This window comes from Corapipo altera, unplaced genomic scaffold (assembly GCF_003945725.1).
Source record: "Corapipo altera isolate COAL_440 unplaced genomic scaffold, ASM394572v1 24, whole genome shotgun sequence".
Lineage (NCBI taxonomy): Eukaryota > Metazoa > Chordata > Aves > Passeriformes > Pipridae > Corapipo > Corapipo altera.
Window position 1 is genome coordinate 8,786,460 of NW_020884903.1, and position 144,179 is coordinate 8,930,638.

General features: G+C 36.1%; 1 protein-coding gene and 2 long non-coding RNA genes across 5 annotated transcripts; 1 reads left to right on the forward strand and 2 right to left on the reverse strand.

The window, feature by feature from the left end:
* Positions 1-35,947: 35,947 nt before the first annotated feature.
* NETO1 (neuropilin and tolloid like 1) lies at positions 35,948-101,319 on the reverse strand. Of its 2 annotated transcripts, XM_027650995.1 has the most exons (11): positions 100,247-101,308; positions 96,760-96,813; positions 95,067-95,204; positions 86,487-86,735; positions 64,998-65,039; positions 64,757-64,884; positions 53,020-53,248; positions 41,774-41,887; positions 38,926-39,484; positions 37,712-37,786; positions 35,948-36,473 (listed from the first exon to the last, which is right to left on the reverse strand). In XM_027650995.1, exons 1-10 carry the CDS (start codon positions 100,272-100,274, stop codon positions 37,726-37,728), a joined length of 1,602 nt encoding a protein of 533 aa, XP_027506796.1. In that variant the 5' UTR covers positions 100,275-101,308; the 3' UTR covers positions 35,948-36,473; positions 37,712-37,725. The 2 variants fall into 2 exon arrangements, with proteins under 2 accessions (XP_027506796.1, XP_027506797.1); XM_027650996.1 differs by lacking the exons at positions 35,948-36,473; positions 37,712-37,786; positions 38,926-39,484; positions 41,774-41,887; positions 53,020-53,248 and having other exon boundaries at positions 64,768-64,915; positions 100,247-101,319.
* LOC113950778 lies at positions 59,434-65,589 on the forward strand. Of its 2 annotated transcripts, none has more exons than XR_003528876.1 (5): positions 59,434-59,544; positions 60,328-60,506; positions 62,035-62,101; positions 62,454-62,504; positions 65,478-65,589. It is a non-coding gene; the product is annotated as an uncharacterized LOC113950778 (long non-coding RNA). The 2 variants fall into 2 exon arrangements; XR_003528877.1 differs by having other exon boundaries at positions 62,454-62,500.
* A 5,946-nt stretch (positions 101,320-107,265) lies between the features above and the next one.
* Positions 107,266-112,749, reverse strand: LOC113950757. The gene is made up of 3 exons (XR_003528868.1): positions 112,538-112,749; positions 109,181-109,265; positions 107,266-108,882 (listed from the first exon to the last, which is right to left on the reverse strand). It is a non-coding gene; the product is annotated as an uncharacterized LOC113950757 (long non-coding RNA).
* Between the last annotated feature and the right edge of the window lie 31,430 nt (positions 112,750-144,179).

The window sequence follows — 144,179 nt, forward strand, 5'->3', positions numbered from 1 at the left end:
TAATTTACTAAAGGCTAATACTTTCCCCCATCCTCCAAAAGTGTTAATTATATGATAAAGACCAAAGAGAAAGCTAGAACATCTGCTATAAGTGGGGACTTACCATCATAGTTACAGATTGTCAAATGGAAAGAAATTCAGGAACAGTTATTTACTCAGGAACATCTTTCTCTATCCTTTTTACTTCTTTTTCCCCCAAAAGTTAAGTTTTTTCCCCACAATGAAAAAATAACAGAGTGCAAAACCAAGAAAACAAAACTCACCCAGAAGCTAAAACTATATTACCCATTAATTTAATTCAAACTTCAAAATCTTGTAGCCTACAATAAAGTGATACAGTTTAAACAAAATTAGATTGGTGTCTAAACACTGAATCATTTATGAGCACATTACATAAATATATTTACATTTTGTGCTACATTTTTTGCATTTGGCCTAAAATGCATCTCTGGAGTTTGACACTTTAAATTATCCTTTCTTGAAATTAAGGCCTTTGGATAATTACTTTTATATAAACCAAAAATTAACTCTGCAACCTTTCTAACTAATTTCTAGATATAATTTTTTTTATGGTTTTATTTTATTGCTGTACTTTGAAATAAATGGTAAAAAAATAGTAAAAAAAATATTTAATCTTTCTATCAATTTTTTTTCTTAATGCAGACTTCTGATTAAGTATTTTAAGACAGATTTAATACTGTAAATTTAAATAAATATTTTTTTATTTAGAGTTACCTAAATACATGGAGAGGAATATTGACAAAATAGGGTAGTAGCTATCCACTTGTCACTTGCTCCTGAGCTCATACAGCTTCAGGTTCTTGGAAAATTATGCCTGGTTTGCAAGTAGAATTACTGTACTGAATTACTTTTCAAAGTTTACATTTTTAAAATACATATATTTATAAAGGAATATCTTAAATACAAAGAAGTAAATGTAGCTGTACACAGAACACTTCTTGAGTTTTTAGACAAGTTAACAGATAATGCAAAGAAGACTGCACTTAAGTTTTTTTGGAATTTGCCATAAATTTCAATTATTGAGTACTGATGGACATTAAAAAAAAGAGATGAAAGCATCTCACTGTAGTCCACTGGTATCAACTGGATGTGTGCTGACAATGTAATTGATACTTGAGCTGTAACACTGACACGAACAATTCTATGGCCATTTTAATGAGGAGAAGAAAGCAGAAATAAAAGCTGCACAGACAAAACATAGGTCATAAACAACAATTTTCTTAAGAGCCTGTGATGGACTTCTGAGCTGGTGAGACGTTCACATGTCCAGATCTGTGGAGGGCTCCCTATGAGGACTAAGACTTTTAAGTTCTGCAAGTACAGTTTTATTAGACTATAAATCAAGATAGTAAAGTTTAAAAAAGAAAATTCAAAGTGACTTGGGGAACCACAGCATGGATAGAAGGGTTTGTACCCAACACATCCATTGTCTCATATTTCTTTGTAAGTGAGCCTTGTTTCCAGGTTTGGTTTGCTCAGTAACCTTCTGTGCTGCAGCAAACTGCACAGCTTAGAAAACGAGTTTTTAGAAGCCCTTCCTTCTTCACCAAAACTGACATCTCCCCACTCCCTTCAACAGTCTTGTAGTCTTGCTGTTTGATCTGCCTTTCCTCTAGCTCTTTGCAACACTTCTTGCCGTTTCTTCTCTCTGTTGTATTTGACCAGGACCAGTGGTCTCAGATGACAAGAATCAATCTCCCTTTCAAGTGGCTCTACTTGACAGAGTATTTAAGGAATGAACATAATGTAATTATGTGTAAAGAGGGAAAAAACCAAGTATTACCTCTCCTGATGGCCATCTTCCTACTAAGTTGTACTACTTATAGTAAAAAGGCATAGGAAATAGCAAACAAGATAATAAATAACGGTCAGATACTACCATTAACCAGTAATCACATTTTCCATGAACGCCAAAGAAATTTCATTAACACTGGAAGATGGCATGCTTTTCCATGTGTAATCCCACCCACAATGAACTGACAATCACTTGAAGTCATCCTGCAGCTCTTCCATACAACATTTCAAACACTCTTGTCAGGTCAGAAATCATGGATGATCTACTTAAAATTACTTTCCATCCCCCAAAATATCTTCATGAACTCCTATATGCCCCACTGACATCAAGGATCATTTTGGAATTTCCCTCAGATCTCTCATGCGTCCTATTTGTCTCAAAGACAAGGTTTTGTGTGACGTGAATGAACCTACAGTCAGTGCCTCAGGAATGCCATGCAAAGCCAAACAGGCAATTTTCTGCCAAAATCTGTCTGATTCATTCTGTCACATTCGTAGTAGTCTAAACAAATTTACATCATAGTAAAGACAGTAAAGAAAAATAAAAAATTAATAATTTTCATGTACAATAGAAGCAGCCTGAAACAGATACAAGAACTGTCACTATTTTAGTTGCAAAATATGCAGATTTTCTGGGGGGAATCCTGTACCTACTTAACATGAAGATCCAGGACAGTCAAGTTTCTCACTGGTTTTGCAGATCTGATTTCCTGTATGTTTTCTGATGACAGTCACAAGCACGTGAGCTCCAGATCTGACAGAGATTCAAGAGGAATTGAGGGATGGGTCACATTACAAAGTCGGGGTCTGCCACACAAACACTGCGGTGAATGGTGATCCCTCCTGAGAACAACTGACTCTTTGACTTCCTCATTAATGGTCATAAGAGTTAACATTTCCCCACACATAGACAATTATTTTCTAATGTATTTCCTCTGTCTGCTTGGTCAGCTCTTAGCAGAAGCAGCTGCATGAAAACACCTGACACCTTTTCTGAAGCTGGAGGCAGAGGGGAATGTGGTACAAACATATTAGTTATGCAAGCTCCTTCCTGTCATCATTTTGACCTAGATTCAGCAGAGTACTGTGGTTCAACTTTAAGGCAGTAAGAAGTTCTACTACATTCAAAATAGGGCAAATTTCATGGTTAAAATAGTGATATCTGAGATGCTTTAGTGTAGAAGGCAACTGTGAGCATCCTTCCTTACTGTGTTTTGGTTACTGTCAAAACTGCTCATCAACAATCCCAGTATCCAAGAATGAGATTTCCTACTTATCATAAACACATTAGGCTTCCTGCATCTCTTAACTTTTCTGAAAGTGAATCACCAGACAATTAATTGATTTATCATTGTTGTCCGGGAAGAAACTAAATTGCTGGAAAATAGAGAAGATGTCAATAATGTTATCTTGAGTCAGACAGTGGCTTGGCATGGGATGCAAGTGGGTACATTAATTAATTTATATGCATTCAGGTAAAACACAAAAGTATCTGATGGTGAAACTGTAAAGCTAACTAGTCAATTTCTGCAGGGATGGGATGCCACAGGACATTGTAAAGTTTTGATTTTAATTCATTTTACTTTGTTCTTGCTCCATCTTCCTTTTAAACTGATTCTGATATTTCTTATAGGGAAAATAATCCCTCAGAAAAAAAATGAAATAATAGGTTTATTACTCATTATTCTGCCTATAAAGTTGTCATTTATTGGCCATCCCTCTCCACATCAGAAAACTCTTCCAGAGCTCTGGCTACAGCACAACCTGTCTAGTGTCCTGCAGGACCCAGGTGCCTGGTTGTACAGCCTGCAGCTCCCTCTTTCAACTAGGAAACCTCAGCCTCTTGGTTAACTCAACAGATGCCCCTTCCTCCTTCAATATTTTCTCTATTTCTCCATCTTAAATGCTGTAGTTTTTCCCTAAGCCCTTGTATTGGGTACAGGTGCCCAGGCACTGGCAGGGCTGGGGAGGCCTGCCAGGAGCAGTCTCCTGTGTGGAACACAACCCGTTCCAACCCACCCACTCCAGGTCACAGCTGAACCCCTCAGCCATGGGTGGGGTGCCTCTGAGAATGTGTATTTAAGAAAGGGTAAATAATGCTAAAACAGCAGTTGAGAGAGAGGAGTGAGAAAAAAATGTGTCAGAAACAGTCCTGCAAATACCAAGGTGAGAGAAGAAGGTGCTCCCTTCCCTCCAGGCACTGGAGCAGAAATTTCTCTGCAACCTCTAGAGAGGAACATGATGAAGCAGATATTTACACTGGGGAGAACACCACACTGGACCAGGTGTACATTCCCTGAAGGAAGCTGCAGCCTGTGGGAAGGACCCACGCTGAAGCAGGGGAACAGCATGAGGAGGAAGGAGCGAAAAGAGGTGCTGTTATGGACTGACCGTACCCCCCATTCCCCATTGCTCTGCACCACTGTGTGGGAGAAAGTTCAGAGTAAGGAGTGAAGAAATGAAGTTGATGTTTGGAGGAAGAAGGGATGGGAGGAAGGTGTTTTATTTCTTGTCTTCACTTCTCATTGTCCTGTTCTATTCCCAATTTTTAATAAATCAAATTAATCTTCCCCAAGGTGAGTTTGTTTTACCTGTGACAGTAATCGTTAAGCATTCTCCCTGTTCTTTATGTGAACCCATTAGCTTTTCCATCCTATTTTCTACCTATCTTGTTAAGTAGGTGAAGAGAGAGAGAGAGAGAGCAGCTAGCAACCTTGGCAACCAGCCAAGGTCAACCCACCGTATCCAAATCCCCCGAAAAAATAAAAGAAACAAAATAGTACCCCTACTCTATTTGTTACTTTGCTTGACTACTGCAGATTCTTTCAGCCCAGAGTACAACTTGTATAAACAAAACAAACCAAAATCCAAATTGCTGAAACACAGGCTGCCTTAATACTGCAGAACTCGAATTACTATCACTTTAAAATGCTCATAATTCATAAATTGTTCCTTCAATACAATTACTCCCAGTCCTGTCTTACCTTCTCTATGTTTCGTACTAGTGCCTTCTTTGGAGGCTCAGAGAAGCACTAAAGCTGTTTATAATGGGAGGATTTGCAGAAGGGAAAAAGAAGCTGCAGTAGCAAAGAGCAAAGAGCAAGGGAAGATTCTTATCAAGTGCATTGCTCTGTAACAAGGAGACCTGTGCAATCACACTCTTTTAAATTTCATCCATGCAAAGGTCAGTATATACAAAGACAACCAAACTCTCTGTGCATATCATGGTTAAAACACTACCCTGAGTGTTCGCTGCCTGCTGTGCAAGGAGACCACTCCTAATATATCCTTGTGTCCTCACACATTGTTACTCATCTTTTCCTTGCAGATTTCTTGGCTACGGGATAACACGTGCTTTAAAATAGCACTTGTAGGCAGTCATTCAAATCATACACCTGATCATGTCTCTGTAATTGCGCCCAGAGACTTTTGCCACACTGCCCTTGATCACAGGGCTGTGTGCTGCATGCTTTGGCTCACATGGCTTTATGCTCATGCCACCTGGAGCCCTTTGATGGCCAGCATAATGCCCAGTACAATCTTCTGAATACGTCCACTCAGTAAATAATGTAGCACTTACATGACAAGTTTATTTCAGATCCTGCTTATGAAAGTAATTGGCACCCTCTGGTGGTGTGTAGCCCCTACTGCTGGAGAGCTCTCCTCAGGTGCTATAAGCAGCACTAAAATATGGTACCAGTTCCTGACATGATGACAAAATCACCTACAAGACCTGTGGAAAACATCAGAGCTGCTTACTTCTGAAAAAAGGCTCTACTACATTAAACTGCTTAGATTTCAACCCACTCTGCTTTCCAGACTCAAAAACAATTAAGAAGAAGCCATTCTTCTTTTTAGTGCCTAGACATTTGAAAAATCAGACAACCCAAAAACAGTCTAAATTTTTACCTTTTCTTTGGGTTTAGGATGATGCAAGTTTACAAAAACACCATAGGGAATTAAAATGAGGTCAATCAGGAAAATACCAGAACTATGAAATTTGCAGTTGCTTATTTACACGTGTCTCTTCCTACAGGAAATATTACAGTAGAATTACAATTTAACTTTTTCAGGTTTTTTTGGTTGTGGGTTTGTTTTGTTGTTGGGTTTGGTTTGGTTTGGTTTGGTTTCTGGTTTGTTTTTTTTTTTTTTTTTTACAGTTTACAATAGCAAAGTAGAATTTCAATGTCAGAGCTAATCTAAATCAAATTTCAGATTAGTTTGACTGACATGTAGGAACAAGGGAGCTAGCTTTGCTGGTGCCTACCCGGTCAGGCGGAAGATTATATAAGCTCCCCCAAAGCATTTGTTCATAGAAAGGGCAACACACAGAACTGTACACATCACATGTCATGTTATGAAGGGCAAAAATGCAAATATTATCAGACCTGGGGCTGTGTGTGCCCTCATTCTTTTCTTTTTGTCAATGGAGCGTTATTGCTGACAATATTGAGAATGTCATGGCCATTACTCTGGCAGCACATGAACTAGTGGGGTAGAGATGACTGATTTTGCAAAATCATATCTTTTGCAGACAGCTGTTCACATTTGTAAAGTACAGGCAGGAGTTGCAGTTTATTCTGCACTGCTCCAACAGCCATTTTTGTTGCCAAGTAATAAATGGAAATACTCTATTTTCCGTAGTGTCAACCCAGTCTTGTTGCCGTTTTCATGGAAGTGCTTTAGCTCATGCCTGGAGACCCCAGAGCTGCATGTAGTACTTCAGGTGGAGTCTCCTGAGGGCTGAGTAGAGTGGCAGAATCACCTCCCTCTCTGCAGGAAGGCTTTCAATGACTTCTTCTTTCAGTCTGTACTCATATCTGGGATTGTGGTGACCCAGGTTCAGGAGCTTGCACTTGGACTTGTTGAACTTTATGAAGTTTTCGTGGGTCCACACTTTAAGTTTGTCCAGGTCCCCCTGGATGACATTCCATCCTTCTGTTGTGTCAACTGTACTGCTCAGTTTCATGTCATCTGCAAACTTGCTGAGGGTGCACTCAATCCCCCTTTCCATGTCATTGATGAAGATATTGAAGAGGACTGGTCCCAGGACAGAGCTTTGAGGGACATCACTGGTCACTGGCCTCCACCTGGACATAGAGCCACTGACCACAGCTGTGTCCATCCAGCAAGCTCCTATCCACTGAACAGTCCATCCATCAAATCCCTATCTTTCCAATTTGGAGATTAGGATGTCATCTGTGATCATATCAAAGGCCTTACAAAAGTCTAGCTGGATGATACCTGTTGGCCTTCCTTTTTCAACCATTGCCATCACTCCCTCATAAGTCACCACATTTGTCAGGTACGATTAGAAAAACCTGGCTGGCTGCCTCCAGTCACCTCCTTTTCTTTTATGTGCCTTTGCATATCTTCTAGAAGGATCTGCTCCATGATCTTCCTAGACAAACAGGTTCACTGTTCTGTAGTTTCTCAGATCTTCCTTTCTTCCCTTTTTTAAAACAGGAGCAATGTTTCCCTTTTTTCTGGTCTCCGGGGATTTCACCTGACCACCATGACTTCTCAAATATAATGCAGACCAGCTTGGCAACATCAGCCAGTTCCCTCCAGACCCTGGGATGCAACTCATCAGGTTCCACAGACTTGTGGCTGTTTAACATTATCAAGTGGTCCTGAACCTGTAATTCACTTATAGTGGGAAAGACTTCACTCACCCATAGCAACCCAGAGGACCAGAGACTTGAGAGAAGTGGAAAGTCTGACCGTCAGTGAAGATTGAGGCAAAGAACTCATTGAGTGCCTCAGCCTTCTGCATATCAATTGCCACCAGTTCACCCTTCTTGTTTATCAGGGGGGCACATTCTCCTTGGACTTTTTTTCCGACCCATGTAATTATATAATCCTTTCTTGTTATTCTCCATGTCGCTTGCCAAGTCCTGTTCCAGCTTTACCTGAGCTTTCCTGACCCCACCCTACACATTCCAAACATATCCCTGTACTCTCCCCAGGACACCTATTTCTTCTTCCACTAGCTGTGCATTTCCTTCAGTTTGAGGAGCGGATCCTTGCTCAGCCATGCCAGTTTCAGGCCTGCCTTGATCGGTTTCCTAGACACTGGGACACAGAGATCTTACAGTCTAAGAAAGTGGCCTTGATGAGCTGCCAGCTCTGTTCAGCCCCTCTGGTCTTTGGCAGCTTCACAGAGGATCTCATTCGCCAACTCCTTAATGAGCTGAAAACTCGCTCTTGCAAAATTCAGGGGTTTGACTTTGCTCCTCATGATTTACCACTTTTTGAGGCTGGGGGTTTTCCTCAGTTTCATCTTCATTCTCTCTTCTAGTGTTGACACACAACCAGACACAAAATGGGCCAAAATTGGAGGTTCCAAAAAAGGAGTAGTGGTAAGGTTGCACAGAACTATAAGTCCTGGTAAAGTCCAATGAGATTCCAGGACTACTTCCATATGTATCAGGTACATTTGAAAAATGTTTCATGAATAATATTTAATGGTGGGGAAGAAACAACATCTTCTTCTTTACTTGACAGTAGAATGTGAATGTCTATATTTTCCTTAAAGAGTCTCTGTCATCAGATAAGCTCTCCAAATGTTATTAAAAAAGATTATGTCAGCCTCCATGGTGGCTAGAATTACAGAATTTAAGGCTGAGAAAGGTTTCATCTTGTTGTCTTCCACATCAGGACAAGGAGGAACTGGAAAACAGCCTATCTATTTAGTAAGGTAATAATTCAGCTATTGACTGCAACAGCTTAAGAAAGATCATACTTCTAAAAATCTTCTAATTAAAATTAATTCTAAAAAATTCATTGGTCTTCATTTAAATATTTATAATTTAATCTCTGGCAGCATTAAACACTGGTGCAATATTAATTTTATATTTACTTCAACATTTTTTAGTCTGGGAAGCTTTCACATATTCTGTGCTGCTGTGTGCTATAGCAAGTATCTGAAATTGTCTCAGAATTTTAGTTTTCAAGTCTTTAGAGTCAATTAAGTTGAGAGGGAGAATTCTGGAAATGCCAGCTAAGACTTTCAAGGTCGGTAATATTGTTTGTTGATTTCTGTCGGTTGTCCTCAGGTCTTCCCCCCTCATCATCCCCTCCATGAATATGCATGTCTATTTTGTTTCAGCTGTAATGTACTGTTCATCGTATTTAATTTTACTTTCTGTTTCACGTTTCTACATCTATCTACATTACATCCAGACTAGAACATTAAAGAGCAAATTTCCTTTGGCACGTATCTCATGTTACCTCGAATTTCCCTGAAAGGAATGTTTTGTTCGTGATTGCAGTTAAACGGGTTCCTTCTCTTGCCTTTAGGTGTCTCTGCTATCCTTTGTAAAACACCAAATGCCGCAGGACTTTTTCGGTGTTTCCTGAATTGTACTTAGAGGATTCTTTTTATCCCTCTCTCTTATGCTTGTATTTGGGAGAACATGTGTATTAGTTGTTTTAAAGACAGAATTCATCTCTCCCTACATCTTTAAAGTTTAAATAGAACAAATAACTAGGAAAAATTCTACAGTGTTGCATTCCAACACAGAAAAGTAAGGAATTTCTTATTGCTGGTTTGTCAGAGTACAAATAAAATTACAAGCATCAATAAAAAAATCTTCCCTCTGCATACCTCTTTCTCAAGTGGAGAAAAATAGAGATAAGGTCTTACAAAGATAAGGTATCCACTGTCTTTTGAATCTCCTTAATCTCTTTGCCTATATACTGTCATGTAATTATTGCCTGATTTTCTAATCAAGATGCACCAAATTTTATTTTACCTGTATTACAGCTATCCATAATTTTAAAGTTTTTCTGGAATGTAAAGCATTTATCTAGCTTTATGCAAGATGCCTCTATACTACCTCTCTAATAGCATTATTAGAGAAAAAGGGTTAGGAAAACAGAAAAAGCTGTAAGATAGCATCTCTCAGCAACTCCTTTTACTTACATGAAGAGATTACCCAAAGCTGCCCAATCAAAATAGAAAATTTAGAAAATAGCCCTGACACAGGTAGAAATAAAAGACCACTGGTTTTCATAACAATCTGTATTATTTTGGCACAAGGAAGCTTCATCTGCCAGATTAGCCAAAGATATGATCTGCTCCTAAGCAAACACCATCAGCTCATGGTACTTTCTGAGGGATGACTGGCAGTGTGACAGCAATTCCAACTGTAGACTGGTGTGGACTCCATTAAGTTGTCAAAAGTACTTCTAGAGATTAGCTGGCTGGTCTAAGAGGAAATTTAGTCATATTTTGGTTTGCACATTTTTATTTTGGTGAGCCTTTTTTGGTAAGGCTAGTACAGATCTGGGGACTAAGCCAGAATCTGTACCTGACTGTATGAGATGAACAAAATTGGTACATAAATCCTCATTGCAAATCCTTTTTTCCTTTGTGCATTCTAGTACCATTAAAACCAGCTTTATTCTTACAAACCACCCAAACTTTCAAGCAGTTTCAAAATCCAGTGTATAACTTATAAAGAAGTTCATCAAGAACTTCTTTATTTCATCCAAGACTCATCAAGAAATGCTAAATGAGGAATCCACAAAGTACATTTTATGAAAAACAGTTTTCAGAGCAGAAACGCATTTTCATGTCAACTGAGTGAATGCTTTACATTGAAGAAAAAACAGCTTAGTGTACCATCTGTTACTTTTAATAACAAATGGACAACATGAATTGTAGTTAATACTGTTGATGTAAAATATAAGAAGAATGGAATAAAACTGCTCACTGACAGATATAAACATGTTTTGAAATATGAATGGGCTCATTAAATTTAATATGCAACTTTTACCAGACAGTTGTTCTCGAAAGATAAGGCAACAACAGATTTTAACAATCCCTATGCCAGGCAAATGCAAGCTCAGTTCTCTGGCCCACAAGATGATGGGAGAAGCCTTTCCTATCTAAAGCACATGTAGGGTGACAGATTCTTTCCATTAAAACACTCCAATCTTAGGTGAAACAATTTTCTTTTATAGAATTGTCACACTTCTGGCAGCCTGAGAGGTGGTATAAAAATGTCATCATGCGTATGTGTATTTATCTATGTCTATCTATGTTTATCTCTTTAGAAGAGACTCTTTGACAAAGATTTTTTTACAAAGGTATCCAGAAAAATCCAAATAACCTTCTTCATTTTTTGCTTAACATATGGTGCTACAAAGAGGTTAGTTATAACATAGATCTTGGCCCTGTAAATGCTTATGTACTGGGATGTGGCACATGAATAACAACCTATCCACTCAACGTGACAACTGCCTTTGATAAGACCAATATTAAATCACAAAGGAATGATCTTTATTAGAACTCCCTCATTTTAAAACTAAACATTATACACCCTCTATATAAAACTCATTTTCAACTCGTTGGATGATCAAGATTATGATTTAGGAATTTTATTTATCCTATTGTCATTAAGAATTGTCTTGTTTCCCTTCTGCTAGACATTATCTTACTGCTTTTAATATCTGTGAAATGTTCTTCCTCATCCTGAATGGTTCAAGAAAACAGACAAAACTGTTTCTTGACAGAGAACATGCCACTGAAATCTTTTAAATATTGTCTATTAATGTCTGGCCTTTTGGTGAGGAACATTTGCTAGTTTTGTTGATCCATCTAGAACACAAACTAGATTCTTTTTATCTTCAATAATAGGAAATAATAAAACATAAAAAAGAACACATTAAATAAAACATAAAGAACACATTATTTTTCAAAGACTTTTCAGATTTCATTGAAACACGTAACTTGTGAGTCATCATAGGTTTCAATTCAGTGTCCTGGTGTATTTCTCACCCATGATTAATTATATTTTAGTTAACTAGAGCTGTAATAACTTCTGGGCCAATTACTTCTTCACACCTATGCTGAACATTGCCAATAATAGGTTTAAACTATCTTTTTGGGTCAATTTACACAAAATTACTATAAAAATTTTCAGAAATCAGTAGCAAGATCATCTCACAGAATCCATAATCTGTGTAGTCTGACCTGTCCCTTTGATTCCCTTTATAATATTTGCCTTGATTTGTCTGTTGTTTATTCAAACTTCTTTGAAAGTGTAGGTATAAATTGATAAATTAGGCCAATGGTGGTAGTAGTAGATTTACATGTAGCACTTGAATTTACTCATCTGGCAGTAGAGTGTTAGGAGGTTTGTGAGAGTCTAGGTGCATATAAATTTATCTAATTTCATCTACCTTACACATACTCTGCATTTGACCTGCTGAATTTGAACTGTAACTTTACACATATGAAGATGTTTGTTTCAAAAGAACTATTCTTGAAACTTCAGTTTTGGCTTTTTCTTGAATCAAATGTGCTTTTTCCTGCTTTGCCTTATTTTCATAGAGCTTTTGACTCTATTGTGAATTACAATAGAGGAAAAAATAATGTCCTTGGTATAAGACTGTAACCATGAGTGAATTAACTGCATACTGGGGCAGTGGCCCTGCCACCTGGGTCACAGCAGGCAGTGCAAAGCCAAGTAACTACTTTATCAAAGAAGGGAGAAATACCAGGAGCTGGTCAGTTACTGCTGGTGTTGAGAGCAGCAGCAGTGGCTCTTGGCTCTTGCCCTTTAAACTTTTGAGCAGCAAGCTTGAATCTACAGGGCCTTTACTACTCTCTTCCTCAGCCCCTTTTGTGCTCAGCCTCTCACTTTTATGACAGGAAAATTCAGTTCTGGTTTTGCAATTGCCATGGGTTAATTACTTTCCCAGATGGTTAATCAAACAAACAAAATACAACAAAAGAACAACCAATCAACCAACCAACAAAATTCTACACCCTCCCCCCCAAAAAAAAAAAAAAAAGAAAAATTTCTGTTCTTGTTCATGCAACCCAGTCATTCAGGACATAGATTTGGTAAAGATTTTTCAGAAGTTTGTGGGGTTTTTTTCCAGATATGATTTACAGTTTTCAAAATCTGAAGCATTCATGCCTAACTGGTGTGTTGTCTTAGGACTGTTGAATTCATGTAACTTCTAATTGGTCTGATGTGACCATTAATAGTAATCTGGAGGAAACTAACAGATTTTTTATGGCTGAAAAATACAGAGGCAAATGTTCACCTACAAATTTTCAGAAAATCCAATTTAGAAGGTTTATTAGGAACCTGATTATTTGACTTGCCTGTATTATTCATGTTTTCTATTCCCCCCCAACTGGATGGAAGGAAATCGTTCAGGTGAATCACCCTCCACATACTTCACACTTGCATTTGGATGGAATGAAAATGAAAATGTTCCTCAGCAGGTCACAAGTCTAGTGCATGGAAAGGATTGTTTCATTCTGATTCTCTTTCAGCAGAACAATCCCAGTGAATACTCTGCTGTGAGTTCCCAGGAGACGAACTGCTCCGCTCATCTGAATGCCTCCTAGCCCCACAGCATCCCTGCCAAGGGTGTCTGCAGATGAAAGGCGTATGTTGAATTTACGTCGCTGGACAGAGATAATTTCCTGATGCAGGACATGGATCTGGGGTCTGCAGCAGATTTCCTTTTCTCTTTGTACTCACCATAATGTATTTAGTATCTACAAGAATGTCTTCTCCTTTCCCTGGACAGTGGTCTTTGCAACAGCTTGGGACTGGATGCAGCCCTTCATTGGGATCAATTTCAAATATTTTCTACTGCAGCATTGCTACAGAAGTTTATCTCCCTAAAGGTAACCATCACACCACTGATATGAATTTTTTTTTTTTTTATTGGAACCAAGTGAGTCATACTGACATGGTGGGTAAATAATGTTTTTATGTAGATTCTTAGGTCTGTTTGCTTCACAGGCGGCAGGGAGGGATAATGCCTGCTTTTATATCCCTCCAACATTATAGAGCATATGCCTGCCCAGTTTGGCTGGTAGACACCAATGGAGTTTTGCCCTTGATAACTCCTGTTTATACAGATGGTTTTAAAAATGCTACTGGAAGAAAAAACAGCCTGCACTGTAGGAAGCACCTTATACAGGTGCCAAGACCTAACAAGGAAAACTATTTTCGTCATTCTCTCCTGTTTAGCTGGGAAATTTGAGCAAAATTTGACTGTCGGTCTTAACACTAAATTTAAATTTATTTTTTTCTGTTATATTTAGACATAAGATTTTCAACATTATATTTTGAAGATCCTGTTTAGAAGATTTATTAGAGATCTGGTTACTTGACTTATCTGTACTAGTCATGTTTCTCATTCCCTCGAAGTGGATGGAAGAAAAGAGTTCAGATGAATCACTCTCCACATACTTCTGCATCCTTGCCCTTGGACAGAATGAATTATTCTCTAGAGAGGCCCCATGCCTTCCTTCTGGCTGCAAGGGGAACTGAGCAAAACCAGATATAGATAAACTATACATAGGACAAGCATTTCATTCCAGAACCATATCGAAGTTAGAGAAAAAATTCCCATCACTGTCAGCTGTTATCAGGCTTCCATCCTTTGTCATGTGAACTGTCAGCTATAGGTCTGCTGCCACCAATCATGCAATAATAATGTGTCTCTGCAAAGTATGCATTTCTTTCAAAGACGCGGGTTGTGGAAATTCTAGTAGCTGTTTTTTCTGATCCAGAATATGATTCATTCTCATGGAATATGATTCATTCTCATTCGCTCATAGAAACAGTCCCATCCCAGCTGTCTGCATCCATATATGGCTAATTTCAAAGCTCTACCCTCAAAACAAGCAGAGCAGTATAGAAGAGCTGTCACTAATTTTTACCTTGATCTACAGCGAATGTAAATTCCTTGGATGAAATGTGAGCCTAGTGAGCCTTTTAACAGTAACATATGCAGGACTGAGAGTATGACCCAGAAAACTTCCCTGTTTTTTGGGGCTAAAAGTCTGAACTGAAAAAAAGTATATAGAATAACAATACAATATGTACAAATAACTAACTGCCCATCTTAGAATTCTTTTAACATCAGAACATGTTCACCTCCTCTGAAAGTTCACAAAACCTGTCCATAATACATGTCTTGCAATTATGTTAGAGACAATGATATGACACTGCAATTTGCTGACAGTACAGTTATTCAACAGCAGCAACATGTAAACCACCTATAGGTATATAGATAGATCCATTGGTCTGTGACTGAAACAGAAATTAGAAAGAAAGAGCTTTCAGAAATTAAAAGTACATGCCATCAGCTGGGATAATGGAACTATAAGAAGTTAATGTTTTTTTTGTCTTTATGAATTCCAATGATAAAATTATATACTTATAAAACCCCTTACAGTGAATCTGTAAATAAATAAAACTGCTATATATGGAAAAAATCTAAGAATTGCCATTCAATGAATATCATGGAGATACAGTCACACAATCACTAAATAGACACAATATCACCTTAATTAAATTAGAGAAGTCAGAAAATAATTATCTCTAATATTAGAATAATCAAATTCAGACCAAAAGCCTTGAAACAATATTCAAAGAAAATTTTCCATATGTCAGTGATCAGCAGTGTAGAAGTTTGAGGAGACCAGAGTTGGTATCTAAACTTTTAAATATCTATTTTTATGTTATACACATTCTCCAAACAAATTTTTGCCTACACAGGTTTCATAATCAATACATCAACACAAACAGTTTTAAAGTACAGTTTTGTAGAGTATATTCTATAAAGTTAATCTGCACTGAGTAGAAGTTATTTTTGAACCAAAGTTCAGCCAATTTTAGATGAAATACAATAATGACTTTGCCTTGGCAGTGCTATGAGGAAAGCTTTACCTAAACAAATGGATTGTTTTTTCTTTATTCTAAGTAGATTTTTAGGCACAGTACCTGTAGTACTTGGATATTAGGTACTTCATTAGGGAAGACTGTATTAGCCCTGGGAAAACTATAATGAATGAGATGTAAGAGGTTGTCATGTTAAAGACAGAGGTTTGTTTACTGGGGAGGAGGCAAAGTTCTGTTCTGAAGAATGAAGAAAAAGGCAAATAGGCAGCACACTAGAGCCACAGGGTGTTCAAATTAGGCTAGTAGCTACTTCAGTGAAGGTACTGTATAGAACTGTAGTGTAAAATTGTGTCCCTGCTGAAAGTCTATTGTGAAACTATTGAGTACATCTGAGAGCCATTTAAATGCAAGTAGAATGTGAGTTTTTTAGTGACTAAAAACAATCTTCCAGGCAATGGCCTTAGTAATTAGAAACCATCTGGTATTATGAAAGCATACAATACTTTCAGTATTTCCACAGGCCAAAAGGATGCAATTTATCTCCTACAACAACAGAAAGACCTATGTTTATATGTTAGTGTTCTGAGAATTAATATACAAAATCAGATCCATCTTACTAATTTTCCCTTAGGTCAGTTCTGGAAAATAAATAAATGAGAAGTCTGGAAGACAGAGTGCCATAAACTTCACAAAGGAAATTTAGAAAGAACACACACGAACATATGAGTACCTGACAAGATGAAGGAGCTGTGTTGAAACCTTTGCCTCCTTTTTGCCTGGTAAGATTATGAAAGAGATAAAGCAAAAGACAAGTTTGATATCTCACCTGTCAGATCTCCTTAAAAAATTATGTTCTGTATTTTCAGTGCATGGTTTGTAGAAGTAGATTCAAAATAAATTAATTTATGCAAAACTGCTCTCTTTTCTGGTCTTTAGAAGCTTGGGGTTTAGAATTTTCATGCTGTAGAGACCAAAATGAAAATATTCTAGTCTGTCTATCTAAATCTAACTACCCTTCATCATCTTTGTTTCCAAGCTAATATACCCTACAGAATATATGGGCAGGTTATTCTCTATTAAAAATAAACCAATAGAATCACACCTTCAGTGCTCATCTGGGAGATTAAGTGATACTTGAATACTGACAAAAGAAAATTTGAAATTTAAATTAATAATTGCAGTAATTGTCTTCTTCAACACCATATTCACATGACATTTATAATTGTCAACTTCATTTGACAGTTTGTAAGAGTTAACAACAACACAGAACTTTAGCTCCAGAGTTTATGAGTGATAACCATTTATTAAGGGTATGGAAGAAAGTAAAATTAAGATATTTAATTTTGAGAGTTTCAGTAGTTAGAGAAGTAATAAGGGAGGCCCACTGTAACCACACAAAGGATTCAGATTTTATGCACAATGAAACTGTTGAAACATCCCAGTCTGTGTGTCAATCAAAATAATGAGGGGGTGGTTGATCCACAGTAGTTCTGGTCTGAACAATGCAGGTTTCAAGGCCGAACAAACAACATCTGCAGACCATCTTAGAACCTGTACCATCACACAGCTATGTTTCTTGGATTATGTGCTATAGAAAGTGAAGCTATTCCTAAACCTTATTCTTACATATACCAGTCATATCTCTATTTGCTGTTCTTATAATTCATGGAATATCTTCTTTCAAAAAATTTTATCAAAAATAAAATGCACCAGAAATACTAAAACTGGGCCATCAAAACAGTAAATAGAAAATGTATCAACGATGTGTGAAGAGGTTGTTTGAGTGTCTGTGTGTCTGTCTATGTCTGTGTGTAGCACATTTCCATAGTTCAGCTGAGGAACAGTATCTTTTCCTTGCATAGGCGACTAGGGCAACTGAGACTTTTTTCAAGTTCTCAAGACACAGGATTCCCTACGTAGTAGTGCTTTGGAATAAATCAACTCTGAGCAATGTAACTAATTTCCAAGCATATAAATCTATTTGAGACTATCAACTGTGAATCAAAATGGTTTTTCTGCTTCCTGGGTATAAACCACCAGATTAAGAGGTCTTGATATGTTTTCTCTTCTAACGTGCATCACTTCCATGCAAAATCAACATTATCTCTCTCTAATACTTATTAAAGATATCTCTACACATTAATTGATTGTTTTATACCCCTGTGTCAACCATTACATGCAGTATAAAAAATCAAAACCATTTGCCAACAACTTCATTCAATATCCCTGTGTGTAATAGCTAATTAATTAATTAATTTTCATATCCACATCCATTTGTTATCTTTTTGTATACAAGAGGAATTATTTTCCTTTTGCTTTTGACTTACTATCCTGAATAAACCTTAATAATTGAGACAAGAAATCTATATAGATATTCAGTTCCTCATAATTTTCAGTTCATTTTCTATGCCAACTTGTCCATCAGCATGGTTTTCTAATGCTTTACCATTTACCTCTATTCTCAGCTAATGCACATAAATCATTTTGAAATGAGAAACTACAAGTAAGATATTGCTGATATATTTGAAATGGTGGTAGCTCTACAGATAGCTACTTAGCTAACATAGCTAACATCACTTCAAATATTCTTAAAAATAAGACTGAGGAAACTCCTAGGTGGTCTAGAGATAAAATAAAGTTCTAGAGATAACACAAATTTTATGCAGAATACTTTGTCCGAACTATGTAATTTGCCACACTACAGTGACATATTTGAATGAACTCTTGCATTTTATGTTTCTGTGTTGTTAAAAAAAAACAAACACAAAACTCAACAAAATAAAAAGCACAAAACTCAACAAAATAAATAAAAAAAAAACAAAAAACAAAAAACCCCGAAAAAAACAAACAAACCAAAACAAAACAAACCTACAGCAACATAAAAGATAAAAAAAAGGATTTGTTTTAGGTAGACAACTAAAAAGGAAGTTTATTGACATCCCTGTAATTTGGTCACTTCAAATTACCACACTCCGTAAAACACATTCAGATCCTTTTTCAAGCTGAAGATGTAACTTATTCATCTATAATGCTAAATACAGGCCTTCTTTTATAACATCACTCACTCACACTGATCCTCCAAATCCCCATTCATATTTTTGTTGCATGACTTTTCTTGCCAAAGCTTTTGAAAGGTTTATGATCTGTGCTCTTCACAGTTTTTAGCTCATCTTTACTGAATTAAAATCTAATAACATAAATGACATACATAATTTACAGAGTTTAAAGGAAAACAATTCCAAAATACCTCAGCAGTGTTATCATACTATTTTTTAAAGAATATAAAGAGACATACTACCAACATCTCTTGCAAGTTAGGAAAAAGTATTCATTACAGCAGGCAATCTATTAACAGTTTTAATTAATTTTCTTGCACAAAGCAACTAGCAATAAGAAAATAATAAACTGAATAGACCATATAAAATAAAAGACAAGTTTAACCTTTATAAAGAAACTATACAACATATGAGTAACCTTCAAAAACCAGTAGTCCAAAGTTAACCTCAAGACCATATTTAGAATTCATATAGAGAGATATACAGTTTAATTGCAGTATAAACTAGTCATACCAATCTGACTCACAAAATATAACTTTGCAAAATGTAATGGTGCACTTTTCCAGTGCTCACAGAGAATTTTTTACCTGTACAACGTTTTAAACTGCAAAAATGGAGTGATCATATCAGTCAAGAGAGATAGTAACTACGACAAGAGTCACATTTAAATTTTTATAAGAAAACAAATTAGTGGATGAAATAATGACTGCAATCATAATATATAGTTTCACCATAAAGTTTCCCTAAAATTTGTGTTAACTAACAAGATTAATGCATTCAACTTCTAATGGGAAAAGAAATTTGAATTAGATATAAAAGCAAGAAATCTTGAGGAGTTCCACTGCATCATTAAATCTCTCAAACAGATTTTTCAAGCAGGTTCATTTCCATTTAAGTTCTGTTTCGGTCAACCAGGGAACTCTGCCTTTATGGATACTGTAGAGATATAACTACCTCAGAAGTACCAACAATCCATCCTATACTATTTATTCGCTGCTTTTGACAAAGAATATGCTAACTAAACACTATAGATAACTCTTTTCAGAGGTGTGAGATAGAAAAACAATTTTGTTTCTCTCTATGCACCTCATTATGCCTAGGAAAGAAAGACTAAATACTGTGTTAAAAAATGTTAACTTTGGGCAGAATTTTCTACAAGTACCAGACAGCAATCACTTCAGGCAGTTGGCCAGAAATTGAAAATATGAGCACTTTCACATAGAGGAAGGAAAAGGAGAAGAATGTGTCAAGGGTGTCTGAACTTAAGATGTCTCTGAACATCTGGCAGAAATCTTTCGGGCTCTTCTTCCTTTTGCAAATTGCTTGTGAAAAGAGCTGTGAAAATTACAATTGGCAGTGTCTAAGTCCTCTTAGACCACAATAAGGTGGACTATCTCAGCCATTTCACTCTTGAATCTCTAGATTTTTGTTGGTCCTGATCAATGTTTTAAGGTTCTCAGTTTGTATCGACTGAGAAGGAAGGCAGAAGCAACTATGTGCTCAAATATACACATGTATTTTTGAGTTGCCATATTTATTCCTTTCATAATGAGTATTATTCCTTTCATAGTGAGTATAGAGATAGATTTGGGTCATAATTCATCAGATCAACTTTAAACAACTGCATTAGCATGGTAAGATTTCTGCTACAAAAGTGCTATCTGTAAAAGAAACTTTGAGCAACTATCTCAGACACAGAGGCAGTCCTGCAGGTGTCTAAGACAGACATCATCTAACTAATCAAGACTATGAACCCAAAAGGCCTGAAGCTATTGCTCAGCCTGTGTTGTGAAGGATTCAGGATTTCAGACATTTACATGACTTAAATAGATTTTTTTATTTGGAAAGTACACACGTTCAACAGGTAGGGGAGGATTTTTTTTTTTCTATTTGCTCTTTCAGTTAGGGAAAAGTCATTAAACTTATTCAGGAAAATAAAACAACAACTAAAAAGAAACTTTTTAACTCCCCTCTATTTGCTAATTTTAAATAAATCCTTTGGTTTCCATCAACTTTGTACCAAATTGAGATCCCTTTTATAGATTTAGAAATTTTGAAAATTGTCACTCATCATAAACAAATTGATGAATTTCTTTTACTACTATTATTTTTCATTACTGTTGTTGTGACAGAAAGTGAAGTCAGTATTAATATCACTGCTTTTTATTTCTGAATGTCAAGAATTCACATACTAGCGTTCTGGAAGTTTTAAACTTAAATATTCCCTTTTCCCTTGGAAACCAAGAAATATTCAGAAACGTATCTGCTTTGTTTCTCATAATTTACCAATTTATTTTATGAACATAAATCCCTGCTTTCTAGATCAACTGTTCTGAACGTGACCAGCAATGCTTAGACTCTTAAGGGTTTTCTTTGCTTTTAAGATACACTGGGTGCTCCCCATGAGCAGTGAGCCACACATATAGCCATACTCAGGGGCGAAGTATGAGTTTACTATTGTCTTCAGTATCTTCTAAGATCTCAGGAAAGGATGTCACTTGCTTACAGCAGATTTTTCTGGGAGTTTATTCATTTTAGGAAGTAAAGGCCTGATCCAAACCCCGATGAAGTCAATGGAAAAAGTCTCCCATTGACTACAATGGGCTCTGGATCATGCCCTAAGTTCAGTCTCTTCATTAATCCAGGATTAATAATAGGATGTCTTTCCAGGAGCCTGGAGTACCTAAGATCCCAGCAATTTCAGCTGAACAATTTCACTTTAGATTGCCATCCACTGGAATATAAGAGGTGAAGTAAAGGTCTTTTTCAGTGACAAGAAAACCTTAAACGGGGGCATTTTCAGTTCCTGATTATAGTCAATCCCACCAGTTCAGTGAAAATCCTTAGTCATCCTAATAAGAAAACAGCAAGAACAAGTGAAGCCAATAAAATGTATGTTGTTCAGGACACACTTCAGAAACACTGTGCAGGCTCTGGTTTGATCCATGAACAGATGCATGTTGATACTTTTGGAGAGACCAGTGTAAAGCCTGACTACACAGGACAAATTAAAAGATTACAGCACAGTTAAATATATAAAGTTTTTGGTTGTACTTCTTTTTAAATTCACAGACAAGGAGAGATACAGCATTTCTCAAAGTGTTTTCTTAGTTTCCACAACAAAGCACCATCAGTTCATAAATAATGAAAGTGGTAGAAAAATATTAACATTGTGAATAGTAATAATACCTTGAAGTTCTCTGAACTTGCAGATGTGAACTGTGAATGTTATATTAGTACCACCTTTGACAGACAGACAGTAAATGGATAGAATTACTATACTGTTATTAAATCAGATATAAAAATATATCTGTATTACAATCAGTTTTATATAAAATAAAAATCTGAAGCAAACACAGTTTATATTCTACTGTTCAAAAAATACATTTCTGATAAACCAGTGGACAGAGCAGCCATTCCGAAAGATCTCTAGTGTTAACCGTTAATCACATTTCATTAAATTGCCATTAGCAATATTTATTATTTTATCTTGGTTATTCACACTGAAAAGAATAGATCAAAAGTTGAAGTATTTTTTTTAAACCAATTACTAACTGTTCCACTAAAAATATCATCCAGGTTTCCATGTATTTTACGATAAACGTATTTCTAAAGTTATATCCTAGCACTTAAAATTTCAATGGAATTTGGCCATGATTTCAATAGCATTTACTATTAACAGATCAGGACATTCTCTGATCTATAAATGTTTGCAGACATGCCACCATCCTCCCACTAAGCCGGTGAAACACGTTAATTTAAGGTAAGTTTTGAGTTTTCAATTTTACTTCAGATATAATACCAGAGCCATTTCTGCAATACTGTTTGACCACTCACATTTAGTTTTAAGCAACTCAAGACTGCTGACAACTCTTATACTAATTAATTTTGGAGATAAAAGAAGTAGATCTTAAATCTCTACATCAAAATGCAGCAGAATAGATTTATTTCACACATGCATAAGTACAAACTTGTTCATCCAAGGACTCTCACAAAATACGGGAAAACCATTTGGATCCATGGTATGAATCACTTCAGACTCATGCATTTCTCTCCAAAATATCTGAACATTATAATAAAATGATGTGTTTTGGATCTCTTTCTTTGTCTTGATGATTTAAATATATACATATATATATATATATATATATGTCACCTGATTACTGTAAAAGACACATAATTTTTCAAATCTTGCCAGTTTCTGGCAAAAAAAAATTTGTCTTGTGCTATAGGATAAATTTAATGACATCTGAAACTCACACAGTCATGAGCAAAATCAAGGAACACCTGATTTGAGAAGTGTCTGTGACATGTATTACTTTTTCTATTTCATCTATCAAATTCTGGCCAGATACACTACTTCATCTTAGAATATAGTATTTAATAACACAAAGGCTACCCCGACTGCAAGTCTGTTGAACAAATCAAGTACAAGGCCTGCTTTCATTTTAACTCAGTATCTTTTCTTCCATCCCTTCATTCTTGTTGAAATTCATTATACTCAGTATTACTTCATTCAAACTATAATCTCTTAAACTTGATGGAGAAAATGAAAGCATCCCACCACCTGGATCTGATGAAAAAAGGAGCAAGTTCATGCAGTTTATACACTGTTGTCTGGAGCAAACATAGACGAAATTGTTTCCCAACTATTTGTTTAGATAAAAGGCATTAATTTGATTTCGTGTGGTTTTCAATTTATCCAAGGATGTCCATTTACCACTTTCCAGATGAAAGCTATGGCTACAATCAGCAAGATGAACAGACACAAAAGCTATTTGTAAGCTTTAAGTAAGGTTTAGCAACTGCTTGCTCAATGCATATATAGCTCGGCTACTAAAATTAGCCTGTGCCAATGGATTATAAATAACCTATTCTTCTATGGTTTCTATTTATTTAACCAAAAAAATATTAAATTCCTGCCCTTAGAGTCTCACAGTGACATCAGGTAGACTTGAATTCCTGGAAGCTGTCCAGGATGTACAGTGCATAGAAAACACTCCACATTGGTTTTCAGACAGAAGAAAAAAAAATATTAGTCCAGATAAAATGCTTTACTGAAGAAGATTTCACAGTATGATGCTGTATTGAGAAAAATTCTTTCTTGCCCTTACAACATCTAGAGTAAAGAACTTAAAGTGTGCAGGAAAAGGCTCAAGCACTCTCATCAGAGGGAAAAATTAATGGCATAACGATATCCAATACATTGTTTGAACTAGTTTTAAAGTTAACAATGAGACAAAGGTATCTGTACATTAAATAGGTTGTTTTCAGCAGTTCTAAGTCTTTCAATACACATCTGAGACAGATCAGTCTGTAATATTCCCTAGAGACCTAGATAAATCAATAAACAAGGCTATAATAAATTTCAAAGAGAGTTTTGTCATTAGAAAGTCTTGTACATAGCCAACAGTTTAATTCTTACAAGAAGTGGGAATTGTTATCATGCATCTAACACCCTAGACTCTGTAATTTAGTTTTTTAAAGTAAAAAACTTAATAGACCTAATTACATTGCACAGCATTAGAAATAACTTTTTACTGACTTGTCATGTCAGTAGATTGGGTGAGATTTTGCATTCTTCCTTTCTATCCCCCCACTGTTATTAAATTCAAGCAAACATTTAAATTTTCCTTAATTTCAGATGCTCTACAAAGATCTTAAATTCTCATCTTGCGTATACCAATATGTTCTGTGTACCTGCACCAAAGAGAGATAAGTGGCATCTTTTTGGCCTTTTGTATAAGGCCCAGGTCAATAACTGTTGTGCAAAATCTTCACTCACACCAAAATTATGAATCTTAAATATTTGCCTGGACAGAGGGAAATACACATCTGTTCAAATATTAGCCAGGCAGTACTACTGGTGCATACACTGCAACCAAACAAGTGCATGGTCACTAGAACAACTCTAAATGAAAATCAAACCAAATCACCAAATTACACAGAATCATTAATATTGTAAGAGAACCTCTAGATCTCGTCCAACTGTCAACTTAGCACCACCATAATTGCCCCTAAACCATACCCCCAAGCGTGACACCCAGACGCCTCTTGAACACTTCCAGAGATGATGACTCCACCACCACACTGCAAAACTTATTTCAACGCCTGACCACTCTTTCAGTGAAAAAGTTTTTTCTGTCATCTAACCTGAACCTCCCCTGGCACAACTTAAGGCCATTTCCTCTCATCCTTTTGCGTAAAATATGGCAGAAGGGACCAACCCACACCTCACTACAACCTCCTTTCAGGTAGCTGTGGAGAGCAATGAGGTGCCCCTGAGCCTCCTCATTCCCCTTCTCTGTCCCTTCTTCTCTCCAGCACTCACATATTCCAGCACTCACATATTCCAGCACTCACAAAGCATTCAAGTATGCTTTTAGAGGTGTTGCTTTGCATATATCTCCTCTTTCAATCTCTTATCTGAGTCTGTAGTCCTTGATATAATATTCTTTTCACCTGTACTGTCAGGCATAGGAACCAATGCCACAAACTGGATTAAAAGATCTTATTTTCAGTTGTTCCTGATGTAAAATAATAAATACTGATCTGACAGGTTTAAAAAGAAGAATGAATGGATATGAATGTAATGAGGCTTCAGAAATTAATCTAACTATCAGTCATATTAATCTTGTTTTCACAATGGACATTCTGGGAAATATAAAAGAGGCTTATTTTCTCTGGAGAGTCTGATGAACCAGGATTTTTAATAATCAAATGCATTCTTTTTCTTTTGTTTTTAATTAAAAGAGGAGACAGAGTGTATGTTTGCTCTCATAACCCTTAATCGTCATCTCACTTTCCAATTCATCCTCAGGCAAGCACATTTGGTAGATTAGGCCTCCACTAGCAAAAACTAAGGTTCACATTTTTTCCCTCTTTAAAAACCATGAAGATTTAAGCATAACTTGAAAAGTTTTAAAATTAAACGTCCCCCCTTTCTCTACAGACAAAGGAACCCTTAATTAAAACTTACTGAAGGACAGAAGAAAAAGCAATAACACAATATCAAGGAGCAGGTAGACAAGAAGGAAGCATTCACCCTGAGATATTTAATATTTTAATTGGTTATCTGGAAGAAATAAGAAACTGCATGTTATGAGTCTGATTCCAACCTTATTAAAGTCAGTGGCAAAAAGCCCAGCGAGTTCAATGGGGCCAAGATGAAGCTCTAATTGAATTAGAAACTGACTTCAGATAAAATATGTTATCGTCTTCCCATTTTAGCAAAAAGAAATGAGAAAGAGTTATTGAAACTCATCACAGACACAGGTGATTGAGTTTGTTTTGGCCTGGATCAAAAGATATAAGTACTCATGAGGCAAGTAGTTTTGACTTGGCATTTAAATAACAGTACTGGACACTGAGCTTGCCAATAGAAACTGACTGCCCTACTGAAGTGTATAAAATTTGTTCTGCACTAAAACCTGAGGTGTCTTAACACCTTGGTAGCTCTATTTGAACGCAATAAATATTGACATTTTTCTTGAAAAATAAATAAAAATGCAGAATTAGTGCATAGAAAAAGACAAATCCCCTTGTCCTTATAGTCTCCTCTGCCAGTCAGCACTTGCTGTAAGTTCAAGGAGTAAATTCACATATGGAAGAGCTGGCAAATGAAAACTTCACTGTCTTTTACTGTTTGCAAGATGTTTTATCAGTTGTTACTGGTGAAAGAGCAGCAATAATACACCAGGAAAAGACTTCAATTTCCCTTTTCCAACACTCCCACCTCAGTGTCTTTTTCCTTCAGCTGCTACCTCTTTGCTACCTGGTTGCTGCCACTTCTTTTACCTTAGTCATTTGTGAAAGTGACTGAGCTGAGAGGAAGGGAGACTCTGCTATCTGAGACACATGTAGGGGACTATTTCTTCTTTAGGGATTTTCTTCCAGCCCTCAGAAGTAGGAGCTTCTAAATTCTACTGGAATAGCAGAACTGAAACATGGAAAGACAGAAGCAATATCGGCAATATCAGAGCCTCCCCTCAACTGGAAGGTTTCGATAGTGTTACCTGAAGTTGTGAATTCAAATAACTCAGTGGAAATAATTCTAAAATTAATTGACTGCAAGCGCAAAACTCCAGCTGTTCTTGCATAGCTCTCTGTGAAACTGAGATTGGTTTCTGAGGGAGAGACCAATTCTGTTTCATGAAAACTAATGCAGATGAGTAATCACCTAGCAATAAATTAGAAAAATGTTAGACAGCCTTAATGTACCCCTCATATTGTTTTTGATGGCAGCAAAAGCAGCTATCAGAAGAGGGACTTAATTTACAGTACCTTGGTTTCTGACGGGTTAAAGAATCTAAAAATATATTGAAGCTTTTCAGGTGAGGCTGTTTCCTTCCTTACTCTCCCTGCAGTGTTACAGGCTTGGGGAAATGCCAAGTACCCCTCTTTCCTTTGGCTTCTGTTGTACTTAACCCAGAAAGGGTCCAACTCATCCAAAATCTTGAAGCAAGATTCAACTTAGAGACATTATGTACCTTTGACTAACAGCTTTTAACATTCCATTAGGAGTGACTGAAAGACATAGAAACCAACAACAAAACACAAATAAAGTTAGTGTGGAGTTTCCTTAGTCATGATCTGGTTGAACAGATGTTTCCCAAGCATTTTAGCTGCATCTTTTTTCCCCTAGAATAAAACACTACCAGCATCTTCAGAAAGCAAATGTATAAATCGTTTTAATATATGTTCATCATCATAGGAATTGAAATACTTTTACTAATTCCAAGCATGAAATATTCTGGAAATGGATGAAAGCCTTCCTTTGTATTTCTCTGTCCAACTTCCTTGTGTAATATCAGTCCAAATACTTGCAGCATTAGATTGGGCATATTTGCAGTTTTCAGCCATCTGATGACTGCTTATTGCTGTCTGGGGACATATAAGCTGTTGTGTTTGTAATGGAGTATCCATGTACCTGGAAGATATGCATACAAAGTGATGGAAAGCATGCCACATTAGAAAATTGATTGCATATGTCAGCATATACACCACATTTTTACAAATTAGTCTGTGTTAATCTCCACAATATGCATGACTTAGAGGGGGGAGAGATTCATGACTTTTTTTCAAACTTGAGTACCCTGCAAATTTTGTAACCTAGAATGTATTTCCTGTTGAAAACAGCAAAGGCAAAATGCTGTAATATTCTCATGTTTATTGGATTTATGAATTTTATGAAACTTCAATAACAGTCTGGGAGGAGACTTGCATAAGCATCAGCATTACATGTCATGACTGAAAGCCTGTAGCAGCACAGGATTCTCCCCAAACAATACATCACCCAAGCAGCAGATTTAGAGATAAGCATTACTATTATCATGAAAGAAAACAATGTGCTTTATGCTTTTGTTCTCCCTTTCTCCTTTACATTGTTTGTTATTATTTTAGAAATTAGCATATGAAAAAGGACAAAGTCAAGCTCCTCAGAAATGACTCTGTGCTGTCTTTTCTCTAAAAGGTTATTTTCTAGGGTTCTGTGGATTGTGTCCTTCAATGTGACCTTAGATTACATCATTGCATTTTCTCCTATTTTTCAAACAATGCACTATGATTACAATACTGACTAGATGTCATAGTTATGCAATGTTTTGCTAGCCTCAACAGGAGTTCAATACTGTAGTTCCTGTTCCTAACTGATTATATAATACACAGAGCAGAGGAAGCTGTTGGAACTGTCTGGCTAACACCTTTCAAAAGTATTTAGGAATGTAGAAAGTTCTTAATTCCTGGTACTAGATGAAGACAACATAACTAAAATGTTAGCAGAGAATGCCTGATCCATGTATAAAAACAAACTCATTAGAAGATTTGCAAATTATCTAAAATAAACAGTAGTGGTTCCACTCCATGCTATGCTATACATTAATTTTATGCACCAGGGTACAATGATTTATTTACTTACCATTGTCAGGGGTTTGGAAGATTTTTTTTCTTATCATCTTTCTTTGATTTTCACTTCTGTATGCACTTTGAAACTAAAGATAAGGACTATTTTCACATGGCAAAAATACAACCTAGTGAGCTGAAATTTTAGTCTCATTTCTTCCTAGCAGTAGAAGGGTCCATTTGGCTTTAGTAGTCACATTGACCTTCTCATGGAGAAAATGGATTAGTAATCTTCATTTGTGAAGTTTTTCTTCTTTCTTCTCACGCAGTTGGTATTCAGCACTGACAATAGTCAGCTCCAAGCTGGATAACAGTTCCTGAGAGGCTGGAGAGCTTTGAAAATGTTAATAAAATGTCAGGGAACAAGGTGAGATACAAAAATTTATATCTTCAGAACTTCAAACTCAAGCTAAACATCACTTGAGTCATGGCATTAAACAAGAAATACTTGACAGGTGTTTACTAATGAACGTGTCTCAAGAATGCTAACAAAAATCCAAACACAGTGATAGAATGTATTTTAAATTAAATTAGCTACCTTGTTTTTTTCTACTTTAGTTGCTAAAATGTAGAAATAAATAAAAGAAAATACAGATATATAGCTAAGGCTTAACTAGACCAAATTCTCCATCACCCACTAACTTCTGTCATTATCATCATAGCTGGAGGTGAGTTTTACAGTCCTAACAAAAATGACAAGAGGTCTGTCAAGATGAACCTCTGAATAATCAGCCCATTTAGTGTCATTGACAACGGAGGGCCATGAGCCCACCCTCACAGAATGGATGATAAGATTCTAATTCAGGAACTCTAAAACAAGAAATTTCCTCTTTACTTAATTAGCTATTACCCCCTTGGTATGTCGCAGCTTTAAACCGTATGCCTAATAGTAAGGAAACCAAAGGAACTTGTTAAATTTTGCAGTACTTCAAAAGGTGTTTACTAGGTACAGAATCACACACCATACTTCTAAACAATTTCACTACCACGATCTACTTCTGTTGCTTCTTAAATATTACATTTTATATCTCCCATTTAAATGGTTTGTTCATCATTATGCACAGATTCTATAGAAAGGAACCTGTGCAAAGTCTGTTTGATTAATTCTGAGATAGAAGAAGCTCAAAGTATTAAAACAGTTTCTAAATGTTCCCTTTCTTTTCTCCATATATTCCAATGTGTGTTTAAAACTTTATGCTATATAAAGTTTATGTCTCTGTTGAGATTTCCATAAAAGTTTATGTCTGTTGAGATTTCTGTCTTTGATCAAAGCCACCTGAATAATAAAAATTAGAGAACTAAAATCCCGTGGAGCTTCTAGAGTACTTTCTTATTTTCATTTGTTCGCATCTTGAATCTAATAATTTTGCAGCAGCACATTGTGATCCATCTAATCTCTAATGACATTTGATAGCCTTTTTTTAAAAAGCTGTATATGTTATCACAGCAAATATTTTTTCTTTTTGAGTCCCTGTAAGCTACTGAACTGCAAAAGTGATGTTAATCTAATAGACATACACAGAGTACAAAGTTTCCATTGCAAAAGGGAGGAGTAAAACTAAGAATTCTGGCTGAATTTAAAGAAATGAAATCACAGATTTGAAAACCCTAATATACATAATAGCAATGTCACATTATCTTTGGCCGATTCTGTTATGAACCGTAAATTTTCCATGGTAACTTCATTCTCCAATCACCAAAGAAATGGCAATATTAACCAATGGAGATGTCATAATAATATTCTAAAAAAATAAGGTTTTAATTATTACTAATAAATAATATTTCCCTAGATTGGTGTAGACTTTCTACCAAGACACTGAAAGTTAACAAGATACTTTATGTCACTAAAGTTACTCTCATATGACAACACAATTCTCTGGGCCTGGATCTTTGCCATGCAACTTAGATAACAGTTGAAGAAATTCCTCCTGCAGGCAAAGCTGTAATGTACCGTTTCATTACTAAACAGGTGCCAGATATGCTTAGAATATCAAAAAAATCACCCATGGGTGTTTTCTACACCAAAACAGTCAGTATAACGTGGGAGTGAAAAAGTCAGAAAGGAATTAAAAATTTCTTCCATTTGGCAAGGAAAACTCAAAATGCAGAGATTTGGCTGGGGGAAAAAAAAAAAAAAAAAGACAGTAATTCTTTCTGACCAGGAAAATCAGTTGCATTTAAAATGAATGATGCCAGCTCCTTGATAAAGATTTTTAAATGTTAAATTTGTAATTTGAAATTGGTATACAAATATAAATCATTCATATTCAAGCTGAGTTTCATCTTGTAGCAATATGAAATTTATTGCAAAAATTTGGGTTAGGATTGAACTTGTAGGGTTCAAACCAAAGGTTCAACTGTTAGCCTTGTAACTGCCTAAAATATTATTGCTGTATTGATCATCGGGAAAATACACTTAATTTAGATTTCTGTTCTTTTTAATTGTTTTACTGCATTTTTCAAACTTATATGAATCACCTAAGTACAGAGCATTAATCTTACTTTAAATCACTGATTTTTCAAACAAAGGGAGAAAGCAGCTTATGCTGCTCTATGCTGAAACCCCCTCTAGCACTAAGAAATGAGAATGAAGCTCTCCTTTCCCAATATAAATCATATTCCTTGATTCACTAAAAATGGGGAAAGTCTTATGCACTTTCAATGAAACCATTTTTCCAAACCAAAATTTTCACTGAACTCAGAAAAAAAGTAAGATCTGGAGGGAGAAAGTGACTAGACCATGAAACAGTTTTATAATCAGTTTTATAAGCAAAACCTTGTTTTTTTCATTTACTGATAGAGCTGATACAACTGAACAGTTCATTTAACCAGATATATTTATCCAGGATCTGTGCAATAAAAGTACCTCCTTTTTTTTTTTTTTTTACCCACAACAGCAGCAGCAAAGCACCATGGTTACTTTTCACATCCAACTAAATTAAATACCAAGTAATTAATTTCCAGTAAAGCTACCATTTTTTAAATAGCTGAGTGTGTTTTTTATGTATCTCACTAGAGCTGAGAAGGATCAACTGAAAAATGGAAAACTTAGAAGATCTAAATAACTAGATGTTGCAGATGCTGTATATGGCAGCTCAAGACTACCCTCATAGGCCCAGTAAGTCCTTGTCTGCCTACATTTACACAAGAAGCTGTTAAGTGTTTCCAGAGTTCTGAATAGAGTCAGTACTCACAGTTGTGGCATCCTTCTCCCTGGGAAAAAGAAGGCTTGAATTGCAGTCTTCCTTTGTCTGAGAATGAAGAGATGAAATGCTGCTGCACAGTGTTGGTCAGGATTGTTACTTTGGTAAAGAAATCTGAGCAGTCTCATTCTTTCCATTTTTCATCACTGGTTTCTCAAATTGTCTCTCTACTCTTAGTTACGATTTATTGCTTGAAGGGGAGAGCAGCTTCCCTTTGTTCCCATAGTGACCTTGCCAGGGGATTGTGGATCAGCACAACTCCTTTTCCTGGGAAAGAAAATGCATGGAAGCAGCAACTCCTGCTTCTCCTGGTAGTTGATGTTCTTACCTTGCTGATTATAGCTCTGCCACACCACTAGCAGGTGTTTGCCAGGTTATGCAGTGTTTCAAGAGGTATATGAAGGAGACTAAGACAAGGATTTATGTTGTGTGGTGATACATACTAATCTAAATACAGCAGACAAGGAAACATAGAAGGGCTGGAAATTATTCAACGATGGTGTAAACTGGGAGAATAAAAACGGTGGATGCACACTGAGGTATGGTTAGCACAGGAGCACATATGCCAACCCAGAGGTAGACAGCCTCGACAACACTGATGCACAGTCGTTAAAATACAAATCCAGTATCCCTAATGAACCCACCCACCAGTCCATTCCAATGTACCTTCATAGCTTTTGTTGTGCTACATGAATTAAGGGTGATTAGGTTATGCTGAGATCTCATGTTTTCATTTTGCTGTTTATAGGCAAGGTACAATTAAGATGCCATCTATCACTTCGGAGCCATCTTAATTGTCATGATGATGATGATGATGATGATGATGATGATGATGATGATGATGATGATAATGATGATGATGACAATTAAGATGGCTCTGAAGTGATAGATGGCAAAGAGCTAGGTGAATGCAACAGAAAAACAAGGTGAGTGAGTTGGTAGGATTTTCGCATTTTCAGTGAATTTTGAGGAGAGATGGAAACAGAACTAAACTCACTGGACAGAAATGAAAGGCAGCAGTGATAGAGATGTAAAGTGATCATCAAAGGGTAAAGAGATGATTCTAAGGTGATGATGAAGAAGAGCAGTGGAGTCATGAGTCTAAGACTACACATCAAATGCTGAGTCAGGAGTGAGGAGATAAAATATTTTCAGATCAGATACAGACTTCTGTGTTCAAAGCAGCTTTGCAGTTTTTGTGCAGTAGTATCTCTTAGGAATTCAGCTGTGCTCCCTCAGCTGGAATATCTTTGTGGCAGAAGACAAACATAAAGTACGCAAAGGCACAAAAGGCCAACTTCTTGTTTGTAGGACAGTGTTCTATAAAGCACAGGTATTCTGTCTCTTGGAGCTTGACATGGACAGTATGTTTTTATTAGGTGGGTGAAGAATTGATCTGTCCTATATGTGTCTGCAAATTTGGAAATGGGTATGAGCAACAATCCTTTATACTCTTCTTCTAATTACGATACCTTTCTTTGTTTCTTTTCTTTGTCTGTTTTTATTTTGTTTGTTTGTTTTGTTTTGTTCTAGCAATTTCTCTTGAGCAGGACACCTTTCTACTTTCTCTTATTCCCTCTCATTGGTTACATCTTTGCTACATTCAAGAGAGTATCTCCAGCATAAACACTGGGAAAAATAGAAGGATAAGGTACTAACATTTGTCGGAGTCGTGTGTTGTTTTGTTTTTTTTTCTTCAAGTGATTGTGAAGATAGAAAAGCTATAAATGAGGATGGTTTACAAAATGGACTTCCTGAGATTTTTCAAATGATGCTGCAGAAAAGACTTCACAAACTGCAAAGGCCATATTTCCTGGAGCAAAGAAAAAATATTTGGGAGTGGTTGCTCAACTACTATCACACAAAAAGAAAAGTATATACATAACAGTACACCCATGGGGAAAAAAAAACAGAGCACAAAACTATGAACAATATTGCAATGCACTATAACAAAACCTGATTTTTAAAAAGTATATGAGAAATAGGCATACTGTCAGCAAAGCTGTAGATCAAACACATTGCACCAGTCAGACCAAAATGATCTAGTAAATACCATTCTTAGTTTTAGCTTAAGGCTAACATGAGGTAAAATGCATGAAGCTAAGACCACTAGCTCTGCTAATTTACTGTAAGTTACTGTTTTGTTATACAGTAATAACACATATAGTTATGTTAATTTAACAAACCAAACTTTTTTTCCATAAAACAGAAAACTTGTTTGAACTGCCTTCTGCTTTTAAAAGAGTAACTTCCTAATAACAGAAAATACTCATAGGAAAGGAGAGCTGTTTACTTCCAGCAACAACTCCTTTTATTTCAATATTTTGAGTTTCACATTAAGATATCCTACTGTTGTGTGATCCGAACCAAAAGTTTTCTTTACTGTTTGCAGTATAGTGGACTAGGCTATTATTTACTGACTACATAAAGCATTTAATTACTTGGAATTGAATATTTCAATTATAATATTTTAACCAGGTTTGAATTTATTTTCACTTATATTAATAAATATAATTTGACCCTGTTCCCCCAGCTTACAGATATTTTGCAATTCACAGTGCTTTTTCTGTTTAAGGGTATACCTAGCTATTAGGTAACATATTTCTAAAGGAGTTTCCAAAATCAAGTAAGCATTAACATTCTCACTTCGTTTGACTTGCTCCATTTACACAGGTTTTATGTTACTCCCTTCTTTTTCTGTGACACAATTAGGTATTTTTAAAAGAAAGCAAAGATGTGCATGAACTATAATTATTAAAATCCATGTCTTCTCCAGTTTAGTTCTTTCAGTCAACACTTCACTGGAAGAATCTTAAAATTAATTTTATTGTGCACTTGTCTAGAAGGGACTAGACAAACTCTGTATTTCAGGGGATTTAGGCACTTAAATATATAGCAATTATAAAAACCAAGAGTTAAGCATTTTTCTGAGACCAATACAATTCATCCAAAGCTAAATTAATATTTAGAATTTTTCTTTTATATTTATTTATACACTATCTCCATTAGCAAATATTTATAAATATACATAAATGTTTGTGGCTGTATATGCACTTCTTCTAACAAGTCTTCCATTCTTCCTTTATTTCAAAATGGATGCATAGATGCATCCATTTTAAGCATGTATGTGGCAAATAATATAATATACTTAAGAAAGGATGATGAGCTAGGATTTGGTAAGATTAAGTGAAAAAGTAGTGATAAAGTATATGAATTACAAAGAGATATTGATCTAGAGATATTGATCTGGAAATGAACTATTAGTGCATGCTACAAACCCATGTAACTGAGGGATGACTCAATGACTCAATGACTGGAGAGGACAGAGGAGTGTCTTTTGCAGCTAATATGTGACAGTAAACAATTTAATCAAGCTAAAAACGAGTTGTGTAAAATATATTGTAAATTTAGTGTACAAAAAAAGTAATCAAATACCTGAAACCCTTCATCTTTTCGTGTCATTCCTAAATCACACTTGTAGAAATCAAATTTTCTGTATTTTTAATTATACAAATTAGATCCTATATATTTAAATAGCTCATATAGACTACCTTATTTTTTATGTCAGTCTTTCAGGTTATCTATTTTCCCATCTTTTTATACTTTGGGAAGATACATGGAATTTTTTACGGTTTTTTCAATAAATCTAGCAACATTTTTATATCATCCGTGAATGAAACAAGATGTTTAAGAAGGAACTGGGATTTGTTTTAAAACAGAATTTGGAAGGTAACACTTTACATAGATAATGAAACTATGATTTTATGCATGGTTATTGAGTTCTTAAATAAGAGGACTTTCAACTTTACATAATTTTGGCTCTTCAACCTATAATAATGCAACTTCTCAGGTGTAATTTTGGTGTCAGTTGCTAATATTTGTAGCTTGAATTACGAATACAACTTTATCTTGCATAGGGAAGTGGTTTATATCTGTATTTCTAAAATTGGAACCCAGACATAACATTTGTGTAACTGATAAATATCTGCCACTCTACCACACTGAAGCAATCTTCTTATTAATTACCATGGAAATAAATTAATGAAGAGTACAGAACTGAGCACATAGCTTATCATAAACCTCTGAACTGAAATTAAGTGATCAACTTTATGTAATATGAATCCATTTAAATCTTAAAAAAAATGTATTTTGCTTTTCAGTAAGCGAGGGATGAGAGACAGATGATTTCCTGCTGTATCTGGGTTTCAAGTTCCTAGAAGATACTTTTTGAGCTCAATTTCCCAAATTACACAGGATTGATATATTAGGTAAAAGAAAACATTGCCATTAAACTCAAGGTACGAAATTATTATACATTTTTTTATGTATTTTTATATAAAAAGTTACAAGTAGCAAGCATATGACACAGAAATGGAACAGTAACAGCAATAATTGTGAATGCATGCTTTTTACAATGTATCTAATAAAGGGATTTTTGCCAACTCAAATATTCAGTAACAAACATGCAGATTAATTTCTCAATGTCAAATTCAGTCATATTGCTAGATGCTTATCCAACAAATGCTTCTATTGAAGTGATTATGAATGGCTAAATACCTGATTTCAATAAATTGTTCCTGAAATTGGGAATTTAAATTGTAACGAAAAGAAGAGAGAAAAAGAAAAAGAGAAATGACTGATAAGCATAATAACCAAAGTCTTATTGCCTTCTAGTAATTTTACTCAACACTGTTTGCTGAATTTTGTCATGACATGAGAATAGCTGGTCAGAGAGTCCATAAAACCTCTAGCTGGTGTTTCCAAGGACGATAGTTTCATATTTCATTGTAGCATGTTCAAAATCACCCAGGAGCGCACTATTCTCAAGCAGTCTATATAATGAAAACAACGTACATATAACAAAAGTTCAATGCAAATCTTCTTCCACATATCACAAAACATACAAGTAAAAACCAGACATAAAACATATAAACTTAAATAAAACTATGCTTAAAAAAAAAAGGGTCAATCTTAGGAGCTAATTTCTTCCTCAAGTTTGCAGCAAATCTCCAAATATATTTAATAACTAAGGAGCACTTGGTGGCTAGCAACAAAATTGCAAAAGAAATATATTATTGTGCAATGGGAGTATCTTGCTACGGAAGATATGCCTATATTTCTTAGATTTGCATAAAGGCAATGAAATTAAATTATAAAATTTTCCACTCTTTCTTTCAGACAGCTAATTTATTATAATTTTTTCCATTCAGAGTTTTCATGACTGCATGAATAGTTGTCTGAAAGCAAAAGAAAAAAGTTAAAAGATGTTCTCTGAAGAAAAAATGCAGAAAAACTGCATTTACTTATTCTATCTATAAACAATAAAACCATTAATGGATTCTTTCCCTGTAAAATTGCTTTATGCATATATACACATAAAAATGTGTATACATATATCTGTTTATATATACACATATATAAATTGACAGACTAGCAGCTATCTATAAATCTATTATAAACATCTGAGATTATGTTTATTGAGATTATATGCTGATAAAAATGATGCAAAATTAAAAGTCTAGGAATAGACTCAGAAAAGTGAGTTTAATTTGAAAACATTAACAACAGGGCTACAGAATCTCTAAATTTATCAGTACTACCACATACTCTTCCCCCAACACTTCACTAATCCTCCCCCAACATTTCACAAGGTTGAATGAATAAAATGAACCAAAGTCAGATAGTTCCACATCTTACTGACCTGAGTTAGACTGTCAAATTTTATGTACTATTTCAAATGCTGGGACTCTAAATTTTATTTTCATAAATAATAATAAAAAAAAATAAACAGAAGAGCCATGCAAAGCACCTGACTTTATAAGGTGTTTGGAATGAAGATTGCATTTAGCTGGGGCTGATTATAGTACTGTCAAGAATAAGCAATTAAAAAATTTTACTTAGTTTGCAATGTTAAAGTGGTCATCTGTCTTTCAGTTTTCTTAGAATTCAACCCTGGCTCTCTCCATACAAGGTGATATACAGTTTGAGACCTAAAATGCATTTCAGAAAAATAACAAATGAAATGGAAAGCAACAGATGATTCAATTGCTGTATACATAAGTTTACTTACCTCAGGTTTGTCTCTTAGACCCTAGTTGTGTTGTACTCAGACTCATGTTTGCTTAGAGACCCAATGAGGCAGAACCTGGAATGTTATGGCTATTTCATTCAAAATAATAGTGTTTGCACAGAAAAGAAGAAATATATGCATATATATACTTAATAAACAGCACACTTTGATAATCTGACCAGTATTCATGAAGTAATTTACACAGGCATGCAGTTAGATTAAAATAGTCAAATAACTTTTTTTTTTAAGAAATAGAAATGCCTTAATGTGCAAAGAAAATATGGAGGGCATGTAAACAGTCACAAGAAGTGCATAAATAATGCATGGAAGAGAAAACAAATATATATATATAAAGTTATGTGTGTTTTTTAAATGTATTGTTCATAAATGTTTTTGCTTTTTTCTTTTGCTTGTAAACTTTTAATCATTCATATTTACAGTCATTCAAAGTGCAATATATAGAAAAAATAGGTCTTTTATTAAAAATATCATGCTTGACTTTCCTTTTTTATTGATTAGAAAGATTCCTTTTAGCTTCATTTTGATATGTAAATATATGAGTTTACTATGGTGTCTCATGTTCTAATTTGTCTATCTATCTTAAGTATGACAAAAATACTGTGATTAATAATGGAACGGATACATTAAAATTTGAAAATATTTTCATTCATTATATAAAAGTTAACATTTCATTATAAAAGGGGTTTCCTTACCCCAGGATTGTGATCCTCATTCTTGTGTCATGCACCAAAATGGATACATATATTTTTTATTTACTGATGTATTGATTCAGAGATGGTTAGACCAACAGTGGATTATACTCAAGGCCACCTCAGTTACAAGGAAACCACATATATGTGGCTTTTCCAAAAACTAAATTTACACAATCTTCTTTGGTTTTTAAAAGTTGTACCTGTTTCTCTGTTGACCTGTGTATGTATGCATGTGGATATGTGTAAAATAGTAAAAATAAAAGAAAGAAATAAAGTAGAAATGTAAAGCTGAGATACAGGATCCTTCAGGAATCAGGAACAGAGATGAGAGAAAGAGAGACAGGAAGAGAAATAATGTAATAGTATGTACTATCAGCAAACAGAAATTTAAACAATAAGTAAAGAAGAAAAAAAATACGACTTTACTGAACAAAGAGGGAATATGTTTGGGTAATCAAGTCCTTATGCAATAATCTTCATCAAAAATCTATTGATACTGACCGCTGAACAGATTTATCATGTCTGGACAGCCTGTGACTTGTGGTTGGTACCTCTTCAATTTCATCTATCTCACACGCATCTGCAGCATCTTGTGAGTAGCTATGCTTCATGACAAGGATATTTCTCCTGTTCATGGGTTGAACAAGTGGTTTTACAGGCTGGGGTTGTATTTCTGTCAAGACAGAAGCATCTCTTGTGCTGAGGTTACTACGGCTGCCCTTAATGCTAGACACTTGTGATCCACAGTGATGGTCATGAATGCATTTTGAAGAGGATCTCCGCAGTTTATGATAATTTTCAAAGTCATCTGCAACATCAGCAAGGTCAGCTGTAGTCCCTGTCCCTCTGAGGGTGCATAACTCATAATGAGGAGGCTCAAACACCTCCTGGAACACATTTTGATCAAAGTCTGTTTTCCTTTGGACAAATTTTTTACGAGGCTGCTTGATCTGTACTATAATAGATATGACAATGAGGATGATCACAATGCAAGAAGTCACCCCAATTATAGTCCCACTGGTATTGGTAAGTTGGTCCAATAGGTTAGCTTTTCTCTTTTCTGTGTGATAGGAGGAAAAAAAAAAGGCATAGCATTAATTGCAGTTCAGGAATAAAAACAACCATGATGAGTTCACAGATTACTACAAAGCTGAGCCTAGTATATGTCTGAGTTCACTAAATCAATCTCATCAACAAAAGAGAAAAGAGGAAGAAATCAGGTATTCATGAAAGCCAAATAAACACACAAGTCCTCTGTGTGCCTATTCGCTTGGACAGTCATTTACTGTAGCATTAATTAATTGAAAGAATTATATATTTTTTTTATAAAAAGCAACCACTGTAACAAGCAGATGGCTTCAGTGTAACCTCTGAACTCTATTTGCCTGCTAAAGCCCCCAAGACCGTTACAGATGTTCTCTTCATTATTTTCTGTCCCTTCCAGTAAATATATGCAACTAGGACGTTAGGACCAATGGAAGAACAAGATTTTGCAGGATTTAAAAAGAAATTTTTCGTTGCATTGTAAACTGTGTTGAAGTCCTGATAATTGTGAGCTAACTGGGACTTCTGCAGTGCTCAATGAAAAAGCTAAATCAGGAGAAAATAGAAAAATCATTCAAACTGAGATTTGAGAAAGGAAAAAACCAAATTGGTGCAAATTATTTCTTTTTTTTTTCTATTAATTTACAAAACTTTTCTGAACAGCCATAAAAACACAAAAGCTGATCATGTCTACTACCCTTTACTTAGAGGCCTCTAGTAGATTAGCCAGCAAATTCTGCATTGTGAATGAGGATAAACAAAAATATGCAGTAAAATAATAAAAATAACACCAGTTTCACCCTACTGTTGTGTATCTTTCTTTGTGATTTGCTTTCAAATGGCTGCAGGCACATGAGATGGTGACTGAGCCCTGTAGAAATTCCAGCTGAAAGCATTCTTATCTTTCTCTCTCAGGCATAGCAACACTCGATAACTGTGATTAAGTTTACTGTAATTTTTCTTGGCAATCTAGAACATATCAAAGAACTTAACAAAAAGCCTTTGAAATGAAAATTATTGGCACCAAAACAGCAACATCCATCTCTTCAGAATCTCCTAGATTCCAAAAATTAACTTTTCAGTACTCCCCACTGCCTACTCTTACCCAGTGTTTTTCTAACTGACTGACATAGACTCAGGAGAAAAAGCAGACTTAGAAAAAACAGCACTGCAGCAAGCAACCTTTTTGCTGGGATCAGCAAACCTCCTTTTCAGAGTTAAAAAAAAAAAGAGAGAGGATAAACACACAAGACCCAGTAAAAAGATACTTGGCAAAAGAAAGATGAAAATCATTCTGGAAATTAAAAGAGTGGTGAAGATTTTCTGTTTTCCGCTGTTCTGAAGAACTACAGAATGAATAATTATTTCCCAGTTGTATGTTTAGTATCTTTGAAGAATATTATGCTATGCCACAGTTTGTGTTCTTCTGAGGTATGCTTTCATTTGTGTTTTACCCTATTGCACTGCTTGTCAGGATTTTACAGGCTTCAGCAGACTTATGGGCTGACTGTTAATCCACCTCATTCTGAATTTTTTCTTGATTGGTTCCTAAATTTGGCATATCCCATGTTTCCAGGAACAAATCTGCATCGGGGGGGGTGGGGGTGGATGGGGGTGGGCAGGAGGGAAGCAAACTGTCTCCCAAGCCTGCAATGTAAGTTAGTTAAGCTCTTTTCCCTGAAGACAACACAGATGCTGACTTTTTTTTTTTTTCAGAAACACAGCAATATGCAGAAACCGCTGCCAACACATGGTGAGGAACATCCCTCCCTCCCTATGAAACAGACATTACACCTGATTTCCTGTGCTTGTTCCTCACTCTTCAATTTCACTCTATTATAGTTGGATTTCTTTGCTTTCTTGCAGTGTAAATTCCACTTCACCTCGGCTTTTAAAACTACATGGCCTGTTATGGGCATAGCATGCAGCTAAAAGACACCTGCTACCCATATGTTACTCCACTACAAAAGTACCTATGACAAAGGAACTGAAACATTACTTTTAATTATACTTTAAATTGTATGGGAAACAGAGACGAAGTGATCAGAAAGGCTCCCAGAAGCATATAGCCAGCCAGAAGGATGTAACCAATGCAACACGACACATCATGAATACAAACACTGAAAGTAAGATCCATCGGCATTTTTTAGCTCCCTTCATTTTCTCTATTGCTTGACGTATGCTCTTCCTGAATTACTCTTCCTGAGTTTTCATGAACCTGGCATACACTTAACAAGAAACTGAGAATCATTTGCTGAATCTCATGCAGTGTACATGATTTGACTTTTTCAATCCTAAACATTACCTTTGCAGTGGTTTTCATCCCAGGGATACACGCAGTTCTGGAGCCCGTTGCAGACCAGTGTATTATTTATACACATATTACTGTGGCAAAAGAATGTGTTGGCTTCACAAGGAGCTAAAAACAAGAGAGAAAAAACTGGTATTAAGTAGCAAATAATTCAGCATTCCACAACACACACATCTAGGAGTGGTCATGTAATCTGTGATAGGAAAAAACTATACAACAGAGGTTCCTTGAGCATAACAATTATTTGAAATGCAGCATTGACAGCACTCAATTGACAGTCACACACTTTTTATTACTCTATGGCAAGAGATTTTCAATTTTGTCTAAGATGACTGGACTTTCCCTTAGCCTGATTATCATGGTCATAGTGGGATGGCCTGTTGATTGGCCCATTGATGGGGCATCATTGATACGTTATCAACAATTTTAGCCACAGATGCAAAATACATCTCCCTATGGGCTGCTAGGAAAAGAGTTAATTGCATCCCAGACAGATCTAGTGTATAGGAAATAATTTCTTTTAAAGTTTGTTGCTGAAACTCAAGCTTTATAAGAAAACTTGTGTGACTTGAAGAAGTCACTTTAGGGCCCCTATAAATAAATGATACCTGAGCATTTATACACAGAGAAAGTAAAATTATTTTACAAAACCTCTTAGTCATGAGAAAGGCTACAGTTAAGAAGCACCACTTTGATCACAAGTATGAAGATTAATAAAAGCAGCAGTCTTCAGTGTCCCTGAAGCCCATGATCTAGAAGATGCATGCAGATTAAAGCTGCAGGAAAAAGGCTTTACTGATGGCCATCTATTATTACTATGAAGAAGTTGGTTGGAAGTCATCAGAAAAAAATCATACATGCTTGCTAATCTGTGCTGTTTATGGAAGTGTTGGGAGATGATGAGGTGTCGGCATTGTGAAGCTACTACTCCAAAAGCATATGACACAGTAAAGATAAATTACTCCTCATATTTTTTTTATTAAAACCAAACCAGAAGACCTTCCTTCATTTAGAAGAGCTACAAACTTTATCAGTGTTAAATCAGTAAAAATTAACTCCTTATGTATTTTTTTAGTTCAAACCACCCAAAAGCATTATTATAATTATTTTTAAGGGAAAGATAAAAAATAAACTATGACTTAACTAATCAGAAAGGAGTTATGATGCTCATACTATTTATACTTCGAATTTGATGCTTCATAGCAATTATTCTCCTCTGCAACTTTAAAAGCAATTTCTGTGACAACATATATGCACAGTGCAGAGACTGGCTCAGAGCAGACAACTGCTTTAGTGATTTGCAAACTAAGGACAGTACAAAGTATTTATATTGTAGAACTTAATGACTCCATATATCATGACAAAAAATCCACTCTTCAATAAGTGTTTAAGTTCAGATATCCATAACTGACTATAATGGCTTATTTGGAGCATTTATGGTCTGTTAAATAAATAGTAAATGGCATCAAAATCAAAGTGTACACCCTCAAATATGCAACTGCTCACTCAGGTATAACAGCATACATATACTATATGTCTTAGCCAATGCTGAAGACATCAACCAGCGTGCTTCTGTTCACTGTTAATTTTTTTTTTAAGTCTGGTATACCATCTCCTAAGCTGCAGTGAGCCTGATGAGGTTGTAAGTTTGTTACAGAAAGGATTCTAATTTAAAATGGACAGAAAGAACAAACCAGCATGTGCATATAGAAAGGGAGGGTACTTTGGGACAGTCCTTATCTATCTGTTGCTGTCAATTGGGGAAAGTGAGGTCTGAGCCTGGAGGATATTGTGTCACATCATGATACGACACCTCATATAGGTAACACATTAGAGGCATAATCATCCTTCCACAGCCTAGCTGTTTCCAGATGAGGAACTTTTGGGACTGGTTCTTTCCAACATGCAGAAAAGAGTCTCACTGTCTACTCTAAGTAAAAAAAGGTGAAGCAGAGGAAGAGAATTATGGAAAAGAGAAACCTAAGAAAATCTAAAGAGCCACCCATTCAAAATCATGGTAAATAGGTAGGAAGTGTGCAAGAAAATAAGACCTGAATGGAGAAAGTACAAAGAGTGACAAAGGAACAAGAGAAGAAAAAAACAAAGACAAACCAACCAAAAAACCAACCAACCAAACAAAGAGGAGAAATAAAAACCCAAACAAACTAACAAAAAACCTCAACTGCAAGATTAGGATAGCTTCTGTTAATAAAGCCACAAAGAAAAAAAAAAGACCAAAAAACATTCAGAGTGGCATGAAGGACCTTAGAAGTGAAATGGGGGAACAGAGTGCTGTGTCTGAGTAGGTAGAACCACCTAGATGCCTATGACTTTAAAATCAGTCTGATTTAATCCTAAATGCAACTTCAAAGAAAGGATTAATAGTGAAAAAAACAAATCCCAAAAGAAAGTACAGCAATTTAAAGGAGGAAAGGGCAGTTGTGCAAGGCAGAAATAAAGGAATTCAGAAGTGGTAAGTAGAAAAGGAGAACTAAAGGAAGGTAGGTAGGAAGTGAAAGGAAGAGGAAGAAGAGGAAGAAAGAGGGAACTGTACAGGAAAAGCAGATGTCAATTAAGGCATTCCGCACTGAAAGGAACAGCAAGATCAAATGAAAAATATTAGGAAATGTTTTGAAAATTAGAGAAAAATTAAGGGCAATAAGAAAGACCTTTTCTGCAGATTTAAGAAGAAGGATTAATTATGCAAAGAGATAGCAGGGAGATCTGGAAAGGTAAGAGAAAGGAAGAAAAAGGAATGAAAATTTCAGTTTTTCTAAATTGTGCTGTTGAACTGTGGAGGAACAAAATGGTATGTGAACAAATGTCAAAACAAGATAAATAGTGATGCAAAGCAATTTCAGACCAGGTACAGAAAATTTAACAGGAAAGAAACACAAATGTAAGATTCAGAAAACTAGTGACAAACAGCCCCTTCTTTTTCATATTTATAAAAGTAGTATAGTCAAGTTCTCTCTGTGGTCCCATGAACCCAGATTGATTAAGATTGTCAAGAGGTTAGGGTTAGGGTTAGGGTCATATTTTCTCCACTCTAATTAAGGTTTTTTGCTAGAATGAATGAAAGCGTCTAGGGAAGCTGAAAACTTGTCGGTCCCATTGTACATTGGAAGAATTAGTTTCCTTGCCCTTGAAAAGGCACAGCAATGAGCTCTTGGGATGTTGTATCAAAGACATTCTAGTAATAGCAAAAAGATAAATGAACCGATAGTAAACAAGTTTCTTTTATAGCAAGATATATCTGGTCCTGATGCTTTTCTGAAGCTGTTAGAGAACTCAGGATGGGAGCGGAATCAAGCAGTCAAGGTATGTGACATCAAGCTTGTGGAATTTTTTCACAAAAGGAAGCCCCCGCTATCATTAACTTCAACTAGATTAAACAACACAAGCATCTCCACACAGCAGGAGCTGTGCTCTATCACTCTGTGGTTTTCCCCATGACTATATAAATGCCCTTTATATGAGAGAGCAGCAGGAACAGAGAAAGCTCACTTAAGTGAGGAGCCAAGTGAGAGCTGTTGGGTCATGATTAGTGGAAAGCCCAGTGTCAGCCCACAGCTACTAATACTGTACTTTGTGTCTGTACTACTTGATCATGGTCAAGAAGTCAACAAAATCTAGGTAGCAGGAAACAGCCTCACATTCACGGGCCCCGGTCTTTATGGGGATTTTAATCCTGTAGAGGGCAACACAGCAGGGCACAAGCAATCCAGGAAGCTTCCAGAGAGCACTGATAGCTTCCTGACATAGGTAATCAGGGAGATGATGAAGGTAGCTCTGCTGTGCCTCACACTCATAAACAAGAACCAAGCAACGATGTGAATGTCAGGAGCAGCCCTGGCTGCAGCAAGTATGAGATGGTGAAATTCAGGATGCTGCAAAGAGGGAATAAGTTGGCTAATATTACTGTGAAGCCACTCTTGATTATCTCTTTAAAGTCATGCTGATCGGGGCCTCAACAGGCTGAACAGAAATGAATGTCAAACATCAACAAAAGGAAATGCAAAGTCCTGTCTCTGGGAAAGAATAACTTCATGCACTGGTACATGCTGGGGACTGACTGTCTGGAAAGGAAGTTTGCAGAATAGGTTCTGTTATGCAATAAGGTGACCATGGGCCAACATTGTGCCCTTGTGGCAAAGAATGCCACCAATATGCTGGGCTGCATTAGAAACAGAATTGTCAGCAGGTTGAGAGATATGATCCTTCCCCTCTAAGGCTTGAGACATCAGACATGTAAAGAGAGGCTAAGAGACTTCAGACTGTTCAACCTGAAGAAGAGAAGGCTCATGTAGGCTCTTGTCCATGCATACAAATACCCAATGGGAGGGAGTAAAGAAGACAGAACCAAGCTCTTCTCAACGATGTCCAGTGAGAAGACAAGAAGTAAGAAGCACTAAATTAAACATAGGCAATTCCCTTTAAAATCCAAGAACAAACTTCTACTTTGAGGCCGGTCAGACACTATGCAGGAGCTTGTTTACCAGAGAGCTTGTGGAGTCTCCATCATTGAAGATATTAAAAACACAACTGGACGCAACCTGCTGTAACTGGCCCTGCTTTCAGCCGAAGGATTGGACTAAACCACATCCTGGAGTCCCTTCCAACCCCTCCATGAAAAAAGTGACTTCATAATTAGATCAGAAGTAACAGCTGGGAACACACAATTACATAATTTCTCCTGTGTCTCAAACCTGCCTTGCATCAAACTCTGACAAGGTACTGGCCTAGAAATAGGTGAGATAGCATATTCAGCATAATGAAGAATTCACAATGATTATAACAAAAGTGAGCAAATTGGAACTACACATATAATTCAATCTGATGTGTTTTAATAAATTTAGACCTTTGATAAATTTTTACTGTATGAAAACACTACAGTCTAAATTAAATCACTAAGTAAAGAAAAAATATTATTAAAGGTTCTTTTTCTAGTCTGGATTTGAACTGATATTTTTATATAAAATTACAGTTTGTATAAAATCATATACACAATGAAAAGCTTCAAAAGTTTTCATTTTATTTTTTAATTATGATATTTTCTTTTTATGAATATGGGTGCTATAAGAATACCTCATATCTTAATATACAAACAAATTTTATAGTTATTGAATTCATTATAATGTAACATCATCTTCTTTACAATGAGTATTTATATTGAACACAAGATGGTGCCCTTATCCTAGATGATATATAAGCGAGTTACCAGGAATAAAAATGATATTCCAATCTTTTTCAGGTTTAGGAAATGTGCACTTAAAAAACCACAACTATAATAATAACAATGCTGTTTCTATTACTGGCCATATAAATATATTTTGCTTCTAGTACAAATTAGGAGATTTTTATATTACTCATATTTCCATAAGGTTACCATCACAGCATTCAAAAAAAGCTTGTGTTTGCTACTGCTTTTCAAATTCATAAAAATTGAACCAATATAGTTGTCTATATTTTCTTACTATGGGAAGCTTTTAGAAATGCACGTGTCCATATACTTTTTCATTTATTAATCCAAAACAAATATTTTAATCCTGAATAGCCTTAAGGCAGAGAACCATGAAGTGTATTAACAGTTCTTCAATGTGCCATTTTAACAAAACAAGATGAAATAAAAGAAGTCATAATTTATATTTAAAAATATAATTATACTGCTTTCACTTAGACACTAAAATAAATAATCACAAGCAATGCATTCCAGTTTGTACTATAAAATGAAAATATTTAGAAAGCGATACAGAAATTAAATAATCCATGTTATTAAAGATTATTACACTTTTCTGATATTATCACATTAATAACGAAATATATTGCTTTGTGCATTGAGCATAATTTTGTTGGGTATTTCAGGTTACTTTGGATATAAAATACAAACATGGCCAGGTCAAAACATGTTTACAAGATGGAGTTAATAGTAGAATTGTTATGGAACTCGTGTGAAGCCTGGCTGTTCCACTTCAGTGCAGTGCTTTCCCCAGTATATTTACACTATTTCTTACCACTATTTCTTACACCGTACAGCATTAGTGCAACTCCTTTGCTTCTGGAGTGTGAACTAGATCTGAGTAACCTAGCTTGGGTGCCTATGTCATCCTTCAGTGAACTATGTGGATTTACCCTTTAAGCCTGTTTCAAGGCAGGGATTTCAGGCCAGGACTCGATAATCTTAGACAAATGCCCTACACCACTTGCTATTTTTAGTCTTAGCCCTCTTCCCCCCCTTCCCTTCTTGTCATAACATGTTTGAGAGGTCTTACTTCTTCCTAAGGATAAATGGGAAAAATATGAAATTTTAACAATGGTTAGATGTAAGAAACACTTTTACACTGAAGTTGTTAGACATTTCACACCTACTCTTCATCTACTCAAGGCAGTTCATTGCATCATGCTCTGCATGTGAATTCTTTAAGTACAGATCATCTGGATTTTTCTATTGTTCATTCCTGAAATATAGAGCTTTCTTTCCTCCACAAGAGGAAGAAAAATGAAATTCTTCAAATGTTCCTTGAATCATCCTTGAAAAAGGGGAAGAAGTTTTCTAGCAGCCTTTTCAAGGAAAAATTCATCAGTCATGCTGAGAGACTGTTTCAGTTGACTTATTAAAATTATAAAATTATTAAGCTGGTTTTAGTACTGTACACTACAAGTATATCATCTAAAGTAAAATTATTATCTTTTCATTTGCCATCAATGAAATAAAAAAGTTATTAAAACACAGAAACTTGACAATGAAATGTGCTTAATACTAAATGTTATTTCTCAGTCATCTTCAGACAGGTCTGTTCAAGATAAATGTAACTTTTATGAATAGTTAATACCAGATACACATCGATAATCTTGTCTTTAAAAAAAATCTATATGTGGTTTCACGCATTTTTGTTTGTTTGGGGGTGGGCTTGTGGGTTTTGGGTTTGGTTTGGTTTTGGTTACAGTTTTTTCGTTGTTTCATTTGTTGTAGGGGGGTTTTGTTTTGGTTTTGTTTGGTTTTATTTGGTTTTTAGTTTTGGTTTTTCCAGGTTTTTTTTTGTTTTGGTTGGTTGGTTGGGTTTTGGTTGGTCTTATTTTTTTCCTATACAAGCTCACCAGAGAATGGCAGCTCAGGAGCATGTGCTCAGAGGTCCAGTCTGTGTTCAGTTTATACACTCTAGGCACCACAAACATTTTTTTGTTCAGGGTCAGAGAGTCACTGGAATGCTTAGCCAGGGAAGGTTTTTTACCAGAGATAACTGCAAACAGCACAGAAAGGAAGAAAATCACAGATGAGCGCTCATCAGGAAGGAGGCAATCCCAGTGGTTTTTTTTAATGTATTAGTGCAGAAGCAGACACCAAAATCAGCAAAGCTGCAATCTGTTTATATTCCTAAGTCTTTGCAAAGGGAAACCGCCTGTTCACGTGTTGCACTTCATAGAATCAACCGAGATGGAAAATACCTCCAAGATCATCAAGTCCAACCCTTGATCCAACACCGCCGTGGTTACTAGACCATGGCATTGAGTGCCCCATCCAGTCTCATCTTAAAAACCTTCAGGGATGGTGAATCCAACACCTCCTTGGGCAGCCCATTCCAATGTCCGATTACTCTCTCTATAAAGAATTTCTTCCTAACATCCAACCTAAACCTCCTCTGGTACAGCTTAAGACTGTGCCCTCTTGTCCTGCTGCTGGTTGTTTGAGAGGAGATCGACATCCACGTGGCTTATCACCTTGTTGTTCTCTTTTTCAGGAGTTCCCTTAGCTTTACCACAATAAACACATTCCTTAACACTGCACACCTGAAGCCCCTTTTCCCCATCACCCGTGCTGGGTGATCACCTTCAAGTCTGTAAACAAGGACTTGGGTGCTCTTATTTGATAAAGCTCCTCACTACTCCCCTGACAATGTCCTTAGATTTCTATCCAATACGGTTTTTGTTATTAAAAATAAAATAAGAATGATAGAACTTGTGCTCCATTAGAAAAGTCACACGTGACAGGGCTTTAAAAACAGGCTTAGAGCTCAAAGGCACAATAAAATAAGAGAAGGAATGATGTTTTTCTGGACTGGGGTTTCTGGTGCAGGGTTATGGGCAGAGAAGGAAGCAGTGCTACTAAAGAGCAGTCAGAGGTGAGAGAGCAAACATCTTGCCTGCTGTGCATACAGAGAGTTTTTCTCTTATCCCATATGTCCTGGTTCTACAAACCTTCTTTTAGGCTAAAGTGTAGGTGTGTCTGCTGAGGAACAGCTCTTTGAAGAAGCTGTAGGTGTAGCATGTCTGTCATTAATCAGACTGGAGATCACTCTCCAATCATGGAAAATGAAATTAACAGTTAGTCAGTGGGTAAAAAAACAAAGACTCATTTTTCAAGTCTTCTTACCAGATGAACAGACACCTTTTGATGACACCAGCTTTCTTGTTTTCTTTTTTTTCTCATTCTTATATTAATTTATTGGATATTTAAAATCTAGTGTAGATAGTGACTACCATACATAAAAATATGATTATGCTTAGAAGATATCTTAAATATTAAAAAGGTAAGGACATAAGCAGAAAAAAATCCTATAATGACAGTTGGAATAACTAATAATGCTGATAATGAAATATCAGATCATACTGTAAATTATCACCTATTAAAAATTAATTGGTTATTAAGTGTTACTTAGAGCTCTACTACTATCTTGATGATGTGAAAATCATTACTGATTTTCTGGCATAGGAAACCCCATGCATTATATGCCTTTCCTTCAGACATATTTATAGCACTGCTGCTCTGAAAGTATCATTGCTGGTGGTTTGGAAACTTGTAAGACCACTTTTCAGATGCCAGCAAAAAATGCATACATATTTGGAACACATGATCAAAACATATGAAAATAATCATATAAGAAATCTCTTTAGGACTTCTCTATTCTACACAAATGTTACATCCCCAGGAAATGGTTCTATAACAAGAATTAACACTGAACAGACTTATACTGAAAGAAAATGTTGCTCAGGCTCAGTAGCCTGTTTCCAAAAAATACCACTTTGAGTTCACAGAGCCTTGTGTAAGGGAAGAGTCACAGTCTCAACAGTTTAATTCCACATTAAGGAGAGGAACTTGGGGAGCAACAGATTACAACATCTCCTGGTCATTCTGACAGGAACAGTACCAGAATTCTACTTTTGCACTCTTTGTCCTGCACATAACCGCAACATTAACACAATCTTCTATTTTTTTCCTTTCTCAGCTCTAGATTAACAACATAGAATTTTTCATCTTTGTCCCCAAATAGAGACACAGGTGTCTGTTCCCTGATGCACATCTCCCTGAATGAGGTCTGACATTCCTTCTCTTCCATGTAGATGATCTAATTATTCCCACATGCTGTTGAAAGATGTTGCAGTTTACATGCTATGAGATGTGTCTCGCAGCGCGTCTCACTGACATCTGTTCTAGCTGACTTCTGACAGCCAGCACCAGTATGCAGCATAGGGCAGGACTTACAGACAACTGACATGACACAGAAAGCACCATCTGCATAACCTTTAAATCTTTAAAGTCAGTTTCCAGTATTACAATCACAGATGCAGTTTCTTCTATTATTTATGAGCAGGTTGTGAAGACAAATTTCAAAGAACAATTTAGCCTTTAATAATTTTTCAGCTTTTAGTGAGCAATGACTGTTCAGAGTGAATTTACAGAAAACACATCAGTATTTTGAATTTACCAGTCAGAATACCCTGCAGTATAAATTGTCATTTTCTTACAAGAATGGAGTAGCTCATAAGATGTAGCATGTCAGATAAATATATTAGGAATACTGTAAGAGAAAAAAAAACACTCATTTTTCCTTATTTTCTTTAAAATATGAGAGATTTGCAAACACACACTTATTCAAACCTTCATTTCAAGTTAGTCATCATAGTGTTTCACTCTCCAGTTCTTTATATGCTGTGAACCTCCAGTGTCTATGCAGTTGTTTCTAAGGTAACAGATCAAGATGCCTTGTGAAAAAATGAATCAGATCTTGAATATTCAAGATATCTCCAGTTGCAGAAATGAGAAAGGACAGTATCATCTCAACTGAGGGTTCTCAATACCTTTTAGACCCTGACCTGATTTACAGGCAAGAAAAATATAATCCATAAGGCTGCAAGTGTGAGAATAAAGTGGCTCATGCAGTTTCAGGCATGTAAACTGTCAGAAATTTTTAATCAGAGCCATAATTAAAGAATTAGGGAGGTTGTTCTAAACAGAGTCTCATTGCCTCATTGAAGGGTACACACACACAGAATGCAGATGAAGAATGTGTTTGGTAGGATTGAGCCTTCATTATAACCACTGACAGCAGCACAGAAATCTTTCTGTCAGACATGTGATGCACAAACCAAAAAACACATTAAAAATTAACATGAACCAGCATATGAAAATAAATGCATATACACCTTTCTCAAGAGACCAAATATGTATTATTTCCACCAAAGAAAACAAATTGATATCTTTCACAGGTCTTTCACAGGATTAGCTGGGTCAATCATTTTCAGTGAATGGAATTATTGGGTTTTGTTGAGGTTTTTTGATGTTGGTTTGACTGTGTGTTTGTCTTCTTAGGCTGGCTAGAACTACCTTTTTTTTATTTTAAAGCCTATTTTGCTTATCATCTGAGTCCAGAATTCATATAAACATTTAAATGCAAGTAAGGCACATAGACAGAATATTAACTGAAATATGTAAGGTTTTTAGAAAGCTTTTGTTGCTACAAAAATGTAAATTCTTTGCTTAACAATCTCTGACATATGTTTATTGATATGTGCACACACCCACGAACTGTGATAAAATAATCATAGGGTATTTTTCAAATGCATATTAGAATGGAATCTAAAAAATCAAATTCATAAAAAAGGATCAGACTAGATAAAAACCTTCAGAGTTGTATTATTTTCCATGTTGTGTAAGGAAAATTGAGGCATACCACCTTGGTAACTTGGGGATCAGACAAAAGTCATGGTCATATGACTTTACAGGTCATGACTGCTTCTACCTGTTTTCCTGTCTTTGAATTAGCTCCAAATGCCCCAAATGCTACTGCATTACAAATTATTGCTCACTACCAATGCATGGAATAAAAACTGTTCTGAATATTTACATAGGCTTGTTTGGCAACATTCTTCAGTGACTACTCTGCATGAAGAAAATATTAACAGATTTGGGGACTTGTATCATTTAACAAACTGAAAGGCAGATGCATTGATTAGGGTCTTACGTTCTTGGAAAGATGTGAAGAGCATCTGGAATCGGCTGTTTCGACTGCCTTCATCTGCCCACATGCGGATTACACCAAGACCTGTCCGCAGCATTACATCATTAGCAACAGTGCTGCAAAACTTTGCTTTCAAATCCTCCACGGAGCTGCTTCCATCATAGACAGCTACAAAATTCCTTTTGCATTCATTGGAATTCTGCATCTCGTAGTCCAAGAATCGCAAATAGATCTATGAATCAATCAGACAACAAAGGTAACATGTACAGATATTTGAGAATGACTGAAAAAACATTAAGCAACTTTGCTCTACCCTGTAGGAGAAAAAGTACACAACACCACAATCAGAATAATTTTTCTGGAGCTGGTGATCCACAGGGCACTTTCTTGTAAGGGCATTTATATGTAAACTGAGTACTGTTTGTATTTCCTGGTATTTTGTCCTGCTTCGACTCTATCAGAAGATCTAGGTACTTTTTTGTTCTTATTTGCTATAAGGTCCTAATTTCAAAATATATACCTCTCTTTCAGAAATATGTACGACAGTTCTTCAAGCTGAAGGACAGATAAGCTAGAAATTTCTTCTTTCACTGCTTGGCACAATATTGCTCTATTACATGCCTGGCATGGAAAATAATAAGGCAAATCATTGCATCTCCCTCCCCAGAGTCAATATGTGTCATCTTTCTATGTCCCTGCTACACTGGTTCAGGAAGTGAGAATCTGAGAGCCAAGCAGAAATCAATCATTACTCTTTTTACCTTTCCTCAGGCAATTTTTCCACCATCTTGGCTCTTCTACACAACACATTGTGGTATATAATTTCATAATTTAACAAGGTTGAAATCAGGCTTACTTTGTGGAAACTTCTAGAAACCTAGAAAGTTTCTTAGGAAATGTCTCTTGCATACAAACTGTCTCACAAAGCAATAGATTTAGTGCCTTTTGCAAAGAACTCTTTAAATCTACCTAAAAAGAAGCAGGGGTGACCATAAAAGGCTATCATCTTATATTCAAATGTATATGGACTTCAACAGGGAAAATCACTAATTTTAAAAACATTTGATTATACAAGCAAAATCAAATATTCCATTAACAAAGAAGGCAAGTAGTATTTTCAATAGATACATGACACATAATCAAACTGTCAAAGGTACCTGGGAGACTTCAGGGTGAATTACTGCAAAAATAGTATAAAAAGAGAGTAAACATATCCAGTATAGAGCTGTATGCATCTCCACTTGAAAAAATAACCAAAAAAGAAACCCCACTGTATTAGACATAAAATATACTTTTTTTGAAACAACTTTATTGACTTCAGGTATTTTTTTACATGCACAGAACAATTGCTTTAATACACTTCTCTGACTTTGCATAAAGTACACAAACAAAGCATATCCAAGTAGCAACAGGACTCACCATTTTACTTCATGAATACATTAAAGCTCTTATGGTTTAGGCATTATGTGCTCTTAAGCAACGTGCTACTGTTTAATAATAGCTCAGATTTTTTTTATGAGCCTTTTCAGGTAGCATATTATGGTACATTTTCATTCCTTGTTAGGCTTTGCATAAGTGTTTCTCTAAAAAGAGTATTTGTAGAAAAAAATTTTACTAGCAAATGAAATTTGGTATACTGTTTCATTCTGTTTGCCAAACTTTTTTCTAGTATGTTATTTCTTACAGTAACCCTTACTTATGTTCCATCCTTCCCATCCTTCAGAATAATTCAGAGGAACATATTTCAGTTAAACTCAGTTAACTGAATTCTACTTTCACCATGTATCTTGGGTTTAACATGCTATAAATTAAGAAGCTGTTTGTATTGGTCTCTATGAAATGGAGCAGTTAAGACCAATACACAAAGAAATATTTAGATAGAAATATCTTACGTGAAGGTATACTTTTCATAGTGTTTTTCACTTCATGTATTGGTTGCTCCAGTAAAGCAGTGGAATGATGCATACTATTGTCCTGACAGAGAAAGATTACACATGGGGGAGGGAGGTATGGGAAGAGGCAGAGCCATGATATCCACACCCAGCAACTGGCCCACAGCTGGGATACACCAGAGAACTGCTTCTGTGTCCTGAAGACCAGTTGCTCCTGCTCAAACAAGAGTGTAACAGGCTGTGCAGCCCTGGCACCCAGCCTCCCCTGGGAATCTGCTGAGAGAGTCCATAGTCCATCTCTGCATAACTTACAACAGGGAGTTAAATGCACACTTTGCTTTTCTTTTTCTCCATTAACAGTGTTAGTCTGCTTCAGACAGGTGCTCCAGTGCTTGCCAGTTTTGTTACGGGTAATGCAATAAAACCCTCCTGCCACTGATTTTATGTAATATTGTATAAATGTGACTGTTTTCCAGGAAGCAAAGCATGTCAGATCACTGTCTCACAGAGAAGAACAGATGGCTTCCAACATATTATTGTCATGAATCATGACTTTAACACTATATATACCTATCATATGTATGCCATCTGTATGTTACAATATACTACATATATATGATAGACCACACAAATATAATGCAATGTATCACATCACATTTTTATCACATTTTTATCTATTCCAATTTTCAGGAAAGCTCTTATTTATTCCAGAAAAAAAAATTATCTTAGTCTGACTACAGAATAACAGTAAAATTACACCTACTGAGTGAAAGACCTCTCCTTCTTGTTCACATGTTCTTTATTTCTACCCTGCTTTCTCATATATATATGCATTTATATGTACAAGTGTATGTGCATATACATATATATAAGCACATGTCTAGCTTGTAAAGGGTATCCTATTTCAGTACTGAGATGCAACTTTTATGAGTTTTCATTCTTACAAGAAATGTGTGCTAATCCTCACTATGGTTACAAAATACCATCTCTCACAGCAATTTCCAGCATTCATCAATTATTCCTGTTCTGCTCAAACATCCTATTCATAAAACAGTACACCCAAAATCTTATTTTTATGGGTTTATCATTTGACATTCTCTAGTTTCTGGCATCACACTAGCCTTATAAAATGAAAAATATTTCTTAGAGTAGCAGTCATAAATGCTGAAAAGGATTCAAGAGAATAATAACTTAGCATTTTGCTTTGAGTCTTTCAGTGAAGCAGACAACACTTTCAGTTCTTCCTAGGACTGAATTCTGCTGTCAGTCATACCAGTTCATTCCTCTGTCCGAGAAATTCCGCTAACATCATAACATATATAGACTTGATAGGCACTGGAAAGAAATATTTGATTTAAAAATCTACATCTATCCTACAGAAGAAAGATGCCACCTTCTCCAATGGCATGAAGTTTCATAAATTAGACAAAACAAATTCCTGATATTCTGAGGTGAGTTGGATTTTCATTCTCAAAATCTCCTTTGGAGATGACTACTCCTAGAACTTTATATAAAATAATGAGGACTTGATACAACACTCACTGAAATCAGTGGGTATTTTTCCATTTACTTATTTGGATCAGATCTTTGGATTAAGACTGCAGTGAATTTTCAGAAACAGGAAACTGATTACCTACACTGACAATCTGATGTTGGATCAGATTTTATTTTAAAGCACTGGAATAATTTAATTGCATCTGCACGCCTCTGCCAACTTTTATGGTTTTATAAGTATATATTTGCAATTGTTCCTGTCACTGGCTGTAAGACCCACACTAGTAGAAGAAAATGACTAATAAATTGAGTTCCCCGAGGAAAGAATAAAACTGATTATATGACAAAGTCTTACCTAATGCAAAATGTTCCCTATACATAGCTTTTTGAAATCAGTGGCAATATTCTCATTACTTTCACTGGTATGTGGATCTCACTAAAAGAAATTAATCAGAAAGTGAAATAAAAATTATCAATATTTCTGGTTAAGTAATTTACAAAGACCTTAGCCTTTACTTTACTGTAGCCATTACTTCTACCAGTAGTGGATAAGGAACTTTGTTCCCCTGAAAGAAAACAAATGAGCTAAAGAAGAGGTAACCAACTCAACCACCATCTGCTTTCATTAAGAATTTTTTCACTGATGCCAATAGAAGCTTTTGAAATGAACATTTCCATAGATACTGACACATTATATTACCACAATCAGGGCATTCTTGTTGAAGAGAACATCTTCTTTGAAAGGAACATAACTGCCATATCTTCTTTCATATTTTTGCTGCTAAGTTCTAATAAGACACTTTCTTCAAATCATCAGTTCCACATTACCTAGAAGAGTGGGCTGCTCAAGTATTAGATTTACTGAATTTTGAGATGTCACTGCAAATGCCAGTGTCATTAGCAACAAAACTGATTAAGCCTCACTGCAACTGTGGCATATATAATTTACACTCAGTCACATTATATTTTAAATAATTATCTTGTCATCTTTAAGATTTGTATTGTAATAATGAACAATTATCAAAAAGGAAAATGCTGGATAAGTTTTATTATTTTTTAAATTTGAAAACAACAGAAATGTCTGATTGCATGTACTAGGAAAAAAACCCCAACCCATTATAAACTATAAACCTCAGTAAAATGGTCAGATTATAATCTCTTCATAGTGATCCACTTTTGATGAGTTCTGCTTTTTAATCAATCACTGAATGTTAGGGCTGACAACATGATTGATCAGACTAGTCAGGAAAAGCTTCAAACCATCTCCCTGTATCAGACTTAATATATGTGCACAGACACTCAGTCCCTCTAAATGAAACCAAACCAAACAAACAAAAAACCATCGTTCAGCTGCCAAAAGTAATTTAGACATAAGAGAAAAACCTCAGCTCCATCTAAGCATAATGTCCAGATTTTGCATATTCAGCTTCTGGGTTCATTTAATTCATTTGTAAGCACAGGACTTGGTTAAATCATCCTATGTCCTTCCCCATTACTCAGTGATCAGTTACAGCACCTGCTTTATTCTGCATCTTTTTCAGCTCTGTGTGATTACCAAAGGACTTTCAAGATGATACCTAGAGTACTTAGGCCTAAGAAGCCCTGTTTTTTAGGGCAGATTGTGCAACACTAATTAATCCCCTTCAAGGCAGCAAGGCGCCAAGTATACCAGCCTAAAAAGCATATTACTGATGATGCTTGAATTTGCCTTCTTATGTGGCCTATCTTCTTGCTTGGATCTTAAACTTTTTTTCAATTAACATTACTTCAATCCAAAAGTGTTAACAGTACATATTCTGTTTGTATTTTTGGTTGGTTGGTTGGGTGTTTTTTAGAATTTTGGGCCTTCTGTTACTAGTCTGGGAACATATTGTGCAAACAGAGAACTAAATACCTCATATTTTCCTCTCTTCTGGGGCTTGGAGAATACTGTCTGTCAAAGGTGACAACATTATACAGTACTTCTAAGACCCTGTGGTTCACAGCCAAGGCTCAGACATCAAACCACCATTTTCCTGGACAAGTGAAGCTCTTTGGATTTCTTTGCTTTGTCCTATTTGTTTCTTCAAACTTCTGTGACTACCCAATAGCTGACATTTATTCTAACTGTCAAGTCACCCTCGTTTTTCTCTAATACAGTGCCAAAATGCTTGCAACTGACAACCTTTACAGCTCCTTGGTGTTGTTCTGCTTTTAACACTGAAAACTGTAGATCAAATCCTGATTCTGCTGTTCTCTTTGGTAGATGTTTTATTACTTTCATCAGTAGCTTTTTTTATCACACTTCCTACTATTTGGTTTGAGAGTGCTGAGGTTTGTAATATTCCTATACCTGAATGCAGTAGATTCATGGGAATTTAAAATTGGTGGGTTTGTCAGTGTTGCTCTGACATGTGCATCAACATGCCAGCTAGCAGAGTTTCTACACATGTGATTGCAAACATGTAATTGTCTTGCACCTTCATCTAAGAAAATTGTTTCAAATAAGTGATTTTAATATTTTAACGTAGGTAAACAATATTTTCTATTTGTTTAAACAGAATTTGTTCACCTTGTTCCAGAGATGTCATATACATGTGTTGGGCTTTTTTTAATTCATAATATTATTTGCATTATCTGTATGTTAGCAAGCTTCAAAGCATCTTCAGAGATGGAGCTCATCTGAAGCCTGCAAAAGAGTCTCTGGTTGTTAGGTTATTCAGTCTTTAAATTTAATTTTTCTGTAACATTTTAAGAATCAAAACTCAAATGGCTCCTATTAAACTTTAGTGCAGTACTTAAAGCTTCTCTTCTTCATCCAATTAAGAAGCCTCCAAAAATTAGGGATGTTGTAGCCTGGCAGTGCTGACAGCTTAGACTGCTTTTCTTGCAGACCTCATTTAAGAGCACTAGTTTCCCCTTCACATAGGAGAACAGAAGATGTTTTGGTTTAGTCAGATTGGTTTAAACTGACTCTTAACTCCACAGTTTGCTTCACTGCATGTTTCCTCCTAACTGGAAATGCATGCACAGCAAGCCAGTCTCTCTCTGGACCACATTTCATATGAAGTCAGGCACCTGGAACCATCTCTTTATTTGGTTAGTTGCGTGGATACAAGGTCCAGCATGTATACAGTGATAAGTGATATAGAGCCTTTAGCAGGTAGCAGTACCTATTCTTTGTAAATATGCAAGTGCCTTGGTCACACTGGGGCTCTTGGCCCATGCCCAGCCTCATCCTGCAACAACTCAGCCTCATCCCTCCTCAGGCTGCTGCCTGGCTTGTGCTTGGGCCAGCCTCATTGCCTGAGGAAAGTCCAGCCACCGCTATACCCCAGCCACCACGGCTGGGAGTGCCCAGCTCTCCTCATCAGCCATGCCCTGGCCCTTTGGCCACCGTCTGCCTGGCCCCCTTCTGTGTACAGTGCAGCCCCCTCCTTCTGCTCCCCAATGGCTCTGTTTGAAACAAACGTCACCACTCACAGGCAGCTCAGTGTTAAGGGTACTGTAATAATATGTCAAAACTAGACACTTGTTAATTGATACTTCTGGTTTCTCAATCTTTTGTGTTAAGTCTTTCATCCTATAAAGATCCCATAGCTTGCTCAGGTGGGGCAAGAAAATTAGGCATCACTTTGTCTAAAAAGCTTATAACTCCATTTTTTTTTTCTCATAGTATAAATACAGTGGGTATCCTTGCTATTTGCTCAGTATAAATGTACTTCTTGCTCGTTCCTCCAGAATAGATGACTTTCACTGGACTACATTCAAATTAATTCTTGCCCATCTGTAGTTTGTGATGCTGTTTCCTGAGCTGCCCAGAGCTTCTGGTAATAGTGCTTATAATAGCATTGCTCACTGTTTTTTTCCCAGCATCAGAATATCATATTTGTAAACATTTTATTACTCTTATTGTCACATTCTGCTGTCTTTTTTTTTTCTACAGAACCTCTGAAAGAGCAAGCATGACACAATTCTTGGGAAAGTTGCTCACCCAAGGGAGCGCTACCCGAGCACAAACATGCATTCTGTCTTCCTGGGGGGCCTTGTCAAACTCTGCTGATACATCCAATATAGAAAAACACTTGTTGATATTAGCCTCCAAAATTTCACTCTTATCAGAAAGTAAGAAAATATTAAATTTCTTTTTATTTTCTATTCCGAAATACAGAATCTTTGCTTATCCAGTGTTTGTAGGCAATGATATCTCTGAAGTTTTTCAAATCCTTATGTAAAAAGCTTATACACTTCCTTCTCTGGGCTTTGTTCTCCAGTGAAGAATTTTCAGATGGGGATGTTCCTCCAGAACTTTACTGTTCTGGGTGGGTTTGCACATTCAGTCAGCAGCTCACTTCTAAATTTTACATTCTTGCTCTGATTACTGATTTAAGTCATATTCTATATGAAGTGCAGAACTCCCAATATTACTGGATTCTTCACAGCAGCAACTGACTTTGAATGATTATGAGAAACACATATTTTTCTACCAGTCACTTTCAAGTATAAGACTCCAGGTCTGCATGTAAGTTTGTGTTCAAACTGCCTTATGCTGTCTTCTGCACTTACAGAAAGTTTCCACTCTGCATGCATTTTTGGGGTTTTTTTTGGTTTTGTTTGTTTATGTGTTTGAGGTTTTTTTCGAGGGGGGGGTATTTGTTTGGTTTGTTTTGTTGGGGGTTTTCGTAATACAAGGTAATCAGTGATCACTCTGTTTTAAGTGTGTGCAAGAAATTTGCTGCCCTCTGTCTCATTTCAGCTCGCTGACGATAGCAACATTAGACCCAGGCTGTCAGCTTGAAGCTCAGGTTCAGAGATCTCAGGTTCATACTCCCTGGCTGATCTCATTGCTCATACGTTGAGCTCAGACTTGGCTTCAATCTGGAATTGGAAACCAAGGGAAGGACTTGAATCTTGCTTCTGCAGACAGTTTAGATTGGATGATTTTAAGCCAAATGAAATTGCAAGCAACCCACATTCTGGCACAGTTTAATTAAGAAACTAAAGATGCAAAGATCCAGCACAAATTCTGTTTGAGAAACTCTGGCCTTTTAGGCATAATTCCCAATAACAAACTGTGCAACCTAGAGTACAGGAACATGTGAATTTAAAGATGCCTACTGAGTTCTCACTGTTCTTAGCAGAAGAGTTTGTTTTCATAGGTGAAAGCTGACATAAATTAAAGTGATGTCACTAAATAATTGTACTGAATATGTCATTAGTTCAAGGTTGCATAAGCACAAAGGAAGTTGATGGCAAAGCATGGAGAATAGAATCCAGTTCAACTGAATCAGATCCATAAAAAATGTTATCATAAATTTTACATCATACATATTTCATTAAAATTTATTCACTTATTCCTTCCTTAATATCCGAAAATTTTTCAATCTGTCCCAGTATGGTGAAACACATATACCTCTGCGTGTGTATATATATATATATATACATACATATATATATATACACATACATATATATATATATATGTATGTTTGGAAACCACACTAAGAAAGTTCAAATGCACTTCCCCCTTGAAGATGGACCTAGGCTTGAAAACTTTTTTTCCTAGCTTGCTGTGAAATCTTTCAACTCCACATGTTAGGAAACACTAAACACTAATTTATATTCTTTTATATTGCTCAGTCTCTCTACACAGATAGCTCTGCAAGATAGGAACAGCAAGATCCATCAAGAGATGACCCATCCTAGCTCTCTGCCTAAAGGTAGGATTGATTAGTACTGTTTCTCCAATTTTTCATATATTGTTATCTAACCTACACTTTAAGACCACTAGCAATGCTAACTGAACAGACTTTTTCAACCAATAACTCATAATCCCAACCAATCATAATTCCCTCACTGTTGTTTGAAATTTTCTTCTTTAGTATCTAACATGAAACTTTCAGAGTGTGGGACCATGAGTTATCCTACAGACATGGACTTCAGCGCATTCCTTCCTCATTGCAAAAGCCTTTTATTATATCAGGCTCCTTCACAAAATCTTGTAGATTACATTAAATAACTTTTAGTATTACTTCCATTTTTCTAAAACTCTCTTGTTGCTCTCCCTTCCAGATGGCCTTCAGCTAGGATACACTTCTTGAAATGCAACACAGCTAAATGTAGGTATGGAAGAATTAATGAACTTCAATCTTTAACCCTCTGTTAATAGTGTTAGTGTGGTGTCCTTCTGTTATACACTGTGTTTATGGTTATGTAGCTACCCAATTTGTAGTTTTACACCAGGACTGAAGTGTGGATAAATACTACAGGTAAGTAAATAAGGGATTTTTAGAAGGTTTTTGAATCATATAGAACTTTGGAGTTAGATCAAGTAAGAACATGACAATGACATTACCAGATCAACCAATTATGAACTTGAATTAAGACTACAGGATAATTTTGTTGCCTTATTTGTGCTGATTCTAAGAAGTGCAATTCTAATTTTGTGTTTACCTGTTTTCATTCTACTAATATCTAAGTACATCACAGAATAGTTTGAGTTGGAAGGGACTCAGTCCAACTCTCCCGCTGTAAGCAAAGATGTCTTCAACCAAATCCAGTTGCTCAAGAGTCCCATCCAACCTCACCCTGAATGTTTCCAGGGATGGGTCATTGACCACCTCTCTGGGCAACATGTTCCAGTGTTTCAAGACCCTCATTATAAAAAATTTTTTCCTCATACCTATTCTAAATCTACCCTCTTTTAGTTTAAAACCATTATCCCTTGTCCTCTTTCTACAGGCCATGCTAAAATGTTTGTCCCCACTTTTCTTATGGGCCCCCACTGAGTACCAGAAGGCTGCTATAAAGTCTACTCAGAGCCTTCTCTTCTCTTGACTGAACAACCCCAACTCTCTGTCATTCCTCACTGGAGAGGTGCTCCATTCCTCTCATTATTTTTCTGGCCCTCCAACGGGCCCATGTCTTTTCTCTTCTGGGAGCCCAGAGGTGGACACAGCACTCCAGGTGGGGTCTCACAAGAGCAGAGTGGAGGGGTAGATTCACCTCCCCTGACCTGCTGGATACACTGCTTTTGATGCAGCCCAGGATTTGGTTGTTTTTCTGGGCTGCAAGTTCACATTGCCAGCTCATGTCCAGCCTCTCATTTATCCCCAAGACCTTCTCGGCAGGGCTGCTCTCAATCTGTTCATCCCCAAGCTTGTTTTGATACTGGGGGTGCCCTGAATGAACATAAATTACATATAATATATGTAATAATCATTCATCAGCCCAGTCATCTCATATCACTGCTTGGTATAACAAAGTGGGAAGCTCATCTACTTAATTGAAAACTCCTATCAATATTAAATTTATCAAAAAGTAAAAAAACAAAGATGTGAGATTAAATCATATTCTGGAAATAATTTATCTGTAGCCTTTATGAGCCAACTCTTCTCCTCAACTTTCCCATAAGAAAAATGCTGATACTAATGACTTTTTCTCTTCTGGAAACTCTTACTGAAGAGAACCCTACAGCATTCATCCATGTGTTATATTAATGATGAAACAGTTACATATTCAGTACAGTCTCCTCTCTGAGATTATACACAAAAACCCTTATCTGTTTAAAGACAGCAGAGATTAGTGCATATATAAATTCTACCTTGTAAAACCTTTCCTGTCCAATAAAAGACAGCTAGAAAAAGTATACTGTGGAATCTCTTTAACACAGTGAATAAAAGTAGGTAGGAGGCATAAAGCTGTTCCAATTGTAAAGAAGGGAGAAGCAGTAGTTTTTCAGCAACAATTAATGTTATAATAACTGATAAGCTATGGATAAGAGGGGAAATCAAGCAGAATCCAGGAAAGTATTGTTAAATTCGTTGCAGTCCTCTCATTTTACAAAGGCATGGCTTGATGTCTGTGGTGGGAAGGAAATGAGAACACTATCTCTTTTTGTCTGTGGCTCTAAACCATTAAAGGTTTTATACAGAGGAACGTGAATTTACCTTAGGTCCATTTTCACAGTTCCCAGATGAGAAACAATGATGACCTTAGGGAGCCAGCAGTGTTCCCTTAGTAGTCTCTATATTAGGTATTTGAAATACATTGAAAATTAAAATGATAAGATTACTTCCCACATAAGAAAACATGTTGACTGTTTAAAAATATGAGCAAAATTAAAGATGAATTTAAGAAAATCACTTATGGCACAAAAAGCACATTAGCACTGCCCACATCATCATTTATAGAGAAAGGTGGTCATTTTGGCTGAGATGACAAATTACCCTTCCACAGCAGAAGGAAAAAATAGTTTACAGTTCAAGCTGTAAAGTTATTAAACGAGATCTGACTGTACTAAGAAATGCACAATATATTAGAAAAGTCAATTTCTTAAATTAAATGGCAAATCAGCAAGTGGATGAAGGACTGACCTTGGATCGGGGTGGCGCTCGGATGTACCATTTACAGTCTACTGCTTCAGTTTCAGAAGCTTTTCCTTCTTTGACAATTTGTACAGATTCCACAATTCCTTCAGGTCCTCCCATCTCAAACTCACAAACTGAATAACAAAACACCAGAAAAAATGAAACCTGAACAGCAAACAAAAATATTTTCTACAGAAGAGTACAAAGGCCTCCAAGTTAGAAAAAAACCCAAAACCAACATACCAACCTGGCAATGGTTTCAAAACGCCAAGGTCCTTAAAATCTGGATCTTAAAAATAGAGAAAAATAAAATAAGTTTTTTCAGTATCTAGGCTTTAATGTCAATGTGCTAAAATTTGATAATGTGCTTCAGTGACATAATTATACATATACTTCTTGGAAATGAGAAATGTTTCAAAACTATGGCAACACACTAATTATTAATGCAGAAATTATTGATACTATCATACCAAGTTATTTTTTTCTGTTATGAAATCCTACTTTTCTCTGTCCCTCTCTTTCAGAAGAATAAGTTCAAAAATATTTCTGCATACATTAGCAAGTGAGAACATCACACAGCTAACCACATGATATTTTAATACATCAGCCTAATGAAAGAGGATATATTTACAGACCCATTCAGAATCTTTTTGCCTATTTTGCATTTTACAGTATAATACTCAACTTAACTAGAGAAATCTAAACTTCATTCTGTCTTTTTGAATAGTCTGCCATCCCCACTGACCAAGAAGAGACATTTCTTTGTCAGAAGCATCCATTTGGCCTTACTGGGAAAAAAATATCATAAGGATTTACAGTGGAATTCATTGTGTTAACAAGGTAATAAGTCTAATATGTGTGCTATTTTCCATCAGATAAATATGATTATATTTGCTGTCTGATAGGATTTGTATCACGCTTTTATAACTAAGTGTAGTAAATAGAAGAAATGAGTTTGGTCTTAGACCTACGCTTTAATAAACAACAATCCACAGACAAATTATCATTTCACAATATTTGGCCCAGTTTGAAGGTACTGTCTGAAATAAATGTGAGAGACTAAAGCATTTCAAGATATGTTTTCTTAGAATAGACTGGTCTTGTCTGGGAAATTTTTATCATTTGCTTTTCCATCTAAAACAAATGTTTTGCACTGTTTTTCTCATTTACACATAGAGCTGTTCTTGTTTCAGAATGGGGTCAATGAAGAAGGAACTATTAACAAAACAACGAAGAGAAAGTGTGGAAGTAGGAGATGTATCAAATGAAAAAAACCAAACCCACAACCAATCCACCACCAAAACTCCTGTTTCCTTCTAGCCTTAGTCTATCCAGGATAGCAAGAATCATAACCAAAAAATATAATGAAAAAATCTAGTGTTTTGTAAGCAACATCAACCATTTTAACCTGAATGGTCAAAATGTATTGACTTCGAAAACTGGACTTGTAAAATCACTTTTTAAATTATTCCTCTATAACCAGGTTGCTGTTGTTCTTCCCATTTATCTTTTACAGTTGCAAAATATAAATCATGAGTAAATACTCATGACCTTCTGGAACCTCAAATATAACTGAGTAGGCAATTAGCATTAATTGTTAAGCAGTTTTATAGATCAGTAGATATATATGATAATCAACAACGATAAATGTAATCAAATATTTCAGTTAATGTACTTGGATGTTGATAACTAATGCTGAAACAAAATACTTTGACTTCTGGTTCAAATTAACATCCCAACTGTAACCCATGTAACCATTGCATTTCTTCCTTTAACTAAGTTTGCAAGGATCACTCCGATCCACTGAAAACACTCCACCACATTAGCAAAGTACAAAGGAGAAAGAAGGTGAAAAGGGTCCTGCCAGGATCTTCTCCATATGAAGGAGTTTTCATATAAAGCAGTGCCAGTAGCAAGAATCCAGGCTGAAGTGTAATCTAGACCATGCAATTTGCTGCACAAAACAATTCTTAAAGTATGTTCTCATGTAACAATACAGTAACATTGGTAACAGTGCACACAGAAATGCACAATCTGTTAATATTCTAGAAACATGGCAGATCTCGCTCAGCCTTGAAAAATAATCTTTTTGCAATTTTTCATCATTTCAAGAGTGATGGTGAAATAAAATCTACGACACCTGAGGTGATATACTTCATTACCATTGTTAGTATACCAATACTATTATAATAAAAACAAAATCTGTAAATAAGGTATTATCAGAGATGCTTAAAAATCAACCACGTTTAAGCATATTTGCCCAGTAAATATTTGCTTTTTAAATAGTCTACCATTAAATAGATTAGTCTTTAGCAGCTCTTCTGTATGTAATTCAATCAAATTGTTATTCTCAGTCTGGCTGAGTCAGAACACTTTTAATGATATCTAAACACTGAGTGGCTAGATCTTCCAACAAAGAGATGAAAATCATGTTCCCATAAGGAAAAATTCCCCAAGCAGGAAAACTCTGAAAAAGAGTGAAAAAGAAGATGGATCACCAATAAGGAGAGAGAAAAGTAGGATGCAATAGACTTTAAGGGCAATGAAATACATGCAAATATTTTTATGAGGATCTCCTTAATAGTAAAATGAAGTATGTAAAGAGAAAAACAAGAATGTTCATAAAAATTTTGAAAATATGTAAAGGTTATGTAAATGGAAGACCTTACATCCAGAAGAAGTTCTGTGACTCTTTCCTGAAGCATTGAAAGTCTCTTTTTAAAAAAGTAACTCAATAAAATAAAGGTTATTTCCTCCTGTGATATATTAAACCCACTCTACAATAACAGATTGCTGCAATGTTCATTTATTATAAGCTTTACTGTAAAGCATTTGAAACTTTTTATGAGATGTAAAAAAACTGTACCAGGTTATTTAGAGTTGCTGGAAAACAAAGAGAATTTGAAACTTTGGAGTGGCCTAGGCTGAAAAGGATGGTAATCTGTAATTTCCTTAACTAGTAAAAAAAAATGTAGTGAATGAGCAGACAGTGAGGTGGACCATGCCTGTGATAGTATTGATCATCTTAGCATGAAGTCAAGTTGGAGGCCAGTGGTGCATCAAAGGGGTCAACACTGGGAGAAATCCAGTATAATATCTTCATTAACAACCTGGATGATGAGACAGAGTGTACTCTCAGCAAGTTTATTGATGACACAAAACTGCGAGGGATGGCTGATACATCAGAGGATAGTGCTGCCATCCAGAGGGACCTCAAGAAGCTGGAAAAACAGACTGACAGGAACCTCATGCAGTTCAACAAGGGGAAGTGTCAAGTCTTGCACCTGGGAAGGAGCAACCCCATACACCAGAAGACGCTGAGACCATCCAGCTGTAAAGCATCATTACATAAAAGGACCTGGGGGTCCTGGTGGACATCACATTAAATACGATCCAATAATATATCCATGGAGTAAATAAGGCCACCAGTATCCTGGGTTGCACTAGGAGGAGTGCTGCCAACCAGGCCAAGAGAACTAATCCTTCCCCTCTACTTGGCAGTGGTAAAGCAACATCTGGAGCACTGTGACCAGTTCTGGGCTCCCCAGAACAAAAGCAATATGGAGCTGCTGGGATCCAGCAAAGGGTTATGAATCTGTTTAAAGGGCCAAAGCATCCCTCATATGAGGAAAGGCTGATAGAGATGGGACTGGTTAGCCTGGAAAAGAGTAGGGTCAGAGGTGATCTTACAAATCTGTACATAAACCTGAAGGGAGGGTGTAAAGAGAAGGGAGCCAGGCTCTTTTCAGTGGTATCCAGTGACAGAACAAGAGGCAATGAGCACATACTGAATCACAGGAGGTTCCATCTGAACATCAGGAAACACTTTTCCACTGTGAGGGTGACTGAGCACTAGCACAGGTGGCTCAGAGAGGTGTCATGGTTTGAGATCTCCAAAATTCTAATTCCCTAGCTCCATTCCCCCTCCCACCTAGGACGTGAGGGGTCTCCAAGGAGTTTGGAGGGTCTGGTTCAGTTCTTACCCCCAAAACTCTGTCTCTCAGCTGCTGGCTTTCTCTCAACTTTCCTTCCAGGAGTCCTCTCCTGCTTGGCTGTAATGCCTCTGCTGCTTCGTCTTATCTCTTCTGGCTCTGTGCCACCGTTTCTCCAGTCGGTGCTGGTCTGTCGCTACTCCTGCCACTGCCCACGATGGAGAAAACATCTCCTGGCTTAACTACAGACACTTAGCCCAGTCTAACACTGTTCCAAGTCTCTGCAGTCCCCAACTGGGGCTGGGGGGGTAAGGGGGGGAAAGCCCCCCCCAAGGGCTCCTGCCCTCTCCTCGTGGCTCTACAACATGGCTACCACTTCTACAACCAACCTACAACACTTCTCTTCCGTTTGCTTGTGATATGTTTATATTTCACAGAAGCATTCATTGGCTAAAACTTCAAAACTTCCAGGATTACCACCCCCTGGGGGTTACCACTTTCAACTGCAGGGGGAAAACCTGGTTCAAACCACTACAAGAGGTTACGGAGTCTATATCCTTGGAGATATTCAGTAGTTGTCTAGACACAGTCCTAAGCAAGTGGATCTAGGTGACTTTGCTTGAAAAGGGGGGTGGAAAAAATGACCTACAGAAGTGACTTCTGATAGCAGCCATTTTGTGATCCTCTGATTTTGTAATAACTAAACACCAGAACTGGATAATAGTGGAATAACCAGTCAGAAGATTAGACTTATTATTTAAGGTATAAGCAGAGGTTAGATAAATTTTTATCACAATGCAGACTTATTCCTGTGAAATTTGTTTTTAGTCATGGGTGCATATATATCCAACCTGGAGAAAACTGAAATATTTAAGACTGGTTTCAAAAAGATCCACTAGGTCTTCATGGGAGACTCTGAATATTTTGGATGTTGGCTTTGGAATCTATTCCATATCTGGCCCATGGAAATCACACTACATTTCTTTATTTTTCCTTTCACTGTTACTATGCAACAAGTCTGGCTTTTCTAAGCAGCTGGCAAACATGAAATTTAAATGAGAAAACAACGTCAGTTGTAGGGAGTTAGAGCACCTAATTGCTCAAAAATCTTATGAAGTAAAGAAAATTGTAAAGTAAAAAGGGATTGTATATTAACTGGATACTGAATATACAAAGTATATTAATATACAAAGTCTTCAAAAAGTATGTAGATGCTGTTGTTTACAAGTACACCCCATCATCTTATGTTATTGCTGAGCTGTGGTATATCCACACAGAGACATATTTATGCACCTATGCATGCATGTATGCATGTAATCCCTTGCTCCGTGTTACTTACACAGAAAGTGGAATGGTTTCAAATTCTATTACTTGAATAATTTCTATAAGAGACAGGGAAAAGGCATAAAGTTCAAAGTAATTGCTAGCAACAAGGTGTGCTGCTGGTAATTATCACCACAAATGAATTTTAAAAGATCACATTTTGAGTAAAAAATCCACAGTTAGAAAAAACATTCAGTTTGTCTTCAAAGACAGATTGCACAAGGCTTCTAAAAGTAATGTTCTATCACAGAAAAATTAGAGTATTTTCTTTCTTATAAATGCTCAAAAATGTAAGTACACATCTTGCATTTTATTACTCTAATTCTTTAGCTTTTCATATAAAAAGTTCATTTGGGCACTTTCTTACCCTGTCAGCATCAAATCTGCTGCTCTCACTGATAAAAATTAATAGCTATCTCACTCTTGGAATTCAAAATATTTAAGTCAATGATTTAATACCTCTTATAATAAATGGAAGATTGAGTTAGTGTGGAGTATATCTGGACTACAATATACTTAATTACATATTTTTTTTAATTTTGAAGTACAGTATATACAGTGAAGAACATAAGCAATTGCTGCATGGTTAAAAGTCAAGATGAAGGAAATATGTACCACAAAATCCAGGTGCTGATTAATTTTTGAGGTATTTTGCTTTCTTCTAAAAATGAGAAATGAAAGAATTTTTTTTGAACAAACTATACACTACAAAGGGTTGATGTATGAGATGTAAAGGAGTTTTTGTTGTTTGTGAATACAAAACCTCCTTTTTAATGCATACATACAGCAAGTAGTCACAGTACGCAAAAACCGTATTTCCTAATGTTAAGTAGGGAAACTCTCCACTTCTACTCACTAAACATTTCCCTGTCTTTGACTAGAAATAGGCATTCAAATTCTATCTATCAATATTTAAGAAATTTTAACATATGCACATGCTTCACTGTCAGAGAACTTATTAGAGACTTGATTTTGCATGTAAATGCTCAGAGAAAAGTAAAGAGAATTGTACTATTCAGCAAGCAACCAGTTATTCATCTTCATGTTTACAAAGTCAGGTTCTTTTACAGTGATTTCTGGGAATCTAAATCAGTCCTACCCTCTTGAGCAGTGAGGTATAGTTCTCTGTAAAAGTAGAGCTTGCAGAAGTCAGTACTGAAAAAGTATTTCATGTTGTTACCTCACAGTATTTCATGATACAGTAAAAATACTGGAAGATGATACCCAAAAGATTTTAAAAGCATAAAAATATGCCCAAAGGATCATTAAAACTGTTCTAAAATAGAAAAAAATACTTCTATAAATAAATATTTTTTGTGAGGTACACAAATAAAGGGGATTTAGCTATTCTACTTACTGGGGAGAGTAAAGAGAAAATACTAAGTAAAAAAAATTACATTAAATACCTGTGCAAAACTCCACAAATTATTGTCTTATTAGCCTAAAATGAAATTTGTTCTGACTAATCTTTTTGTATTTGTAGTCTTCCTGAAAATCCCATGTATGTCTATATCAGTATTAATGATACCAAAGGATCTTTAAAGAAAGTCTGTAGTTTGCTAGACACCCTGAAAAAGTTCTATAATAGTTGGCAAATAGTGTGTGCTGTATTTGCTCTTTATCTTCTATGTTCTTTGTTTCAAGGACACTTTTGTGAGTAAGGGAAGCTTTTTTGGAGGCTGCATATTTATAATCTAAAACAATGCTTCTCAAAGTTTTCACTTCTTAGCAGAGTCATGAAAAAAATCAAAGCTAGTAAGTGCAAATGTAGTAATGAATATGATTCCTGCTGTTTCACCTTGAAAATCTACCAACTATTAGACCAATGAAAAGTCATATGAAGACAAATGTTTTTGAAATAAAACAAACTATCACCTGGAAGTTTGATTTTTACAATATCTTTTTTTGTTGTTTTTTTTTTCTTCTGTCACTTTATTAATCTCAGCTCATACTCACAATCAAAGTATCTTTATAGTGTAATTGAGATATTATGGCAATTTACAAACTGTACTGCTATGGTGACCTCATTAAAATCAGATATACTGGAAGTGTTAGCAATAGTTGGACATTTGTATGTTTCTTTGACATCTTTTTTGAAATAAAAAGCCAATATCATCAGAAAAAAGAAATCTATATCTTTCCATAACTTCTTGCTAATATTGGTCAAACTGAGCAGACAAGTATGTGAATGAATTTCACTCAAACAGAGCACATGATTACAGTAATTGCACTTAAATTTCTCTTTTCATACACACAATGGTAGGCTTTGATATTTTAGCCTGTTTACCTCCATTGTCTGCTCTGTAAACCATTCAGAGTAGGGACTTTCTCCATTGTAAATTTTGTATGGGTGAGAACTGTGTTAGACAGTAAAAGGTCTCATAAGAGCCTCGGTGTCATCTTCAAATGGTGTTTGGACTATTTGATATGTGCTCTTAAATCCCAGAAGTGAGAAATGCTTCTTGGAACTGACTTAGTGACAAAGGAGAAAAAGAATGGGGAACAATATCATACTCAGGCTGATGAGTGGAAAGAGGCAGTCTAGGAGCTTTGATATAAGTAGGATTATTTGGTAGATAATTTTTATTATGTTAAATATTTACAGTAGCAGCCGAGTAATTAATTAGGCATTATATTCCCTTTATGCAGCACACTGTGTGTGGAAATGCAGGGAAAAAAGGATCCTATGATGAGCATTTCAAGGGCTGCACGTACCTTCATCTGCTGGTTTCCTGAAAATGTGTAAAACAAGACTGAATGAGCTCAGGAGTCCACTTTATCTGAGTAATGCAGCATTGCTGTGACAGTGCAGCTGACTTGACCACCAGGACTGACTATCAGTCAAGGGCAGCACCTTGTATGTGTCTCCCCAAGATAATATCCCAGAGGCTTCCTGTAATTGAGTAATGGTCTCTGGACTTGACAAGGAAGAGAGATGTGTGATGCTATGGTGCTTTTCCTGAATAATGTTGAATTCTAAGTATTCTTAGTCATGCAATTTCAGCACAATACTACTAAGTCTTGGGATGTGTCTCGTTTTTTATGGATGACTCCTAGCTCAATCCAAGGAAATAACACTCTAAGTTCATGGCAGAAGACTAGGAGAAAAAATGATCCAGAGAGTTTAGCCTCAACTGATTGCCAAGCATTACTTCTGTAGATATTTATACATGATTATTGCTCCCTACCACTGAGTGCTGAATCTGTATATTCTTTTCAGGATATTCATGTTCTCTCAGTCCATAGAGTGAATTTCTCAGGACAGAAGGATCTTATGGGAATAACTTGGTCATACAGAATAGCCTTTGTTGTTTTATCATAGGAGAAATACTTTCTTCTAGTTTTACCTCAGGACATTCAACAGAATGAATACATTCACTGAAGTATTCTTTTGAATAGTTACATCATTTAGAGTTAATATAGTCAAAAGAATATGCTACTTCTGCCACTTCAAATAGTACTGCATCACTAGTAGTTGATTGTACATTATGATATATTTCCAATAAAAAAAGAAACATCAACATAATGTTTACACCTACTAATATTCTCCTGCTGTAGTTGGCCATGCCAGTGATGGTAACTTTTTGAAGATAACTGAATCTGTGATGAGAAAGTCAAACATCTCCTCTGATTTCCACATGTCAATAGTTCACTTTCCACTTTAACAAAAGAATTCTTGTACTGTTTCCTCATATTTTTCTTCTACAGCCTAGCAAAACACCAGGTGGTCTTTTGCTAAAGGAAGAATCATGTCAGGGAGCACCAGAAGGGAACTGAGTTGTGTTTGTAGAAACACCTGTTTGCTTAATCATCTGGTCATATATCAGAAGGGGATGAAACAGATGAAACCCCAGAAAATAAGATACCTAAATTAGAAATAAATGAAATAGCCATAGTCACAAAGACATTCATTATTTTACTGTGCAACTGTTAGATTTTGAAAGTTATTGGATGAATTATGTTCTGGTACTCTCCTATAACAGTCTTTGTATGATTCAAAATAGTCAATGTCACAGGATGTTTTCAATGTATTCAATACCCAAAGTAGAAATCTCTTGGTGTTTAGGATCAAAGGGAAAAATCTAGGTTTCCATCCCCATTGGAGCCTGAATGTTCTCTTTCTAAAGGAAATATTAAAAAAATAAAATAAAAAGACCCTAGAACATATCAAAGAAAGAGTGAAATTCATTTCTTAAACCTAATTGTCAACTCCAACTGTAATATGAGCTTGCCACGGACATTTTCAGTGAACAAGAAGAGGAATTCTAAAAGCCACATAGCTCTATGAACTGCTGAGGAAGGCATATCAACACCAAGAAACATATCAGTCCCAGAAACAACTGTGGGAAAACTAAGTCTTCTGTCCTGTTATTTTAGAAGTCAGAACAGTATATTTTTCAGTGAGATCAAATCTTTCCTTCTGCTACTTTTACGAGGTTTTCTGCCTAGAAACTGTCCTTTCAGGGTGCACTGAGCTGTTGACCACAGCAGTTTCCCCAAATGTACAAAACCCCCTCTCTACAGAATGAGAAGAAGGGTTTTCAAGAGCTTTAGCTACAGGGTATACTGTGGAGCTTCTTTGGAGATATTCTTGCACTTTCTTTTGTTTCTTCATCTTTTTAACTGCATAGGGGAGCAGCTTCCTCTGAGGAAGTGTTTCAGAAAGAAGACAACTGTGTGTTAAAATGCGAATTCCCTACTTAAATTTCTCAAAAACTTATGAATTTTACATTTAATTATACAAGCTAATATTTAGATATTTAAAGGATATAAATAATATATGGGAAGTGAGCAACAGTCCTTCCACTTTTTTCCAGTATTATGAAATTCGACTTCTCCTGACATTATCGGAAAAAAAATTTTGATAAATTTTTGGTTAAGCAAGGTTTTACAGCCAGGTTTTTGGCCTTACTGTTCATTTGTTTTCTTTTGGTTATAACTTCATGAGAGTGACATTCCCTTTGGTCAAATTGATAATTTTTCTGCAATTTCATGCAATTAAAAGTGCCAGAGAACAGTCTAAACCACACTTAATTCGTAATACTGACCTGTAGTAGGCATAAACTGTTGGAAACAAGACATGAGGTCAGATGGGACTTTTACTGTTTTCATGAGAACAGTCCTACTGTATGCCTTACTATGTATTGAACTAAACCAAACATAATTCATACCAACTCTAGCCCCAAATATTTCCACTTAAATTAACGAATAAAGATTGTTGCTCATGAGTAACAGTAAGATATGTTTTGCCACATGCCCACATGTAAAAATCAACATGATAATAAATTCTAAACCGATTATCTTCAATCTTTTTAAATTTTTTCTTTAAACAAGATTCTCATTATGGATCCTCCGTCCTCTCGGAATATCATTTATCATACTCTGTGTTCACTAACTGATTCTCAAAGTGGTTTGTCATGAACATCAGCAAACAAATGAGTCTATGGGTAAGTGGAGTTTTGGAACCTAGGGTATGAATTCAGTAAGATTCGAGTCTATAATAACTCTGTTACTACTGACTTTTCCTCACCCCAGAAACTGCAGATTCAGCAGTTCCTAAACAGTGATTATATTTAGTACATATCAGTAAATTTTTAATTCTATTACCATAACTTGAGAATTTAGGTTTAAAAAATATAGTTTTCATGGAATTTAACAGATTTGCGGTTTTTTTAATCCTCTATTCAAAATCTACCAGTCTGAAGCAGCAATCCGATTTCCACTGGATTTACTCACAATTTTAATACTGATTTTAAAAGAAGGAGGCTTGGGCCCACAACCTGAGCTCCCATACAGCAGGATTTTTCCTAGCTTTACTTAAGAGTCATTTAAAGTTCTGGAGATAAAAAGAAAAAAAGTTAAACATAAATTAAACCTTTCATTTAAAAGTACTTGGTAAACCATTGATCTATATTTATATTGGAATATTACTGATATGCAATATTCTAGAATATAAAAAACTATATTAATGCTGTGAATTATTCTAGTGGAGGATGCACATTAATTTGATTTTTAAAATCCTAAGCCAGTATGCATTTTTTATTAAAAAACAAACAAGCAAACAAACTGAAAGTATAAACTTATTTTGTAGAATTTCAGTATGTACTTCATAGTTGGTAGCAGTTAATAACCAACTGTCTAATTCCCATAGTGAAATCAATGTTTACGAACAAAATATTTTTAGTAAGTATTTTCTGCATTCTCTTTTAATATTAATTTTCACATAGACTTGAGAAATGAGCTACAAGAAATAAAAGAAAGAGAAAAATAGAATTCAGAGAAAACAAGAGATGGTATAATACAATCTTTTGTTAACCCACATACTGCAACCAGTAGATTTGATAACATTGTCTCTTGAGCTTCAACTATCAGATAACATCTGGCAAATGATGTGTGTAAGTCCTGTTACACAACATCTTCTGGCTTCTCAGTGTCATTTAGGGGACTGATATGTGACTAGAATAACACATTTCACGCTGCCTGCTTCTGTCATGCTAGTACAAATTTGCCACGGACACCAGTTTATTTAAATCTGAATTCTCAAAATAAATTTGACAATTCTCTTCTTATCATCTTACTCATGACTCAAATTGCTGGTTACTAGATAGGCTTTTGACATCAAAATATTCAAATAAACTTTCTATATCTTTAATGTAATGACCTCTAAAGCAATATTTTTAAATGTTGATCAAAAGCATTCGTTTATTTATTTTCACAATTTTTATTTGTTCAATTGCATTCTCAATTGTTTGGTAAATCTCATAATCCTATACATTAAACAAAAGAAATTAATCAAAAGTTCATTTTCAACTGTATGCTCCAGACCAAAACATTTTGTCTCACTGAAGTTAAAATCTCCTCTACAATCTATTTGAGGAAATCCTAATGTCAGGCATTAATTTCCTTAGTGAACTGGAAACCATGCTGGGATCATGTAAACAATGTGCAGTTGACATAATCAAGAAGGATCTTCAGAGCAAGAATAATATGATTATTATATAATAATAAAATTTCCCCTTTCAAAAAATTATCCATACGTACTGCTTCATTTTATTTTTAAAAGCCCCTCTGATTGCACTATCGAAAGTTCAAATAGTAGGAATGTAGTAAAAATGTACTGGAAACTTTTTTTTATGTTTCAAATTTTAAAACCATGGGGTGGAACTAGTACTCATTGCAAATGGTTGCATTTTACAACTTGTAAATTTGACTGACCAATTGAGTTGGACCAAAAAAGCTTCTCTGAATTAATTATGTTCTAAGCAGAAGATGGCTGAAGTAAATTATTTCATTTCAGACAAATCCATGGTGTTTTTTTTAGGGGCAAGGATATCTACAGGAAGAATAGCAAAGGAAGAAAGACAAATCATAAATCATGATCCGACAAAAACTTAGCTTACTGTAACAGAATATTTAAAAAAAAAAAAAAGGAAAAACTGAGAGTTAGTAAATTAAACCTACTTAGGGCTATATTAGTGTGATACTTGTCAAATAGACAAAGTCTGAATTGATGCAGATCTACCACATCATTGTAAAGGTCGAAAAGTAGTTTTTAATTCGTGACAAGAGTTGAAGAAGCACTGGTTCCATTCTCCAAAATTAACAAATATTTTATTTTGACCTAGTACAATAGATGGAAAGGTAGAGGACAGTATTTAAACATACCTACTTTTAAATAAGTACCCAAATCTGGAGATTGTCCAGATTTAGGCACATGCTTCGATGCAGGCTTCCTGAAGTTCTTTGATAAATTGAGACTGGATTTAGTGGCTTGTCAGTGCAGCATTTGAGTACAGTAAGCTTAAGCAACTCTTCTTGGGAATTATCCTTGGGTATATCAGAAAGTAATTTCAGAGATTTTTGGTGGATTACAGTGCTAAATTATAGTAGCTGTTATTCTTAGTTGGCCTGAGGGCCTTTGTGAAGTGAAAAGGTTTTGCAGAGAAAAAAAAGAAGGACATCTAGCATTTGGATTTGCCATAATAAAAAAAAAAATATGCAAATTGAAAATATGTACACATGGAACATAAATTGAATAAAAAAGTACTTGTTGCTTTTCCCAAACAAAAGATTAGGAATATCTCTACCTAATGTGAATTAATGTTGCAAGGAAAAAAAGCCTACATTTAATCTACTCAGCATTCACAAACATTAAACAACACCCACATTAAGCAAGTGATTCTTACATGAACTCATTATTGCCACCATATAACTCTTTATAGATTTTCATATTTCAAAATTTGAATTATTTTGAAATTGGACTTAAAAATTTCAAGTTTTTACTTCCTCAATGTTAATGGTTATTTTAAGGACAACATATCTGCATCTATTGCACACATGACATCAGCCAATGTTACTGAGAGGAGATTTGTTCGTAACTCCTCGATGTATGTAGAAGATAAAAGTATATATGATAAACAGAATCTGTCATTAGCTTTAGGTAGGTTATAATTGTACAGAGAGAGAAAAACTGAAAAAGAAAAAAGGGAAAAAAACAGAAAGGACTAAGTCTGAGTGTTCAGAGACTTGATTCATGCTCTCGTTTTCCACAATGTTTGCGTCTAGCAACACACACATTGGTCAGATTTAACCATGCAGATGACACCTACTCAAAGAAATCATTGAATTAATCTGTTCCTTACATGGAAAGAACTGCACATGATAGTATTTCTCTACCCTATGACAGCAGTACGATATTGAAGATTACAGTCTCTTTGATATCTTAGCACGTAATAGGAGAAAAAGAGAAGATGGATCAAAGGCATAGATACTCTAACGGGCCACCTAAGTTTATTTACAAAATATTTAGAACAAAATTTGTATCAAAGTTGAATGAAGCATAATCTTATTTTTAGATCTGAGTGTCAAAGAAGCTCAAATGTGATATCTGAAATGGAAGAATTACCTAGTCTGCATTTCTCAACAGAAACAAATAAAGGTTGGCTGTAGTCATCAATATTGCAAAAGATATATTAAGATAACAACATACACCTCCTAGAACTACAAATACATAAATAATTTTCAATAACATTCACCTCAGTACTTGTAAACAAAACTGACTCTCTGGATTGACCTCTTTACAAAAAATATGAATATCAGCCTCAGAATATGAATCAATGCCAGACAGTTGATGAGTATGTACAACAAAGGCTGAGAGAGGATATATTTCTTATCTGACACACTTCATAATTTAATAACTATTGTATACTACAAAATTATTCAGTTCTAAAAACAGAAACATGACTTAGTTTTCCAAAGACTCAAATGTTGAAAGCTACTAATTATTGGGCAAGAACTCTATTAGTTACAGGGAACTTGGAGATTTCTAACAAGGGCTTGTGTATATTTCTTTAAGGAGATTTAGCAAAAAGCACTATTCAAAGAGTTAAGAATCTATTAAAGAAAGCTAAATATCTCAATAAAGATCTTCATTTATTGCTGATAAAATCTTCTACTCCGTAAAAGAAGATAACAAAAAAAATAGGCAATCACAGTTACTTGAACCTACACAAATATGTGACTGAAAACAAGTGATATAAACATGGGTTTGCATCTAACATATAAGGACAGCTAAAGAATCAGACCAGTTGAAACTGTGTGCCTAAACTAAAAAATAGCTTTCCCATCTAACAGATAGGCCACACTCAGGTTGATTAGACAAAAACACTGAGATGAGTGTTAAGATTTATTTGCTATACCAGTAACACCTCAGAAACCTGTAGATACAATGCATAAAGATGAAAATTTAATGGTTTAAAGAATGTATAAGTAAAGAAAAAGAATTACTTTAATGTCAGTAGAATCTTTGCATACATCCACATTTCTAGGGTCACTAAGAGAAACTATTACAGACCAGGATCAGGCTGCAACACAACCAGCTCGGAGTGCATCCCAGTACAATCTATTAGAAAATCTGCCACATGAGGAAGTCAGATGAACTGGAAAACCCTTGCAGAGTATTTAAAAACTCTTTATTCATTATATATGAGGCAGGAAGTTTCTAATTTTTTTCCCTGAAGAAATACATGTTATAATGTTTAAATAAGAACAAGTAAGTAAGACACTAAAAAACAGATTTTGTATGTGTTTTTCTGAATGTGGGTATTAGTAGTGAAAATTCTCACTGTAAAAGATGTTGTTTACAAACACTAGTGGAAGACTTTCTGTTTGCTACAAATTCCATTTTATCCCCCCTGCTCTGCTATTTTCAAGTGCTTCACAAACATTACAGAGAAATCAAGAATTAATAGGGGAAACAAATGTCTGTGTCCCACTGGTTATTTCCACATTTTACAAGGGTTTAAAGCAAAGGATAATCACTTTATATCAGACCTAATGTTATGCTAACTCAGCATAATATTTGCATAAAGTCAAAATTTTATCCTTAGGGAAAAGAACATAAGAAAAGGACCTTATTTAGGGAAAAATCTTCTCCTGTTTCTAAGATTTAGTTTTAATTGTTCTGTAACAAGTAATAATATAAAAAATTTATAGAATGACAATGGTGGTGTAAAAATGCAGCTTAATCTAAAAATGTTGGTTTTCTAGTATTAATTTTGAATGCACATCTAAGCTTGCTAAGATTCTTCCCAAGTGCTTCCAAAAGCACAATTTTTTTGTCAGAGAAATGTGATTCCTACGTAAATAATCTTTAAACTCGAAACACCATAATCACCGTTATTGGTGAGATCGCCTACATATCAAGAAAGGTATTTCCTGTGGGGGTAGAATAGAATTATCTGTACCTGTACAAGTGTATAATATCCTAGTAAAACTTCTCTAGAAGTATGAGTTCCACTTGTTATGGAACAAATACATAGAAGAAATTTTTGTACAGAAGAGGGGTAGTACTGATGGCAGGGAGAGCAAGGAGCCTATGGCACAAAAAGACAGCACAAGGATTTGACTTGTGTAGACAAGGAAACGGACAACTTAAAATAGAGATGACAGTCATCTCTAAGCTCACAACGCAGTGGCATGCAGCCCTGGTGAGGAAAGAGGTCTCATAGTTAACAAATAACTTTGGTGTAAGAAGGCAAAGACATAAGCTGTCTATATTTTAGGTAAGAAATCAGAAGAATGTTCCTAATAATTTGGATCCTGGAACAGGTCTTTCATAAAAATGGCAGAAGTAGAAAATACCCAAATAAAATTAACTTGGAAAGTCTTTTAAGATCTATTTATAGAGACATATGAATTTAAAGAGTTATGACATGAGCTGGAAACTGACTGCTTGCACTCACAGCGTGAGAGACAACACTAGACTTTGAAAGCCCCTTCAAATCCAATATTCAGTCAATACAAATGAAACTCTAATGTCCCTAGTCAATTATTACTCCAATTCTAAAATACTTAAAACTATGCATTATATTGCTATTGCTCTTATTTTTATATCAAAGCTCAACAAAATAGGGACTTAAGTGTTCAGTTTCTTTCTGTTGGTAATCTGATATCCCAGCATGCAGGGATTTCTAAACCAGGAAGTTCTGTAGTTACCTTTTGGGTCTTGTCAAAAGAAAAATATAAGTATGTGATAAGAGGTAATACAGGACCTGAGAATCCCATGAGACCTTTTAGATAATCATTTGCTCCACATAAGGAATTATTTTTCACTTGAAATTTAAAATAAACATATTACCACATTACATTCTCATATTTATGATACTGATGTACTCTAGGCCTAGACCTACAGTTCTTGTAAGATAATGAAATCTATAGGACATCACAACACAAAAGAAATTCCCTTGAAAAGACAATATTTATTTAACTAATCATGATTGTCAATGCAATGCATGATCCTACATGTGAGAAATTCCTTCTCACTCAGAAGACCAGATGCTCTTATGCCTTGTGAACAGCAAGGAAGGGTCTGACTTTTATGAAGTGCACTTTTATGAACACACTAAAAGTTCGTAAGTCAAGCAAGCTGCTTATAAAAATTTGAAGTGCTGAGGGCTAGTTATCTCAATAAATAAAGAGATTCACACTTTTTAGGTTTTTTGCAACTTCAGGAGGTTCTGGCTCAAAAGCTTAAATAAAGAGTTATAATGAATAATTTCTCCTAATTTTTAAAACCAACTCTGATCCCAAAGGAAAAAGATCACCACATTCAAAGCCACATGACTCTGAGACTGTTTGCTGGTTCTCAAAAGCTTAACTGTTTGCAAATTGGTTAAAAGTGATTGTCATTGCTGATACTAACTTAGAAGCAATCAGACCAAGTTTGGAAGAGAACAGGAACATAAACAAATAAATACAAACAACTGAGCAAGCTCACACAAGTGTTCAGCTGTCACAGGCAATCGGGAAATGTCCCTTCCTTAAATGCACTCAAGGAAAGATATAGGCATTAGATGGCAAAATGATTTGACAATCTCTTATCTAAGCTTTTTAGACCTGTGATTCAATTTAAGAAATTCACATTAAATTTTTCATGAGTTCTTAAATATGCAAATTCCCCAATCAGGAAAAATTTGAGCTGTTTTTTTTATTTTTTTTCCCTCAAGACAGATGATGCAATTATTCTATTACTCTGACACTCACTGCAATGGGAATGTAAAATACTATTATTCTGATTGAACAGTGTTTTATACTCCACTTTTTGGGACATATGAGCATAAATAATTTTTTCTTTTTCCATTATCAGGCAGTTGAACAGAAAACATTACTGACTGACGTTTATATCAATGAGGCTAAATAAAAACACAGATGGCTTCTACTAAGTGAAGGAACTGAAAGTAATGATGTGCTATCTTAAGCCACTGTCCTGCAAAATCAGGGACCAGGATAAACAGAAATCTGATTATTCTAGCTGAGTAAGAAAGCTCAAATAAACATAGCCTCTCTCTGTCTGAATCCTTGTCTATACTAAAAAATTGACTCATTTTAAAGAATAGTTGTCATAATAAGTCCCTTTGAAGTAGTACTTGAATATTTTTACACAAAACAGTGATTCAACATCTTTTGGAAAAGATCCCTGAGACATAACTTTTTTAGGAAAAATGAGTGTAATGAGTCAAAGGACCCAGAGCTGTGAAACGAAATTTCAGCTTTGGCCTTTCCATGGCCCAAAGAATGGCAAAGTAAGAGCAAGAATGAGTTATCATTTGACTTGTCTCATGGGTCTTTCACATTTGTATTCAAAATTAAACAGAGTAAATAAAACATATTGTAGTCAGACATGTACTTTTTCAATACATCAGATTTGAGAAAAAAAACCAACAAAAATGTTTGTACACATTTATGAAGGTTTCATAGGTTGAGATATTTTGAAATGGTCACAGTTAATCAGAATTTAAAAATAAAAAAAATTGAAACAGTATATAAACAGTAAATAAGTTTTGTTTTGCTTATAAACTCTAATGTGTACAAAATGGTTGAAAATGTACTTTACATCCATATTTCATCTCGTTATTACTGGTATTCAGCTGTAATAAGGTAAAAGATGACTACTTTTCCCCTTAACTTAGAATTTGACATTGAAAATAGTCTATCCTTAAGCCATACACATAGCTTCATTCATCCACACCTTGCTTAACCCCATACTTTATAAAATCACAAAAATTAAAGCCTAAATTATTCTCTTAATAAGAACCTTGTATTTGAAAAATTGTCAGTAGTTTTACCACTTACTGGGTGTGTTTGTATTGGCTTTGTGTGTAGCTCTGATTTTGTCATTAAAGTTTTTTCTTCTGTAGATCTCACCTTTTAGACTGCTGAAAAGAGCTCTGGAAAAAAGTCTATTTGAATGGAACAGAATTTATGACAAAAGGGTTGCATTAGTTTCAAAATGCCTAAAACTCCAGTCCCTACTAGACTTTTGCATCAGTGGATAGATTTCTGACCATTTCAATACCAAAGAGTCAAAGAAATTATTGAAAAGTTCTAGTAATTGCAAAATATTAGTCTATTCCTTAGGATTTTTCTATATAATTTCATTTTGTAAGACTTAATCCAAACTAGTTTTAAAATGCCTTGGTTTCAGGGCTGTTTCCATTTGCATGGACTAATAGATCTTCAGTGCAGGATTTTTCATGATACCTTAATTGATCTTATTTTCGACTTCATCCAGTTAGCTGTTTTTATACGCCCTGGAGACATAGTAAATAATTTCTTTCCCTGTTTCTCCAGGTACCATTCAAATAACAATAAATGGTTGCAGCTTCAATTTAGTCAAATTTACTTAGTGCTTTGTTGGGTTTTTTTAAATCTTGCCACACACACACACATTTAACATCATATCTCTTTATCATCAAACCAGAGCCTCCATCAAGACATCAAATGCAAAAGTGGCAGATGAGAAACACTTCATGGGTGGGTGGGGACACTCAAAGTTTGTTGGTACTGGAGAAATAGCTCTGCTGCACTTGTCACTGGGATAAAGAAAGCCTCCTATGCAGACTGCAGATAGGCAGTGTGTCCTGCTTTCGACAAGTGAGATGAGTGGCAACCTATCTCCCCTGAGTGTTCAGCTGTTCTAGACAGCAAAAGTTTCTAAATGAGTTTTTGCTTTGGATCATTTTTATGTTCTTTAAAGAGAGGTTAGCCAAAAATTTTCTTTTGTATTCATAATTTAATTTCATAAGTTTTCACTACCTAAGATGGATCTCAGTGGTTTAAGTGATAATTCTGTAGTGGAGTCCTCTCTATGGTACTCTTATACACTCTTGAAAACCATAATTCATTTTTATGAATTGAGAGTGACCCCTCCCACTGCACACATTTGGACAATAGATCTCAATAGGTCATGCCTTATCCATGCCTACATAATAAAAGACTGTTCAAGTAATCATGTTCAATGTGAACTGCTTCTTGTTACCAGTGATCAAGAAGGCAGCAGTGCTGTTTTGCATTTGTCAGATTAATCATATTCTCATTTTGACCAGTATTCCTAGAAATCCTCCATTATTTGCAGAGCTTTCTATTGAAATATATGGAGGGGGGAAAAAAAGAAAGAAGAAAGAAAAAAAGATAACTATTCCATTTGAAGTCTAGAATAATTTATGCTGCTGTAACCATTTACCAGCATTGATCTCTGCATAGAAATTCTCCTTACATCAATAGAAAAACAACGAGGATAAAACATGATACATGAAATTGTCTTTTACCTGAGAGTTTTTTAGACAAAATAAGCTGCACGTAGTGTTATGAACATATTTTCAACCATAATGCATAACCCTTTGAAACAAGAAGGACAAGAAACATAAAGCAAAGAACTTTTGGCAGAGGGTGGGGAAATGGCAAAAGTCCACAGATCCAGAGAGATAAAAATTTAACTCACTTTTCAGAGTCAATATGCAAAATTTTGTCCATTGTCTTTGAATTTACAATAACAGATACATGGATAGAGCTCTCAGGTTATTTGCTGAAGAAATTCTGTGTTCTATTGCTGTTTGAACCTTCTGAATAGGTTTACCCTCTGCAAAACAGTATCCTTGACTTGAAAGAAAACTGAGCTATGTTGGTTAATTCTATAACTATCTTCCTTGCATTAGTGAAAGAAAACCACATAAAGGAGCCACATAGAGCAAGAAGTCCTGCCATCTTCTATGATGTCCCTGGAATAATTAAGGAAGAAGAATTTCAGGTCTGTTAATTTTAGGAGATTTTCTAAAGAATATTGTTTGACCTAATACAACAATTTAGCTGAAACAATAGTGACATAATTGACAAAATGACAATAATTATAGTGCTTTAGACCGTGCTATATTAAAGTATGACTCATCACTCAATACATAAGAACGTAGAGAACTACGTCAAATCCAGCAGTGCAGTGCAGTGCAGTGTTGTATAGTGTAGCTGCAGCCAAAAAAGAAATTTAAAATCAGCAATCTTTTGCTGGTAAGTGAGAGAGTAAGGGAATTAATTGAAAGTATGAATATGAATTTTGTTTTACTTTAATTAATTAAATTTAAAAAGTGACAAGGAATAAGAGTGTAATTACAATTAATATTTACAGTCTTTTTAGAAAAATATTTAATACATATTACTGTATGAATGTCACACTTCCTCTGGCAATACTTGTAATAGTTTGCTTTATTGAGAAGGGAGAACTATTCCACTCCTCATCTGGGGAAATGATTAGTGAAGTGGAAAAGCAATGATGGAATTTTCTGACATAATTACATTTTTTTACTAGAATACTTTATCAATAATTTTTTTGAAAGAAAAGTTGTACAATGTAACAATCAAGTATAAAACACAGAACTTCCCACGTAACACTTTGAATGGTTTTTCTGCAATAGAATTCAATTGAAAACAATACTTTCAAAAACTGCAGTCTGAAAATTACTTCCTTGAAAAAGCCTTACTTTTATGTTAAAGATACACATGCCTTCTATCAGTGTCCTATCTATTAATACTTTCCTTGATAATAAAAATAGTCTCAGTTGAAGATATTGTTCAACAGCATGATTATACACCAGTGGAAAAGTTACTACGTTAAGTTTTTTCTATTAAAAAGTGTGATGATGTGTACTCACCAGGTGTAAAGTTGTACCGAGCAGAAAACCCAATAGATTCTAGTTCACCATCAGCAAAAAATTTAATCCACAGGAATCTGCCGCTGGATTTTATCATAGGTGGATTTTGCTGTCCACAGAAACGTCCAATGATTGGGGAAAAGCCAAAAGGTCCATCTCGTACTTCAATATGGTCAAATTTACACTCCCAAGAAGGCTCTATGGAATATTTTTCATCAAAGTGTAGTTCAATGCATTGTCTAGGAGCAGCTAGAGATGAAAAGAAAATTTTCAGATTATTTTCTAACCCAAAACTCTTCAAAACTAAAGCAAACTAAAGAAAATCAAATATATCAATTTTGTATGCTTCTTAACATTTTGCTTAAAAACTTGTTTGAAAATTACTACATCTATATTTTTATAGATTTCACACTGTCAAATTACTTGTCTATTGTTTTCCTTTAAAAAAGCGCACTTGACAGCAGTGCTTAGCAAAGATAAGAGAGAGATCTATGATACAAAGCAAAATATAATTAGGAATAATTGGTTCAAACGTAAAATCTTTTTAGGAAACTTGTGGATTTGGTAAAAGACTTTTTTCTTATATTTGGGGGAGGAGTGTTCATCAGAATGCCTTTTTATACTTATAGCTAGCAAAGACAATGAAGAAGAAGCTGATCGTAATTGTGCTACAGTAAGGGCAGATTATATTCCTATATGTATTGCAGTCAATGACAAACTGGAGTGTAATTGCTTATACTCAAAATTACTTATCATCTCATTTGAAACATAAGGACAAATGGAGTGAATTCTCACTTAAGAAAGAACCAGATAAGGATGATAGCTAAAGAGTAAATGATATACTGAAAACCTTGAAGGAACTATATAGTGGTCACTTAATTAGACATGAAAAAGTTCCATCCTTTATGTTAGGTACTAAGTCTAGTGACAGTCAGAATGATCTATAAAACAAATATTCCCTGGCATCTCCTACATAAAGCAAAAAAGTTACTGGTAGAATTATAGTATTTTCTTAAAAGGAGAAAAAAATATCATGGTTTGGTCTACAAATTTTAACAGATGCAGCCTCCCTAGGTGCACTATTTCCTACGCTTAATCCTTCCATAGCAAAAACTGTATGCCTTCAGTGTCTAGATCATGATGTGTTAGAGCTTTTTGCTGACAAAGCCTTCTGATAAAGCAAAGATTTGTTGTGTCATTGCCCGCTATGCCTCTCATGGGATCATGTCCTACACTTTACACATCTTGGAAGAGGTTGGAATTGCTGTGAGCTTTGCCTGAGTTACCATTCTTTTCACACAAAAACACGCAATATCAGAGTCCAAGCCAGGTGCATAAGCTTAATATGGAAACTGCTGCCACTCCAGCAAGTCAGTATCTCTCCATTTCTTTCCTCAAGATCAATACAAAACTGTTAACACGACCAGAACTTAGATCTTGTCTGGATTTTGAAATTGAAGTTTTTGGTACAAACTTATTACTGACATAAGAAAAGAGACTATTTAAAATTAACAGAATAAGAACAAGATATCAGGTAAATCTCGAAATCTTTACATAAAAGCACACAGTCAGAACCCTTTTACAAGTATTTCACATAAATAAATACAGCGTCTTTTGACAAGAAGCATTTAAGTAGTAAGTCAATAAAATACATTATTTGAAAAAAAGATTTTAACAGCTTTGCTTACAATGTTAATATAATTGAGTGATTGATATTTACTGAAACATTTAATTTAACAAAAGAAAGAAACCTTTTTTACTGTTTTCAATTTGAAGAAATTCACATTTAGGGAAGTACTTAATACTGACTTGTTATTTATACCAATTTACAGGAAATTTGTGATCTTTGTGCCCATACAAATTCAAAACGAAAGCAATACATAAAGCTTTTCAAATAATTGCACCAAAGTCACAGACCATGTAAAAGAAACCACTTTGAAAGTATGGAAAAATTTATAAAAATAAAATCAGATATTAAAGCTTGTGAAGAAGATCATACTCATTTTATCCTTGGTGAGGTTTGAAGACCAAAGTAGATATTTTTCTGTTATAGTAAAAGATTGAATACCTGGAAGACATCATCAATTAATGTTATTCAGATGTTTCTATCTTTGACTTCACATTTTTATAAAAAATATTGATTTAAACTTAACTAAGTAATACTAGGGCAGAAGGGAGCAATCAGCACCTTTCAATCAGGTATCATATTTTTCATGCTCTTATTTCATTTAAGGAGATTTGTTGAGAAGTGTTCATCATTCACCTAAGGACAGCAGAGTTAGGCATCAGAAACTCCACGCTTACAATCCTTTAGGTAATCTTAAGAATGCTCATTATGGCTTGAAAATCTTATATACACACTATTCCAATGTTATGCTATTAACCTACCTAAAGCTTTATTGTAATGTTTTAACATCACAAACTAGATATGAAGATTAACTCTGCTACAACTGAGAGTGTCATACCGCATCATAGACAGTGAATGGCTGCTCTGCTTTCCACAGCCACGAAGAGACACCTGCTTCAAAAATGGCTTCTGATGTTATTATAACATACTTGTCCTTTATAAACTTTGTCTTTTTCACGGTCTTATTTTGTGGAAGTGCTGGTCCATGGTTAAACCCATAGCAGGTCTTCTCTGAATCTAAGACTCATGTAACATACATTAAAAATGGGCATGAGGCCCCTTCTGAGGTGTAGCTTAGTCATTTGATATGATTTTTGGTGTTGAAAAGGAGCCAGTTATACCCTCAGTATAATATAAAAGGAGTCATTGGGGGTAAATGAGACAGTTACACACAAGATCTATTGACTAGGTGAATCTGAGAAAAAGCACAATTTCCACAAAGTGTAGTACTCTGAATCTCACACTGCAGACTAATTTTACAATCAGAATATTGCTATAGTTTACACCTCTCTGTTTTTATTTATTTTTCAACAAAGTGAAGATAAGGATTTTCCTAGTGAAGCTCAGATCTTGCTACAGGATCAAAGATAATCACACCAGCTCAAGGAGGGCTCAAGAGTTTTCAGTTTTCCCCAAAGCTCCCATCAGTAGAGGCTACTTCACTCTAAGAAAGGAGCATTGAATATTCGTTAGCACCACTTCTCCAATGCTAAATAAAACAAGTCTAGGAACTGAATTTGGGGGCTGGACCACTGGATGTTCACACTCCTTAAATGTTAAAGTCACATTCTAGCATCACTTTGGCTATGCCAGTAGGAGCTGCCAAACCCCGTTCTTAGGCATGATATGGTGGCTCGCATCAGTCAAGGACCACTCACTCCAAGTACTTTGTATCTGTACTCTTAACTTGGAAGGTAAAAGGAGTTGAAATGTACATGTGCAGTAAGCATATCCAGACCTGTTTCAAGCACTAGTATAGGTAACTGCCCATGGCACAGCCTGCTCTGCAAGCTAATCCAAACAGGACTAATCCAAAACTCCTTTTGCCTGACTCTCCTGAGGAATGCAAGACTCCATGTTTCTCTAATTGTATGTAACTGTGGGGTGCAATACACACATCCATGCACCTTTTCATTACGTGCTTTTGAATGTACCTCTGTATTTCATCTTAACATTTAGTTAACGGTTATTATTTGTTTGCAATAAGCCACAGAAGACACAAAATTAATCAAATCTTTCTAGAAATGACCATAAAGGATGAAATCACATAACTCAAACTCTCAACTTTAGCTTCCTTTTAGCAAAAAAAGGTATATTTTCAGATTTATACTCTGAATTTAACTAAGGATTTGTCTGTCAAACACAAGCTAAAACAAGTAGATACTGTATCAATACACATCTTGTGCCACAACTTTTGCAACAAAGTTGGGCATATGTGGTCACAGTAAAACTTACAGAAATAAAGTCAGAACAAGTTCAGAATAATGATTAATAATAATGTGTGTGTACCCATAGAAAAACAAAACAAACAAACAAAAAATCTGGAATATGCAAATCTTCCTGACTGGATTGGCATCTGGCCATCTAATCAGAAAAGGCAGGATGGAGTGGCCATTTCTGGTATCCTTACTCACAGGTAAAGCCCATTCACATTTTCAGAACTCCTTCTGTGGCTATGATATCAGGAAAAGCTGTTGTCAACTCCAAATGAAACATATTGAAATTGTCTCATAAAATGATTTTATTCCAAATCTCAAAAATCTTCCATACTTAGCTCCCAATTATATTTCTTCAAAAATATTTAATACCAAGGAAAGACTACTTAATGCTTTCATGTCTTGTCATATTTTTCATCTAATTATCTTAAACAAGTGCTGTCTTGAGATTTTACATCCAATGAAAAAAAAAAAAAAGCATTGGATTCCAGCTTGCAGTAGAACAGTTGCAGCAAAACCACACAATTAAGGTTTTAATTCTGATCAGCCTCTAAGTCTGTGTAACTGACAGCTGAAGTTAAGTGAAAAATCTGTTTCAATTTGCTACACTGCATGGAAATGAGAAACTGAATTTAACACCTACCCCCATCTCTCTGAGCTGCTACCCTTCTAATAGTTTTCAATAATCCTCGGTCTTTTTGGTTGTCCTGCTATTATTGATAAGAAAGCCACATATATCCTCCTTTTAAAAGAGGATTCTTTTCTTATTTTGATGAAAACTCTTTGAACACAAAAATCACTGTGAAATACAAAAGAACTTTGAGCAGATGTTTTTCATACAGTGATAACTTGATTGTTTTCTAACACCTGTGAAACATCTAGCATTAAAGAGTTTAATGGTCTTTTGTAAGAACATGGAAGACCTTCAAAAGTGCTAGCTCTAAACGTCCACAAACATGTAAAATGGAAGATTGATTTCATATCTATATGTAAATCAATTCTGGTCTATAACTCTATTTATAAATAAATGCTTAATTATTTAAAACCAATGAACTGATAAAATCTTACAAGTATTTCACTGACAGAATTTCCAAAACAATTTTCAAGTTATAATGTATAAAGTATGACTATACCACTCCCCAAATATTTTTAATACAAGCAAAAGCCTTTGCTCCTACAAAATCTCCTGTGCAAATTTCCATTTGTAGCACACATGCCAAATGTTCTGCAGTCTGGCAAAGGCTAATGCTGTCACTGCTGCAATTGCTCTGGGCACTTGTGAATTTTGCCAGGTTAGATTCATGAATATGCAAAATAAGGGTGAGATTTGGCTGAAGAGGGAATTTAACATGTACATTCAGCTATTTCCTATGTTTTCTATACGCCAAATAAGACTGAAAGAAGATGACAGAAAAAACAAATTTTCATTGTGTTTTGAAAGGCAGATGGGATTCATCAGAAGCACCTTGTGATAGTGCATCCTTCCCCACCAAGCTGCACTGTTCGCAGCTATTCTGCACTCATTCATGACATTCTTCTATAGCATAACAATTTTTGTACAGAGTCCATGATTTCTAGATGACCTAAAAGATTTCTCTTAGAAAGACATTCAATCTGGGTTTTAAAATTCCTAGTTATTCCAACAGTTAATTATCACTACTACTGAAACAGAAGTTAAAAAAAAAAAAGAGAGAAAAAGAAAAAATATCTAAGAAACTTCTAGCTGTTCGATTTGCTTAATCTTTGACTGCTAGGATAGAAGTCCCTGCAAGTAGAAATCCTCTTCTTTTTCAGAAATTCAGTCTATGATCATGGCTACTTTTACCTGCTCCTTTACTTCACCTAAGTAATTCTGACATGATAAAAGGCTTGCATACATTTAGGAGGAGCTACAACGTGGAGGAAAAAAGCTGTAATGAGATGAAATTCAATTTTTCTACAACATGCTACATGCTGGAATCTTTGCTTAAGACCACAGAAATCAGTAGGAATTGCATTTGGAGGAAGTCATCAGAATTTGCCCTAGAGTGTGTTTTATAGCAAAAAATGAAGGAGACAGGAAGGAACCTAGTGATTCATATATGTATTTATAATCACATCACACAGTTTTCAACATGGTATATATACAGTCCTGGTATACTGAACTTTCTAAGACATACGAAGGGGAGATGGCAACGCAGTGCTATTACAGATCACGTCGACAACCCCTCTAGTTTGGTACTTGGTATTCAAGAGCACCCAGAAGCTATTTGAAGCATATTGGAATTTCAATAACAAATATAAAATGCATATGGCGATGTTTCTGTTTTACTCTAAAATACTTACGTCCTTCATGAGCCAGGATTATCCACAATTTCCAAAAATTATTATCTGTTCTCAAAGATATTGCTATCAGTAAAATAATTAATCTTTCTTTTTTTGCAATCCTTTAACTTCAATATCTTAAGCCAATGACTTCCACAGAATATAAAAGACATCAGGAAAAGTTCATACTTGCTAGCCTTCTTATCGTTTTCTGCCATTTTTATACTTTGTAAAAAGAATAAGTATGGACAAATAATGATTTTTTGTAATTTAATTGTAATTATAATGTAATTTTTGTTGATTTTCAGTGCTTCTTTTGCCTTTTTTTGAAATCTACCACATTTTAAAATGTTATTGCTCAGACATCTTACTATATCCCTGTTTATTTTTGTGACATTATCCAGATATGACTATTCAAGATTTTTTTAGAGGACAGAAATAGACACAGGGAGATCAGAGCTGAAAATGTTGTGCAATATCCATGGTTCTCATCAAATTATGTACTGATAGAGTTGCTTTCAGTCTAGGTTTTAAAATGTCCAGTTGCAATTCAAATCGTTCATTAGGCTGGATGGGAAGATGAAAATATCAGAGCCATAAAAAATTGCATGCAACTGTTTTTTACCAGATTGAGTTTTCCCATGGAATATAACAAGACGTCTGTTAAGTTTGAATTACTCTTTCTCCATATACATTGCTCCAAACCTGTCAACATGGAATTTTGTCTTCATTATAGAATTTGGTTGACTAAATCTTGCTTTCAGAAAGAGTTCTTAGACATTTCTATTTTTAGCTATTTAAAATCAGGTTATTTTAACAGTGTATTTTGCCACCTTTCAGCTTATTAACTCTATTTTTGTAAGTACACAATTTGTATGATAAAGACAAAAGTCTTTACAGCAACGGGGATTCAGGCACCTTCTTCGTATGAGGAGGAACATCCTACGACTGAGATATGGAACTAAAGTTTACAAAAATGTTCTTTTTTTACTCTACACCCTTTCTCTTTAATGATAAAACACCCTGTGTTTCAGATATTTGAAGATAAAGCAAACTTAGTTCTTCCCAGTCCCCAGGAAGGTTAGATAATTTGATCAATAGATGCAAAAGATCCTGGATCTAGCAACATAAGTGTAACAAAACAAACAAACAAATAAACAAAAAAGTCAAGTACATATTCAATCTATACATTTACTTTTTTCTATAAAATTTGTTTGTATTTTAAAACAATTAACTAAACTATGAAAGAATTTAAATATTTGCCATACATCTGCTTACGTTTCATCCTCTTATGGAAGACTGACAAACAAATTTTCTTTAAAGACCTTGTTTGGCTCCGTTATTTATAATCACCTCTTTACTTCTGACTCAAGTCAAGTTGCCTAGAACTAAACCGGAATTCAGTCATTTTGTTGTGATTTTTTGCCTTTCTGAAAGGGCATAGCAGAGGTGGGTCTAATACAGCTAATTCAATTTAAATCAGCTCTAACCTCTGGAAATCTGACTTGATACTACCTGAATCTTTAGTAAAATAACTACTTCAGTAATTCCTGGTTCCATTATTAATTAATTAATAATTCTGTAAACCAAGTAGGGATAGAGCAACATCAGTGTTATATTCTACATGTACTCAAAACTCATGAAAGAATCTTCTTGGTTCCAACTACTTGCTATACTGTACCTGATTCAACTTTTCTGCTACTAAGCTCTCTGACAGTATCTAATCATTATTACTTTCCACAGATTCATTTTTACAACAATCCTTTCAACATCCATTGTGTTAAAACTGATGAAATTATGTAATTTTTTTGTAATACAATTTTAGTATTTCTTACATCACCTCCATGTCTACAATTAAAAATTACTCTTTAAAAACTGTGTCTTAGAGCTGTTTGGTGTAAATGTTTATTTTTTTCTGGTTTTATTTTATGAGGTGCTTTTAGTTTTTTTCATTTATTTTCATTTCACATCAATCATTTGACAGAAAATAATTTTTACACTCGCTTTATGAATATTTTCTGTACAAGTTCTTTTACTGTACTTTGCCTAACTGTGCTTGTCATCCCTAATTCCATTATGATAAGTTTAGAATATCTGAATGAAAGTCTAAAGCATTTTTTTCCCATGCTCATTTTAACTACTCATTTTAAAATATTCTTCCATCATGTTACTGCATTTTAGATTCTACTCATTCTCTGAATACCCTGAAATAAACTGTACTGTATTTATTACTGAGTCATGCATACTTACCACCTGAACTAATTTATGAGTGATGTCAAGATATAAATCAAGAGCTTCTCTAAATCTTTGTCTTGAAAAGATTTATCATGAGCTTTATCTACCACGAATTCATCTATTCTTTACATATAATAAAATAAAACTTTTTTTTTAATACAGTTGGTAATAAAACATAAAGATTCCTCATTTGGTCACCTTCTATAATGTAGACACACTCTCTGTCCGGAGGATACTTGTTGGGGTAATTTGGAGAAGTGAAGATGCCTCCTTCTGCATATTTGGTCCAAGTTCCACACTGCACTGGTTTCTGTCCTTCGGAAGCAGTTTGCTTTTCTGTGAAATGATGGTATTAAGCATTATACAATTAGATCATAAATTACTATGTCTATGTGACACTTAGAAGTCTCTTACAGGATAAATAAAACAGCCCCTTCTGTCAGTGGCCTCAAGCTTTTTTCTGTTGAGAGTGGGTATGATCATGGACCTGGGGGAAGACAATGCTGTTCTTCATGGGTACAAATATATAATTCTTACTCAAAACATTTTTTTCAAAGCAGAGAAGAGGCTTGGATATCTTGGGGAGACATATATGTATTGTTTTTAAAATAATAACCTGTAGGGAAAGCACATGCTCAAGAAATGGAAGACATGAGTTTCCCACTCATATATCTTAAAAAGCTCAAGCATGTTCTCTGTCAGCAAGCTTCATGCCATAACACAGGAATACATGAGTCACAAAAGCAAGAAAAAAAAGAGAATTAAGATGGTGTATACAAGTTGTTTTAAAATCTGCAGCGTCTTTATTCTATATTCACTGGACAGAAGTAGACAGGAGAATTCCTGGAATCTAGTTCATAGATTCCATAGATTTTTGCTGTTTACTGTAAAATTAATAAATAGCTCTGAGGCCAGGAATCACATCCAAGAACTTTTCTCCTCCTAGGTGAATCATCAGAGAGCAGAGTCAGACCTACTTGTTTGCTTTCTTCCTAGCCCTGAATTGCTTGCATTCCTTTCTACACACTGGCAGAGAGACTGGAGACAAAAGTTTGGGTCTGTTCAAGCTGAAGAAGACGAAGGAATCCTTCCTAAGCACAACACTTTAACAAGTAGGCTAAAATGAGATAGATTCTTCAGAGACAAATATAATTAGGTTGCTATTAAAAGGAAAGACAGTAGGTTCTAGATTGGCTTTGCTCCAAATGAGGTATATAAGACCAAAGGTGTCCCATCTGACTTAAGCCCCTGATGTATAAAGTCAGGTATTTGAGGTTCCCTCTTACAGTCACTGGAGGGAAACAGGCACCTTCTAAGGATGATTTTAACCACCTGAGTTCTGACTTATACTCTGCAAGCATTTCTTTTTCTACCTGGTCTGTATCTGGGCAGAGTTCAACACGGAGCCTAATTTCCTGAAACAAATTCAGGCCTGCAGGGACTGTGGATTCAGACACAGGTTCAGACATACACTGGGCTTAGCAGCATTACCCAGCTTGGGTCTCATCACACAGAGTACCCGAGGCTTTTAAGACTATCCTTCTCTACTCACTCTGACTAAAAGCACCCACAATACCCAATTTTAGATTTTTAATTAAACTTCAAACAAGTAAAAATATTTTAAGCGTATGTAGCTCAGTGCCCAAACTAGACTTCCCTTTGAAAGTGGGAGCACTTTACAGTCTTAAGTTACAGTCAAATTGAGTCTGCTCAGTACCACTGGATTTTTTTTTTGTGTGTAGAGGCATGCGAATACTCTAAACAAATGGACAAAGCACAGATACTGGAAGTAAATGAGCTACTAAAAATTCAAAAAACTAAACTAATAACTCAAATCCATGCTTTGGTCTCTAATATACTGTCTGAAAAAAAATGTCTGAAGTTTACATACCTGTTCCTTTTTTCGTTGCCCCAGACAAATGTAGGATGATTAGACTTGCTACAACTGAAAGAGAAATATGAATTAAATATCACAGTGTGATTGTGCCTGCAATCAAATTGTACCCATCTATCTTACAACAATACAAATTAAATAGAATTACTGTAAAAAAAATGTTTCATGTTTACTTGCATCTTTAAATTGCACATTTTGTATAAACAAGTTTCTTTGTAACCTGTTGTAAATATTTATCTTTGCAAATGTATTCAAATAAAGAGATCTTCTGGGTTTAAAACAAATCCATCCCATTTTTTCTTTTCCTTTAATAATAAAGAAAAACATTTTTACAAATATTTATATAATCACAGTTTGTGTCAGTAATAGAAAAGTGTTTGCTTTTAACAGAAGTAGACAAAGGCCTGCTAAGTTCCAATGCTGCTGTACTCACTAATGTCTCTCACTATGGCATAATAAAATTTGAAAATGAGTACTGGGAGTATGAAAGAAGTGAGGGGTTGGGTTCTTCACATCCATCAAAGCATTTGCAAAGCCCTAGTGAAGTAAATTATTGTGTATGCTTAACAGTCCCATTAATCTAGTTTGTTTGACTTGTCAAGAGGGTGTTGCTTTGTGCTGCAGTGAATCTGCAGCCCATTTTACAAATAGAAAGTTCCTCTCTCCAACTATGATAATTATTGGGTTTCTGTGAATAATTTCCAAATATAACATTTTAACTGTAAAAGGCTAAGAGGTAAACACTTAGGCCAGTCTGATTTGGAAGATCAAAGTGACTAGTTAGCTACCTGATAAAGAAATCATGCACCGATTTTCTTGTCATTGCTCATATCTTCTGGCTATTGGAGAAAATGGGATAGCAAGAGCAGAAGAGAACAGATCCATCAGTTCTTGGAGTGCTTGGGGCTTTGCCCCAGCTAGTTTGTCATTAGCCCAAACATAGTGCCCAGGCTGCACTGAAGTTAAAGCAGAGATTAAGTTGCATGTTTATTCTGAGCATTTTAGATCAATCAGTTGCCATTTGTGTTGTTAACTGTGATGAGGAACTGATAGACCTGTGGTCTTAAATGTAATTCAATGGCATACTTTCTTCTTATTACCCTCAAGAGACACCAAAGGCCACCATGGGCTGGTAACTATCATCCTTTCAAAGAAGGTGCTTTCATCATTTTCAGCTTTTATACTGCAAATTGTGTGTAATTTTTACCCTGAAGGAAGGCTGTCTCCATATTTGCAGTATTCTGATGGCATTGAGATATCTATTTCTATGTCTTTGACCTTTCCCACGTGACAGAGGGTTACAGACATAGATGATGGTTGCCTTATTAAGGAGGGAAAGGCTGAAATTCTGGGGAAATGAAGGCTTGGCAGCATATTCACTATTTCTTAGTCAGGCTAACAGCCCCTAGAGATGGATATTGGCAGTGCTGGTAGTTAAAAACTCTTCTGTGTCATGGGCATCAGTGAGAACACTACATCTTCTGCTTGGATCTGAATGCTACCCAGCCATTCATGTGCTAGCTGGGACTCTGCCTGCTGGCTGTGTCAGAATCTGAAGGCAATAGAGGAATCGCCCATTTACTAAGTTGCTCATGTACTTTAGCTGTGTTTCATACAGTGAACATACTGTATCTATACCTGTAATCTTCACCGGCCAAAGCCTAATTTCTCTATAGTGTAATGTGGATTGGTGGTGGAATATGGAACCAGCTGCTGGTTTTCCTTCTGCCCACAAATTCATAAAAGCTAGAATAGGATGCACAATAGCCAAAAAAACTCCATGTGAAAAATGTTTCTTTTTAGGCAGTTGATAACAATTCATATCTGATTCTTATAGATTCATTTCAAGCATCTTTATCTATTCACTCACCCTTCCTTTTCTATATAGAAAAAAATGGAGTTCAGAGAAGTAAAGAGAGTTGGTCCAAGTCACAGATATATTATTAGCAAGATGACAGAAAGAAACACGGGTCTTTTCAGTTTCAGCTGTAAACACTAGAAAGGATCTTTCCAAACCACAGAGCTATGTTTTTCCAGAGCACAGAGCTATACTTAGATGTCATTATGTCACTATTGATTATTAATAGGGAGTCAATCTTGATAACAAAATCTAATGGACAAGAAGAGACTAAGAGATTAAGTTTGTTTGGGTTTTTTTTCTGTACTTACCACATCTAACATTTTGGTAGATAAAAGGAAACACTTCTCCCATATTTAAAAAAAAAGAGAAAACCTCTTGATTTAGTGTTATTAACACCAACAGCGCCAAAATATGTATATTGACAGAAAGTAATTAAAATTATGGGCTTCATGGGACAAGACAGCACAATATATTTTAATTAAGCAGACAAGGCAGACCATTTTATTCTATGATCTCTTGCCTTTTTCTTTCTCAAGCCACAGAAAAAGAACAGTGCTTTTCACAGAGGGGGAGAAAAAAAAAAAAAAAAGACCCCAAAGAGACCAACCACGCAATCTTCACTCATTGAAAACTGTCACTTGGGAAGCGTTGGCAGCATGGCAACAATATTGTGATTATCACGGTTTGGGAATTATTTTAAAGAAGTTTCCACCAAATTTCTTGTTGCATTCTCACTGTCTTCCTCCTTCTCCTTTCCCTCCTAATCATGGGTGTAATTATAATCATGCTTTCTAGTGCCATTCTGATTACGCATCTTTCCATCTTTTTAGACCTCTGTATTTTTTTTCATTACAAGCTGTACATTAAGAGATTTATCTCTTGGCTAGGCTTTCAGCAGGCTGTGATTTGGCACAGACGCGGCTTAGCCTAGCGAAGAGTTGCTGGACGAGCAATACCTGGCCACAGCGCTATTGTACAGGTGTGGGCGCAGAGGGAAGTGCTGGAAGGCACCGTGCCCAGTCAAGCCCCTTCAGTACAGCGGACCCTCTGCAAAACAGAGGCGGGAGATGGGATCCCAACCGCGCAGACTGAGGCCCCTGGGGGTGTTCGACGAGTAGGTGATACATTGCGGTGCCTCCTTGCTTCTCCTGGAGGATTTCAGCCGATGGGGCCGCCCCCGCCCCGCAGACCTGCGGGATCCGTGCCCGATGTGGCCGCCCCCGCCGCGGCTCTCTGCACTGCCCCGCGCCCCCATGGTCGGTTCGAGCCACGGCTGGGGCCACATCGCTGCGGACAGCGGGGCCTGTGCCCCCCTCTCCCCCGGCACCCTCTCCCCCGACAAGCCAAAGGCCACCAGATGCGTCGCGTCCAGTGAAAACCTCCAGCCCTCGGGAGGGTGTCCCGCCGCCCCACGGCGCTGGCAGACACGGGCTCCCCCCCGGAGCACCGCAGCGCGGTGGGGGATAGGGTGCTGTGTGTGCGGGGGAGAGTTCGCCTCCGCGCCGCGGAAGTCTGGGCGTCCCGTTACGCCACTTGTGCGGGCAGCGGAGGGCAGGATCCCGTCCGCGGCGGGGGAGCTTGGTCAGGGGGCGGTGGGCTGGGAAGGGGGAGCCAGATACTCACTGTGAAAGAAGCTGCGTCCATGGGTCATGTCTGTTCCTTACACAAGGGGCTTCGGTCTCCACTAATTCCATTTAGATACGGGAGGACTTCCAGTGGCGGGGAGAGGATGGAAGTAAGAAAAGAAGAAGAAGAAAAAGAAAAATCCCGAAGCCCCTACACACACACAGCACAGCGGAGCAGCCCTTCCTCTCCCTCGCTCTCCCTCACCGCCTTCAAATGATCACCGCCGGCTCAATCCCATCACACCCGAGTGATCACCAGCACCGCCAGGAGCGTTGCATCGCGGCGGCGGGCAAGGCGGCGGCGGCGGCCCGCGCATCCAGGTGCCGGCGGGCGGCGGCGGCGGCGGAGCGAGCCGAGCCCCTAGTCACCAGTTTCATACAGAACCAAAAGCAGATCGAAGCATTTCCTGCAGGACTCCGAGCCCAGCGACTTCCAGCCCTTCGGCTTCTTTTGATGCATTGAAGAAGGGATTAATGGGTCCGTCATCAGCTCCCTGTGTTTGCTCCTCTGAAGGGGTGGGGGCGCGGGCGGGAGGGAACCCAAAGAGAAGGGGTGGGGTAGAGAAAGATTTACCAAATAGGGGATTTAGTCATATTTGTGTGCAATGAGATCCTTATTAGAGAAGAAATCCTTTAAAATAGAATAAATCCATTTTCGCAAAACCCTCTCCCTGCGTGTCGCATAGTATCAAGTGGTAGCAGCGGCAGGAGGCTGAAAACACATTGCACGGTATGAAATCCCCTCGAGAATGGATGAAGCGAGAAAGAGATGGATGAGGATAGATAGATGCCCCCTGACTTCTCCAGTCCAGGGCGAGAAGCAGAAGAAAGCCCTGGAGTCTCTTTCATTCATTCAGTGCAGGGGAAGAGGAGGGGGTGGGTGGGAGGGCAGCAGTGGTGGGGAAGGAATGATTTCAAAACTGGGAAAGGAAGACCAAGAGGAGAGGGATGCTTTCCCCTCCCCTAATCAGTTCGTGGATCAGACAAAGTGCTCATGGGTTCCTCCTTGACCTGCACCTGCTAAAGGGAAATTGAAAAAATTTTCCCCCTTCCCGGCGACTTCTTCATCTACACACCCACACCCGCATACAGACACGCACACACACGCGCACAAAAGGGAGCAATAAAACTTTATCTGTTAATCCTCCGGCCACACGTATAAGGATTGACTCTTCCAATCAGCCCAGAGACAACTGCAAAATCTCTCCCTTTCTGTCCCGCCCTCCTCTCCTGTCTAGACTTCTAGAGGAGGTTTATCCTCCCCAGCTACATCCCACCCCAAACACCCATCCCTTTGACGAGACTGCAGAGGGCTAGTGGTCAGGGCGGGAAGGGAGGGAGTAGAGCACGGAAAATATAGTAAGAGTACTGAGAGAAGCTGAAATGCTCTCAGCGGAAGAGGGGAGAAGGAGTGAATGAACAGAGAGGGCTGTATCCCTCCTTGGCCCTGGGACCTGGTCCTGCAGAGCCGCGGCAGCGGCACCTGACTCCCGCAGCACCGCGGCCCCGGCACCCTCGGCCCGGCCGAAGGGAGGGTGGCAAGAGTGGACAGGGGCAAAGCGCACCGCTGGGGTGGCGGGGAGGGCCGAGGAGAAGGGAAGATTTGTGCTACAGAAGTGCGAGGGGAGCAGCATAGGATCCCCCGGGCTCTCTGCACCGCTGTTGCTGCGGCTAGGCTGGGGAACAGCCGACGTGGGAAAGCCGCCGACCCCGGAGGGGATGGGGGCAGAACCAAGGGACCCTCGTTACCGCCAGCTCAGGCTCCCCACGCCACAGCAGTGCCTCGGAGGCGGGGCCGGCCCCGCTCCTCCTTTCCCGCAACCTGATGCTCACGCCGTTTGCAATAAGAAAAGTGTGTCTGGAAGCGCAGCCGGGGCGGGGAGAGGAGGAGGGACGGTGTGGGGGTGTCGTGGAGGAGCCTGTACATCAAATAAAACTGAAAATACAGTCCAGCATCCTCCTTTGCGCGGGTGCGGGGGAGGTGAGCGCAGGTCGGACGGCGCCGATGGCCGTGTGCCGGTGGCCCCGGAGCAGCGGGGCACAGCCGCGGGGCTGGGCTGCCCTCTGGGGCCGGAGCGGGTCCTGTCCCCCAACCCGAAGGCAGACCCAGGACTGGGGGGCGGCGACACGGTAGCCGGGAGGCCTGTTGTCTTTAGGGCACCTTTTAATGGGGAGAGTACCCTTACTGCCTTTGGAATAACACTGAGCAGCACCAGAGGCTGCTCTGGAAAGTGAATGATGAGAAAGCCTGGACATTTATTTATTTATTTATTTATTTAACTATTAATTTATTGAATGGTTTTCCCAGTAAATCGCTGCATTTTAATAAAGAATCTCTGGGTTTTTTCAGCTTGTGGATTGTCTGCCCCGTAGCCTGAAATCAAGACTGTGTCTTCCATCGATGCTTAATAATGCAGTCAGCAGTACCAGCATGCACGGTAGGGTAAGTCTGAGGTGATCTTGGCTAGCAGAATTCATCCATTCAACCAACCAACCAGCCAGCCCTCAGCCCAGCCAGCCTGACTGAGCACTTAAAATTCCTTCTGGGTGAGAAGAAAACAGGGTTTTGCTACAGAGTTTTGCAATAAGCTCCTTACAAAAAGGAATATAGAAGATATAAGACTTTATGAAAGGATTCACCTATGTTTTGTGTAATCTGTCTCACCATTAGCAACACTGAGTCTGCAGCTGTTAATCTTAATAAACTGTCCTACTTTGCTTTCTAAGCCTCTCAGCACTTTCTTTGACCTTTCTTATTCTCTTCCACCACAAGTTATAGAACTTTATTTGTCCAGTAATTGAAAGTTGTGTGATTTATCCATAGGATGAACTTCTATAATACAGATGTTCAGACTGCCTCTAGTCAAGCAACAGTAGAGTAACTGAAAAAGGGTAGTGTTGAAACCAGTCATAAGAATGTTTATAGACAGTCAGATGTTTCTTCTGCAGGATGATGCAGACATCCATATGGCTAAGTTTCAAGCTATAGTTACTTTAAAAAAAAAGGTTATAGAACAAGTAGGCACAAAACAGCTGATTGCACTGTTCTGTGAAATGTGCTGTGTCACATCATATAACAGTGAGCTTAAACATTTTTCCTTTTCTGAAATACGGTGTTTTCAGCTTTAAAGTTCTTAGACCTCTTTTGATTATCACACTTAATTTTAAGGACACCATTGCAATAGTATTGAGAAACACAAAGTCGTACTTTCCAAGTGTGTTTATGCCAAAATGTAATCAGTCACCGTCATTATGGAGGGAGACATCCACAAAGTAGCTGAGGCATAGCCACAGTGGCCATTGGATGTTCTCTAGCAATGAGACCTTAAAGAGATATCTCAGAATCTACGTAGTTGAATGCTAAAAGTTTGTTCAAATGTGTTTATAAGCAAGGACATAGGGTTTGAAGTCAGAGATGGTCAAAATCACTTTCTACCTCAGCAGATCTCACTTCTGTAGAGAGTTTGAAATTTTGAGTTTCATACAACTATTGAAGTCTTCACCACATTTTTTTGGCTTTATGTTTCATTTTGCTGCAAAATCTGTTTATGTCAGGTTTGGTAAATGCTTTCTCTAATAAGGTAGTAGCTCACCCACTGTGGTGTGTGCATCTTTCATTACCCTGGTATTGTATGGGTAAATTCTTATAGTGTGTATTTTTTTCATCCTGAATTAGCCAATCACCAGAACCTTGCACTTCTACTAGGCAGGAAACTAAAAGGTAGAGAGGGACTCACATTTAATCAAACATGAGAAGTTAAAAAAAAGTGGAAAAGCGTAATGACCATAAATAATTTTCTAAAATGGCATCTTAGTGTTGTTTGGAAGTTTTTGGATATTACTTGGCAAGAGTTTTATTGATTTTTAAATGAGTTTAAGGGTGTTTTTTACATTTTGCATTTTCCTTAGAGTAAAAACATTGCCTTATTTTATTACATGGAATGACAGCTACACGTTTAGATTAGAAATGTATTTTTCCTAGTTCTATGTTGGTTGTCAGCTGAAATCTTGTTTTTAAAAATAAGTAAGACAACCAAACATAGTTACGTTTCTTGATTCAGAACATACAAAGTTATTCTTTGTAGTCTTAAACCATGGCAATCTCTTCATATAGCGAGTTCTGTCAGCCTCTCTCTTCACATTCACAGCTGAGTTTTTCTATTGATTTTTAGGGCAATTTGTTTGAACACAGAATATTTTATTCAACAAGATATGAAATCCTTCTTTCCTGTGATCCAACATCTTTAGGCTAACCTAAGACACTGATCAGTGATGGTTGGTATGGTAGAAAGGAGATCACCCATTTGTAGACCTATTTAAACTCTACGAAACATTTTCAAATTGATATTATAAAATGAAAAAAGACAAATATGCATGTAAGTATTTCTAACAGTTTTATCAGAAACAGCAGTCTGCAAACAAATTGCCCTAAAAATCAATAGAAAAACTCAACCTATTGAGATTTATGTGAAGTATTGGACAATTTCTTAAACAGACAGAAGAAAAGCTTTTGAATCTGAACTGTGTTATGCTGGTGTTTCAGTACAAGAAAAGAATATAAAAATTCTGCCTTGCTTCCACCTCTTCTGTGCTTGGCCTATGTGTTTATATGTCAAATAGCACAAGCAAGTCCAGGGTGACTGGTTGTATGTGGCCCTGCTTGAGCAGAGGGTTCGACAAGACAACCTTCAGAGGTGCCTTCCATCCCAACCATTCCACGATGCTGTGATACTGTAAGCAGTGGGGGACAATGGAGCATAAAGCAGGTGAGCAGTTTTAGTGAGAAAAAGAAAATCCTTAATATTCAGGACTGACTTGGCTTGCTTTCAGTTGTAGCATGGAAGAAAATGAGACAATATATCTGGATTATTTTCTCCTTGAACCAGGGGAGATTATTCAGTCTCAGTTAAAATGGTAAATTATTGTCTCAGTTAAAAATTTTCCAATATGGAGGCACCTTAGGTAAATTGCCTCTGTACATTTCTCAGTTAAATTCTTTCCTGTGAAAACAAAACCTGTCCAGAATTTATTCCCTTTTTTTGCCGCTTTGGATAGTCTTGTCTTAACGCAGAACATTGACAACTGTTCTAACTATACCCATAATAACTAAGTGAATTAATTCTTCTTTGTGCAGATAAAAGACTGAAAGGATTCAAAGTAGCCATGAGTTGCTCCCAAATTCCTAACAAAAGCCTCCTTGAACTGTAAGAAAAAATGCAGTTATGAAATAGAGGAGGTATTGGCTCCCTGATTTATAGAAAACAGTCTATGCTTCTGAGGATGGGAAAGAGAAAATACAAGAGTGATATTTTACTTTTCAATGTTTTCTTTAAAATCAGTTTGGATTCTGTGTTGTCGTATATAATCACAGATGCACTTTTTGTCACAATCTCTTTGTGAATGATTTTCGTTGCTAAAATGTAGCAAATCCAAACTACAGGCTCGGAATAGCACAGCTATACAAAGTGTGACATTTGGAAACACCAAAATGAATCACCAAGCCGATCAGCACATTCGTGTTTTAGTTCAGATTAGGAGTGTGGTTCTAAAATGAATCTCACAATTGCCCCCACTTACCACATTTTGGATTGCAAATTGGGCCAGTCTTTGAGTGTATGAGCTGTTTTACTTATGGATGAAACTAAGTTGAGAGATGTGTTTCAGGAGCAGAGTTGGTTTTCCAACTTCTAAAGGGCATGCAGTCCACAGGAACAGAGTAAAACCAATGCTAAATAAATACCCCTTAAAATAGATACAGAGCAGGCAAGGAGAGCTCAGTATCAACAATTTCACCTTTCAGATAGGTTCCTTTTGCCCCAAGTTCCTTGTTAATGTGAAATATTCAATATTTCTTCCAACAGTGCTATAAACTGAAACAAGAAATACTGAAATATGCTCTATTCGTTTGTGATGAAACACCTACCGAGAGGCATAATATGTACCTCCCTGTGTGATATCAGGATAATGGAACCTTTTGGTCCCTTAGAATAACCTCTATTCTCTTATTATCCATTTTTTGATCATTTGCAGACGTGTCTCCTGTAAGTGCAGGAGGACTCTGAGTCTAGACTCTTCCAATAAAGGCTTTCCTGAACACGATAGAGTTAGAACACCTTTTCCCAAAAACTTTCCTTGAAAACTGAACTGTGTTTCCCTTCTGCAAGCCAAGTTGGGAGACAATACTTAAATATGAGAAGAAAGCAGTTTAAACGAGGAACAAAGAAAAATCTGATACTTTGTATCTGTAGTTTCTCATAATTAGTCTCAGATTTACTGGTTGCATCTTGGATTTACACAATACCGCGCAATTTTAATGAGATTAGAGACTTCTCTTCTACAGGACACTTGCTATTATTTCTTCTCTTTTTTTTTTTTTTTTTTATTCTTCCTGTTTGATTAGTCTCACTGAAATGGAATGAATTTATAAAAGTATTTTTTTATGTGATACAGGAATTGACAAGGTTGTCTGCTGTAGTCAGTTTTCTTATTTTATCCAGAACAGTGGTCACTGAAATGGAGGCAGACTGTGCATTCATGGGGTACACAATACAACTCACTGGGGTGCAGGAAGAAAATATTTTTGCCTATTACCTAAAAAAGAAATTTTAAAAAACATTTTTATTTCTTCTTTATCTCATCCTTTTTAATTTCTATTTTTTATAAGTTTTACAATTTACAAAAGGCATTAGTAGAGTAGTTCATGTATGCATTTTATAAATAAATAAATAAGGGTATATTGGGGGCACATGCTTAAAAATCTTTTAATGATAGGGGATTGCTATAAAAAAAAGTTTGGAGAACACTCAACTACTGTCAGCTATCATCTCTGAAGCAAATGACAGTTGCAAAAATACTAGCCAAAATTCCAATTTTTAGGCAGAGACATATTTGCAACTTAAAGTTTCAAGAACCTGTGATTCTACTATTGCAAGAATAAGGGCAATTCCTAAGTGAATTTCTTAGTAGATAATATGGGTTTTGGTTGGTTGGTTTGTTTTGTGTTGGATTTTTTTGGTAGGGTTCTTTTTTTTTGTTTTATTTTGTTTGGGGTTTTCTGTCATTCACACATTGGTGAGTTGGAAGAAAGCTGTTGAACAGGAATATCTGAAAAAATTTTCTATTTTCCAAGTCACCCAGTAGGAGTTTTGTAATTACTACTCTCTGGCTTAAGTAACTTACGTTAAACAAAACAAAATCAACAAACAAAAACCCAATCAACCAGCCAAACCAACTAGAGAATTGATAAATTATCAGTTTTCAAAGAAACAACTGTAAAAGTACATGAAACTCGTGGTAAACCTTTCCCCAAGATTATACTCTGAATCTTCAATAACAGGTTTAAGTTGAAGACAACAATGAAAGTTAAACCATGGGAATATGTATAATTTAAAATTATAAACTGAAGTGGCAGAAGCTAAAATAAGCTTTAAAATAGATAACTTACTGCTTAAAAAATTCTATCATTTAGTACACAATAAAAACCTATTTAAAAATTGTGAGTTGCATTTTTTCTGAAGAATAACTTCCAGCTAGTTTCCACACAATAGGCATGTTGTGTAGAAGTAAAAACCTCTTTTACAGAGATCAGTCTGATCCAAAGCACTAATAGCACAGTGACAAAGTGATACTAAATTTGAGTACTACATAACATTATGTGATCCACGTTTGAGATAGAAGATTAAGATTTTTATAACACAGTTAAGGGTGACCCTATAACCTGATAAGCACAATATAACAAACAATTGGTTTAATAAATTAAGATCTATTGTAAAATCAAATGTTTTCATTTGATGTAATTTCAACACTATTTTTATCAGAATGTTGTGTTGGAAAATGCATTAAAGAAATAAAACTATCTCATATGTATTCTGAGGTAATAAATTACAAACGTCATTACAAAATAATGGTAAATATTTTAACAGAACAAATAATAGTAAAAGATTTAAAGAATTATTAAGAATGGTTCCAAATGCTGATATTTTTTAAAATCTGAAGGTAATCCCTTGGATAGAAATATGCTCCTCTGTGATCCGTATTTACAAAAGAAAAATATTGTGACTTCTTCAAATGTCTGAAATATCTGGCCTTTCCCTTTTATATCCTAAACGGTATTTCACATTTTTTAAATTTTTCTAAAATCAAATGCTACATTTATGCATAAACATGCATACTCAGAATTTTGGAATTAGGTATTCATAATAGCACTGCTTTATGTTGTGTAATGAAGACTACAAACAAGCCAACTCTGAGGTTTCTAACTTGATCTTTTTTGAACTGTGACCATTCAAATATGAATACTCATATAAGTCAGAACATTTATCTCCACATTTACTGGGATTAAAAAGCGTCCTTGCAGAGATTTTACTCTATACTAGGGGAAAAAAAAGTGGCTGGTGAAAAAGTCTTCCCCATAGGATGCCAGCTGAAGAAAACATTAATCTGAAATGAAAGCATCTGATAAAACTGCAAGGCTCCAAAGTGAAAGAATTAAATATAAATTGTAGTGTGGATTTTTTGATAAAATCAAGTGCTCATTCCTGTGCCTGTAGATAGTCAACAGAAGCTGATGATGAACTGCAGGAACTTCCTGTTCATCTAAGTAAGACAGTTCTGCGCCTTGCTCCTTTTGCTCTTCTGAAAGAGAACTTTCCCTTTTGAATCATGGAGGGAATTTCTTCTTTATCATTTTCAAATTCTTTCTTTACCATCTTAAGCTACTTAAATACAAATATGGTAAACAAAGCATTTATTTGCCTGTTGGTCTGCCATGTGGAAATACAAAATGTCTGGAAGAAAGGCAGATAACTGTTGTGTTAATAAATTGTAGCCCCATGATAGATGCCATTGAGACCTCAGTACACTATGCATATACAGTAGACTGTATAGCCATGTTCTGGTGGCATTAACTATTGGTTGATTCATCTGCACTTACCTCTGAGCCATCCCATTGCAGCTTTCACTTTTTCCTATAACTGTGTTTAGGGTAAATATATGCAAATGACCGATGGGTGTCCCACCTGAAAAATGTATTTAAAAATAATGTGACGTCTGGGGCCTGTAAGAACTTGTTCTTCATTGTACCTTAAGAGAAGGTATAATTTAGTTATGTTTACATGTTTTCTTGAAGTTCATTAAATATTTTCTTTCTTATTCATAAAAGAAATTACCTCCTTATTAAGACAATAAAGCAGTTTTTCCTATATGATTGTATGGAATCTTAAAAGGATTAATTGGAAAGACTAATTCTTCTTTCATTAGTGTTCCAGTGGAACACTGTAATTATACGCATTTTTCCCAAGAATTGTTGTTATTAGGGCTCAATTTATCATTTAAGACAAACACTCTTTTTTACCTGGGAGGCAGGGTGAATCATATTTATTATTTAAGTGGAATGTTTGTAATATCATGCCGTGGAAAGAAGTGGATGAATTGTGCTGTCTTACAAAACTTTTCATCCTCATGAGAGAGTAAGAGAGACAGTGGCAGGTCACACATTTTGGAGTTAAATTAGTTATTGTTAGATACTATGAAAATATTAATTATGATAGAGCTGCTTCAAAAACGACATTTATTTATAATCTCTTACAGAAAATTAGCTTGAAAGCTGCATGCAATTTGCTAACTTCCAAGTCAACAGCTTTGCTATATCTATCACACAAGTTATATGTGTAGCGCACATATAATAATAGCAAAGTTACAAGTAAATAAATGATGGACTGAAAACTAGATTGAGATAAGAGTAAAAGGGGAAGACTGAATTAGAAGCAGAAGCCTGGCTTGATCAGCAGGTGTAAATCAAAAAAATTTCACTGAAGATGTTGGATACACATTTATCAGGCCAAATGAAGTCTTATCTTAATTACTAGCTTCTACATTAATGCATAGGTTAGACTTTCATTGCATTGTTCTGTTCTTAATCTTGAGATGAGGAGAAAGGAAAAGGTTGGCAGGAGATGGAAAGAATACAAGGCAAGTATGACGTACTCCTAATGGAGATACATGGATATTAATGGATAACACTGCAGACTTAACTCATCTTGGTATAACAAATACTAACAGATGTAGGAAGCTCCACTACTAAATATCAGGTCAACATCTGACAGTAGAAATCTAAACAATTTATGAGGACCTGAAGTCACATGACAAAAGTACTCAGAGACATCCTCCACCAGGGCAGGATTCATTCAGCTTCACACCTGGTATAGAGTTAATTTTCCTTATATGGGGCTGTGATAATTTTATTATTGCTGATCAGCACGTGTACAGAGTCAAGGCCTTTTCTGCTTCTCACACCACCCCACTGGTGAGGAGTCTGGAAGTGTACAAGGAACTGGGAGGGGACACAGCTGGGACAGATGATCCCTACTGACTATAGGATATCCCAGGGCATATGATGTCACACTCATCAATGAAAACTTTGGGGAAGAAGAAAGGCGAAGGGAGGGATGTTCAGAGCGATGTCATTTGTCTTCCCAAGTCACTCTTACGTGCAGTGGAGACCTGCTTTCCTGGGGATGTCTAAACACCTACATACCAATGGGAAGCAGTGAATCAATTCCTTGTTTTGCTTTGCTTGCATGAGTAGCTTTTGCTTTACCTGTTCCCCTGTCCTTATCTCAACCCAGAGGTTTTCTCGCTTTTACCTTTCTCATTCTCTCCCCCCTCCCACGGGGGGTCAATGAGTACCTGGCTGTGTGGTGCTGAGCTTCCAGCTGCAGCCAAACCACCACAGTGTTGCATGTGGTTCACACAGCCAGTCCCTGTCTATAAATGGTACAGGACACACTGGTGCCATGGCTGGCCTTACCTGGGTGTTTTTTCCTGCTTCCAGAAGTTTGTTGCCTTATGTAAGAGCCTGCTTCACCAACACCTGAAGCTGTCTGGAGTGTCTTTCGTGTTCTGTATACATGTGGTTTTACTTTTAGGAAACTGTTAACAAAATATACTAAATGAGGCAAAGCGATTGTCTTGTGCTTCGGGACAATGTTAGTATGCATTAAGGCTGCAATTTCTCCAAGAGGATAACTACCAATACAGAGTCCTGGACTATTATTTACACAAATAAGTTGTTACCAGGTGAAAACTTTTTCAGTTTCTAGTTTAAAATGCATGTCCTGTCATTTAAGTCCTATAACACTTCTTCATGGTTAAGAAAAATATGTTAAAACCCAGCATTTTTAGTACACGTTTCCTGCAGAAAGTAAACTATTTCTTTCCAAGGCCTGAGCTCATGGAAAAATAATCATGTCTCTTTGAAGTCATAGCTAGGACAAAATTTAGTATCATTAAGTCAATAATGTTAAAATTACTTTCAATTTCCATCTTTTAAATGACCTTTCATTCACAGTGTGCATATGCAAATTTTGACAGAGGTCTTAATCGTTAAATGAATTGTATGTTCTTGCACATGACAGCTTTTAAAATTACATTTCAGCTTTCTCAGTGTATCCTGAATCAGCCTACTAAACTGACTAGCATCAAGTTTAGCTATTCTATTTTAAAACTGTCAAACATTATTAGCAAAGCAGAGAAGCAGTTCAAAAAGTAATTAATTCCAGGGCTTAGAGTAAACTGCTATTTTAATTAAAAGAACACTAAATACTAATGTCCTGATTCTTTGTACTTAGAACATGAAATAAAAAAAGTCTAAATAATTACGTTTAATACATTTTAAATGTCAGTTGAAATATATTAAAAGGCATATGTCCTGTTCCTGCTATTCATAAATTGCTTCAAAAGAAAAAAGTTAGATCACATACCATGTTCATTGGTTATGTTGCTCCTTTTTTTTATGGATTCTCTTTCAATTTGTGCTGAGTAGAAATATCAGCTGGTACACAAGAGGTCTTTTCACCATAATTACACTGCATAAGATGCCAGACCTCAGTTGTGCAGTTATGGCAGTTGCCACCTATATGGCCACAGGAGGTGTAAGGTCCAAAACACTCTTCTCATTTGAAGCTTTGGAGTGCTTTCTATGCTTTGTAAATTTACAGCTTCCAGCTTGTCCAAACTTTAGATTATACATAAGGAAGGTACTTTGCATGTGAAGAAGCACTGTTCAGAGTACTGAAACAGGCTGTGCAGAGAGATTGTGGAGTTGCCTTCTCTGAAGATAGCCAAATCCCAACTGGATTTGATCCTGTGCAATCTGCTCTAGGTGAACCTGCTTTAGCAGTGGGGTTAGACTAGATGATCTTCAGAGTCCCTTCCAACTGTTATCATTCTATGACTCTGTGAAACAGGAAATTTAGGCAGTTTGGTTTCTACTAAAATTTTACAATCTCACCTTTAGTGATTCGATCTCCTCATGAAGCGTTTAAAGTCTCAGCAGGTATGTCTGCAGTGTCCCACATGGCTGGTCTCAAACTAGCACTGATCCCCTCACTGCCAAACAGAAATCTTCAACAGGATAATCACCATGGCCTGAAGCAGTTTGAGCTACAAGTCATCCATAAGAAACAGGAACAGGAAGCCCTGTGCGTCACATGATTTTATCAACACTGCTTGGGGCTAGCTCAGGTATCTATGTCCAGAGCTCCTTTGCACAACATAGTTCTGCCTTATTGCTTATGCCTGTGATGCTTATCTCACTTCATAGTTGAACTACAGTAATGCAATAAGTGTCACCACAAGATTTCCCAGGTGGACAAAATTCCAGCTTGTTCAAGATGATTTAAAAGGAACATATCTTTGACAGAAACACAGACTAAGCTTGTCCTTCCCTCTTCATGATATTTACTGTCCCCATAATTTCTAATTCAGTTGCTACTTTATGGCCAAGACTCAGGAAAACTAATCAATTCAAATTCCGCAGAGGAAGGCACAGAACATGGGCTTAATCTTCTAGTTAAAAAAAAAAAAAAAGAAATCAAAATTTTGTTGCAGATTGTATGTCTAGCCTGCAGGAGTGTCAGATAAAATTTAAGACACGAGTGCAAGTTTATATCATCACTGTGAAGTAAAGGACTGAAAAATACTCTCCTTTCTTCTCAGCTACAAGGTTCAGCACTTTGACCTTGCCTTCTCTAACACACACACTTTTTTAAAGAGTTGGACAGAAAACCTGCATCTGAAATCTGAGCAATCCCGATTAAAGTATTTTTTTTCCTGATTTAGACTGCAGATTTAAACTAGAGGTGCTGCATCCTTAGTAATTATCAAGAGGTTGACCATGGGCTTTTATGCATTAAATTTTCCTGGAAAATCTAATGTTGGACATAAGAAACTTTTCCCAAAAGATGTTTACACAAAACTAGCGCATTGGCACAGTAAGTTTCAATTCAACAACTCATTCTCTATTAATTTAAAAAAAAAAAAAGCCACGAAACAAAATAATCAAGCAAACAACCCTCTGCCATCAAACTGCTGCCCTGAAAAAATCCCAGCCCTTCCAAAATATAAGATAATATGTTTACAAGCTAGAAAAACCACAAAGAATTCCACTGCATACTCAAAACAAAGATATATCAAGCACTCAGTGTTAGTCAAATACTCAAATTTTATTAGTCACACTAAGTGGTGTAACAAAAAAACTGTTGGAGAGTCAGTGAGGCTTCTTCATCTCAGGTGTCAGGAAGGATCAGTTGCAGAATTAGAGACTGAAACTCCAAATGTGAAGCATAAATATCCTTTGCAAGAGTATTATTGAATTTGACTTCTAAATTTCCATTACCAGCAGAGATACCCAGAGAGGGATGTTCAATCATTCATTCTTTGCTCAGAGGATGAATTTAACCATGCATTGAGTTGTCCATTCACTGATTCAGGATCAGTGAAACTTGCTTTTGATGTACTGCATACTTGACTAACTGTTCTTTGCCTACAGATAAAATTTTATGTCACCATCTTTTATCAGTATTATCATAGTATTATATGAGACAACATTTTTTTGCAAGCTACACTACTGTCACATGACATGTTAATATTGGCCCAGTACTACCAATATGAGCACAAATGTGTATCAAGTATTAAGGCTTATCTCAAGTTTTACAGCATTTTTTATTTTAGGGTCCATTTGCAGTTTCTTATAGTTATCTAGGCTTTAACTACTTGTGTAGGGGTTTTTTTGTCGAATAACTGATTCTATCTTCACACTTTGTAAAAATGTCAAGAATGGTTGAACAATTTCTCAGTCAGATGTAAAGAAATAAAATACTGCTAACTAATCCTCTGTGAATTTTTTTCACTGAAATGCTTTGTAGAGACCTTACTTTAAATGGAAGAATATCATTGTAACTTAAATATTTGATACTTCATGCTATTAATAAAAGTATTAAAAGTGTATGCAAATTTGACCAAATTAGGAGACGGAAGCACAATAGGTCTGTCTTCCAGCCAGTAGAAAGAAAGGAAGAAGAAAATAGAGATATGAAAAGACTAATACATAACTGAAAGTATGCTTCTTCTAGATGGTGCTATTGCTTTGCTCTTGTGGGAAAAAAAAATCTTTCAAGAAAAAAATTGATTGTGATAAATTAAGTTTTATATTATTACTACACAAATTAGACATATTCTTAGGATATAAAATAAGCTCACACATAGCATACCTAAATTCTAAATTTTTGTTATATTTATGTTTTCAGGTACTTTTTATGGTAATTTTCAATTTCTTGCATATTGTCATAACTAAATTACATTGCAGCAATTAATACAATCATTTGATTTCGTCTCTAAAATTTACACCAAAATGAGGCTTTTACCACTGAAAACTTTTCTTTTTCCATTGGCAGTATTGAAAGGCTTGAAAACCAGAAAATACTCTTAAAACTCTCTGGGATTTGTATGTACATATGACTGCACAGCAGTCAGAATTGAAAAAGGTTTCCAAAGGTCAAATAAGAAATGGTATATATCAGAGAAATGTTCTTTATAAAGGTATTTACATTTCTTAGCATTTACGGTACCCTGCTCCATTCCTAATGATCAGAATGTGTTCCTTTCTGTTCAGGTGCCTAATTTCTTTATATGGATCTAAGAATAAAGGCTTCAATGGAAATAAACTGAAGGATTCAGTAGCATAAGTGTTGAGAAAAGCTGTAGTTCAAAGTGGCTTACCTAGCAAAAATCCGAGGAAGACAGCATTGATGTAATCTATTCAAAACATTATATGGCTCCTTTACTGCAGTCTGTGAGCATCTCAAAGCTTTTATTGCATTTATTTTAAAATCTTCACAGAATTATAGGAAAATAAAGCTGAGAGGGGCTTTAAGAGGTCACTGAGTTCTCTGGCACAAGATAAGATGGACTATATCTTTGTCATTCCTGCATGTTTATATAGCCAGTCCTTAAATTCGCTAGTGAAGGAGACAATACAGTCTCAGTGGGCAATTTCTTTCCATGCTTCAGTAACCCTATTATTGCTAATATTCAACCTGATTCTTTCTGGGTGCAAATTCAAATCCATCATATACTGACAAAACGACATGGGTCAGCTGAGCGTGTTTAAGCAACACCAGACTTTGAGCTTATGCTGCGCAGGGTGAAGTGATGCTGCTCAGTTGAAGCTTACTCCTTCATTAAGGGAACTAAATTTTTCATTTTAACATTATGATCAGTCTATTATTTGGCTCAGAGATCACAAAAGAAGAGTACAAAAAGAGAGATATCCCAAAACATAAGCTGCATGTTTAACATTCAGAGTTCCTCCCTCTAAATTACCTGGAGAGGAACAGTTTGCCAAACTATTGTCTATGCAAGCTTCTATATGGGATACTTTGAGTGGTTTCTCAGTGGTTTACGGAAAGCATTTTAATCAAGTTACAGCACTTATGGTGCTTGTGGTATAAGATATAATATGTCAACACATACCTGAGGCATTTGGGTTGCCAAATGTTCCTTTTTCATTTTCCTCTTGGCTGCCTAGTGCAGCACGAGACAGTGTTCTTCACTATTGCTCACCTTGCCTGGTTTGGTTGCTGCTTCTAGTCAGGACTTGGTTCTCATTACCCACTTCTGCATAAAACTTTAATAAGCAAGAAAAAGTATAGATTGCAAAGTAAGCACAGAGGTCTTTATGCTTTAAGCACAGCATATAATATTAAGGTACAGTCTAGCACAAGGACCTATAATCATAACGTGCTTGTTGGAAATCTAAAAAATTCCCAGATACTTCTTAAGTTTTCTAATAAGTTTTCTAATAAATCTCAGGAACAACCAGATGATGGCATTTGTGAAAATAGTAAAGCAGTAGTCATCAGAAATCATACAAGTTCACTTTCAAAATATTCAGAAATTCACCTGCCATACAGAAAAGGACAAATTACAGGTGAGAACATTTATGAGACAAATCAAAAGTTAATTTAATAATGCTCTCAGAATTACAGTATGTTGATCTTTTTGTATGATATCTGTTACAAAATGTATACTGTCTTTAACTGCTCTCTGAAATGCACTTTAAGAAATGGACCTAAATTCATCACTAAGTTGTCTTTGCCTTTTGAAAATAAATTATCTCAATTTTAAAAGTCTTATTGAACAGATTTAATTTCCACAGTAGGTCTGAACTGAATCAACATATCACTCTTTTCATTTATTGAAATGCTGTATTTTCAAAAAAAATCCACCACAAGCCACATTCACATTCTGAGTCACAAGATGCAAATTTTAATAGGATTAGTGTTGGATTTCATACTGTTTTCAAAATCAGAACTTACATGATGTAGTCAAAAAGTGTTTATTTAGATTCCGTTGCTTCATAGTTTAATGAAAACCTGACAAGTCAGATAAATAAGGCAGATACAGAAAATATATAGAATATGTGAGAAACCCAAAGTTTTACCAGAAAAAGAAGAAGATAAATTCTATTTATTGGTTTTCCTTACAAAGGAGGTTAGGATTTTCCCGCTCTGGAACTATTTTTTATGGGTGAGTTCAAAGTACTGCTTAAACTGGAGTTGGCAGGAGCACAAGTAGTGACCATAGAAATGCCACCTTGTGAAAGAAAGCTGGGTAATGAACTGGATAACTATAGATCAGCTGGAGATCAACAGTGGGCAAAATCATAGAAACAAGAGTTGACCTGAGGATAAATACTGCTTTTGTAGAGGAAAGACACATCTGATACATCCACCAGAGTCCTCCAAGACAGTAATAAACTCATGAAAAAAGGGCGATTTGGTAAGATTTGCCCATGGTAAGAAACAAAACATGAAATTAATGGTCAGTTTTCACAACTATAGGGACTTCTCAGAGGGACCTTTTTGGATCTCTGTTGTTAAATATGTTCACAAATAAATCTGAAAATTATGTGATATAGCTTTTTAAGAATACAAAATCATGCAGAAAGGTCAAAGCTGAGTGTGCAGTATTACAGAAGGACCTTATAATATTTGAATGAAGCCTTGAGAAACTGAAAGATAAAGTGGCAGATTAACTCAAATGAAATAACACAAGGTAATTAATTTTTTAAAAATCACCCAGTGACATACCCACAATAAAAGAGTCTGCTTTATTATGATAAATGAAAGAGCTCTTGAAGCTTTTGTAGGTAGCTCCTTGAAATTATTAGATAGAATTTTCAGCTGTCAAAAAGACAAAATGAATGTGAGTCACCATCAGGAACAGAAAAAAAATAAATAGGAAGTTGGTTAGAATGCACATTCTTACATGTTGCCTGTAGTCCTGTTCATCCTATCTCAAAAAAACTTACATTAAAATAAAAAAGAATATGGATCAAAATATAGGAAGTGTGCTGAGACAAATTGAGGTAGCTTCTATAGGTTTGGAGAGAGACTACTGACAGAAGATAAGATGGAAGGCCCAAAGAATTATTAGTGACACGAAATGGGTGAACTGGGAGGTCTGGAGTATAAGACTCCTATTTCTTTTTTTTTTCTTTAAGCGGGTGCTCTTAATGATTGTGAGGGACAGGACATTGAACAAGATTTAGCTTTATGCAATGCATAATTGTTTTAAATTTTGTTATTAACATGCTTTTCAGCTTCTATTTCAAAAAAAAAAAAAAAAAAGGCATGTAAAATATTATTTGCATGCAACCTGTATAAGTTTTAAAAGAAGGAAATTTTTACCTGGACCTGGTCATATCACATGAATAGCTGGTCATGTACTGGCATTTACTGGACTTTCATTGGGTAATGCTGGCTCTTTCAAACTATCTGTTTCTCTGTCAGGCACTTACTTAAATTAACCAATACAAAAGACCTGACAGATTTTTTTTCCCCTGTGTACTCTAAGGCAGGTCACAAGGACTTTTAAATATTCAGATTCTCAAGCATCGAGGGAGTCTTGACAAGAAATCTTCTTCTACATTGGTGACTACAGAGTTCTTAAAATATTTGAGGTTCCCTGAGCTGCTTGGAAGTCCCAAGGGCTCTTTGTCTTCCTAAGTGTCCTTGAATGACCATAAGAGTTTGGAGTTTTCACTTTCTTCCCACTCCAGGGTGAGCAGGAAGATTCTCTCTTGGCCAAGCACCTTTCCTGGGATATCTGGAGCCCATGCTTTAATACTGAGTAGCTACAGAGTCTGGAAATCCTGACTTCCAGACTCACTGTAGTGACACCAGTAACGTCCCACAGACGATGCTTATTCTAGGATTTGAGTAAAAACCTGTAGTGGTTACACAGCTTTAGTGCTTGAAATATATACTCTGTTATTTTATCTGATTCATTCCCAGAGGCAAAATCTCAGCTTAAATTTAATCAATATAGGGATTGAACTGTTAATTCAACAACTGAGGTCTACTGTGAAGAGTGCATGGAAACTTTAGCAAACCAAACAAACCCCAAAATAACCAACAGACTAAAGCTAATTTCACAGAACTTTACAGAAAAAATAGCAGCTTGGCTATAATAAGAGCTGCACTTTGAGTCAAATCTTTTCTCTGTTCCATAATCACATGTAAAATAGATCTTGTTTCATTTTTATGTTTTTTTCATAATGCCACATTAAAGCACCATATTTAAAAGAGAAAGAATGAAATTCACTTGCTCTGTATGACTCAAGGTGAAAAAGGAAAGAAATTTAAATCATTCATAAGTTTTGCTGCTACTTTGTCCTCAGTGTACTCTAAATTTACATGTATTTCGAGTGCACTGAATGATAACCCCAAAGTCTTGCTATCACCACAACATACAGTGCAAGACTCTTAGTTACACATTGGCAAAAAAAAAAAAGCTATTTAAATTCTTCTTTTCAAGCCAGTCTCTCATCCTTTATCACAGTCAGAATTCTCTTTATTTTCTTGTTTTATCATGGACCCATAACTGATATTCATATTTTCCCCTGTGTTTAATTACAGACTTACTAGATTCTTCTTTTAAAAACCTTTGTGTTTGGACACTACAGTTTGGGGGAAAGCAAGTGTTCTATTATCTTATGACTGACTAAATGAAGAGACAATATAATGGAAAGAAAAATAAAATCATTCTGAAGATGCCAGCTCGTAAGATTATTTTATTATGTGCCTTACAGATGTCATAGATTAAAGGGAAATGTTTGCTTTATTATGAACTGGACATTTTTAAGAACTGCATTAATAAGGTTTGGCCATATTCCAGAGTAACCAGAACTCTTTTTGGAATGTCTGTCACAACTGTGCTTTCATTCTCCTACAGTGCAAAAGGAAGCCCATTCTCTCTTGAAAATCTAACATACCTATTCCATCTGCCCTTCTCAAAGCATAATGTGGATGTGAACCTTCTGATTTGAATCACATGGCCCAGCTTGAAGATTTATCATGTTTTCACGGTTAAAATAAACACATTTTAAAAAAGGATATATGCATCTACATTGTAGCTGTGTGTCGTCAATTACAGGAGTACAGTGAGATTTTTTTAATTTATTAAATCATGAAATAGTTGTGGTTAGATAAATAATGAATAGTGCAAAATTTGACTGTTATAGAATACTTTACACAAAACAATTTTGATTGGATTACACTGAGTGACATTCTAAACAGCTATTAATGAACAACCATCTCACTGCATTAGAAATTATGAAGATCTTATCTTCAGCATTAATATAGCATTAAGGTATTTAAAGACATCATAAGAGAAAAGTTTGAATGAGGATGGACAATCATCTACCACACGTGCACATTAAAGACATAGAAGTACAAGATGGTTTTAATCTTTAAAGTTGCAGAATCCTGAGATGCATCAAAAAGATGCAAACCACATGATGATACATGTGAAGATAAAGAGATTTAAATTACAGACTTAAATTGCAGACTACCCACTTACCAAAATATAGGCAAGATGACTTCATGATCAATTGACTCTGTGAAGAAAATAAGTTATTATAAAAAGATTTGATGATGACCAAAGCTCTTTGCAAAAATACAACTTAACGTGTCACAGTCTTTTCTTCTCTTTTCCTCATGGCTGCCCGTACCAATGGTACAGGGTGGGGAAAATGGAGAGGGACAGTTTGACCATAATAAAATGTAGATGATCACTTTATGCAAGCTACAAAAACCTGTTCCTCTGACCTTGAGGTTGTGAAAGGTGGCTAATTAGTCTTCTCTGCTTTGAGACCTACAGTTGAATGTCCTTGGGGCAAGCAGTGTGTGGCAATTTATCTCTGCAATCTTTAGTAGTTTGAAAAATGAGATTATAAAATATATGTAGGTTTTTGACTAGTGTTCATGTGGTCATAACAGTATTTTACATTGTTAGATATATTAACATAACGTTAGTGTTTCAAAATCATCAGGGTATTCCATACTGTAAAAATACTCTGTGAAGAAATAGCCTTGAGTAGATATTCCACCATTTCTACAGGATAGTCACAGCAAAAAGAGAATATAGCTGTTTCAGAAGGTAATGAAAAGTCAGACAAGATTTCATTTAGCAGTTATACAGGCATACACTGGAATTTTTCACGTGGTGTCAAATGCTGCTGGTGTCAAGAATAATAAGACAGTTCTGAATATACTGAAAAAAGGTCATGCAGGAAAACAGACGTTGCTAATAGTATAGTCACATATTGGGGTATACGAAAGCTTTGATAATGATTTATTTATGAGGGATTCAATATACAAGCTATTCAAGTACCAGTTCATGGGTAAATGCCACTTAGAATGTTGTTAAATGCAGCCTAGTAATGGTGATATGAATGATAAATTGATATTAATAGCAGGTCCTTGGCCCTTTTCTTGTTACAAGTTGAAAATAAGCAACCACTCAAGTTTCTGGTGTCTTGTGAAGTGCCAAGTGACTGCTGTAATCCTCTCTAAAGCTGATATAGATCATTGCCTTAAGCTACACAATCTGTAAATAGAACAGCAGAAGATAATAATTGGATTCTTGTTACGATTTATTTCCATTTCCTGATTCAAAATAAAATAGAAACCTTTGATCACTTTACATGTGTGCTTTTAAGTATAAAGGTTAGGGTATTCACTTGGATGATAAGATTTAAAACAGTTTTTTTTGTCTCCATGGAAAAAATCTCACTCAAAATATCTTATATCTGCAGGTCATGACCTTGAGCAATTAGCCTGTGATAACATCCTCACCAACACGGGGAAACAATGCAATACAACAAAAATATTCTGACATAAGATGAGGTCAGAGTTACTTATTTCTGAGCACATTTTTGTCTCAGTCTCTACTGTGATCTATTTTTATCAAAACACTTTCAGAAGACCTCCAAAAGTTACAGCCAGTATATGTTTCCTGGCACAACTTTTTTTCTTTCAGATGCATTAAAGCAAGAGTTCTCTGTCATATGGTTTAATAGTTCACAGAGAAACAAGTCTGATCATATTTACTGTCAACAGGGCATTATACGTCCATTCATTTGCATTTTAGATAATTAGTACACTGAATTGTAAAAGTACGTAATGAGATTTGTTAGGATCCAAGACACAGTTACATAGTCTAATTCTATTCATATTCTCAAAATACTTTCTGAAACATTTATGATCATATGTGCTTATGACTAGGAAAGTGTTCTACATGTGAAGATGATAGCACAGCAAACTCGAACTCAAAAATTCCCTGCAGGAGCTCAAGGTACCACAGAGTATCAACACCCCCAGTTTGTGTTAGTTACTCTGTGCACCATAACTTGCATTTCACTCATATATGAATTATTACTCTTGTATGCAGTTCTATTTTGAAACACATTGAGAATGACAGGTGGAAGTATTAAGAGTTATCTTCTCCTGATATTCAAAAAACAACTTCATGTTTCTCTTCTAGACACACTTTGGACAAATCTCTATACATCTAAGCTCAGGAATAACTAAGGAGACCATTCTTTGTTTACCAGCTGGATAATTGCAGCCTTAAGGGAAAATCAGTGTTAATTCAAGGCAAGTGTAGATGCTTACCCTATTAAAGAAATACATCCACAGAAATAATTTAAAATTTTATGGCAGTTTTGCTTGTTTCAGAAAGCTGCAAGGTTATGCAGGTATTTGTGTTTAGGCATTAATATAAATTATTGAGCCATCTCACTTTCTTTGTCCAATGAAAGTCTGGAAGAATGAATGGGGATTATGTCCCAGACAACGTCCATTAATTTTTCAGAGACAAAACAGATTTCTGAATTTACCAACAGGTCTTGACATTACAAGTAAAGAGATGTGAATGAAAGAAGTGTTTATGTGAATGAAAAATATACAGAAATGCACTACCAGAAAAGTTTTTCTTCACCTCATTATCCTAATTTTTACAACCTACATATTTTAAGCATAGTAACCTTTTTCTCAAAGTTACAAATCCTTTTGTGACCTTACTGTCTTTCATTTAGGGATGCCCAACTCATCTCTAAATGGTTTTAGAAAAGCAGAACTAGTACCTTCCCATTAACAAATCCATGTAAATAGGCCACCTGAAAATGAGTCATAAACCATCAAACATTACAGAAAGAATAAACCATACGTTAAGGTTCTCCAGAGAGCGTGAGTAACAGGCAAATCAGACACGTCAATTCCTTAAATTATAGGCAGACAGAAATTTCTTGATTGGAAAGAGAAATGAGAAAAATTGTCTCAGTGCTATGTGACATAGGTTTCTAATATCCAGAGAAATCATCTGCCATGAACATTCAAAGTTCAATTACCAAAATATACATTGGATTTATTGCTTAGTTCTACTGCATTTTCAATGCATTTTGTTTCGGCAGATTTTCAGTCAGTAAAAATTCAGTATCCTATTTCCAGCTGCATTGCAGTAATTGGAAAAATCATTTCATTATATTGTACAAGGTAAGGTGAAAAATACACCAGAACTCCTTTAACTTCTGCTGTTCATGAACTACTGTATAGTTGTTTTGCCATCTAAAAATCCTTCTCTCTCCATGACTAATGTAGTGGCTCAGCACTTACCGACAGTAAGTGAGAAGTCTGTCTCAAGGATTCTACATCTTCTTTGTTTTAGATTATTAGGCTTATTTCAACATGAAGTGGTAGCCTTTGGCTGAAAAGATCTCACTATATCTTGTCATAATCTGATTTCAGAAAAGGGATTTATAAAACCAATAAATATATATCTAACAAAGAGACAAATTGGCAGACAATGTTTCGGCTGTTGCTGATCTTATTTCTCTTCAGGCCTTTGGCAATGAGTGTAAACTTTGCCTTGATTATTAAAGGCAAGTCAAACTAAAATTTAAATAACTCTGGTTTGTATTTACAAAAACAATGTTTGTTTATATTTGTTTTTTCCCAATAATACTTTGATTATTATCTTTTCAGATTTTGTCACACATGACAAAGAAAGATTTTTTGGTAGGATAATCCATGATACACAGTATAAGTTCTCCAAAACATCTGTCATTAAAGTGTTGTCTTTTTAATATATATTTTTTCCTCTTTCATATTTTTCTATTTTTCGATGAACTGCAATAGCACTTTGTTAGAGCTATGGCATTTATATGGGATATGAGAGATTTGCCATTTTTTTTTTCAATCAGGTGCAAAAGAAATCTGGAAGCTTTAGAAAAAGCAAAACATAAATATAAAAAGTGATTAGAAAAATATGTTTTAAAATATAGCCATTATCTTTTTTAAGATTGCTAAGATCCCATTAACAATTAATGGATTCTTCTTGATTTATTCCCTCAGGTTGCTCTTACTACTTTTCTAGAATATTAAAATTATTCTCCCTTTGCAGTCCTTCCTGTCATCTTGATAATTTGATCAAGAGATTTCTTAACCTCAAACAATTACTGTTATGTTACACAGCAGATCCCTGGTAGCTCCTTTAGGACTGCAGTACACATATACTATGACAAATGAAATGATAAAAGTGCATAGCTTGATTAAAATCTTGCCTATACTGGAATAGTAGGAAAAACATATTTTTGCTATTTGCCTTTCCTTCCAATCAATGATCATACAATATTTTTTCAAGGTAAATTGTTTAACTTGTCATACAATTAATATTCTTTTATAATTGATGATAAATTTGTAATTATTCTTTCAATCTAAGGTTTCTGTTTACTATCCATTTATTTGTGTCTGTGTGTGTTCATAAATACAGAGTTTGTCACTGACCTCAGAAAGTCTGGTTTCCTTTTGCACCGGGAAACTGTTTTTAGACACAGGTAGACACAGACCACTGTCAAGAGGAAAAATTACTTAACTACAAGTCATTGTCTAACATTGTCTCTCCATATGCAAACTCTAGGCCAACTTCTAAATTGCTGTACTTGCAACTGTGAAGTAGTAAGGAAAAAAAGGCACATAGAATAGAAAAGAATAGAATAGAAAAAGATGTTTTGAATTGACGTGGGAACTCTTGGTTCAGTGAGAGTTGAAAAGAATATGACAAGGTGGGTTTAAGGATACTCTTTGCTCCTGTTAGCTACACGTTTCAGATGAGACTGAAATTATAGAGAAGATGAAAAGAGATGTTAGTCATTAACACTTCAAAAGCCTTTCATGATGACTAAATTGTCTGTTCCAAGTGTTAGTGGAACACATAAGGATTGTGCATGATTCAAAATGCTTTTTGCAAAATACATGTAAAAGCTGTTGCTTGCTTTCTTCTCAGGGGAAACTGGTAGGACTGGATATTAGTGAAGAGACAGAAGGAGTATGGACTCATATGTAGTGACCTTGAGGCTTTAAATTATGTAAGAGCTAGTATTCACACCATAAATGGCATCACTTCACTTGTATACCTTGGTATACAAGGTAAAACAAAAAATTATAATTCAACAAGAGCAAATAACAGGATAGTTGTCTGCAAGTAACAAGATAGTTTTCTTGCTTTACTATTCAAGAATAACAAAAGGCCTCAGTGAAAATAAAAAGATTCACTTTTTTTCATTATACAAAGAGTTAGTTAAATACGAGCAATGATCCAAATCCTTAAAATAGTTAATGGCCATCCAAACTCAATGAAAAAGGGAAGAGGATTTGTCATTCATTCTGTATAAATTAATATTTTAAATGTAATCTCTCATCACATGTATAGTAGATTTCATCAAAGTTATAAAGTTTTTAGCTCCCTCTGTGATCATCAGTTTGAATCTGCAAAGCCCTTAATGAGATATAACAAAAGTGATTTCTTGGTGCTGAAGTGGAGTAAGCGTAAGTCTGAAACAGGACTTAGGTTTGTGTCATCTGCTAACACTACACAAAGGGGTGATTCAATGTTTAAAGGAATTACCTACTACCTTCAATCAAATGTCAGTCTGGCTGTACTGGGCAATGAAAAATGTAATTTTTAGGGTACCCTATGATAAACTGGTTCTATGGTAGTTGCATATAACTAGCATAAACATTCTTAATAAGGTCAAAATCTTGCTTTGCTCCAAAATGATGGAGTGCAACACTTAAAGACTATCATCATAAGAGGAATGAGTTTTTATGATTTCAGTCAGCCACAAATGACCCACAATTAGTTTTAAAATCAGAATATAGAAAACAGAAGGGCACTGAAGATGGTGATGGGGAGGAAATGTAGGGAAAAGAAGCGAGTGTAGAAGATGACAGGAGAAGTCTTGAGTCTCATATATTCCAGGTGAGTTCTCCAAGCAGATTGTAGAATGTAAGAAAAGCATGCATTGTCTCAAATTTTGTCTAGAGAGGTACTGCTGGTACTGCCTTTTGAACCAAGAAACACATCTAAATTGCCAAATTGTGAACGTCACAGGACCCTCAGTGTAAACATAGCATCAAACAATGATCAAATTTTGTCCGATGGAAATATGATGTATTTCAGAAATACTGAGTTGTAAGGGTCTTTTTGGCATTAAAATTTTGTACTTTAGATACACTGGAACCTCTGCAGCTGTGAGGAGATTTTAAAGATCTAAACTTTGGATTTCGAAATCTAAAATGGCAACTATCAGTGAAAAACCTTTGTCTCAGTAATTTTATCTCTGTCTCATTTTAAGACATCAAAAACTGTTCAAAATAAATAAATTCCAGCACTCTTCTTTAGGGTGCTGTGACCTTTGAAAATATTTTAACATATTCATTTTAATTGATTTCACCACTGTTTCAAATATGAGTGGCCCCTAAATGATGATCTGCATAACAGTATTTAAAGTTCCTTCACATTAGAAGCTTTCCTTACAAAGCCATCTTTGACTGCTGCCCTATAAAGTAGTACAGTCATTCACTGAGAAAGACAAGAAAACATTTTAAAACTGGTTTTGCAAAGGTCTTTAAAAGCTGTGGAAACCCTAATTACACAATGCAGTTTGTCTAGCTCTTATTGTGTTGGATACATTTGCATTCAGCAAAGTAAAAACTAGATTAAATTAAGGTTATATATTCCAAAATTTGAAATAAAATGCTCATGATTGTGCAGTTACATGAACTATCAAAAAAAAAAAAAGATCCAAAAGGTGTTTAAGTATAGGCTATTTAAGTATAGAAAGCATATTTGGAGATCCTGTAATTGTTTCACTTGTTAAAGATAGCGATCCAGGACATCTTGCATGATTTTTATCAACCAATAGCCACAGTAAGTTACTGACCTGTCATATCTTAGGTTTATCAAGTGACATGCAAGGATTGAGGCATGTTGTCCTGGTGTTTCACTTCGATATTCTGTGACTAGTGGGTCAAAATTTAATTTCCCCCAAAATTTCAAAATTTGATTTTAATAACCCTACACCTTTTAATATTAAAATGCCAGCTTTAGGTGATTTAACTTAAATATGCGGTTCAACAAGTAATTCTGAATCTGATTTCTACTTCTAAGATTTGAACTATGCCAAAACCCTCGTGAGTTTCCTTCTTCCCAGTGCGTCTTTTCTCTCCTTGTGCTTTACCTATGACTTGCTCTTGTTTCATGATCAGATTCTTTTAGCAGTGATATTGTTTTCAACTTTTTAACACATGAGAAAATATTCTGGTCTTTCGTGATAAGTAGACAGGGCACGCATACCTTTGCCAGTGAAAAAGCTGAGCTAAATAGTGCCCTGTTGTAGCAAGTAGATGGCTTTGAAGAGCTCTGCAGTTTGAAGTGATTGTTTGGAGTGTAACAAAAAAAACAGGAAAATTTGCCAGAGAGAAGCAAAAAGAATTACTTCTCAGAGAGAAGCAAAAAGAATTAATTTCATTAAAACATTAGACAACATAAGGTATCACTGTCTCTAAAAGAAAAAGCTGTGCTTTTCTTCAGTTTAGCAACTCATTTCTGCCTTTGTGTTACACTGAATCAGATGTAGGAACTGATCTGGCTTTATATTTTAATTTTTCTTCTTGATTTAGTTCACCATTTAACTACCAAATCATGGTGAAAGTTGGTTTCGTTCAGGGAGGGACTGTCAAGGTGTAAGTGAAACTCAAAACTGAAAAAAAAAATTGGTTTGATTGAAAATTTATTTGCCTGGAAATTGACTTGATTTCTGTATTGAAATTGATGAATATCTCACTCTTAACAGAGCAGGTTTTCCCAGCAGATACCAGTTTTGCAAGCAAATATCTCAAACACAGTGAGGCCTTTATTACTTGTTTCCGAGACATTTCTGAGTCACTTTGGAAACAGGCTAGCATGCTAGCAGCTAGGAAAGATTTCTGGATGAAGGCTATAATAAAATGGTCAATGGGTTATTAAACTCGTTGATGTCAGAAGCAGAAGAGCCTCAGGAATACCAGAGTGCAGAATAACTGGAAATCTGTTATTTACAGTGTATACCTTTAGGCTCTCTAAAAGTCTTTCACAGGAAAAATCTTGATGAGTTTGTTGTCTGAGTCTAGCCAAACAAGGAATTTAGGAGCGCATTATTCTATTGGACATAACCATCAGAATATTGATAGTAACACTATGAAATAATAAATAAATTTAGTTGTGAGGTTTTGTTTTCCTCCCTAAAACCTCTGACAAAACCATTTTTCTCTTAGTCATCCCTGTGTGTATATCTGTTTGTCTGTTGTAACTGATGAGATTTATTTCTTCATTATATTCGAACAAGTCCTTTGATAACCACTGGTGTTGTGAGTTGACCTTGGCCGGATTCTAGGCACCCACTAAAGTCGCTCTGGGCTGAGAGAGGTCACACAGGCAAAACAGACTCAACGTGGTGTTAATACTAAAATTTATTACTAACAGGATAAGATCTAAAGAGTGAGAAATAAAACACTCTTAAACACACTTTCCACCCACCTCTCCTTCTTTCCATGTTCTCCCTCCTTCCCCTGCAGCTGTGCAGAGGGACAAGTCCACCCCTTGGGCAACAGGTCTTCCAAATCTGCTGTCCCGTAGGTCACTCTTCCACAGGCTGCAGGGGGACAGCCTCCTCCACCACGGTCCTCACCATGGGTTACAGGGGCGGGGCACAGCTCTGAGTCCTTCCCCTGTTCTGTGGGGTCCCTCCCATGGGTAACAGTCCTTGATGGACCTCTCTAGCATGGGTCCACCCCTCAGGCAGTAGTTCTTCCATACCTACTGTTCCAAGGGTCACTTCTCTATGGGGAGTCTCTGCACCCCGATGGTCCTTCATAGGGTGAGGTGCATCCTTCATAGGATGCAGTCCTTCATGGGGTGAGCTGTACCGATGTGGTTCCCCCACAGGGCCAAGAGTCCTATGTGGGAATAACCTGCTCCAGCATGGATTTTCCTCTCCATGGGCCACAAGTTTCTTGAAGGACTCCTCTCCATCCATGGCCTTCTTTCATGCATCCATCTGATCCAGCATGGGCTCAGCTGAACCACGACAGGCCGCCCTGGCCCTGGCCCCGGCCCCTGGCCTGGCTTGATTCGGCCGAGTGGGGAAGGGAGGGCAGTACCCGCTGGTAGGGGCCACTCTGCCGCCCTGGCCTGACCCGCGGGCCACCCCTCTCCCCACCCCTCACAGTTCACCCTGGGGGCTTTGGCGCTGTCAGTGCTGTTCTGTTCCTCAGGCAGGACAGGCTCCAGCACGGGCTGCTCTCAGGGCAGGCCCAGGGGGCTGAAGGGCCACTCTCCGTGGGGCCGCACACCCCCGTCCCAGCCCCAGCCGCCCCTTCGCAGGGACCACTTCTCAGCTTGGCCGGCACTGCCAAGAGCAGCACAGGCAGCTCAGCCAGGGTGCCACTGCCTGCTCCAGGCTAGGTGCCAAGAGGCCCAGGCTGGGCTGCCGCCTCTCCCACCCCCATGGTGGAGGAGGCAGCAGGGCCACCTGGGAGCTTCAGTCAGCAATCCCCTGGCTCAAATTCTTCTTTGCAACAATCTTGTTCTTAAATATTACGCCTCACAGAGGCATAATTATTGGCTCTCCCTTGGCTAGCAGCAGGAAGTCCCTCCTGTAGCCAGCTATCATTGGCTTCACTGAGGGGAAACTTCCAGCAGCTTCTAATCGAAGCCACCCTGTGTAGCCCCCTGTTATCAAAAAAACCCAGCCACCTCAACCCACGACAACTGGCTTAAACAAGTTGACAAGTAGCTAAACCACCTTCTTGTTTGTGTACATACCTGTGTGTTGCACTTCCAGAAATCGTACTGAATCAGTGAAAATGAAATAGTGCTAATGATTACTCAGATCAATCACTATAACTAGACAGAGAGCAGTGATCCACACTTCTTTGTTTTGTCCTCTTTAATTGCACTTTAATTTGCTCAAAAGCCCTTGAATTGAACTGTGGAAATCAAGGTCATATATCTGCAGTTGTATTTGTCATATAGAACAAAACTGTCAGCACTTAGCTTCCTGTGTTAATAGACAACAGCTGACTAATTTCTGCTTGAGTTCAAAGCAGAAGTTAAATACTTTGTAATTCTCTGATCTTATCTCAAAGATAATTTCTCGTAATTATCAAACACAATTCTTTACAAAGTTTCAGCTGTGACAATACAGCAGGACACATTAGCTTTTCTCTTGCTCCTTTGACAACAAAAACAGACTTGTTCCCCTCTAAGGTTATTGCTCTATTAATACTGAATCTTGTGGGGAAATAAAACACTTTTTTTCCTGAAGAACTCACTGGAGATTGATAGCCAGTATCACATCACAAAGGAGACTACATGCTCATAAAATTTTAAATAATTTTACCATATTTATTCCTGTTTATAATGTAATATTTCACTGCAGTTTCTATTTCATGTAGATTTCTGGTCTGGATCCTGATCATTCCTCATCTGAAAGTTTAAACCGTACAAAACTGCATCAAAAATAGGTAAAAGGGTATTATCTCAGTATTCTATATTTTCTTCTTTCCATTTCCCCTGGAAGAGGTGGATGGAAAACAGAGGAAATTAAAAAAAACAATGCAAGGGAGAAACAAATATTTCTACTAGTTCGCAAATTCCAATACCATAGAAATCAGCTCAAGCAGTTACATCCACACCCAGAGCTGTAAGGATGCAAAAGACTGACATTCAGAAAGGTCTGGATATAGACTTTTAGGTCAGCACACTGTAAATATAAAGCTGTCTGTATCTGTGCTCTGACAGATTTTATACCATTAAAAAAAAAGCCAAAAAACCGCCAACAAAATAAGACCAAAACCCCCAACCCCAAGCCCACAAAACCAACCTAACCCAACCACAAAACTCCCACCAAAAACCAAAACCAACCTGCCACCTCAACTACTGTAAATTATAGAGAGGATGTTGTAACAATGATTTCATACACATTCATTTCTAAAATTTAATACTAATAATCAGGGAGTACAAAGGCAAAGTTTACACAGTGCTGACAGTCAGCATGAATCTTTTAATTAATTTTTATTCAAGAGTCAGAATCTTATTTAAAATTTGTGTTAGTATAGGTTTTCATTTTCTGTTCTGTACAGCTTCTTCAATGATTTCTGTTGTTAACTAAAACCCAAAGGCAGGTGTGTGGTTTCAAAAGCTGACAGTATACACCCTATGGATTTTCTACATAAATATTTTAAAGAAATCAGTTGTATGGATCAATAACACTAGATGCAAGATTCTACTAGATTAATATTTTGGAAATTTCAAAGGACATCAAAGAAAATTACAAGAATGAGGCTTTATTCCTTTGGACTGCAAGAGAAAATAAATCTATTGGCAACCAATTTGATAAGACTGTAATTTAATCAGGAATTAGGAGCACAAGGAGTCTTGGAATTCTTCAAAAATCTAAAATAAGAGTTTTGTCCAATTCTCTTTGTTCAGGTTGTTTGCTTGAAATTATCAGACCTGAAGAATGATAATTAGAATGATACTTTAAATCAAAATACTGTACCTCATGAGGTTTGACCTTGATTCAAGAAAGCACTTCATACGTGATCTTAAATAAGAGGATCACTTCCTCCTATTCCATAATGCTCTTAATTTATTATTAGGAATCCCTTAATTTTTTTGTGTCCTTTATCTACTTAACTTGCTCTCTCCAGCAGTCTTTTTACCAGTGGAAGTTCTTTTCATACTTACAAAGAATTTGGGGATTTTATCTGTGTCTAGTAGTGTGGACAGGTAGGAAAGAATGAGGGATATCAACTGAGGCCCAACAGGTCCTTCAGGTAATAAGTGATAAACCAGTAAGGAACCGCTTTGTAAAATCTCTCTAAACATAACAGCCCATTTCTAGATCTAGGAACAGAGTATTTCCTTTCAATACTCCCCTTAAAGCCTGTATAAAAATTCAGAAACATTGATCTACACTTAAGGACTCTACAGAGACTATTTCAGAGAAAGAGTATCCTAGGTATTTGTTCAGGCACAAAGCGATCCCAATTTTAGCAGCAAATGAGTCTCATCGCAGACAGCTGTGTTTAAAAGGTTTAAGGAAGGACAGATTTCTTATTTGTTTTTGGTTGTTTGTTTTTTCTTTCTTTTTTTTTTTGTTTTATTTTAAATACAAGAATTTGGACTTTGTACTAAACAAAACTTTCAGAGAAAAAGGCTTGGCACATTTACATAGCAAGACATCAAGATTCCAGTTTCTATGTCCTTCTAGGACACACTCTTGTCTAAAGGATTCACTCTAAGTTACCACTTTGCTCTCCTGCAGGTGACTGAGTCTTTTGGTAACTGAAAAATGAAAAGGAACATTATTAAATTTTATACCATATTGACTAGAAAAGGGTATGAACAATTGGTGTCCAAAAGTCTGAGATCTATTTGGCAATTTTAAATTAAAAGAGAAGCAAAAATGAGAAACTTCAGTTAGTTCTGCCTGTTCCCTATGCACAATGCTGTACATATATTTTGCAGTGCTTTGAACAAGATTGTCTTCCTTATACACTGAATATGGGGGGACTTATAGACTACACACGAATACTTTGTTCATTTTTGAACTTTGTTTTTCTGACTGAGAAGTCTGGAAAGTAAAGGAATCAGAAAAATATTAGGAAGACTGAGGCTACTGTGAAGCAACAGACTAGACCTATTGCCACAAATTCACAAGGAATAAGAGGGGTTTTTAGCATCACTTTTCATGCTTTGTACTTTGAAAGGACTTGGGCACATGACCAAATTTCTCCAGGAATAACAATGTACATCAGCTGATCTCTGCTAAAATTAGCATCCTCCACCCTGTCATGCTCAGCAAAGCTAGCAAAGCTGAACAAAACATACCTAAATGTTTCCACAATTCATGTAATTTTGATAAAGATATAAAAGAAATATATATAAAGAAATAAACAAGCTATATACACATTATAGAAAATTCAGAATCAGGAAGGAATTGCTATTCTAACTAGCAGAGGATTTTTTTTTTCTTTTAGAATGCCACAAATAGGAACTATTTCCATTTTGACAGCTACTGTCTGTTATCTTGTAAAAATCATACTTCTCCATAGAGATTATTGCAATATTATCACAGTTATGAGTAGGACAGATCTGAGAAGGTAAATACTAAGGAAAAAAAGTCAGAGACTGACAAAAAAAATTAGTAGTTCAAGAAATACAGTTGCTACCTGCTGCAAATACACAGTAATGCACTCTAACCTTCCTGCTCATTCGTCTAAATCTAACACGCGCTAGTTACTCATTCCGGGGATGAGAGGTGGAAAGAAAATCAGCCAATTATTTATACAACTATTATTATAAATATGCTTGTTTAAAGCGTGTACTCTTACAAACTTGTGTCTTTGGTTTCAAAGTCAAGCAGGCAAGTTCAGTGCCAGCTCGTCAACTGAGTTCTTCTAGTCTGGAGGCACTTCACCCCAACATGAAGATGGAATATCCATGTTCTTTGTCCACTTGCTGTGTTTCCCCTAATTTTGAAAGGAGGGACAAACTACAGTGAGGGATCACACAACCCAGATGCCAGCTGCATGTCATTATCTCTAATTAACATTTGAAGAGAAATGTGGAAACCAAAAGGATCTGAGTTTTGTTTTGTCTCTGACCCAAAACCCTCCTCTAACCAAACTATGAGTTAAATGTGTAAACAACCTCTGAGAAGATGGCAGGTTCCTCATACACTCACAAACCCTGAATAACAGAAATTGCTGGAGTATGGTTGCTCTGGACTCGTGCTTTCAAATATTTTCCCAAGTGAACTGGCAAAGGACTTTTTAACGTGCCTGAAAGCATCTGCTCTGTCTGGACTAGGACTTTGGGCTCCTAAAGTCAGTCATGTCTCAGAACCTTAGAAAAGAACTTACATTTTATAGAAAATGCAATCTAGTCATATAGTGAAAGTTTGATGAGAGGAGATTTATATTGCTACATCTGAAATATAACAAGGCATTTCATCCACTGCTTATAAAAATACACAAAATTGAAAGACACCTACACACCATATAGACAAGACTAATTTGACTAAAATTATGTAGTTCCCTGCAACAGCTACTAGTGCAGTCTCCTTACCTTCTGCTGTGGTCCTTGTGGTGTGGCTGTGTTATTCACTCAGCAATGATTGCGATGTCACATTAATTCAACTTGTTAAAAAGCCTGCAAATGAAAAATATTCAAAGGAAGCAAGACAAAAGCTAAAACTCAACAGGAGTTGGGAAGTCTGACAGGAAATTATACAGGATGACCAGTTCCACAATGGAAATACTCAAAGAACAAGTAGGCCATTTTTTGAAAAAACTGTTTAATTGAACATTTCTGTTTTGTTTCTCTAATCAAAGCCAGCCTGACAGGCCCAGAAAACCAATTGCTTCTCCTATGCAGTATTAATACTTATAAGCAGCTGCTGCATCTCAGATTGCATCATATCTCTGATTACTTGAAGGCTGTGGTTTGGCACCTGCAGCATACTAAAAGCATCCCAAATAGTAACTGTCTCTTATACAGTATAGTTGAATACTGTATGACTAAATTGTGTCAAACAGTTGGAATTATCTAGTCTTCTCTCTGTATCTAGTCTTACATAATCTGCATTAGGCTTGTGAGTTCGGAAAGTCACATTGGCAGCTTGCCAATCCTCAAGAATTCATTGGGATTTTAAAGCTCCTAATGATCTTAGCCGATATCACTGCCAAATATTTGTGCAAGTGACTTTGGTTTGTTGCTTTTCAAATGAAATGATAATCAGATGAGAGATTCTCCTAGGCTTTTTAAAGTGGTTTTTTTCCTCCTAAAATTAACTAGCAAGTACGACTATCTTACTCATCTAAACTACTATTTCTCAAGTCACAAAAAAAAGTAATTCTGATTCAATACCTGTAGATTTGTGGAAATGGAGACAATTCTCACCCTTGTGCAACCTTCATATCCTCAACACTACATTGGACAAAGTTGTTCTCCAGACATTTACATGCAATGCTAGAGGCAACAACTCTAAACTACTTCTTTGTATCAGCATAAAATGGCATTTCCTACTAAGCAGACTGTTTTTCTCCCAGCACTGCTCTGGTATGTACTGACACAAATTCAAGTGGCAAATGAAAGACTTCAGTCTGCCATTATCTAATCTGAAGATTAGATTCCAAGATAATTACACATTTCAAATAGAAATTAGATTAAAACCCGGCTGATGGTCTAATCGAATTAGAGTTCAGTTTGGTAATTCTTGCTTATTGCAACATATTGAAAGAGTCTGGTATATATAAACAAAGGCTGTGATAGTATATCTGGAATACTTCAGTCCCTGCATATTTGTAGTCACTAGTTAATTTCACTTCAAGGAGATGGCTCATCCTCAAGGCGGTTAACCTACTCGGTAAGGCTCCAAGACCTTGCAAAGATTTTCTCTAAACTGACTCATCTAACTCTAAGTGTGTTTTACATATTTAAATGACCACATTTAAATATCTCTATGCCTTTTCAGCTCAGTTTGAGAAACTGCTTCTCAAATGAGATATTTAAACTTTTATGCACTCTACTCACAGAAAAAATTGTTCCTCATCTGACACCCACACAAGTACAAAGGAGGTTTGTCTGGACTGGGATTACATCATAAGGCTCTTAAAAGAAGTCCAGAGAGATGAGGTGCTAAGGAAAGTATTATCTTACTTGTATTGTACTTCTGTATTAGTTAATTTGTACTCCAATAAAGCTTGGCAAACTAGCTCAACTGTTGGGTACACAGGTTTCTGACAGGAACCTCACAACTTTGCTTCTTAATGTTCATTACGGAGATTATACTTGACTTTTCCTGCTCTCCTTAAAGTCAGGGTGTGATTTCACAGAGTGAATTTGATTGAGTATTCATATCCTGGAATGTATCCATTTTTTTCCAGCATCCTTTCCCACAAGTAACTGAAAGGGAATAGTTTTGTTCTGAAGTAGTTCTTCTGACACTCATGGTACTCAGATGTATTTTACCAAGTATGGGTTAAACACTAAAGGGGCAAACAGAGGTATGGAAAAATAAAGCAGTCACTATGCTTTCAGCAAAGGCTGGATAACATCCAAAGACACAGGCTTGTTTTAGCGAAAGGAGATATTGGCTAGGATCCTGGTGGCCTGATAAGGAAAAAGAACAAATACAGAAATCAAATCAGATTCTCTCGGGCAGACAGCGAAGACTATTAGTCATAACACTTTATTAGCATTAACTTTCTAAAATTTTGCCATTTATGATATTTTGGGTCCTAAGTTCACTGGAAGGTTTTTTATTTTTTTATCAGTCCTTCAGCATTTTCACTGAGTGAATGAATTCTTATTTACCAATACAAGGTTTTCTACTCATTCTTTTACTTTGTAGCATAGAAAGAGAATCATAGAATAGCTCAGGTTGGAAGGGAGCTTTTTAGGTCAGCTAGTCCAATCTTCCTTGTCATGACCAGCAGCATTTTCAACTAGATCAGGCTGTCCCAGGGCAAAGTCCGGCCTGACCTTGAATATTTCCAGTGATGGGGCATCTACCGCCTCTCTGGACAACCTGTTACAGTGTTTCATCACGCTTATTATAAAAATCTTCTTTTTTATATATTTAATCTAATCTAATCTAATCTAATTTGGCTTTGTGGAACCTCATGACGTTCATGTGGGACCACATCTCGAATTTGTCCTCTGCATTACATCTCATCTCTCAGGCATGTCAGCCTCACCGCTTGGCTTGGTGTCATCTGCAAACTTGCTGAGGGTACATTCCATCCCACTGTCTATGAAACAGATGAAGATATTAAACAGTACCTGTCCCAATACAAACCCCTGAGGGACACCCCTTATAACCAATCTTCATCTGAACATTGAGACATTGACCACTACTATCTGGATGTGACCATCCAAGCAATTCCTCATCCATATGGTATTTCCCTCCATGAAAAATCCTTTTCATTTTCCAAATTTGCTACCTGTCTCGCTGAGTGGATAGTTTTCATTTACATATCCATATTTTCAGGTTTCTTTAGCCCTTTGCAATCCTATACATTTTTCAAAGATTGTGTTAATTTGGGGCAAAGGGTGGCTCATGAGTAGAATTAGTTAAATGTGTTTAACATTCTGTATGCTTTTCCATTAATAAATAATTATTTCTTGTAGCTCAATACATTAGAAAGTTAAACTGAAAGAATACAATGTGCTATCATTCAAGAACAATACTAGGATTGTGAAGTAAGATTTATTTCAAATATTAATTAGTTTTTAATTTTAGCTACAATAGAGTTCATGTTTCATTGCAGTCACTCAGACATAATAAAGTACAGAATGGTACCAAAGGTTTCTGGCATGACCAAGACACACCGTGAGTGCTATTGTCTATTACAGTTTAATGAACCTCAATAACTGTAGCTAATAGGTCATATTGTGCAAAGAAAAAAATAATTAAATGCTATTTCTATGTATTTACACCATCCATTATTCATTACTAAAATTTAGAAAATTCTAAAAGCCTTCTATCACAAAAATTACTAGAGAAAAATAAAGATCATTTGAGGTGAAACCTTGTTTTTATGCGTTGCTATATTACGTGTCTAAGTAAATGTCTGCAGCCTATCTTGAAAATGGAACACTGACTTCCTGAGAGGAGAAAGTCGTAAGAGTGCACCAAACCATCATCATCCAACATTATCATTTACACATGGAAAAGGGTACAACAGAGACATAAACAACCCCCATATCTGAAAAACACAAGATGGTATGTACGTATTTTGTAGTATACAGTAGCTGTACAGAAACTGGGTTGTACATATAAGAGGCGGGGAAAGATAGTTGTATATTTGATATTCTATAGATAAAGATAAAGCTAAAAAGCTTAATTTTTGTCTATGTGAATCTGGGAATCAGAATAATAGAAATTGAAGTTGCTCAAAATTGTGATATCAATAAATATATAGAACATATGTTGTGAGTAACAAAGTTTCCTATGAAACTCAGTAGCATACAAGACCAATCACCCAAGTGATTGGTAGCATATACCAATAGCAAAGGTATTTTTCAATAACAAAAATTAAAAAAAAAAAAAAATTTTCTTTACCCCTCCTATACATCCTATTGAAACAATAACAACACTGTTGAAGTGCCACAAAAATGTCAGAGAAATACTTTCCAACTTCAAGCATAGGGACATTCTACTTATCTGTTATTACACTGTTTATATGCTGCAGCTTAAAAATGAAGTACTGATAGGATCCCAAAACTAAATTCTAAACCTTAATATTACATAAGGTCAACAGTACCCACAAGATAAATAGCCTGAAAAAATCTCCATAAGCAAGTTTGTCAGCAAAGCATTTATGTTTCTAAGAAGAACATATTTTGCACACTGAGATCTAGGTAGATATACTTAAAACATTAACGCAGAAAACTTTCAGAGAGGCTTGGTTCCTTCTCAGCAATTAGGTGTATACCATAAGGACAAGTTAAGACCAGAAAACTGGTGGTAGTGAGATCCAGGTTCCTTTTATATTTTATGTTTCCTGTCAAAAGGAGTGTGGCCAGCAGATTGCAGGAGGTGATTTTTCCCCTCTACTCCACTCTAGTGAGACCTCACCTGGAGTGCTGCATCAGGCCCTGGAGTCCCCAGCACAGGAAAGGTATTGACCCTTTTCAATGAGTCCAGAGCAGGACCACAGATGATTAAGGGATGGGGCACCTCTCCTATGAGGAAAGGCTGAAAAAGTTGGGTTTGTTCAACCTGGAGAAGCGAAGGCTTCAGCGTGACCTAATTGTGGCCTTCCAGGTTCTCAAGGGAGCCAAAAAGAAAGATGGAGAGGGACTATTTACAAGAGCATGTAGGGACAGGACAAAGGGGAATGGATTCAAACTGAAAGTAAGTTTAGATTAAATATTAGGAAGATATTCTTTATTGTAAGGATGATGAGGCACTGGCACAGGTTGTCTAGAGGAGTTCTGGATACCTTATCCCTGGAATTCTTCAAGGTCAGGCTGGATGGATCTCTGAGCAAGCTGATCCAGCAAAACATGTCCCTGCACATAGAAGGGGGTTTGGAACTAGATGATCTTTAAGGTCCTTTCCAACTAAACCATTCTATGATTCTCTATTTGGATGGTTAAGACAGGAGTAATGATGGGAAGAATGATGCTCTCTGCCATGCTGGCTGGCAGCAAACAAATAAGTGAATCGAACTGTTTAAGATATTCTTGGGGGAAAAAAGTACTGGCCTATTTATTGATCTATTATAGTAGTGCAGTTCTCTATGAAAATCTCAGCACTTAAAAGACAGATTCCATAACAGGAACCAAGAAGAGACTCTTGAGACAGGGCAGACAGTAAACAGGCAGTGCAAAGATGGTGGCACATTTCTTGTCACAGTACTATTGAGAAGATTATTTTGACTCTTAGAACAACCTAAGTATAAAATATTACAGAATTAGAATACCAGAACGTTTTTCAGCAAGTGCCAGTGGAAAAAATGAACTCAATTATACACTGATACCAGAAGAACAGAGGGGCATTTATAGTAAAAAATTATGTGAAATAGACAAAATTAGAGAAACATGTCAAGGCGGCTACTGATGGGAAGATAGATTATATCTAAAGACAAATGAAATGAGCTACAGTCATAAACTGAAGAGGATACGTACAAATTCTATGATCAGACCTGATTTGCATGATGGATATTAGATTTGCTAGAAGATAGGAAAACTCCTGCCAAGAAAAGGTGGAAAACTATTCAATTAAAAAGATGTTTTCCAGGTCGATAAACAAAAAATTCTCAAACTTACAGTGAATATAAGACTAATAATTTCCACAAAGGAAAAACAGTAATAAAGCATATAACATTTTAGAAGATACTAAAAATAAAATACATTCAAAGGACAGGAGAGACAATAGAGAAATATTTTTCTTTACATAGTTTAAATGGACTTAGATCTTGGTTTTAATATTAGCCTAAGACTAGTGAGACTGAAGCTTGAATAAGATATAAACTGCCCCACTGTAATACTACATGGAATCATAATTTGCATCCAATGTGATGGATTCATATCAGTAGTTCAGATTTTAAGTTAATTTTTTTTAATTTTTGAGTTACATAAGGATATTTGAAAACTCAGTAATATAAAGAATTAAACGTCTGCCAGGACAAGATTGCTGCACCTTGTAAAACACTGTTAGCAACTGACAATTTAAATAAACATGAATGTGCAGAACATATTTCAGTCTGGTGCTGTGGTACCTTCTACTGAGTAGTCTTTGTTTTATTAATAGCTTTTATTGCACAGAGATTGCCAACAAATTGCAATATTTAAACTCAGAAAAAAATTCCACAGTGTTGCTATATGAAAATATCCTATTTTACTGACTAATATAAAGAAATGTTAGCACAAGAAAAAGAAAGAGCACAGAAAGTTACAGGGTGACACCTTTGAAGTATATTGGTTCAATAAAAATTGCATTACATGTCCAGGAAATTATGCAGAAAATACAGTAAAATAAAAAGTAGACTTTAGTTAACCTCTACAGTATAGTTTGCAAGCAAAGATAAAATCAAAGGAAAGTATTATCTGCGGTCATGGTCAGATGTACTCTGTGCTTTCTGACTGGAATCAAAACAAGGCATGGGATGTTACAACAAGGGAAAGAGACCTTGTCCTCTCACCTTACATACTGTCACCTGTCATTACCTAGAAACATAATAACGTCACCATCTGGCCTAAAATGAGACTTTTACTACAAAATTAGCTTAATTGCCAGTGGAAGTCAAGATGTAATAACAATCCTGTGTGGCAAATGCCCCTTATACGCTGATCAAAATATCGTCTTTCCTACAGAACACCAAGCAAGCTTTCTCATTATCTACTTCAGAGTTCCTGCAAAATACACCTCTTGCTGTGCTATTTCCTAAATATCTCCAAAACGTGATGCTCACAAGTGGTCTGAGTAAACTCTTGTAAAGCTCCAAAATACTTGAAGGACTGGCAGAGAGAAAAAACAAACCAAATTGTAGCTACAGAGTTTTTAAAACTGTGTTGGTCTAGACAAAAAGTTGCTGCTGTTGTTAGCAGACCTTAAGAGACTGATAATCAAAATGATGAGTCATCCTCTGGATAATCTCAATTAAGTGGTTTCTAGTGTTCAGCAAATTCTTCTTAAATGTATTTTGCTTCACAGAAGTGGACAAACAGCAATATAACATTGTTTTAACCTTGTAGGAAAATGTCTGGCTTGATTAGTAGTTTTATGAAGATTTACGTCTTCAGTTAATGATACCATCTGCCTAAGAGCATTTTTCCCAAATTATCATTAGAAAAGCACTGGTTAAAAGGTTAGGTAGTTAAATTTGGCTTAAGCTATCTTCATACAAATCAAGTCATGTCCATCTTTTATTATAATCTTTTTTTTTTTTGTATAAATGTTTTTTAGGTATGTCTGTCTCAAATGTCAAACTTCTAGTAGAGTATTAGAAAACTTGTCAAATATATTTATAAGGGAAAAACAAATTGCCTTCTCCATCTTTTTGGCTGTATGCTAGAAATATTGCAGCCCATTTTAAAACTTCCATTTTAAAGCAATATTTTCAGTTCTTAATTTGGCCTTGAAAATTTGCCTAAACTGTATTAAACTCTTACATTACATGAGACTGAAACCAAATTATGTAATTCAGAACAAAATTATCCAAATCTGATATAAGCTGCAAGAAACTAAAAGTATTACTGAAGTTTGAAGGGTTTAACATCTTGTTTAATTTCATACTCTGACTGACTGCTTCTCAGATTTAAAAAAAAACAACAGACTGATGCAGAGAAAGGGAAAGAAAATATTTTCCACCACTTTTTCACAAAAATAAAATTAAAAAAAAAACCTTTCCTTTACCCCTCCTATACCTCCTATTGAAACAATCACAACACTGTTGAAGTGCCACAAAAATGTCAGAGAAACACTTTCCAATTCCAAGCATAGGGACATTCTACTTGTCTGTTATTACACTGTTTATATGCTGCAGCTCCAACAGCAAAAGAGCATCAAATAAGCTAGCAGGTACAAAAGGAACTAAAGAAAACATGTCTACACACCACACATGGAGGACTTGTGGAACTCCTTGCTGCAAAACATTTGCAGTGCTAAGGGGGTTGGACAGTTACACAGAAGAGGATACATGACCTTTTATGTACACCATGGAATGTACACCAGGGGCTTCTGTCACTAAGAAGCCCCTGGGGTTCGGCTCATTGATTATTGAGAATTTATCAAAGGAGTATTACTGCATACTTGCACCAATATATATTTTTTGTAAGGCATTTGTGGTGATAGACAGGGTACTTATCTGGGCCTTTGGTGCCTCACATTCTTAGAAAATATATCCTAGTGTTTTTGCAAGTAGCAGATAATAGAATTGTTTCTATACTGAAGAGCAAAGCCCTGATCTAAATTTGTATACATCACTAGAGTTAGGGTCTTAAATTCATCGCCTAGTAGATTAGATTGCAATCTCATTTATTAACTATTTAATAGAGAGAGAAAGCATTACTGCAATGGCTGGTTAAAAGCCATCATACATCCTAGGAAGTATTTTGTATTTATCCAGAAAAGGTGTGGTTTCTTGAAACACACCTAGGTTATGTGACCAGGGACTAAGGGTTAAATTTCAGAATGAAAATAATCGTCACCAAAATGTACATTTGAGTGGTCTACCATAAACAAGTGGGTTTGGAAAATGTTTATACTGAGTACTGTAGTATGTAGGTTTTTTATTACTGCAATTATCAACCATGAACTTAGGTGTTGCTGTAATTATGCATATTGCCATCTAATTCAAATTAAATGTGTTGCTAACCTGACATCCATTGTACACTGCAACACTCAGAATTTGTTTACAGACTTGATTTGATGACATAGAATCTAGATAACATGACTTCTGTAGGTTGAGGTGCAATAGTGTCAGAGACCTGCAAGCTAAAATACCAGTTCTACTCTGCATGTCTGGGTTTTTTTAATTGCTATGAGATAACAGACAAGTTATTTGGAGTGCCTGTGTTCGTCCTTTCCAAGGCCCTAACATTTATGGCACTGGTGATTATAATGTTGATTAGGTATGTTTGTTTAACCACTGAGAAGACACAACCTCAAAATTATTTATTATCAGTACTTGCTCTCTGGAGTTTAAAGTAGCAGCAGAGGATCACATTGTACAGGACAGAATTTCTTTCCCACATCCAAGTCTTCTCAGTGGAAAGAGCATCTCAAAGCACATAAATAATTGCAAGATGACACCTTTTTTTTTTTTTTTTAATCTTAAGGAACTAGAGTCAAAACAAAAGAGTAAAATTAAGCTTTAAGGGGCTGTTGAAAGAATAGCTTTGGTTTGAGCAATTACTATAGCAGAATTGTTCAGGTTTATATTAGGTAAAAGCTGTCTTGCACCACTCCACTCCAGGGAAGAACTGGCAATTATGAGTGATGAAGTGGTGACTGTGATTTTCAGAAAAAGCCTAGACTAATAATTTTACTATCTCTTTCAAAATTACCACAGGTATTGCATACTGTTGGGTGGTGGTAAGAAGGAAGAGAGAAAGTTGTATGATATCCTCTTGTCTTGCCGTTGTGCAAAATACTAGTCATAGGCCTGCCTCTTCTAGCAGTGATATATTCAGTTTCTGTTTGTTTGGGTTACAGATCAACTGGGAAATGAGCACAGCACACCCACAGAGCACTGCTACATGTAAAGAGTGAATCCAAAACATCCCAAACATACTGAACTATTTCAGTACATAATACAAAACAAATGTGATAGAGCTAATATAACTGGAATTTGCTGTGCCATCTGATATGAGGGATGCATTAGAGATGCTGACCAAGCTGAACAATG

Excerpts from the sequence above, each read along its gene's own strand:
- NETO1 (XM_027650995.1), bottom strand. The coding sequence starts at position 100,274 with ATGACCCATGGACGCAGCTTCTTTCACA. Across the intron at positions 65,040-86,486 it reads TCGGTACAACTTTACACCTG|ATCCAGATTTTAAGGACCTT; the intron begins GTGAGTACACAT and ends TCTATTTTTAAG. Across the intron at positions 37,787-38,925 it reads CATGATAAATCTGTTCAGCG|GTTCTGCCTCATTGGGTCTC; the intron begins GTCAGTATCAAT and ends ATAACATTCCAG.